The 144179-nt window shown below is 33.3% G+C and overlaps 4 protein-coding genes and 1 long non-coding RNA gene across 7 annotated transcripts; 4 read left to right on the top strand and 1 right to left on the bottom strand.

Moving 5' to 3' along the window:
- Positions 1-7744: 7744 nt before the first annotated feature.
- On the top strand, positions 7745-20630 carry pcdh8 (protocadherin 8). Its single transcript, XM_052564417.1, has 5 exons — positions 7745-7815; positions 14926-17249; positions 17328-17398; positions 18425-18558; positions 19482-20630. Exons 1-5 carry the CDS (start codon positions 7800-7802, stop codon positions 19817-19819), a joined length of 2883 nt encoding a protein of 960 aa, XP_052420377.1. The 5' UTR covers positions 7745-7799; the 3' UTR covers positions 19820-20630.
- A 14276-nt stretch (positions 20631-34906) lies between these two features.
- Positions 34907-43073, top strand: LOC127964297 (SLIT and NTRK-like protein 5). Of its 2 annotated transcripts, none has more exons than XM_052564419.1 (2): positions 34907-35020; positions 38787-43073. In XM_052564419.1, the coding sequence occupies exon 2, from the start codon at positions 38827-38829 to the stop codon at positions 41392-41394; it is 2568 nt and encodes an 855-aa protein (XP_052420379.1). In that variant the 5' UTR covers positions 34907-35020; positions 38787-38826; the 3' UTR covers positions 41395-43073. The 2 variants fall into 2 exon arrangements, with proteins under 2 accessions (XP_052420379.1, XP_052420378.1); XM_052564418.1 differs by having other exon boundaries at positions 34933-35089.
- A 42841-nt stretch (positions 43074-85914) lies between these two features.
- Positions 85915-89366, top strand: LOC127964690 (uncharacterized). The gene is made up of 2 exons (XR_008155118.1): positions 85915-86783; positions 88397-89366. It is a non-coding gene; the product is annotated as an uncharacterized LOC127964690 (long non-coding RNA).
- Positions 89367-94505: 5139 nt separating this feature from the next.
- gpc6b (glypican 6b) lies at positions 94506-128721 on the top strand. 2 transcript variants are annotated; one of them, XM_052564684.1, is made up of 9 exons: positions 94506-94871; positions 99385-99543; positions 103240-103631; positions 104942-105107; positions 112575-112705; positions 114525-114647; positions 123084-123220; positions 124231-124406; positions 125328-128721. In XM_052564684.1, exons 1-9 carry the CDS (start codon positions 94691-94693, stop codon positions 125519-125521), a joined length of 1659 nt encoding a protein of 552 aa, XP_052420644.1. In that variant the 5' UTR covers positions 94506-94690; the 3' UTR covers positions 125522-128721. The 2 variants fall into 2 exon arrangements, with proteins under 2 accessions (XP_052420644.1, XP_052420643.1); XM_052564683.1 differs by having other exon boundaries at positions 94506-94946.
- Positions 128722-128805: 84 nt separating this feature from the next.
- Positions 128806-140168, bottom strand: dct (dopachrome tautomerase). Its single transcript, XM_052564685.1, has 8 exons — positions 139725-140168; positions 138055-138354; positions 137216-137316; positions 136022-136188; positions 134486-134665; positions 132394-132529; positions 132070-132268; positions 128806-130070 (listed from the first exon to the last, which is right to left on the bottom strand). Exons 1-8 carry the CDS (start codon positions 140011-140013, stop codon positions 129895-129897), a joined length of 1548 nt encoding a protein of 515 aa, XP_052420645.1. The 5' UTR covers positions 140014-140168; the 3' UTR covers positions 128806-129894.
- Between the last annotated feature and the right edge of the window lie 4011 nt (positions 140169-144179).

The following is a 144179-nucleotide window of genomic DNA, read 5'->3' as shown; positions in this document are numbered from 1 at the left end:
TAAAACAATAAAATAAAACTAAAGTTTTTAAATCAAAAATTAGATTAAAAATTTGAAATGCTGCCTTGGCAACTAACCGAAATAAGTTTAAGAGCTAAAATGAAAAATAAATAAATGAATAAATGTAAGCTAAATATAAATGTTTTAAAGAATGGGACCTAAAAAAATTTAACCGAAAAAAATTAAAAAATAAAACTAGAAACATAAAAATAAAGTCCAATTCAAAATAGTAATAATCCATAATAACACTTCCTCCTGTGGAAAAGTGTTCTGGTCTGAATCAGGAGAGAAATCTGCACAGCTCAAGCAGCGTTTACAAGCCAAAACAGTGTCTGGATTTTGATGTGAGAGACAACAGGAGATGGATTTAATTATTCTGTCTTCAAGACATTAACTGATGGACTGGAGCTGTTTGGACTCTCATTCCGACGGCACCCATTCACTGCAGAGCATCCGTCGGTGAGCAAGTAAGTAGCTGAGACACTGATGCAGTGCTACATTTCTCCAAATCTGATGAAGAAACAAACTCATCCTAATCTTGAATGGCCTGAGGGTAAGTAGCAAATTTCCGTTTTCGAGTGAACTATTCCTTTAAACGCGCACAAATGCAGTGAATTCATGTGACAACACTGTAGCTGTTGAGGCAGAATAATGCATACGGTTTTGATTGCTATTTTTAAGAAAACAGCAGCTAGTATGCAGTGCAGTATGAACACAGCCAGTACCAGTGAACTCTCTCTCTCTCTCTCTCTCTCTCTCTATCTCTCTCTCTCTCTCTCTCTCCCTCTCCCTCTCTCTCTCTCTCTCTCTCTCTCTCTCTCTCTCTCCCTCTCTCATGTCAGAATGTCAGTGTGTTTCTTGGAGAGCGGCTAAGGGTACAACAGGGGAAGCATGAATATCAGAAAGAAGGCTTTGTTCTGCTGAGAATGACCAGAGCGCTCATGCAGAGAGTTCAGCTCACTTTGAGCAGATTGAAAACATAATCACTCTCAGAAATGTGTCTGGTGGATATCTGCGAACGGAGTGAGTGCTGAATGCTGAATGGACAAAAAGATGAAAACCGGAGAGAAAACTAGAGGCAGAGAGTGGACACAGGGACTGATGAGGCTTGACAGAACAACATCTCTCTCGCTCGCCGGATGACAACATGACCTCTCCAACACTAGAGGTCACAGCGGTGATGGAAAGAGGCTGTACATATAAACACATACAGGCTCTGCTCTCAGATCTATTGAGCTGCCTTGAAGCTAGTGATAGATGCCTTTGAAACACTGCTTCATGAACATTTACCATCAAAACGTAATTGGTTAAGAAATTCTCTAAAAATAATAATAATTCCATGTGGTTCTTTATTCCACAACGACTCTTTCAAAAGCTCGGAGGGTTATCTTTTCTTCCAAGATGTAATTTTCTTCCAGGACTGTTAGCTGTTAAATTATCTAAATTTCACCAGCGAGGATTATTGGCTTGGAAAATTAGTTCCCATCACAACTTTTCTCCACATAAAATGCTTTTATGGAACAATTGTCTCAAAAAAATCATTATTTTTGTACGTGTGGTTTGAAAGGAACATCTGTTTTTGTTATGGATCTGTTTTTTGATACTGGAAACATTGTGTCTTTTGAAGACTTTGTGCTTTTTTGCAACCTTTAAAGAAAATTCAACAAGTGGTTAAAGCTGTTTTAAAATGGGTTGATACACCGAATAAATAATCACCTTTCTCCAGGAAGCAATGAAAGGATATTTCCAGAATTAAAAGCTGATGCTATTGAATTATATACTTCCTCTTGTAATAATAAAAATATTAGACACATTTGGCAATTAAAACATAAAACGTTTGTCACAAGATTGCTTTGCTTTGGTCAAACTGTGATGTACAGGTAGGTCTAATGTTTTTTTTTTTAACTGATCTCATGTCAGTTTTATAATTACAAATTGACTTTGAATTGACCAATTGTTTTGTACAAAACAAGCACAACAAATTAGTAAAATAACACTGTTTTTTACAGAACCTTTACATTTTATGGCACTTATTTATTTGTAGATTACATTTAATAGATTGTACTTCCATAAAAACGTGAAACTTGTTTGTAAAAGGGGTTACAACCTACATGTCACCGTAGTTTTCCCTGCATTTACAAGGTTTTGTCCAGCAAGCGTCGCTTCATTTTGCGAAGCAATTGATTCAGAGCTTCGGAAAGCTTCGTCTCTCACAGCAAATTATGAAAGATGACGAATTATAAAAAAGACAGAAATAAAAAAATATCTGGAAACATATAGGTTCTGTTTCCATATCTGTTGTGTCTTGGGAGCTTTCGAAACAAGTCCGAATCTTTTCCTTCGATTCAGTGGTTCGTAGCGAAACAAAGCTTCGTTAGCGTTTCGAAACATCTCTCCTAACTCCTCGCTTGTAATTAATTAATTAAAATAATAACTACATATAATGATTTAAGTAAAAATATTGTGTTTACCAAAGACCTTTTTTTAGCCAAAAAATAAAATAAAAAATAAAAACAGCTAGAAGAACTGGTTACAGGAGTTTGGCCTTGAAAAATACATCACCCCTGCAGAACGTAATCATAAACTCAGAGATGAAATGATGATTTAACCCAAATTTGAGGTTGCGTAAGAATGCAAATAAAGCGGCACAGTCTGTGTGAAATGAAAGGAGGACACAGAGGACACAGACACAGCTAGCAGGTTAAAATATTAAGAAAACACTCCACACATACATATCAGAGTCCCCTCATTCTGCTGTTCAATATATTCATAACTTCTTCGCTTGATGGGGCTGTTCTGATAAGCAGGTGCATAAAAAAGTCTTTCCATTTATAAATGATAGAGCGAAGAAAGAAATGAGCGCGCGGTGGCCTCTGGCCTGCAGCTGAGATGAATAAAATCCACCTGCAACATCATTTCTCATTTACACTTTCTGCTCCTTTTTATGTTTCTTTGTTTTACAGCCAGGGACAGAGCACAAACCCTGCATATATATATCCATTTTTGTGTTTTGATTTATTTATTTTATTTTTTTCAGTTGAAGGACTAAAATAACAAAAAATAAACCAAAACACAAAAATTTTATACAAACAATGCAGATACAAAACATGACTAAAACTTTAACAGTGTTAAAATCACAACACAGAAAGATACGATCTTATTCATAATATTAACAGAAAGATCATGTTCCATAAAGATATTTAGTAAATTTCCTAACGTAAATATATCAAAAATTCATTTCTGATTAATAAAATGCAACTTAAAAGGTGGTTTTCTCAATATGTCCTTATTTTATTATATATATATATATATTTATCTCATCACAAAATTGTATCTTAACAAACCATACATCAATGGAAATATTATTTATTTAGTTTTCAGATTATGTATTAATTAACTCAATAATAAAAAAGACCCTTGTGACTGGTTTTGTGGTTTAGGGTCACATATATAGGATCTTGTTTTGCATATAAATGTGTTCCTGATTTATAATCTGAAGAAAAGTAGATGCTTTTAATAAGACATGGACTCCCTTTATACAATTTGTTAACAAGTAGATAATGTGGGATTTTAAATAATGATACAATTATAATAATTAGAGAACAAGTAGATGTATTTAATAATTGATAGACCCAGCCCCAATTCAATTTCTTTACAAGATAATGTAGAACAGTAATTTAATACTATATATATATATTATTGTTGACATATTTTAAGTTATTATTGCAATTATTATTTTTATTTGAACTTTATTATAGGACATATGTTAGGCTGGAAAAGTTGTAATTGTTCTGTATTTTGTGTTGTGTTTGTATAACAATGTTTAAAAACAGATTTGATTAAAAAAAGTGTTTCTATCTTTAACTCTAGCATCAGTTAGTCATTCAGCAGAAACATCTGTCCAAAGCAACTTAAAACTGAGCAAACATTGCAACCAATTTATCATACAAACTTGCAGTAGACACTTCCAAATTAAACCAGATTAGATGCACATAAAAAAAGTAAAGAAAGAGAGAACAAGTTAATGTTTTTTGTGTGTTTCAGCTGTCTCCAGCACAAAAGTACTTGCCCAAAACAACCTCACAACTGCTCGCAAATGGCCAGCGAGAAACAAAACCACTCACAGATGCTGTTTTTCCCCTAAACTCAGCATTTGGTTCCTTTTTGAAGAATATTTTTAACTGTGTTGGCTTGCAGAGGCTCTGTGAATAAACGTCTTCAAGCCAACTCCAAGTATCACAGAACAGTTTCCGGAGAGCAGCAGATCAGCATTATTTCCTGCAAAAGAACGAAGGGGGGAAAGAATAAAATCTTTTGATGATGAGTTATGCGCCGGGCTCCTGTGGTGAAATGTGGGCGACAGCTGGGACGAAGGCTCTGGGGTGGAACGCTGTCACCACGGAGGGGAAGCGTCTTTAGTCCAACTGTTGTTCCCAATCTGATGGGGAAATGAAATATTTGCCATGTCACTTCTCTCTTTCTACTCTAATGCATTCCGGCACAACAGTCCCGTGCGATCTGAAAACACGTCTATTCTTACCAAAAATGAGCACAAAGGAATAAGAACATTCAATCGGATATGATTAATTTAATATGGAGAACTTATTGCATATAGACTAATCGTCTCTGCACTCATATAATGTACTACAGAACATCAGATATACATTACACAAGCAAGATTGCACATAATATGCATGAACAGGAAAGTAAGGTTCATTAAGACATTCAGTGGAAACAAAGCAGAGTCCTGACTTGTCCTTCAACACTCAGTCAGTGTCTCCTCTCACATCTCAGTCCAAACAAAGGACGAGCCGTTCCCCTCTGTTTCTATTGCCATCTACTGGTGTCCCACGAGCATTTCTGCCATGACATCATTCAGACTGGATCTGTTGTAATGCAGAGCACATCCTACTAAATGGCACAAGCATTTTCTCACATCGCCTTGCTTCTGTAAACGGTCAGATGCTAGTCTGTTATTTCCAAAAGACATTTATGTGCACAGCTGCCTGGTACAGACATAATAAACACGGCTCTTAAATGACTCTTTTCCATGAAATTAGAAGGTTTGCCAGTGGCATGCATTTTTGTGAAATCTTTAAACTGTATATTTTTATTGTGTTCTCAAACTTCTTGCATGTGTGTGTGTGTGTGTGTGTGTGTGTGTAAACTCTGGCCTATAGCAATTAGGTCAGCAGCAATATGCATATTTTTGTCAATTGCAAATGTTTGTGAAAGATTCTGCTTCTTTACCTTTAGGTGGTGAAAGGCAATTTGAAGGCATGAAATCTAGCCTGTATAATGGGATTAAAGCGTTCAGTCGGATGTTTTGCTACTATGGGTTTCGGGTTTCAAAGCCGCCTGCATTTCCATATTCATAAGGAACATAGGATTATTCAAATTTCTTCAGTAAATCGGAAGTAATTTGCGACATGACAATTTGACTTACACTTTTATTAAGAGCGGTTGCCAGCGTATTGGTCATGTCGTGTGCTCAGTGAGAGGTGAATTCACATATTCTGGAAACAATTTCCCCTGCGCCTTCAGAAATAGTGAAGTGGTGTAAATCTCAGGCTTTCAGCAGTGCATACTGAAGAGACAATAGAGCTGATGCTTTAAACATGTAGATGGCGCTCTTCTCTTCTACAGTGTCCTGTAGTTCATCATCATCATCCTCATCATCATCATCACAGGTAAAAATCATTCAGTATAAGGACACTTAATAAGCAGTGCAGCTGTCAAAGAAAAAATCATTTGTTTGTAAGTAATGAAGTGAATGCTGAGAAAAAATAAATCTCTGGGTCAAATTTAACCCCAAATGTATAAATAATAAAAAAATATTTAACATTTTTTTGAATAAGATTTGCATTGCATTGTTTTGACAACTTCCCCATCATATTTTCATTGCCATAATGCTAAAATTATTTAAACATGCTTTTTTAAATATACGGTCTATACGTAAAAAATTATTTTATGAAAAATTGAATTTTTTATTTAATATTTTCATGGTAAACTATGATGAAGGATGAATGTGATATGATGAATTTATACGTAACTTTAATTTATTTTGCATACCAACCAAATTCCCAACCCCCCCCCCAAAAATAAGTTTTTTGCCCATTTAAAAAAAAAAAATCATAAAATAGGCTTTTATGCAAAATGTGATTTCTTGTGGGTGGGGGGTTGTGGGGTGAAATAGGCCTGTGACCCGAACATGGCAGTTTTCATTAGATTTGCCAAGTTCCTGATTTTAAAAGAATTGATATGTTAATATATGCATGGTCCTTGAAGGGGTAACATGAATATCTCATATCTCTTTTGTATCTTCTGTTCTCTCTCACTTGTGTGTTCCCTATCTCTGTGTCTCCGCGGCCCGTTCAGTCAGTCTTTGAGTGGCTCGGAGCTGACAACAGGCCCAGCCCGTGCCAAAAGAGACGCTTATATGATGCACAACAGCCGATACGTGCGAGAACGCACAGGAAAATGGGACAGCATCTCTCATATCCCCCATATGAAAGAGTCTCTTTTAATTTGCTCCTGCGCTTTAAATATTCAATACAAAATTGATGGCAGTCTCAGCTCCATAATGCAATCAGGGCTTTGAGCGATATCACATTATACATCTGTATTCAGCTGGCCTACATCTGCTTTTGCGGTTATAATTCCATCGAGAGCCAATTACAGAGAACGTGTGTATAATTCAAGTGTATCCTAATAGACTAATTAATTTTGCATTAAATAATGAAAAAAATATGTCATGCATTTCATTACTGTAATTGGTCTTTGCTTAGCAAATCTTTTCCGACTTTCTCTTGCTGACAGTGTGTGACAAGCCAGAGATTTGATATTCCAGCTCTGGCTTTTGGAGGTTTCTCAGCACGCCTGCGAATCTATTCCTGCCGTTAGATGAAGAACAGAGAGCCAGAAAGATGAGAAAAACATCCCCACGTCCCACAGGAAGAATTCAATCCTATAATAATTGAAGGAGTGCCATTTCATTAACTCCTAAACTCTGATTTCACTTCCACAACAAATGAACCAGTCTTCGACTTGCCAATCGATCTGAAGAAACAGCCCAGATGAGCTCGTCTTTAGAAACACAGACTATTACTGAACAATGTTTCATTCAATAATTAACAACTCAGGCATATAATTATAGAAAGCCACCAAATCTGGTAGTGCTTACATCTTGAATGGTGTAAACAAGACGAGACGTCTACTGAATATTGTATTTCAGTTATGTTTTGAGACTCTTAATTGACAGAGAAGTGAGGCTTTTGTTTTTATCTATCTTGTTTAGTAAATTGTACGCATATGTACACCACTGGACAAGTTTTAAAAAGTACAGTAAAAATAAAAAATTGAAATATTATTGCAATTTAAAAATGACTGTTTTCTATGTGATTAATTTTAAAATGTAGTGTATTTCTTTAATGCAAAGTGGAATTTTATAATAATATTTCACATTTTGACTGTATTTTGTATCAAATAAAAGCACCCTTGGTGAGACTTCGTTCAAAAACATAAAACTTCATCTAGTGATTTTTCAGTTCGATTTGTTCATACTTCATCAGTCACTCACATACGAGTACATTAATACATTTTTGCCTGAATCTATTATATATATAATGAGTAAAAGGTCAGATATTGTTATAAAAAGTGTAATCAAAATGATTTGTAATTAAATAAATTACAAATAAATAAATGCATTTGGTATAGACAACATTTAGTCATGTGACTAGACATGCAGAGAACAGGAAATGACATCATCATAGAGGCCCACAACATTCCTGTCAGCTCACATGCTTTTGAGTCAAGGTCAGTCATTTTCTTAAAATATCAACAAATTTGATCTTATTATGACGTCAAGGTAATTTTTACATCTGTAAGATATTAATGATTTAGAAAGTCATAATTATATATTCGGAAACCTTGAAGATAATGGTTGGGTTCAAACACACACACACACACACACACACGCACACACACACACACACACACACACTCACACACACACACACACACATACAGTCAGCATTTGACTATTTTCTTTTTTTCCATTATCTTTTATTTTACTTGTCCAAGAAGCATATACAGTGAAAAGATAAATAATATATTATAGTGTAAAATGATAATAATTAATAGCAAAATATATGCTATGACTTGAATGCAGCTTTTCTCTGACAAACATGTTTTAAAATACCTGAACTAAGCAGGTAGAGCATCATTTAGTTTTATAAAAATGTCCAGATATTATAAAAAGTTTCATTTGAAAAGCTGAAGATAAAATACGACTTTAAGAAAATTGTAGGCTAATAAAAGAGCAAATAATTTGTTTTTATTATGACATGGAGAAAAAAAAGTCTTAAAAAAGGCTTAAAAAGTCTTAGAAAATTAATATTTTTTTTGGAAAATATTGATCAGGTTCACTTGCACATAGTCAGCATGATCTTTTGTTTGACTTTTATTAAACTTATTCAGAGCTAAGAAGGTGTGAAACGATAAACAAGCAAACAAACTATAGAAAAAACCCCCAAAAATATATGGAAACAAATGAGTTAAAATTAAAGTAAACCTAAGGGGTGCTAACCAATGAATAATTCAATTTAGGGAGTTTTAAGCCACTCATCTTTTTCAATCGCTTTTTATTATTAAAATCAAGTTTTTAAATCCTTTTTAAAAGCCACAAAACTGATTTGTCACATCCACACATCCATGTGTCGCTGACTCATGATGAACATATGAGATGGTCCTGATTTAAATTAAGATTATTAGTTACCTAAAAAATATTTGTTGTTCCTTAAATATGGCTTGACGTGGTACTGACTGCTGAATGCATCAGTGTCAAACAGTCTGGTGTGGAAACGACGTCTCTCAGTCTGCGCTGAAGGTGTGAAGGCAAACACTGATCGCTCTCTTACACCCTTACAGCTGCTTCACACACACACACACACACACACACACACACACACACACACACACCACCACCCATTTGGATCATACACTAGCATAAGTCTTATCACAACAAAGCAAAAATGACCTCTGAATGCATTGTGTGCTTCAACGCATCTTTCCATTTGCTGTTATGTGTGCAAATGCTACAAATGTGACACATGGTGAAAACACTGCAAATGTTTCACAACAAAATGTGACGACATGCACACGGACAGATATAGCAGCTCTAAAGGGCGCTGTTAGATAACTGTCCTAATGTTTGCCTAAAAATCGCCACATTTTCCTTATATTGCAATCATTATTATCACACCATATTACCATTGCTTTGCTGTGTTCATTTTTCATGTCTTTGCTTAAATGAGTTTGTGATTTGGACATTAATGCCGTATGGATGCTACTTTGACACAGATTACTTTTATTTGTAATGTAGAAACTGAAAGCTGGTTTTAAACAACATATAGGATATTGTGAAAAGTGCTATAGAAATAAATGCAAAGTGCATGGAAACTTGGATGCTAAAATGTAATTGCATTAGAAAAAGTTTTAAAACAGGCGTCTTTTATTTTAAATGCTTGCTAATTTGTATCGATTTGTTAAATTCAGACATTTTTGGTGCAACTAAAGTGTCCAAAACTTTATAATTTTGATCAGAATTATGGAATAATAAATGTTATTATATATAATTTTTTTAATAAATCTCTTCTGCTCGCCAAGGCTCCATTTATTTGATCAAAAATACAGTAAAATTGTAGAATATTATTTAAAATAACTGTTTTCTGTATGAATATGTGTTAAAATGTAATTTATTTCTGTGATGCTCCGCTGTATTTTCAGCATCGTTCCTCCAGTCTTCAGTGTCACATGATCTTCAGAAATCATTCTTATGTTGATTTGCTGCTCAGTTGTTATTGGTGCAAAACGTTAATAAATCTTATTACTTCTGCTGCTTACTTTTTGTGCAAACTGTGGTACATCATATAATGAACAAAATAAAAAATATAATTGAAATAGATGTATTTACAGTCATTTTTTATTAATATAATGTGCCTTTGCTGAATAAAAGGTTTAATTTCCTTGTTTTTTTCTTTTAAAATCTTTTTTGTTTTTGTTTTATCTAAACAGTTTTCAACATTAATAATAAGAGGAAATGCTTCTGAAATGATCACACTTCATCCAGTTTCTTTCTAGGACACACATTATTCCTGCTGGGATCTTGGCATGTGATCATATGTTGAACAAACGTGTGACTATGCAGATTTTTAACTTTCCACAAACTCTGGATGGCTGAGCTCCCATTAAAAGCATTTTTCTCTTTCCTTTCTTCACATCTCAGCGTGCAGTCTTATTGTAGTGTGCGTTTGTACATATGCAAAAGCAAGTGAAGCTGAAGCATCTCCTGCCAAACTGTTTCTTCTCTTGATTACAGTTAAACATCTTAATAGCACAACAGATGGCCTGGCTTGTTAGCACTCAGTAATACTCTTAGGCCCACCAAACACATCTTAATCAAGCTGTGATCTTTCTTTAATCACACTTCTTACTGGCAAACACTATTGGTCTAATCCGGAGAATGTGCGCTGTCTGAAGCTGTCATAAGACACGGTAAAAACAAGAACAGTAACCATTAGGGTTAATGAGTTTTCTCTTGCTCTTTCACAAAGAGTGCATGCAACCCAGACACAATCTCTAACTAAGATGTAACAATCCAGCTTAACTGACTACGATCAGTCAGTGTGTTAATGTTTAAACTGTTTCTGCATGTTCATGTAACGTTTTGATTCCCTTTTTAGTTTTGAAGCACCTCTCAGACTGGTGATGTTTCAGCCTGTCGGTGACAGATGCATCGGAGATGAACAGCAGAGCTTCACTTTATTATAAGCCTCTTTGCAGCACACAACTAATTTTCTGTAACTGGCTGGTGTGAACTGTCAAACGGCTTCAAATCCAGGATTTAGACACCCAGTAGGTGTTGAGTATTACTGCTGTCTCGGGGGGGAGTTACACACGTAACGACAGGAGCAACATCAATGAGATTCCAGATCTGAGAACTGTCCTTCATTCAGAACATTAGTGCATTCTATCTATCTATCTATCTATCTATCTATCTATCTATCTATCTATCTATCTATCTATCTATCTATCTATCTATCTATCTATATTCAAGTAGCTTTAATGGCATGGTATAAAATGTATATTTAGATTGCCAAAGCATAGAAATAGAGACATTTAAATAGAGATTTAACACAAATATACATAAGAATAAAAGTATATAGCATATAGAGTCTATATATCTGTATACAGTAAACTGAAAGTACTAATAAAAAGACAGGAGAAGGACTGGGTTTGTGTGTGTTGTACAGTGTTTTCTTGCGGTTCTGTTCTTCTGCTTGTTCTTTTATCATGGCAGGACTTGATGCAGCCAGGTTAGAGCTTGTTCAGGTTTCTCCCAGAATGTACGGGAGTTTGTCCTTTTGCTGTATCTGGTTGAAGTCTGGTTTCTGAATTGGGGGAAGAATGTTTCCCCAATTTGTGTATAATAAGGGCATTTTGTTAAAAAGTGCAGTCTGTTCCACTTGTTGTGTGCAGTGTGGACACAATCTGTCTTCTTCTGGCAGCCAGGTCTGTCTGTGTCTGTCTGTCTCTATAGTGAGGCTATGGTCACTGAGTCTGGACATACTCAGCACTTTTCTTAGTTTAGGGTCTGTGTTTAGGTATTCTGCCTATTTATATTCTCTGTTTAGAGACAGATAGCATTCTAATTAACTTTTTTGAGCTGTTGCTTCTGTCCAGTGTTTCAGATATTTCTCTTTCTGTGTTTTAATGATTTGATTTAGTCAAGCTAGGGTTTTGGATTGTAAATGGCTTTTTAAAATTATTTTTTTTTAGTGGGAACAGCCCTAATTCCACTCTGCAATCATTGTGTGGAATTTTTCATTGTACACAAAGATTATTTTGACAGATTTCTGCCTTCAGAGTCTCTATTGGGTGTTTAGAGTGCGATTGGTTCTGTAACTGATTGGATTATTTTTAGCCTGATTCCAATTGAGATGTCAAGTTTCATATTTTTCTCGATTGCATAAAAAGCTCTTCGTGCCTTGTCTCTCAAGTCGTTCACAGCCTTGTAAAAGTTTCCTGTGTTACTGATGTTTATTCAGAGAAATGTGTGATTTTTTTTTTAGTGTGTTCTTAGAGTATGTTGATTCATTTGAAACTGGCCCTTTTTTTTGGAATATCATAATTTTAGTCTTTTTAAGGTTAACTGAAGATGTCTGACAGAAGGTGTGCAGGAGACCCTCTTTAGTGGGTGACAGCAGCACTAGATCATCCTCAAACAGAAGGCATGTAACTTCAGTGTCTATTAGGGTTAGACCGGGTACTGAGGACTGTTCTAGGGCTCTTGCTAGTTCACTGATGTAAATATTGAACAGTGTAGGGCTTAAGCAAAGGGGAAGAAATCTGTGTGTCTGTTTTCAATTGTAACTGCCAATTTGTAAATACTGTACATGGATTTAATGATGATGTATGTTTTTCCTCCGATGCCACATTGGATTAATTGAAGTAAAAGCCCCTCATGCCAGATGGAGTCAAAAGCTTTTCTGAAGTCAACAATGCATGAAAAGATTTCATTATTTTGTTTGGTTTCTGTGTCAATTAGGGTATGTAGAGTGTATATATGGTCTGATGTGCGGTATTTTGATTGGAAGCCGATTTGACATTTCTTTTAGTAAGGTAATGAAGGAGATTACCTAAATTGCTGTTTACACATATTCAGTGATAATTATTAGGGTTGAATTTGTCTCCTCTTTTATGATTTGGGTTGATGAGACCTTGGATCCAGGTGCTGGGAAATACACCTGCACTAAAGATGATATTAAACAGTTTAAGAGGAATAGCCAGTTTGATTTTTTGTTATGTGCCTTTAATCATTTTCATGTCTATTTTATAATGAGTTTTGTTCATGGTTTTTGTCTATATTTATATCTATAGGTTAAAGAAGTGATTTATCCACACATCTCCATTTCTTTAAAAAAAAAAAAATATTATGATTAAACGGTGCATGATAAACTTTACAAAATATAAATGGATAACACAGTAAGGATTTTCTTCAGCAGGTTTAGGTGAGCGATTCAACTCCAGTCGCAGAGTCATGCTACTATTTACTGCCAGAGATCAGACACTGCTTTACAGACTAATCTCCATCTCTCAGATTACTCACAGCCTTTTGTTTGGCATTAATCTGATGTCAAGATACAGATTTCTGCAACACTTCAGACTCCATATGCTGGCAATCGTATTAGACAGAGCTCACTAAACAGCTAGATTATATTCTCAGACAATGCTATCGCTTTATTCATCGAACTGCTCTTAACTGAGCTACAGTTCAATTCGTGCTTTTGATTTCTTTTAAGTTTTTCATTGAGATGAGTTATTGGAAATGTGCGAGAGCCTTTAACTAAAGTTAACCAGACAGACATGTGTATCAGAGTTAAATTGTTCCAGTTGTCAAATGGTCTGCATTTGTGTCGAGCTGAGAAAAGCCTGTTAGCATGAATGAGACTTTTGAGGGTGTGCCGTATTTCACACCTCACACCCCAAATGGCCAAGTGGAGAAGGTCTCGCTCTTCAAAGGGTTAACACCTTTATCTATGCAGTCTGTTCATCTCTGACCAAGACCAATCAATAGACCCTCATTACCTTTATCTTGGCAAACAATTAAAAAAACTGTTTGGAAAACAAACCCTAATTGCATTACATTTGTATGCGTGGCTCACGCTTTCTCAGGAAATCGATTGATGGAAAAGTGCACAGATTTGATTTTGTGATTCATTTAATAAGAGTGCAAGTCAGTTAACTTTGAAAACATTAGCGAAATATTGTTTCTGTCATGTTTTCAAATGCTTATAATGTCACCAATATATAATATTGTGTGTGTAAAGATTTGTTTTTGAAAGAAGTATCATTAAGGCTGATCAAAATACTAAATACTGATCAAACTGATAAAAAATACAGTAAAAGCTGTAATATTGTGAAAAATTATTACAATGTATTTTTTTATTTTTTATTTTCATTTTAAACAGCTGTTTTCTAAATGATTATATATTAAAGTGTAATTTATTTCTGTGATGCACAGCTGTATTTTCAGCATCATTCCTCCAGTTTTCAGTGTCACATGATCTTCAGAAATCAGTATAATACACTGATTTGCTGCTCAAGCAACATTTCTGATTATCATTAATTCTGAAAATATTTTATTTTCATTTTTGTGGAAACCATGATACATTGAAATTAAATTAAAAGAACAGCATTAATTTTAAAATATAAATCTTTTGTATCATTAAAAGTCTGTATGTATATATATATGTATATGTATATGTATATGTATATATATATATATATATATATATATATATATATATATATATATATATATATATATATATATATATTGTATTTTTGTTAAACAATTCAAGTTTATATTGTTATTTAGCTAATAATGTTTGACAGAACTAAACTAAAACTTTTTTTTTTTTCATTATTACAGGTTTAACTTTTTAAAGAAATCCACAGTTTACATTAAGTCTACCAAACTAATGTCATGCATTTGAGCAGAATCCTATAAGATTAAAGGATATTAAGAGCATAAAAAATAAATGACATTCAGTGAAGCATGCCTAAACTTTTGACTGGTAGTGCATGTCTGACATGAAACAATAGAGTATTGTTTATAAAGGTCTCCAACAGGCAGGGTGTGAAATAGCTGTTACCCAATAGAGAGCAATAGCAAGGGATTTGGGAGTGTGTGAGTGTTCATTGGTCAGCAGAAGGGCTAATTTGCATATACCATGACCTATATGTGATAGGTGGGAGCTGGAGAGACCAGAATCTGCTGCAAGCAGAACTAGTGATGACTGAATGAAGGGCTTTTATTCTCACGTTTCATTTTAAGTGTTTCGTTTGTTGTTCTTCTTGCAGATATGAAGCTCTACTGCAGTTACTTCGTGCTTCTGTGCATGATCTGCAAAGTCAGCTGCACAACAACGAAGTACTTCACGTTTGAGGAAGACTCACCTGGAACAGAGATTGGAAACCTTTCTCAAGACCTGAAAATAGACCCAGCGGAGGATCCTGAGACTTCATTCAAGTTTATACAGAAGACAAACTCCGTCATTCACATGAGACAAATCGACGGGCTTTTAACAGTGGGAGAAGTCATCGACCGAGAGCAGCTTTGTCACCGATCTCCACGGTGTCTTATAACTTTTGACGTTGTCGCTTTTTCAAAGGAGAAGTTCCAGCTCATTCATGTCGAGATCGAGGTAAAAGACATTAACGATCATTCACCTCAGTTCACACGCAACGAAACGCATTTGGATGTATCAGAAAACTCACCTTTGAACTCACGATTTCCGCTGGACGTCGCTGTGGATCGCGACGTCGGAGACAACTATGTGCAAAGCTACCAAATCTCACACACAAGCCATTTCGCTGTTGAAGTCAGCACTCGTGAGGATGGAGAAAAGTCAGCTGAACTTGTTTTGATCAAGACGCTTGACAGAGAAACCGAAGAGTTTTATACCATCGAGGTGACGGCGACTGACGGCGGGACGCCAGCGAAATCAGGCTCGATGACGGTTTACATCCGAGTGCTGGACTTTAACGACAACAGCCCGACGTTCGAACACAACTCACTCAAAGTCCAGCTCAGCGAAGATTCACCCATCGGCTCACGTGTGTTAAAAGTACACGCTTTTGATCCCGACGCCGGGATCAACGGAGAAGTCGTGTACGGCTTCATCGAAGGCTCCCCGAGCGAAGTCACACGTGTTTTCCAGATCGATCTCATCACCGGAGAAGTGACCCTCAAAGACTCCGTCGATTATGAGACCAAAAAGTCGTACGAGTTGCACATCCAAGCCTCCGATTTGGGCGCCAATTCAATATCATCCACCTGTCGTGCTATTGTCGAAATTGTTGATGTGAACGATAATGCGCCGGAGATTAACATCAAACCAATGACTTCCACCAGCGACAGAGTTGCGTTCATCACCGAATCCGCAGCCGAAGAAAGTTTCGTAGCTCTTATTAGCACCTCAGACGCAGATTCGGGTCCCAACGGCTATGTCCAGACCAGTTTAGAAGGACACGAGCATTTTAAGCTGCAACAAGCCTACAGCGACACTTTTATGATCGTAACAACCACGACTTTGGACAGAGAAGCCATTCCAGAATACAACCTAACTGTGATTTCCGAGGATTTAGGAACTCCTCCGTTTAAAACCGTTAAACATTATACCATTCGCATCACAGATGAGAACGACAACGCACCGATGTTCAGCAAAGCCGTCTATGACGTCTCAGTAATAGAAAACAACATTCCCGGGTCGTACCTGACCACGCTCGTCGCACGCGATCTCGACGTTGGGAAAAACGGAAAAGTCTCCTACAGCCTAATCGACAGCAAAACGCCAGACGGTTCGCTGATTTCTACGTTCGTTTCCATCGATCCTCATTCTGGCTCGCTGTACACGTTGAGATCGTTTAATTTTGAGACGCTGAAAGAAGTCGAGTTCGCGGTCAAAGCCAGCGATAAAGGTTTCCCGCCGTTATCGAGCACGACGTTAATTCATATCCGCGTGGTGGACGAGAACGACAACTTCCCGTATTTCACATATCCGGTGTTACGAAACAATTCCGCCGACGTCCCGATTCCCTTTAACGCTCGGAGCGGCTATTTAGCGTTAAAATTGACGGCTCAAGATGAAGACAGCGGTGTGAACGGCGAGATCAGTTTCCATATCCTAGAAGACGATGCTAAACTTTTCTCAGTTGATAAAAACAGCGGCGAAATCGTCTTGACACGAAAACTCACTGCGCAATGTGGAGACGTCCTACAGATTAAAGTTTCGGTCGCTGATAATGGAAGAGAGTCGCTTTCTAGCACAGCAAGCGTCCGGTTCGTGGTGACAGACACAGGTGCTCAAGAGGACCAGGTGGTTGTTTTACTCCGATCCAAGGATGAAGAGACTCTAGAGTTTGACGTGTGGACTGCAGTGATTATCGGTTTCGCTGGATGCTGTGCGCTGTTGCTGACTGCGATTGTCATCCTCACCGTGACTTGCTCCATCAAACGAAGGCGAAGAAACTTTGGGAGAGATGGCCTGTACGGATCAACCCCGCTTTCCAAGAACAACTCTGGCGGTTCAGACATTTATGGAGGCCCCAATGCCTTCCTCAGGAGCGAAGGCGATTCAATGCAACCTCTGTATGAAGATAAAAGCATGGATTTTGAGGAAAAGGTGAGTGATTTTGGCTGCTGTTTTGATGCACATATACATTTCTGCCAGCATACTAACTTTGAGCTTTTGTTTTCATAGCTGTTCCTGCCATGCAAACCTTTTGAGCAAACATTTTTATGGCAAGATGAAAGATACTGTCTACAAAGGAGGTAAGAACAGTTGCAAATTTATTTTTATTTGTATTTTTTTTTATTTTTTGTCTGGTATATTTGTCTACCTAGATAATTCCCATTTAATTGCTTGACCATACATTAATAACAATCAAAATAGAAAATAGAAATTTATATATATATATATATATATATATATATATATATATATATATATATATATATATATATATATATATATATATATATATATATATATATATATATATATATATATAGTGTTATATTATTTTAAAAATATATCATTTTAAATTATTTAAAAAATAAAAATTAATATATTAAAATTTTAAAGTGAATAAATATGTAATTATTATTTTAAAGTATTTAAATTTTTTTTAAATTATATTCATATATTAAAGTGTTATATTATGATAAAATATGTAATTATTATTTTTAATTTTTTTTTTTTTAAATGATTATATTCTGATTATATAATCAGCATAATGATTTGAGTGACAAATAATCATAAATTTGAAAATGAATATAGCTAATTCTGTGTCTGAAGAGTCACATGATCAGTAACACTCGTGTAGTTTCCTTTGATTATTCACAAATAAATGGTGCATCTGAAATGCCTCTATTTTTCATGATAGTGTTTCTATAACTTTTAGTGACAAATAATCATGAATTGGAGAATGAATGTGAATCTAAAAATCAGTCACGTGTTCAGTGTCACTTATTTACTCGCATTTGATTAGTCATCTGTAAATACTGCATCTGAAATGTTATTTATTTTCCATTATAGGCTTAAATATCAATTATTTCCGTGTTTGAATGCAATTTTTTTTATATACTTTTGGGCCTTGTTTTAGTTTTGCAACTACAGCTGACAAATACACATATTTTTGTCAGGGTGTAGTCTACAACAGGTCATGAACCGAATGTTAAGCGCTGGTCTATTAGTCATGTCCCAGTGAATATAGTGTTTTGTTCTGCAGTGGAATATCAATAATCTGATCGAGTGTTATTCAGTGGCTGACAGATCTGATGTGATTGTATTCGCAGTGGCACCAGCAACACAGATCAGCTGAGCGTGAAGGACAGCGGTAAAGGAGACAGTGATTTCAATGACAGCGACTCTGACATCAGCGGAGCCGCTCAGAAAAGAGGCCTGACGACCTTCCAGCCGCTGGCCAGAGGTGCGGACACTTATCTGACCCTCCAGCTTCACTGGGGCTTCTCTGAGATTGTTGGCTTTGCTGCAAACACTGATTTTCTTACTCTGTATATTTTTTTATTTTCTATTACTAATATTTAAACATTCTAAATCGCTGTACATTTCCTTGAAATGCAAAATGACATAACGACTGAAAGAATGATTAATGAAATTAAGTGAGTTTTCCTTAAAACACAGGAAATATTGTTTTCCCTTAAATTAAGTGTATTTTTCTGACACTGTTGGTGGATTTTTTTAAAGCATAAACTCACTTACTTTTAATACTTTTTTTCAGAATTTAAATCTTAAGTCATTTTGTTTCTCAAAAAAATGTATCTTGATTTAAGAATGTTTAGATATTTCTCATTAAGCAAAAAAAAAAAGAAAGAAATATATATATATATATATATATATATATATATATATATATATATATATATATATATATATATATATATATATATGTAAAAATATAAAAAAATTGCCAAAAATATTTTATATTTACATAAACATTATTATTTTTGAAATATGTTTATAAAAACAGAAATATGCATTTTTTAAAATATATTTTGTCCTCCATATATGTTATTCCAAGAGGCTTTCACTGTTTGCAACAAATATTTATCATATATTTAAAATATATTTTAGCCATAAAAAATCTATTTATTTTATTATTTTTTATTTATATGAGTAAAAACTTTTTTTTTTTTTTGCATTTTATTAAAATATTTTTTCTTGATAACTTGATTTACTGGCAAAGAGTAAAAACAAATAAAAGAGTTTTGCAACATGCCTAAAAAAGCAATTAGAGTGACAAATGAACATGAATCAGGCAAAAAAAAAAAACAACGACCACGGAAATTATTTTTTCAGTGCATTAAATTCCTCTGTCTTTTTCTCTGTAAGGTGCATTCAACAGCGCAGGAGACTGGAAGAGCACAGCTCAGGTTATCCAGACCCGAAACATGCACATCCCGCCTGGCAGCGCCTACACCATCGGATTCGCACCAGCACCGCTTTACAACACCAGCCACGTCTCTCCTCATTCCTGGAGAGAGAGCCACAGTAACACCAACATGATGAACACACAGCGCCCCGCTCAGAGCTTCTCCAGGACAGGAACGCTGCCCTCATACTCGGCCCATCAGACCAGAAGAGCGACGACGGGCGTCCAAGAGCAGACTGAGACCGGCAAAGATGTGTTTCTGGGTTCAGAGTCATCTGAAGTCGCTACCACTTTTTAAACATCAGATAAGAGTTCAGTCTTGTTCATCGAATCTGATGTTTTAGCTGATAATGTGACGGACTAAGCAAAACTTTCCCAGCAATTTAGCAGTCAGTACTTTTGATACATGCAACAAATGGAAGTGTTTTTCCATTCTTTTCTTGTTTTTTTTTAATTCAGGAAAATATATTTAAGAACAGCCGGTGTGACTTAAATTAACATGAAGATTTTTTATATATATATTTGTATATTTTGTACTGTCTTTTCCAACCCTTTTTGTGTGTTGCTGACTCACCAAAATGATGCATTTTATGTAAATAAGTACTAAACTAATTTAATTTCTTTTATAGGTGTTATTAGCAATGTGTTTGTATGTATTTACTAAAAGACAAAATAAGTAAATTAGTTTAGAATAAGAATTTGTTTTTTGTTTTTGTGTTTATATTTTTTATATTTCTACCTAATAGTGTAAAAATTCTCAAATATGTTAAACTTTTTTCTAATTGCACATAGATCCTCATTAAGTGTCTCTTTAAAAAAAGTTAAATCTCTTCCAAAAGTGGCTAAAAAAATTGGGTGTAGAACAATTCTCCCTCAAAAATAGCTAAATTTCACCAATAATTGGCACGCTACATTGAATTAAGCATGACATTTTGAAGCAGACAGACGACAATATAGTAGTTTCTTGTAAAGTAGATGAATGCTTTTTTTTCCTTTTCTTTATTTCCCGGCTTTTTAAGCAGGGCTTTAAAACTTGTGCAAAGACTGTACATATTAATTGTACATCACTTCCTCACCTCAGTGACCCAAATAAAGTACTTAGAAGCCCATTTTGTTGCCTGACCTCTGAGAACGTCTCGTTTAATAGCTGATTAGCTGTAAAAGACACATTAAGTAAAGTCCTCAAATCCAGCCTGTCCGATTATTGCACACACACGGTCTGCTCTGGATTAGCTGCTCTGTAACACAGCACAATAATAACATGTGAAGAATGAGGCTTAGAACGACACAATCAGGCACATTAGTGGAGTTAAAGAGCTTGCGGTGAGAGATTATATAGACATCTTCAGTTAGCTGCAGTCCAACATATAATACAGTGATATAATACACAAACACCAGAAATATAATACAACAGAGAATATCAGGGCAAGAATAAAAGATTTCGCTTGGTGCTGATGTCAAAAGTGTATGTATGTATTTATTAATAAATAATAATAATAATAATAATAATAATAATAATAGGAAATTATTAAATATATAGAGATTTTAAGTGTGCATTCAATTTAAGTGTATTTAGAATAAAAATATAAATAATAATAGCAATAATAATAATAATAATAATAGGAAATTATTAAATATAGAGAGATTTAGAGATTTTAAGATTGCATTCAATTTAAGTGTATTTAGAATAATACACTTAAATTAAAAATATAAATAATAATAACAATAATAATAATAATAATAATAATAATAATATATATATATATATATATATATATATATATATATATATATATATATATATATATATATATATATATATATATATATATATATATATGTATTATTATTATTTATTTTTTATTTTTTATGGTCCTGTTCTGTCATTCAAAGCTCACACTGACGACAAATAGATCCATAAATCCATAAATTGTGTCATGCCTTTGGAATAAACTGGTTTGGGCTGTTCTCAAAGCATGCGGGGTTAAACATTTAATATGAAGGTTGTGTAATTCTGGAACGGGAACAACGCAGCACAATAAAAAACACTATGAAACATTCATCATAAACTGTAGGTGCTTTCACTCTGAAATGGGAGTTGAGGAGAGAAAATAAATAAGTAAACAGGAAGTTTCTTTCATTTGACTCTGGCCTAACAGGATGTTTTCACTCGTGGAAATAACAAGAGGAACGGCGGCATCATCCTTCCTTAGTAATTGCTCATAGCTGATGGGATATGACAGATTTCCAATTGGATATGAAGGGCAAATGCACAAAAAGATCAATAGCGCACAAAACAGGTTATTGTTTCCTCTCTCAGTGTTTCCATATAGGTCAGAAGAGAGGCACAGAAAGAGGACAGGGTTAAAACTACAAGAGTACAGCTAAAGGCCTTCAAAACTCTCCCATCAAGCAGATTTCAACATGTTTAAACATATCTGAGTGAGTTTACAAGACACCAACATACAGTTCTCCCACACTTAACGAATGTTTCATTTAAAAAAAAAATAAGTTTAATTTAGGAAAAGTCTTTCACTTGCAATATAATAATTTTTTTTTTTGCTTCTATTTTTATTTTAATACATGTGATCTTCATGTGACAGGAAACTATGTGGTGAGATTGATTACACAATAGAAATGTATTAAATGCATCATGTATTCTGTGTCTGTTGGGTAATGCAAGTGCATTTGTCATATAAGAACTCGGATGCTTTACATTTCATAACAAACTTGTGATTTTAAACAGCTTTTGCATGTTTGGGATTTTGAAGAGTTGAGAAAATGTAACATTTTGTTTAAATTAAAAATTAAATTAAATTAAATTATTTTATTAAATTATTTTATTAAATTAAATTAAATTTAATTTAATTTAATTTAATTTAATTTAATTTAATTTAATTTAATTTAATTTAATTTAATTTATGCATTTAGCAGACACTTTTATCCGAAGCGACTTACAGTGCATTCAGGCTATCAATTTTTACCTATCATGACAAACAGTAATTTACTATAAAAAAATTACATTTTTCCATAATTTCATATAGGAATAGTTGACCAAAAATGCAAACTCTCAGGTCACTCTGCAGTGAATGGGTGCCGTCAGAATGAAAGTCTGATAAAAACATCACAATAATCCACAGCACTCCAGTCCATCAGTTAATGTCTTGAGAAAACTAAATCTGTGTGTTTGTCAGAAACAAAAACCACCATTAAGATGTTTGTAAATAAAATCTAAGTCCATAATCCATTATAAAGCTTCCTCCAGTGAAACAGTGTTCTGGTCTGAATCAGGAGAGAGATCTGCACAGATCAAGCAGCGTTTAAACAGATCTAAACAAATCTGTGTCTGGGTTTTGATGTGAGAGACAACAGAGTATGTTCATCTTTTCACTAGAGGAACGGTATTATGGATTATGGATTCGTATTTTAGTTAAATGCATCTTAATTATGGATTTGTTTGTGTCTTCTCTAGATGTTAACTGATGAACTGTGGATTATTGTGATGTTTTTATCAGACTCTCATTCTGACGGCACCCATTCACTGCAGAGCATCCATTGATGAGACACTGATGCAATGCTACATTTCTCCAAATCTGATGAAGAAACAAACTCATCCTAATGACCTGAGAGTGAGCACATTTTCAGCATGTTTTCAAGTTAGAGTAACTATTCCTGTAAGGCTAAGGAGGAGGATTTGTTCACTCAGAGGCTTGCAGTTTCAGTTTTGACTCGTGGACAGACATGTGGACATGCATTGTGTCACGAAAACCTCCAGATCGCTCAACACTCTTCACCAGTTTGTTCCCTAGTGTTTCTAAAGACTACTGTTAATGCTGAAAAATGTATTTAATGAGCTTCCAGCAGCAACAGTACATGGCAAATGAGTCTAATAATCTCCGATCCTTCATATGTCTTTATTAAGTGCTCTGATGCTATTGAGATGAAACTAAACAGGCCTCAGCATTTCAAGCCATGGGTCTGTTCATCTATAATGAAAGATAATTTATCCATATCATGCATTATGGGCAAAGTAAATTGCTCAATTAATTCTATGTCGGAGAAATAGTTTTGAGTGCGTGTAATTATGTTTCGTATTTATGCCCATTAAAGTTCTACAGGTAGATTATCTGTCCAAACGATGGTGTTTTTATCGCAACAGCAGCTACTACACATGCATACTTACAAATACAATACATGTTGTGCTTTTCAACTAGTTTTGTTGATGGTTTTTCATAAATCACAGTGCCATTACATGTTATTATGCACTAGAAAACTTAAAGATTATGATTGAAATGGCTTGTGTTGTAAAGTACATGTTTGGTACTCTATTATTATCATACTTGTATAGTATTCTTCCCAAACAAGTGTCTTACTGAGTTTATGTTGAACATAAAAATGTCTCGTCAGTACCTCAGACCAAAAAACAACACATTATAACAAATATCATGCATTTTTATCTCATAGTCCTTAGAATAATTATTCATTATTATATTCTAACTATTTTTATTGCCATATGGTCAAAAATATTTACCCAATAAAAAATAAAATAAAATAAAAAATCCAGAAAAAAAATTACATCTTTTGCACAAACTTTAGTTTATTATAATGTATTCATATTTCATTATTTAATTCATTTTTATGTTTTTGTCTTGTTTTTATTTTAATTTTGGATAGAGTTTGAGTCATTTTATTTTAGTCACAGTTTTTATACATCATTTCAGTTTTAGTTGCACAAAATTAAAATTAAATACGTTTTGTTTTTATTACATTTTATTTTATTTCAGTTGCAGTTTATTGTATTTCAAGTAACAAAAATGTTTTTAATGCTTTGGGTTTTGGTTAACTAAAATAACCCTGGCGTGTAAACATGCATACAAACAGGAAATTTAATAAACAAAAAATGAGAAATATAAGAAAATAAAAAAATAAAGAAGTACTAAAGCATGCCTCCCACAATAATGTAGTAGAAATACAGTATGTAGTCAAACAGCCATTTTCTGTCAACATTTTTAATCTAGGCAGGATTAGAAACTGAAATTGCTTTTTAATGAATGTTTCTTCTCATGAAGCATTGATTGAATGAGCAAAACCGAGTTTCAGCTTTCAAGTGTGTGGTTCTCGTGTAATTGCCGGCACTAGTGAGGCCCATGAGAACAAGATCTTGCAATACTTACTAAAGATGAATAGCACTGCCGTTTTCGGAGGGGGCTTTTTTTGCACCTAAAAGCAATTTTTAACCAAATTTCTGTTGCAGAAATATGTCATTTTGAGCTCTCCCCATGGTTCGATTGGTAAAGGAAATATCACGCAAGAGCCTCTTAGGGTTTGCCATGCATAAACAAACAACTTTCTTAATATCCACTTTTGCCCATTTCAGATGTGTACAGCTCACATTTTAATTAAAGCTGTGCCTATAAAGAAAAATCATGAAGCAGATTTAAAGGAACAGAATGAAAACATTTTGAAAATGTGATCCCCCTCAGGTCATTTAAGTTTGTTTCTTCATCAGATTTGGAGAAATGTAGCATTGCATCAGTGTCTCATCAATGGATGCTCTGCAGTGAATGGGTGCCGTCAGAAAGAGAGTCTGATAAAAACATCACAATAATCCACAGCACTCCAGTCCATCAGTGAACATCTGGAGAAGACAAAAGATGAAACTAATCCATCATTAAGATGCCCAAACCTAATTTAAAACTGTTGCTTCTGTCCAAAATATAAGTCCATAATCCATAATAACGCTTCCTCAAGTCAAAAAGTGCATCTCCTGTTGTCTCTCACATCAAAACCCAGCCACATATTTGTTTAAAGCTGTTTAAACACTTCTTGATCTGTGCAGATCTCTCTCCTGATTCAGACCAGAACACTTTTTCACTGGAGGAAGTGTTATTATGGATTATGGACTCATATTTTAGCCATTTTTAGCAATGGTTTGAAGTTAAAAATGTCTTAATGATGGATTTGTTTTTTACAAATACACAAAATTTTGTGTTCTCCAGATGTTAACTGATGGACTGGAGTGCTGTGTGGATTATTGTGATGTTTTTATCAGCTGTTTGGACTCTCATTCTGACGGCACCCATTCACTGCAGAGCATCCATTTGCAAACAAATGACGTAATGCCAGATGTCTGTGAACCTCAGTGGGGAAAGTTTTTGCTTTTGCTTTGTTAAATCTTGAAAAACAGAGAATGCAACTTTGAAATAACTTATTGGGGGTGTCAAACACAAGTTAACACATGAGGTTATTTTCAGGATATAAAACAAACAGCGCGATAATATGTTTTCTCAATTGTGTTGATGAGGCTGTATGCATATTTATGAATTTTCAAAAGCAGTGCTCTTCATCTCACTCACACGTCTCCATAACAATACAACACTCTGTCCTATTTTCATCTCATCCAATTAAACCGATATCAAATTAAATGCAGTTTCTCAAACAGCTTCAGTTTGAAAGGAAGCTCGCAACTGAGTGTGTTTTACACCTACATCATTGAATGGGGGGAAAAATGAATCTCTATTTTAATGGTGAATATTACTGATAATGGTACCCAGTGTACTACGAGTAAATGAAGATGAAGGGCTGATGGGGATGAGAGGCTCTGCCCTAGATAGCTCAAAATCAGGACAATCAAAACACATCATGTGATCAAACTATTGAAACAGCTGCACGGTTTAATTATTACACAAGTCTTTAGAGCTTATCACAGGAGTCAGCATGGATTGGCATTATTATTATATGTGCTCTGCTCAAAAAAATAACAGAATAACAGAGCATTGCTAATTAATACCTTTATAACCAAACGGCTTCTGTGACTGATGCAGCCAACAGTTCCCAGGTTCCCAGAATGGTAGTTCATATTTTTACTTTAACCTATACTTAAACACACACACACACACACACACACACACATACATATAGTGGCCAAAATATATTTTGAAAATACTCTAAATATGTTGCAAACAGCGTTAAATGTCCACAAGTGATATAGGCAACAAATATATTTTTCTTCAGATGTGACATATGTGTATGTATCTTCTTGGATTTAAATGTATAGGGGGAAATATATTTTTAATTGCATTTAATATACACACAAAGAGAGAGAGAGGGAGAGAGACAGAAAGAGAGAGAGAATGGCCAAGAAAAAATATGGGGAGAAAATATATTTACACAATTATTACACAAACATTTGAGCTGTTTGAGAACAGAAACCATGCACTAAAACAAACACCACTGGTTTCATCATCCCCCTCTTGTGTGCTCCTAAACTGGGATGAAAACAACGAGAGCAGTAGTTTGCAATCACGTAAAAAAAGTCAACACTGCCACCAAGTGGTAAAAAATGTGACAGCAGTGGGTCAGTCTTGTGGAAATATTTTTGTTGACCATTGTGTTATCTCAGAAAAGGATACAATTAAATAATTCATCTCACCTCCAGGCCAAAAAAAAAAAAAAAAAAAGAGAAGAGTGTGAAGATCTGGACAAGCCAAAACAATACATATATACAACAATGCTTAACCCTAAAAGATGTTCGGGAGCAGGGGCGCGCCCCAAACAATCACCTGACTTCTAAAAAACTCCATATATATAAGGTACACCTCGTTCTCTCGAACCCACCCTTCCCTCCCTTTTCTCATCCATTCAGCCAACCTTATCCCACATTATATTTCTATCAGGTTGTATCAGGGGGTCCTCATTGTCTGGCCTAAATATATGCTAGAGACGGTACCCCCACCCCGAGTCTCTCTGAGCTCTCTCTCTCTCTCTCTCTCTCTCTCTCATCAATTCAAGATGCCCTGATCAACCTGACCATCATCCCATTCCCTCGACCCCTTCATCCTCTTTCTACTCTTCCCCACTCTCTGTTCAATTAACAGCTTCATAGCTTGTTTGTGGCGTGGTCCTAGCTAGGGAAATGGTTGTAATTTCTTAATGCTTTGGAGCACAGAACTAAGGTTGATCTCCTTTTAAAAAGGACAGAAGTCAAGATTTTTTTGTAGCACATTTCATACACAATGGTAATTCAAAGTGCTTTACATAAAAGGCAGTAAAATAATCATTAAAATTATAATCACAACAATAAAACAAGAGATTTAAATACTTTTTAAACTTATTTAAAATGAATTGAAACAGTTTATAGAATAGAATAGAAAACGATTATATGTAGAATACAGTGCAATCAGTTCAGACATTGCACAGAGCTCATTCAGTAAATGCACAGCTAAACAGATGAGTTTTGAGTCTGGATTTAAATGTGACTAATGTTTTAGCACATCTGATCTCTTCTGGAAGCTGATTCCATCTGCGGGGGCCATTAATAGCATGATAGAAAGTTCTGGCACATCCAACTATTAATTTCATCAATGAATTGGCAGAGGGAGTCAATGGGGTTGTAGTCATTTGGAGATATGGCTAGGTAAATCTGAGTATCATCAGCATAGCTGTGATAGGCAATTTGGTTCTTTCTCATTATTTGACTTAGTGGGAGCATATACAGGCTAAACAAGAGCGGTGCTAGAATCGAGCCTTGTGGGACTCCGCATGTCATGGACGTCCACTTAGACTTATGCTCTCCTAGACTCTCATAAAAGCCTCTCCCTTCTCTGTATGTAGTAAGCACACTTATGAAAAAATATTTTGATGGTCAGAAGTGTGTCAAGATAGCAGGTTGATAATTTAAGGTACTGTGCTATCACTTTCCTTGAAAACAGACAGTAACTTATCTTTAAATTGGGGTTGAATCTGTCTGTCCTCTGCATAACTTGAGGATGTGCTAATCGTCTTCCAGATATTCCTGATCTTCTCAAAAAATAAAAGGATGCAAACTCATTGCATTTGCTGTCTGAGAGCATTTCACTGGGAATCTGACTTGGGGGGGGGGGGGTTGTTAGTCTCTTAACAGTATAAAGAGTGTGAGTGTTATTAAAGTTACTGTTCGAAGGTTTGAGAAGAAACTCTGTCTAGCTATGGCTAATTCCACATTGAAAGCATGAGAAGTATGATGTTTACAAAGACAATATTTAACACCCAGACAAATCTGACAACATACACTGGTGAGGTAACTGGTTTAGGTTCCTTACAGTGAAAACACTGCTGCAAATACATGGAAACACTGTGCATTATGAGTTTTTAGCTTAATTCACTCTATTTTAAATAGTTTCACCACAGTTTGCAAATCAGTTTACGACAGTTCTATTTAAAATCAGTTGAGAGCATCCAGTCTTTTCATTCCAGTGAATGTTCAGTTTATCATACTGTAACAAATATTTTTGTAATTGATTGTATTAGTCTATATCTAGTCAATGCAAAAAGAGCCAACGGGAGAAACAGATGAACACAAAACAGCAGAACAACATAAAGTTAAAGAGGGTAAACTTCATCATTCAGCTGAACTGTGCAGGCCTGTTCAGCTCTTACTTCGCTCATGTTAACTTGTCAGATAATATCAATTTTATGATCTATTTCATATGCGTCCGAAATTACAACAATGGTGGTTGCATGCACATTTATTTAATTGTTTGAACAATATTATTGCTAAGGACAATTTAGTAGTTGCAGGATATTGGTAGGGACATGTCACAGCATCTCTTCTCAACTCTACACACTTGATTTCTGTATAGAATGTAATGTCAATCTGAATCCTGGAGGTTTAAATCTTATTCGGCCAACAGAGGGAGCTCACACATCTCACACATCTCAGATTAGCTTTATTGCTGTCCAATAAAATATACTGATGGTATAAGGCACGAAATGGCCTATTTTTAAATCTCCTGTCATTTATTTAGAAGATATTGTGAGGAGGAGGAGATGAGAGCAGAGGCGAGGACATCGCTGCCGTGTCTCATTGTTTTTTTGCAGACATGACCCATTTTAGGGAAAAAAGAAACACCTAGTCAACATTTCAGTAGTGCAGCCTCAAATGAGATACGACTTGTGTCAAAATAATATCCAAGTATGCAATATAAAAGTCTATTAGAAGCCTGGAATAGTGTTTTGTTGTTGTTGTTGCTCCTTTCTCTTTGTGTTTTTTTTAAGTCTGAACAGTGAATGTGTGCTTGAAGTCTTCAAAACACATAGCAATCATAGAAAGCATGGGAATAAACGGGGATTTGTTGTGAAAATGAAGAGAAGATTCTAAGTGCCATCTGAAAATTTCTTCTAAAATTAGTATTAGTTTTCTCAGGCTCCTATGTTTATGTTCAGTTTTTCCACTTTAATGGAAATGACTGAACCTACACTCATAGGAGCCTGAGAAAATGCTTAATTTATAAGAACATTTCAAACAGCACTTAGAGGCTATAACATCTACTGTTTGTTAATCACAAACCGGAAAAGTCATGGAAACTTGTTGGTGTGGGAAGCCTTAAAAACACTGAAAAAAAACGGGAATAGAAACGTAGAAATTGCTAGTTAATTAAGCAAATAATTTCAAAGAACTGAACTAGATTAGTATAGTCTGTAATAATGCATGCAATAATACAAGTGATTTTATTTCCAACAACACCATAGCTGTTCCCTCTCTCTCATAATTAATTAGACACATCGTCTAAGAAGCTACAGATCACCGACCTTTATTTCACCAATGTACACTTGGACAAACCAGCCTTGAGCACATTGTCACATCATTTTATGCTTTGAACAAAATACATCTTTCTTGATTGGCTTTGAGGATGATTGGAGTTGAATTTTTTGTGCGTTCGGACCTAATGACCAACAGTTATGACTCACTTCTCATTTTCAGTCATCTTCGGGTGTCTGCGGCAGCTGGAAAGCATTGTTCTCTGAAGTGTTAGAAATGTGAATGTGTGCAGTGTCACAGAAGACACACAGTCACTTCACTGAATGACTCGTTCATGCTGAACGCAAAACTGGCGAGAGCTGGCAGGAATCAACCGTTCAGATCCAATCAGCAACAACAGTGAATGGGTGCCGTCAGAATGAGAGCTGATAAAAACATCACAATAATCCACAACACTCCAGCCCATCAGTTAACATCTGAAAAGCTGAAAATCCATCATTAAGACGTTTTTAACTTTAATACCGTTGCTTCCAGTTAAAATATGAGTCCATAATACATGATAACTTTTCCTCTGGTGAAAAAGTGGTCTGAATCAGGAGAGAAATCTGCACAGATCAAGCACTCTTTACAAACCAAAACTGCTTTAACTAATATGTGGCTGGATTTTAATGTGACAGACGACAGGAGATGGACATTTAAAGGAATAATTTACTTAAAAATGGAAATATGCTGAAAATGTACTTACCCTCTGGCCATTTTTGTTTGAGGGAGTTATTAGCAAGTAAACTAAATATCATGTTTGTGTAACACCTGAGAGTACTAATACTCCTAAATGGAAAAATGTTAATATAGCTACGCATTTTATTTTCTGTTTTTCACCATTTGCAGGCATGGCCTTGTCGTTATTTTCATTTTTCCCATAGCAAAGGACAAACCCTGAATACACGCATCTGCTGGCTTGCACAGTTTCATGTCCTTGGATGTAATCCATGCCTTTGCTGTTGTTGTTTCTCTGCTCTCAGTATTCAGGCCCGCTGCACTCCAGATTTGGAGATGCCCCTAATTGCTTTCTCATTGTGACTAAGAACAAGATGCTTTTCATATGAGGAATGATGTGACTGTCAGATTCACTAGCATCAGGCTGTCATCCACCTCCACACTCAGAACAAGACATGAGTTTATTCTAGTGCAGGCCTGACCGCGGTGCTTTTGGTGACTTTGACAAATGTGCTGAAGGTTGTAAACAGATACTACAGCACTGCCAGTCTTTTCACCACTGAACTGTTTGGGTTCTATTTATCTATTTATCTATCTATCTATCTATCTATCTATCTATCTATCTATCTATCTATCTATCTATCTATCTATCTATCTATCTATCTATCTATCTATCTATACATACATAACATATATAGGTCTAAATTGTATTTACAGTTGCATTTATGCATTTGACAGGCAGTTGCATCCAAAATTATATTCTGCATCCATGCATGGTACACTTTTTATTAGTTAAAATTGCATGTTCCTCAGCATATTTTAACACTTTGTAGCTGACTAAATGTAATTGTTTTCACAATGAACAGATTTAAGCTGATTCGAAATTATTTTAATCAATGCATTTTGACGCTATTATTATTTAACTGAAATCAAGTAGATGCAAATAATTAATAATAAACTATGGCATTTATTGATGTGATTTTTTTAAAGTGCATAAATCACACCTGTTTCATGTATGCATGACTGAAAAAAATGCATTGCAAGTTTATTAGTTTGTTCTGGTTAAAATGTGTCATCCAAATGCAATCCAAATTCAAAAATCTTAAATATGGGCTTAAATATTATGTTTTTTGATTGGATTATGTTCTGTTTTTGGGTTATTGTGCACTTAATTTTCTCTCAGTATCCAAATTGTTAACTGATTTTAGGATGTGGTGGCTGTTTTTTTAAAAAAAAAAGAGTTTTATGTTTCAATAACAGCAAAAAAAGAAAAAGCACTGGGGTAAAAGCATGGCCATGTGACAGGGACTACAGGTGGAGCCCCACAGAGACAGTGATTGCTGTTGATGCTGCACAGATGTGAAGGACCGCAGATGGTTCAGCAGCACAAACGCCTGATACTCGGGGGACTGAAAATGAAAAATATATATATTTATTTATATACACTTGCACATTTATATAAAACAGCCTACACAAGTGTGAATTCTGGGCTTTCTCCGGTGAGATTCCCCAGTGAGATTTGCTCCCTAACAAATCTTAGAAGTCGACACCTGTAAAGATTTGCAAGCAAACACTGCCGTTTTCATGTTTGCACAAGAAATATCCCAAACTATTATTAGCATGATTCTTCCTGAAAAAAAGAGCGTAATATAATATATTCTTTCACCAATAACAAACTGTTTTGCACTAAAAAGCAGTAAGATGTACACCTGCCAATTTTGGGCCAGTTTGGGATTATAAATGATGCCAATAATTGACTTGGCTGATTGATAAAAGTGTTTTTGTTGTTGTTTTTGTTGTTTTCTTGTATCAATTCCACAGTCTCCAGACAGCCAATATTTTTAATGAATTTTGACATATTGCCGAAATGTTCATTTGATTTTGACACTTTTGTGTACCACACATTTCCCATTATTTATTTTATTATGTATATATCACCATTCGCAGCTCTACTCTCTACATATCAGCATTAAATCCATTAATAAAAGATTTTATGCTCATGCACTCTGTCGACATCTTGTCAAATCAGAATCTCATGCATAAGGGAAATGGCATTTTTTTCTTATTATTATTATAAATTTTTTATCAGGTTGCCTGGAAACAAAGTCATGTTTACAATTTACAAAGTTGATACAACAAGCTCTTTTTGGGAAACAAGTTCACCAGTGACATTAATTCTTTGAAAGAGAGTTTTCTTTGAGTTACTTAGTCGCATGTAAACCTGTGCATTTTGCTTTATTTAAAATTAAATCATCAGGATTTACACTCTACCGGTCAAACGTTTGGAATAATTACAATTTTCAGTGTTTTTTAGTCTCTTAAGGCTGCATTTATTTAATCAAAAATACAGTAAATTATTAGAATTCAAAACAACTGTTTTCTACTGTAATATATTATAAAATGTAATTTATTCCTGTGATGTAAATCTGAAATTTCAGCATCATTACTCCAGTTGTCAGTGACATGATACTTCCTTTAACACACATTTACTGCAGTTTTTTTTAGGGACATTTTTTCAACCATTTTTTGGAGACACCATTACTTTTTATTTTTCATTGCAGTCTATCATTGTGCTCTAATCTGTTTCAGATAAACCCTCCTCCGAAAAGCACATAAAACAAAATGAACTAGTGCTTCTAGATATCGCCACAAGCATTAAAAAATCCATATCAGTCAACCACTATGAAAAAGCCTCATTCCCTGAGACTCTAGTCTACATCTAGTTGAAATCATAACCCCACGCAGGGAAACGGCATATTTCATGCTGTGCACAGTGATATGAATGTGTGATATGAATATGAAGCAGTTTCTGTATTAGTTGCATCTGCTTAATATAATGGACAGAAAATATAAATGGCTCTTAATTACAGATGCATCAGAGAAGTGTTAATGTGTAGTTTTATTACATACGGAGCACACTATCACCATTTTACCCTTTTGCGCATGATTGAGTAAATGCTGCATCACTGCACAATGCATAACAAGAATTCAGTATAGCATTCATACAGCCTCGGGCCATCCAAGATTAAGCTGAGTTTGTTTCTTCATCAGATATGGAGAAATGTAGCATTGCATCAGTGTCTCATCAATGGATGCTCTGCAGTGAATGGGTGCCGTCAGAATGAGAGTCTGATAAAAACATCACAATAATCCACAGCACTCCAGTCCATCAGTGAACATCTGGAGAAGAGAAAAGATGCATGTTTGTAAGAAACAAATTTATAATTAAGACATTTTAACTTTAAAATAAAATATGCTAAAACATAATAATGTTTCCTCCATCTCCAAATCTAGATTCAGCCTCATATTTGTTTAGCGCTGTTCTCGACCGTAAAAGTTGCTTGATCTGAGCAGATTTCTCTCCTGATTCAGACCAGACTTCTTTTTCACTTTTTAAATGTCTTGATTTTTTCTTACAAACACACAGCTTCTGTCTTCTCCAGATGTTAACTGATGGACTGGAGTGCTGTGGATTATTGTGATGTTTTTATCAGACTCTCATTCTGACGGCACCCATTCACTGCAGAGCATCCATTGATGAGACACTGATGCAATGCTACATTTCTACAAATCTGATGAAGAAACAAACTCAAATTAATATTGAAAGTCTTGGGGCTGAGCGCATTTTCAGCAAATTTTCATTTTTGGCTGAACTCTCTTTACTCTTTTTACTCTAATCTGATTGTTAAAGTGTGTGTACAAAGTCAGTTCTCAGCAGGTGTCATATACAGCCCAGGTGTCTTGTTTAATTATTTCACACTTAAGCTTTGCTTGAAAAAGCATGCATGTGCTGTCTGTCTTTAAATATAAATTACACTGGCTTTGCAGTCTAATGCCAGATATGCAAAACTTGCATAATTTAAACGGTTAATTACATTTATATCAACTTGCATGAACATCAAATAACTTATAGTATATATTTTAATGATAGCATAATTTACATATGAGGTCCCTGGGGTCTGGAAAGCCCTGATTTAATGCAATGACAATCCATAAGTATGACTCAAGTGTCCAAATACTTTTAAGGCCACTGCAGTGGTCATTTTTCTCTCTCTGACCCTTGCATAACAGTGTTTGATTTAATAAATGTGATTCATTTTAATTCATCATCATGATCATCATAAACCAGTGTTGTGTTCTCCCCCCTCCCACATTTGTGGGATGTAGCTGTTGCGATTTCCGAGTCATCGTCGTGTTAGTCAGAGAAATGGTTGCCTGACGAGCATCACCGCATTCACTGGGATCCGGGAACCGAATTAAAATGTAAATACAGCATCAACGCAAACACACATTTCCAGATGAGATGCGCGCTTTTCTCTGCGGTGCACGCGGGTAAGATGAACAACATTTGCATTGACTCTTTGGGAATAGTCTTTAGGCTACTTATTGTTTGATATCGATCGATTGCAATACGTGGCGACGGAGAAGTTATTGGCAAACTCGGTGCTGTTCGAGATTAGAGCGCGTGCATCAGTGGCATAGCGTGATGTCTTGCTGTTTGTCAGACAGAAAGAATAACCCTCGGACAGGAAAATATGCAAATGAAAATCACAAGCAAGCAAGTGAATCTGTCATCCTCGTGCGCGCGCGAGAGGGAAGGCGTTTAACGTCGTTCAACTTTTCCCCAGCTATCAGTCTCGTTATTGTAGCTCATAGTGGCTAGATGTCAACAATGCGATAATGCAGTCATTCATTACTGCAAAATAAACCCCGACAGGACTCTATGTCACCATGAAGAGGTTTGTTTTGTGATAACGACCCGCTGGCTGTGTATTAACATGCTGAGTTAAACAGCTAAAAATGAAATATTGATCCGCGCCAGGTTATTGTATTATTTTACTTGCAGCTAAAACATTAGTCAGTTGCTTTAGTAATGCAACGTTAGTAGACTGATAGGTTATTAGCCATATGAAATAAATAGATAATGCAATTATTTTGCTCTAAATAACTAACGTTGCATCCTCTATTTTGCGTTCGTTCTAATTTAACTCTATGCATGTCGATATTCCGACCGATGTTTTTGTTTGTTTGTTTTTGATTTGACTAATTATCGTTCTTAAAATTTTGAGTCAAAGATGGCGTAATTAGTGTGAGGATCAAACTTAGCTAGGCTATATGAATTGGTGCCTTCAAGTCCTACTGCAAAGTTCATATTTACGTGTGGCGAAGTCGTAATTATGACGTAAAGTGCACTTACATCACTTCTTCTTTAGCAAGATGGCCATTATTGATTTTTTTTTAACCAAAAAAATACAGCTAGGTATTTTACCTCATATGAACTGATGAAAAAAAGTGCATTGTAATTGTACAATAATCATATTTTGTACATGCAACTTTTTTTTAATTTTTTTTATGTTTTTTTACTGTCAGCTACATATACGTGATCCATTGCATCATATGTGTGATCCACTGCATCAACCGTGTTATCACCAGCAGACCCCCAGACCAGAACTCATTTTAATTAAGACATTCTCTCATAAACATTCTCTCATTCAGTTCATAAAAAACAATCTTTCCGACATGACTTGAATGCACCATTAGTTCACTATGTGCACATTCAAGCATATGCCTACACACCGGCGGCGCCAGGGGGGGTCTTGGGGGGTCTCAAGACCCTGCCAAAAAATGCCTTGACCCCCCATTTGACCCCCCAGCCTCTTCCTGATTAAAAAATATACATATTAGGGATAAAGATCCAAAAATGTTTCTCTTCAAACTACGCAGAACAATAATAAATAATAATTATTTCGACATTTATTCATACACTGAACCGAGAACCGTTTCTGTCGGACGCGTCCGATTCGAGAACAGATGAGCTGATGATAACTGCGCATGCGTGATTCAGTGTGAAGCAGACTGACACAGAGCGCATCTGAACCGAACTGATTCTTTTGGTGATTGATTCTGAACTGATTCTGTGCTAGTGTTATAAGCGCGGGTAAACCAAAGGCTTGAATGAAGGGCAATCATCGCCAATGACGGCATTACATCGAGCGCAAAAGAACCGGTGAACCATTTTTTTTTTTCAGCTGGTTTATTTGATCGAATTGTCCGAAAGAACCGGTTCACTTGAGCACCTGCTCCTTTGCCCCTTAAGTGCCCTTTTGTCAAAGCAAAATTTCCTCTTTTTTTTTTTTTGTAATAACATAAACTTTTGTGAATGCCTGCCCACGCCCAATCATAATATTAGTACAATTTATTAATAATAATTTAGCCGTAAATAAAATGACCAACATGATGACCGTTCACCTGACTACGACCTCATCCAACCAGGAAGATTCCTCATGCTGCACGCGCATTTTTTAATTGCTAGAGGATATTTTCAACATCGTGGCAGCTGGTTAGTGGTGTTTCATTCTCAGCGAAGTGATTTTGGTGTTTATTTACTTATTATTATTTTACAAGAACGATGTGATGTGAGAACATGCAGATACGCTGTTTATATTGCAGTGTGTAGCCTGTAGTCAAACTTAACTTCTATACTCTTTGCTGTAGTGTAGAAGTAACACTAGCGTGCTGTTTGAGGGAGAAAAGTTTCACATGCATCGAGGGGTCTGGTCTTTTTTTATGTTATTTGAATAAACTTTTATTATATTACAGTACTTATTTATTTTTAACACGTAAAAATAATTATCACAACACTGGTAAGGCTTATTCAGATTTTCTCATTCTCTGAATTATCATTATAAAAATAAAAACAATTCAGAAATGAATTAAAATATAATTATATTTTAAATGTGATGCAAATATTTTTTCTACAAAAGCAACAGTGTTTACAACAGCAAGACCACTTTAGCCTGTAAACTCAATAATATCTCACTGTAAATAAATGTAAAAATATCAATGTCAATAAAAATGCATAATATACCTGACATGAAAGTGCAGTGTGAAGGATATGAATAACGAATATATAGCCTGTCATTTGTTTACATTGCAAAGGTGTTTTTGTTGTTTAGTAGCAGTAATATGCAGTTATTAGCCATGTCCAGTGTATTTTTTGTTGGTTTTCATGAGACCCCCCTTGAAAAGACCAGGACCCCCCCCATTGCCCCCCCAATCAAAATTTTCTGGAGCCGCCACTGTGCCTACATAAATAGCCTAGGCAATGCTTATATTAAATGATTAACCCTTTTACCTGTAAGGTGGGACTAAAGCTACCATACTGCAAGTGTGTTGCAATTTCTTCATATTCATTGAAATACAAGTGGATGGTCTGCTCCTTACTGAGTCAGAACTGTAGCACTGAAGCAGTGGCTTTTGTCTCATGTAACACAGATGTCAACATGCATATCGCTTGTTTTGGCTTTAGTATATGTACAGCTGGCAGCAGTTAGCCTACAGTTATATTTGATCCCACTGCGTGTCTTCAGCAATATGAGATAGACACATCTAGATGCTGTTCAGTACAGTGTCTCTCAGCTGGTCCTGCTTCAGGTCCTACATCGTTCTTCAAGTGGCGACAATGCTTTTTGTAAAGAAACGCAAAGGAAAATGTTCCTAAAATCAAACACTGAAATGCATTTAAATGAACTGCACAGACCCAACAATATGCAACAAGTCTTAATATGATATAAGCTAACTGGTTTCTAAATATTTATTGAATTTCAGTGCATTTAGAGTCGTATTTTAATATATTAAGTCTTGTTTTAACAAGACAAAGAAAAAATCTGCTTTTGGACAATAAAAATAATCTTAATTTATTGTCCTCGCTCCATTGCCAGATTTCTTCTTGTTTTAAGCAAGAAACACTTAATTGTGATGCATGTTTAAGAAAACAAGACTCGATACCTAAAGTCATTTTGCTTCTCAAGTAAATGTATCTTAATTAAGAATTATATTTGTACTGGAAAACAAGAAGAAAATATGTTTTGCAATGCATCCGTCCCAATTGATTAGCAAGAATTTTACAAGATTTCTCCTCACTTCATAATTTCGATATTATGCATGCTTATATATTTATTTTGTGCTTAGGTTTAACATGCTGAGTTGATATTATTCATGAATTAACATATAATTTTTCTCTTTTCAGATGACAGCACACAATATCTTCTCAACCGCCATCAATCGTCATGAACATGCATATGTGGATATTGGCCATACTCTCTTTTGCCAAGTTTTTCACCTTAATTGAGATGTTAGACATTTATGGGGATATATGTACAGGCCTGTGCGTCTGCGAAGATAGAGACGGGATTTTTACAGCCAGCTGTGAAAACAGAGGAATTAACAATCTGTCAGAGGTAACACCTTTACACTTCACTGCTTATCATCTTCTGCTCACAGGGAATCTGTTAAAGAAAGTCTCCCTCGACGATTTCGTTCAGTATGAAGGACTCACCATCTTACATCTAGGCAACAACGATATATCCGAAATCGAAGGTGGGGCTTTTAACGGGCTCCAGGGATTAAAGCGACTGCATCTAAACAATAACAAAATCGAGGCACTAAAGGACGACACGTTCCTCGGACTTGAAAGCTTGGAGTACCTACAGATTGACTATAATTATATTAGCCACATTGAAGCGAAAGCCCTAAGCAATTTACGTCACTTAGAGGTGCTCATCCTCAATGACAATTTACTATCCACTCTGCCGAACAACATCTTTCAGTATGTTCCTTTAACTCATCTCGACCTGAGAGGCAATCAACTCAAAGTGCTTCCCTATATCGGCCTTCTGGAGCACCTGAGTCACATTGTGGAGTTACAGCTTGAAGAAAACCAGTGGAATTGTTCTTGCGAATTAATTGCGCTTAAAGCCTGGCTTGAAAGCATATCTTACACCGCTTTGGTCGGAGATGTGGTTTGCGAGACTCCCTTCCGATTGCACGGACGAGACCTTGACGAAATCTCAAAGCAAGAGCTTTGTCCCCGCAGAGCCATCGCCGAATACGAAATGCGCGCAGAACCGGCTCACAGCAGCGAGATCCTCTACAAAACCACGTCAGCGACGTTCACGGCGGGATTTGCATCCTCGACTATCTTGCGTGCCACAAAAAGCAGCCGTTTATCAGGAAAACTTCGCGTTAAACCCACTTCGCGCTCGTCTTCAAGCAAGCCGCAGAATTACGGGCCGATGTTGGCCTACCAAACCAAATCTCCGGTTCCTCTAGACTGTCCCAACGCATGCACGTGCAATCTCCAAATCTCAGACCTCGGGTTGAACGTTAACTGCCAAGAGCGGAAAATCGAAAGCATCTCGGATCTAGATCCCAAGCCGTACAATCCAAAAAAGATGTATTTAACCGGAAACTACATCTCTTCGGTGTGCAGTTCGGACTTCAATGGTGCAACCGGATTGGATTTGCTCCATTTAGGCAACAACCGAATAGCCATCATTCACGATAAGACATTCGGCCAGCTTATACACTTAAGAAGGCTTTACTTAAATGGCAACTTAATCGAGCGGCTCACCGAGGATATGTTCTACGGTTTACAAAGCTTGCAGTTTTTGTATTTGGAGTATAACGTTATTCGAGAGATCGCGGTTGGCGCCTTCCAGCAGGTGCCCAACCTTCAATTACTGTTTCTCAACAACAACCTCCTCAAGACACTACCACTAGGCATCTTCGATGGATTAAGTCTGGCTCGATTGAATCTGCGCAGTAACCACTTACGAACTCTTCCGGTCGGCGGCGTCCTTGAAGACCTTTCGTCGCTCGTGCAGATCAATCTCTTCGAGAACCCTTGGGATTGCTCGTGCATCGCGGTGGAGATGAAAAACTGGTTGGAGCAGCTCAGCACTGGTACAGTGGTGAACAGCGTCATTTGCGAATCTCCACTGAGTCTCTCAGGAGAGGATTTGCGATACGTTCACGCGTCTCATCTCTGCCCGGAAAGCTCAAACGTGCAATCTTCCATCGTGCCGCCTTCGGAGGAATCCTTTCCTGGTAGCACCATCACTTTAGAAACAGCCTTGGATTATGACACGCAACATCCCGCGGTTCCCCTTTCTGTTCTTATACTCGGTTTGTTGCTCCTTTTTATATTATCCGTGTTCGTCGCCGCTGGATTGTTTGCGGTCATAATGAAGCGGCGTAAAAAGTCTGAACGCCTAGCTTCGGTAACCACCAATGCGAGCTCTTTCAATGCAGTTTACACCGATAGAGCGAAGTCTAGAACATCGGCGGGTAACGTCTACGAATACATCCCACCCACAACAGAAGGCGCTGCGAAAAACGGCCCCTATAGTGAGGGAAGCGCAATCGAGAGTTACAGAGACTTCGAAGAACTCAATAGAGTTCTGGCATCCAATTTGGATGAAGACGTCGGGAGCAACGCGATAAGCTCAGAGTTCAGCGCTGGCACTCCAGACACGCTCAACAGACACTCTCCTCTGTTGGACGACAACTACTTTTACCGAGATATCTTGGCTAGGGACCAGCAGGCCTCTTACAGGGGTAATTTAGCATGTAAGCATGGCACACATGCATCAGCTCACTGCACGCCGGACTTTGATGCGAGACATCAATACTTGAATCCGGAAAGAGTAGAGCAGACCATGGTGTACTGCTCGACACCAACCACCGTCTACATAGAGCCCAACAGAAGCGAATACTGGGAACTGAAAGCCAAGCTTCATTTCGAACCGGACTATTTGGAGGTTCATGAGAAAAGGGCGACCTTCACACAGTTCTGAAATATGGATTTTGGATATGGATCTGAGAGATAGGTGAATCTCACTAAAATATGATTGCACTTCAAAATTAAAAATATAATTGTTTTTATATTTTCAATTAAATATCATTTTATATTTATAACGGTGCATTTTATTATTATTTTGCAAAAAGAAAACAAAGCCTAATTATTACTATAATTTATTTATTAATTTTATTTGTGACATTTTGATGGACAATTAAGCAAATCTTTCCCAATTTCCACTTTCATTTTGTTAAAAAAGATAAATAAAATAAATAAATAATAATAATAATAAATAAATCTAATTCTCACAGATTTGGAAGAAATGATTTAACACATTATCTATACACCATATTTATAATTTATAAGATTTTCCACAAAGAAAATGAAGCCTAGGTATTACTATTATTTTTAATTTATTTATTAATTTTCTTTTGCATTGTGACATTTTTCAGGACAGTTAAGCAAATTATATAATTCGATTCAATTCAAGTTTATTTGTATAGCACTTTTCACGATGCTAATCATTGCAAAGCAGCTTTCCGGAGAATTACGTTTCTACACTACATTTAGTTGTATGTGATGTACACATGGCAGAAATGTACGGTAAAATTCAGATAATGACGTAATCATACAGACGATAAACACTATTAATAGCAATGATTATATGTTGTTAAAACTATAAAATTTTATATATACTATATATATATATGCTGTATATTTCTAATGCAAAACTTTTTTTTTTTTGTGAGATTCGCACCATATTCTCATACATATCATGCAACGGAAAGATAAATACGACCTTCTTTTATACTTCTGTATCATCTGTCTACTCTAATGCATTCTGAGGTCCGTGAATGATCTCTATGTGTGAATATAAAAGTGACACTTGTCTTAAAGATGTTGTGACCGTTCACATTTATATCAAGGCTTTTCCTCACTTTTGATGAAAGGGACAATCTGTTTCGTTGTGTTCATGTGCACATTCTTACCAGTCTACTTCTCTATCGATTCTGCAGATCTTTGCACTTTTTTTGCATTGGTTAAATTATATCAAGAAGAATATTTGCTAACATTTATATCGACAGTCCTGGCAGGCAAACCAACTACTTTATTAATTAGCAATGCTGGGGAAACAATTTTTTTGTTCCTTTTGCAAATTTCTGAGTTTGTGTACATTATCTAAAATGCATATGCAGTCAAAGCACAAAATGTACAGTATATACCCTTCAGCCTACAGCTCACAGTGGCTGTGCAATATTGTAAACTCCCTTTAAATGTTGGTGGCATTTGTCCACCCACGTTGTCTAATAAGAAGCGCCATGAGAGCGGTCATGCATGGGAGAAGACAAGACCACTACAGGGAAAGTGTGTAAAGCCAAAAAACCCTTCCCCCTCCCTATTTTCCTTCAGTTTTCTGATGTGTGACTCAGTGAAGGAAACAACAGCCCGAGCCTCTTTTTACACAAGGGTTTGTTATTCAGCAAATGCCAATGAAAATTTCATGCAGGGCTTGAGGCGGTCTGGAGAGGTTGTTATGCAAAAACAGCAGTCTGTACAGGATTTTGACTGAAAATAGCAATTATTTTATGGATTTATAAGTCACTGTCATGACTATCATATTGTGTCATTTCTGTGTTTACATGTGCAAACCCAATGAATTACAGACTAAACAAAGTATCTCGGTTTTTGTACTGATTTTGTCTTCAACACATTGCAATATCCATTATATTTGGAGCAGAGGTTCCTATATTTAATCTCATAATAATAAACAGATACCATATGGATGTTTGCTTCAACCATAAAAAAAAAAATAAGTCCAAGCTAGACGGTCAGTTTTTGCACTGAAATTTTGTCTTGAACACATCGCGATATAAAGTATACACTGCCATTTACAAGTTTGTGAACAGTAAGATTTAAAAGTTTTTAGCATCTTCTACTTGTTTTCTTTTTTATATTGTGCAATATTATTCCAATTTAAAATAGCTGTTTTCCATGTGAATATATGTTGAAATGCAATTGATTTCTGTGATGCAAGGCTGAATTTTCATCAGCCGATAATCCACTTTTCCTTCAGAAATCATTTTAACGTGCTGATTTATTATCAATTTTCAAAACAGTGCCATGTCATATTTTTTTTAAACCTGTAATTCTTTTTTTTTAGGATTTTTAAAGCACAGTTTAAAAAAAAAGAGCATTTATTTATTTACTTATTTATTTATTTTAAGGATTTTAAGGATAGGTAAAATTGCTAAAACATGATAGGAAAGACCTATGTTGTTAGATTTTGTATTTTAAATAAATCCTATTTTTTTTATTTACTTTCTATTTTTCTGGCAATCCTGAAAAATAAAATATATGTACGAAGCAGCTCAACTGTTTTCAACATTGATAATAATCAGAAATGTTTCTTGAGCAGTAAATCATCATATTTTCATGATTTCTGAAGATCATGTGACACTGAAGACTGGAGGAATGATGCTGAAAATACAGCCGTGCATCACAGAAATAAATAATATTTTACATCGTATTCACATAGAAAACAGATATTTTAAATCGAAATATTTTTTCACTGTTTTCACCCTTTATTTTGGATCAAATAAATGCCGTGCTGATGAGCAGAAGAGAACATTAAAAATCTCACTGATCCCGAACTACAGCAGTATGAAGCAGATGTTGCTATATTTAATCTCATAATAACAGACATACACTATAAGGACGCTTGCTTCAACCAGGAATGGACAATATAGGTAAAACATTTCAGCTACAACTGGACACAATAACAAATTCTCCAATAGTCCAGTTCTGCTCTCAAGTAAAAAAAAACCTGTCAAGTGCTCTGAGACTCTGTTTTGACAGCACCAGCACAGAAAACACCAGAACAGCTTTTTAAATATTGAAGTGGACCATCTCAATTAAAATCCAGAAGCCAAGCGGCATCTCAGACTTCATTCACACTGAAAGTCAATTCTGATTTCCTCCAGTTTATGTTTGCATGTTCACATGACCTTTTAAACACGTCCGGTTTCATTCTAGCGTGAACAAATAACGTGCTCTTTTGTGCCGAAGCCCGAGGCTGTTTGTATTCTTAGGCTCTGAGCGCCTGTGGCGATGCTTCACTACGCTTTCTGTTGTAAAGCGTCTCAAATATTGAGCGTTTGTGGTCCTAGAGTCGTCTCTCCGTGTTAAACGACTTTCATCTTCATGCCAAAGGCGAAATTAAACTTGCACGGTGAATTGTCATGAATATCAAGTTAATTTTGATCGGACTGTTCACACCGAAGTCAATATTGACTCAAAAACAGAGGTGCATTAGTTCAGATCAGTGAGGCCTACGATCAATCACTTGCAAAAAGAAAATAAGTTAATAAAAAAGATCAAATCCAAGCTGTAAATAAAGCAGGTTTACAAGAAAATACTATTTCAGTCTTTTTTGCATGCTTCACATTTAATTCAGTGTTACTTGCCGTTTGATTGCAATTATTTGTGAAATTGACCTGCAATTTCTGAAAAATAAAAAGTTTTAAAGTCATTTTTGTTCATTATACAGCATGCATAAATATTTTTGAATTGCATTTTATTTTATATTTTCAGTAGGTTTTAATCATTTTTCTTTCTTTTAATCATTTTAATAGTTCCCTCCTCCAAATATTAAATTTAACTTTAATCGTTTTTATTGCAATTTCTGTAATCTTAATAAAAAATAATTCTGTCAACATTTCACATTTTTAAGTGTGTAAACGTTTAATTTTCTCATCTAATATTTATTGATACTGATTTATTTATGCATTTTGCATACATTTTTATATTTATTTACTTTGTTTGCATGCTGACATTATTTGTTTGCACGTTTTTTATAACAAAAAAAATCTATATAAAAAACATGATATTATTTAATCTGTAGGCCTCATTGATTTGAGCTTATGCCCCTATGTTTTTAAGTGAAAAAGCATTATTTGTGGATAATTTAGGCAATATTCACTGAAAAACTGAGATTCATAAGCTCAGATCATTGAGGCCTACAACCAGCCAGTTCCAAAATAAATATAAAACATGTTTCTTGAAAGAAAACCAGAACAGAATTGAATGCAATGAATCTGTTTCTACAATTACTTGCACTTGAAAGTTAGTTTAGTTCAGTTTGCTTTAAGTTGAATATTGTATTTCTCTGTCTTCGTCAGGAAAACACATGCAAACCTTGAGGTTTAGTACCCGACCGCATCTCATTTGCTGGCATTGACGCAGACATTTTCAATATCTGTTTATCACTCCCACACACTGGCTCCAAGGCCGTTTTAAACTCTTCTTTCAAGGCACTGATGTTCTCTGGCCATCTTGCGTGATTCTCTCGCTTAAGGACATGCTTCAGTGTTTCAATAAGGAACGTGACATTTCTTATATATTATCCATTTTTCATCTGCCGAGCTGTACATCCTTCAGCTAGTCGTGTGTGTGATTCACACGCTCCCTTCGCTATCACTCTTCTTCAGTGTTTTCTGATGGATGTGAAACACAGACTGTAACCAGAGGAAGAAACGCCTGCAGATCTGACATCTGAGGAATTATCCCAAATATACAAGAAGTGTCAGGCAGACAGCTATTTTTCAGAGACAGTGTTAAATCCTGTGTATTCATACACTCTATGTGTATTGTGTGTTTAAGGAAGTTCATCATTTACTATTATTTGCATTTTACAAGAAAATACTATTTCTAAATTTTATTTGTAAAATGTGTTTCTTGCTGTAATTATTTGTGAAACTTGCAATTTTGCTAATTGGTTTTGTATAGTATGAATTGATTTTTTAACCAAATTTATTTTTATATTTTAAGTTTTTATTTTAATTTAGTTTTTTTTAATATATTATGTATTTTTATCCCAAAATATTTAGCTTTATATTTTAATTTAATTTAAACAATTTAAGTAGTTTAAGTAGTTTTTTTAAGGTATTTAATGTAATACTTATTTTATAAAAGGTTTATTTCATTTAATTATGAATAAATATTTAAAAAAAATGGTAAAATTGTATTGAATTAATTGAATTATAAAATTAAATAAAATTATTCAATATTTCCCCTTTTCGTGTTCCACTAAAAAAAAATACAAAATTTCTCTGTATATTATGCATTAAAGTTTTTAATTAGCTGTTATTTTAAGTTTTATTGTAATTTAGGATTTTATCTTTGTTTTTTTTTTGTTTTTTTGGAAATTAGCAGTTTCCTTTTCATCCAATATATATATTTTATTATTTCTATATGTGTGTGTGTGTTTGTGTGTGTGTGTGTGTGTGTGTGTGTGTATGTATGTATATACATATACATGTATACATATATATATATAGTATTTGATATTAACTCTTCCATGTTCGACTAAATTTAAATATCGGCATATTTTTGCATATTTTGTATGTACTAATATTTTAAATTAGCTTATTCATTGTTATGTTTTCATTTTCATTTATTTGTAATATTTCTATTAAGCTTTTTTATTCATTTAATTTCAGTTTTTGTACATACTTAAGTAGATCAATTTCTATTCTTCGTTTCTTTTTTTTTTTTCTTTTTTTTTTGCCAATGCAATATTGTTTTCCTTTTTTTATCTAATATTTACAATATTTTATTAGTGCCTTATTTCAATGCATCAGAATGATTTCTTTCTTTCCTTAATTATTAAATACATTTTTTAGATAATTATTTAGATAAAATGTTTGGATAGAAGCCTTAGTTTTTCATACTTTTCCCTAATAAATGAATGATAAATTCTGGATGTATAAATGGACAAGTGAACGAATGAAAGAAGGAGTTCACAATCAGTTCAAGAAAAGCGTTGTAGTTTTGCTCATTAGCAGAACATTCTGTGCTCAGCGAACAGTTTCTCCTCATTAAAAGCATACCTCTGGCTCTACCCAGTATAGAGTTAATGCAGCTTCAGGCCACGTCATCACTCATGTGGACAGAAAAGGTGAAGCACAATGTTATTCCAATGTTATCTGGTCTTGTTCAGCAGCTTTATTACCATACTAATGTGATGCATCTACCTGTTAACCAGTGGTTAATGTGTTTGCTGCCTGAGTTTGTCCTATAGAGCCTTCAAAAGTCTTAAGTAGGACTACATGTTCTCATTCTGACCAAGATTAGGAATGTCAAAATCTGTTATGGACATTTCTTCTGGATTTTGGTACTTATCCTTTTCCAGTGATGTTTATTAAAAGTTTTGATCTTGCATTTCATCATTAGATTGATGCACATAAATGTGCATAGACACATAAACATATAAGGAAATGCATTCAGAATAAATGCATAAAACTGTCATTTTAAGTCTAGATGAAACTGGAGCTAGTTGTCACACTTTTGTTAATATTTCTCAGGGTGGGTTTATTTTTCATAGTTCATTTCTGTATCTGGGCTGTAAAAGCGTTATTGAACATTTCCACCAATATTTACCAGGTAAAATGATGCAGTTCCTTCAACACACATTAAATATCTAGTGGGGCATGTTGTCACAGCGCCATTATTTCAGATCAATTAAAACCAAAAGTCAAGTCACATTTAATACAATGATACATAAAGATTGTTTTATAGCAGCTTCAGAATAATAAACATTAATGTTGTAAAATGCATCAATTATGAAACAAGTTCAGTTTTAGTAGTAAAGTAGTTCTATGTTATACAGCTTTATTTAGTTCAATATTCATTCAATTTGGTTCAAGCTCATTTCGGTTTAAATTCTGTTCTCATTTGATCGTGTCAATCCAGTTAAATCAATAATATCATGACAATAATGCTCTTTTAAGCCCCTTCAGAGTAAGATGAAGGTGACACCGGCGAAAATAATAATTATTATTACTAAATGTATAAAATATTCAAAAACATAATATTGACATTTATTTTGGAATTAACATTATTTAATTTTATGGCAGATTAAAAACCATTGTACAAACTGTATACCATTTAAAAATTGTGTTTATTAGAAATATAAAAAAAAACATTAGATTAAAATTTTATTAAAATGATAAATTTTACAAGAAACTTGTTTCACATTTAATTCAATGTTATTTAATATTTATTTGTATTATTTATGCAATTTAGCAATTTCTAAGTGATTTTTTTCTAAATGTATAATAATAATTTTAATCAAATTAATATACATTCTTGCTTATTTTTTTTTTTTCCCGTGTTGGTTTCTCCCAAATATTTAACTATATTTTTATATGGTTTACCAATTGCACTTAAACAGTTTTTGTAAGTTTTGTTAATTTTGATTTTCATCTAACATATTTTATTTTATTAAAGCTTTATTTCAATTAAATCTTCAGTATTTCCTCTTTTGTGTTCCACAAAGCAATTTCGGAATGAGAACTGTTTGTAAATTCTATACTAATTCTTCTCAGTTGGATTCCAGACCTCACATAAAACCCATGTGACATCTTCCCAGCGTGACAACTAGCCCCGGTCTCCCCCGTCCTGTGATGACTCACTTACTTAACACAAATCCCTTGGAGTCCATGGCTAATTTTAAAAGGGGTTTGAGAAACTCGCCCACCTTTTTCCCTTTCGCCAGTCTGGAAGCAACTCTTTGGCAGATTGCGAGTGTTAAAGTGGCTGAGCGTCTGTAAGATCTGAGTGTCGCTCAGCGCTGGAAATGAGGCCAGATCTGGATTATATAAGCCTGAGGAGGCATGGCAGACTGAGGGGAGAGGACTCATATGACTGCGAGCTCACTGGAGGGGAAACAACTCAAATCTGCTCTTTTTATAAGTCAGCATCACTATCTGATTGCTTTCTAGGAGACTGGGCATCCCCGTTATCCATATCAGCCGACTGTCACTCACCGGAGCAAATGTAAAACACGTGCAGCGTTTAGCTGAGCCTATAGTTTCCATACAGGTTATGCTATTCGTCAGCATTGCTGTACTGTACTTAAATAAATGAATCTATGTGCATAAATGATTTACTCAGCGTGCATCGTGCCTCCAGGACTTCGTTTAGCCTAAATGAGTTTCCTTCTGCTAAACATAAACTCTGTTTTGAAGAAGCTGGAAAACCAAACAGTTGCTGGTTCACACTGACATCCATAGTATATATATATTTACTACTATCAAAATCAATGTGGACCAGCAACTGTTTGGTTTTCCAGATTCATCAAAATATCTTCTTTTGTGTGCAGGATAAGAAAGAAATTAATATACTGTAGATTATGGACAACATGTGAGTGAATAAACAATGATGGAAATTACATTTTTTTAATTACAGTCGGCAACATGTAGCCTACTGTCCCTTTAAGACCTGCACGCATCTAATATACAGACATGCATCATTTTCATTCATTTTAGATATAACTAACTGATATTTACATAAACCTTGTGTGTTTTGACAGTATTAGCACAAAACAAAACTTAAGTTCAGTATAATCAGGCACAGTTTGACAGGCTTTTCCATTTTCGTGCGCGCTCTTTAAGTGTGCTCAAAAAATTAAACATTTAAATAACCAGTAATGCTTTAAAGCAGAATTACAAAGGCAAAATTTATGAAAGCACATTCACTCTCTAACAGCAGATGGCGCTAAACTCCAGACAATGCAATCCTTTACCCTGGAAACCCCATAAATACAGCAGCCGCACTACTTTATAAAACATATTTAAATAGATTGAAATAGCCATTCAGATATGTGGACTACAACATGCCCTAGATTTAGTTTGAAAGTGTTTTGATTCTTTATTGTTCATTCACATTAGTGAATTCATTAGTTAAACTACTAATGAAACATTCTTCTGAACATTCGTTGATCTTAGGCATTACATTTAATAACACATTGTTAAAATCAAATGTAATATTTGATGAGCTTAACATGAACTAAGACTTGTATTTTTTATTTTAACAAAGATTAATAACTTCTGTAGCAAATGTAGCTTTGGCTCATTTAATGGTTAACTAATGAGATCTTACTTTAAAGTGATAGCGATGCACGACCAAGTAATCATATAGTTTGCAACACCCTCTGCTGGTAAAAACAATAAATGCATGATTGCTCTTCTACCTGATGCTTGTACACAAAGTAACTTTTAAATAATTCAGAAGTCAGTCAGAAGCCAGGCCATGATAATAATGCATGGTTAAACTATTACAACACGTTTGCTTAATGAAACTACAGCATGCACTGAAGATGACAGTCCGCATTATGTTAAACATTTTGGAGTTGATTTTGCAGTAGCTGCGAGCAGCGGGAGCTTGCTGTTCTGACATTTACATCAGCCCGGGCTCGTGCTGATGTGTGCCAGTACGGGGGAAATATTTGCTTTAATCGTTTTCTCTTTGGTTTTATAAACTTGTGGTGTAAGTGCCGTTCAAACAGATGCGTGCAGTCTTGCGTTAAAAACAGCAGCATGAAATGAAATGGATTTCATGCACACAGCTAACACTCAAAATGCTAAGATGTTTATTGCGAGCCCTGGGTCATCTGATTGATCCGTAGTCTTTTAAAACAGCTTATATTTGCTGTGCTAAAACTACTTTTAAAGAAGCTGTGCCGGATTTCTGACATTTGCTAATGTCTTTACCAAACCCTAGCTATCCGACACATCGGCTTTTGTAATAACTGGTTAGTTTTGTCAGTTTTTCTCCTACTAATAGATGTAGTAACTAAACCTGCTGGCTGCAAAAACATCTTTCTCCACTGACAGCTTTATGTCAAGTCACATTTTACAAAGCATTTATTTTTTAACGTAAAAGTGAGCTCGCCATTTGTAATTTGAATGTGCACGGCTTCCGGTTTAATTCACTTCCAGTTATTTTAGCTGTACGAACATGCCATTATGGTGCTTTATTTTATAAACTGGCATTTCTTATCACATTATTGTCATTTATTATCATATGCATAAACACACTGGTTTGTATCGCAAATAATTTAGCTGTGTACTGCATCTTGTTATTCTTAGCGGCGAATGTATTGGAAGTTTTGCAAAGAAACTAGTGTAGCTAAATAAGGTGGATGCAATACAGATTTTTTTTCAAAGCAACTTCACATTAATAAAAAGGAAAATGTTGAAAGATAGCCTAAAGCAGCTCTACAGAAGATAACAGGATCATTATTCAGTTCAGTGTTGATTCAATTTAGTTCAATAACAGTCAAAGTTAGTTTATAAAATGACTTTCGTTTCAGCTACGTAAAAGCTTTCCTGAAAGTAGTTGTTTTCTGAAATTTAATTCATTAATCCCTGTGTGAGATGATTAATCTAAACTGTCATGCTTTTTTAGTTTCATGCTTTATTACTTTTTGCATTCTATTCAAAATATTTTCAAAGACGTTTTATACATATGCTAAATAAATTATGTTTTTTTATTTACATTATCTTATCCAATATATATATATATATATATATATATATATATATATATATATATATATATATATATATATATATATATATATATATATATATATATATATATATATATATATATATATAAAACATATTTCTTTGTGTGCTTTTGAAGTAAACATATAAAAACTTTAAAGAAATGTTAAATAAAACCTCTCATTAATTATTTATTTTGACCTCCTGAAGCGAATGATCAGCATTTTCCGATGGTTAAGCACCTCATCAAACTCAAGGCTGCTTTCATTATTTCCCCAAAAATGAAAAATGGCTTCATTTTTAACTGTTCCAGGCCATATTTTGCACCCTATTCATGAAAAGTGGCTTATGAATAAAATATACTCTCTCCACCACCGCAGCAGCACCTTAAAAGAGCTTTGTTACACTCGTGATATGATATTTCTAGTGTCTCTCAAATTCATCTTCCAAGCCTATTCTAGTTAGAATGGAGATAGTGTAGTGTCGAATATTTCGTTTAAAACACCCATTCCTGGCTGTATTCCTCTCTAGCTGTGTCAGGCTGTTTCCAGGCTAGAATTACACAGCTTGACAGATTGAGGTTGAAAATGTCTCAGGTAAAGACGTGCTGTTCCATACATCTTCATGACCTTGGGTAAAATACCGCACATCTCCCACCGATTAGAGGAGATTATAATCGTTCTGAAAGCTCATGAACGACACGTGGAGATACCAGAATAATCCCAGATAGATCTTCTTCCATGAGTTGCATGGTAGAAACCTACACTAGAACCATCACCTCAACACAAACCTATCCTGGTTTCTAAAAGAAGTCTTTTCTGCACCAAGGCTGCATTTATGTCTATATGAACCATGTTGTGAAATGTGATGCAGTCTTCAGTGTCACATGATCTTTCAGAAATCATGAAAATATGCAGATGAAGAAACATTTCTGATTATTATCAATATTTTATTGTGGAAACAGTGATATATTTTATTTTTCAGGATTCTTTGATGAATAGAACGTTCAGAAGAACAGCATTTATTTGAAATAGAAATCTACTGTATTATAAATGTCTTTACAGTCACTTTTGATAACTTTAATGTCGCCTATCCTTGCTGAATAAAAGTATTAATTTCTATTCAAGAACAGTAGTATTTTATTCATTTTAATCAGATACGCTGGAGATATGAAACTGTACAGCTTATGATCCAGGTGTTTTACTGGTGTTATTTTAGTATAAATGAGACTGTAGTTTAATTTCAGTTTTGAATGAGTTTTATTTTTATAATTCACATTTTGATTTTAATTTTTGTTTTTGTAATTTTTTACATACATATTTTGTATAGCCTTGGCAAATAGTTGAACATGTATATTACTTTAATTATGCTGTTTGTGTGTGTGTGTGTGTGTGTGTGTCTGTGTGTCTGTGTGTGTGTGTGTTTTAATTTGTTTTGTTTCAGTCAACACTTTGATCATTTTAATGTGTTCTTGGTGAATAAAAGCATTAATTTTCATTTTATTGCAGTTAACATTTATTTTCATTCTATTATATTATGCTCACTTTATATATATATATATATATATATATATATATATATATATATATATATATATTTATTTTTTTTTACCACTTTTGTATTGTTTCAGTTAACTAACCCTTGTCTTTGCTATCACTTTTTTAATCAATTTAAAGGTCATCTTCTTCGTGATCCCATGTTTTAAACTTTAGTTAGTGTGTAATGTTGTTGTTAGAGTATAAATAAAATCTGTAAAACTCTAAAGCTCAAAGTTCAATGCCAAGCGAGATATTTGATTTGACAGAATTCGCCTACAAAAAACGACCCGTTTGGACTACATCCCTCTAGTTCCTGCAGTAATGACGTCACTAAAACAGTTTTTTCGACTAACCTCCGCCCACATGAATTCACAAACAGGGGGCGTGGCCTTGTTGCGCTCCGACGGAGAAGAAGGAAAAGTTTTTTTTTTTTCTCGCCATGTCATTGAAACGCTGTTTTTTCATCTCTGAGTCCAATCACCTTTGTTTGGGCTTCCCAGGAACACTGTACTTTGAGATTAATGCCTACAATTTATGTTTAACTCGGTTCCCGAAAATTATAATCCACATGTAAAACTATGTGCAGCACATTTTGCTGAGGACAGCTTCCTCAATCTCAATCAGTTTAATGCCGGATTCAAACAAAGATTATTCTTGAAAGATGGAGCAGTTCCCTCTTTGTCTGGAGAAGACGTTGTTTATGGACCACAACCGGTAAGTGTATTTTATTATTTAAGTTGGTGCGTTTAACAGTTTCTGTAACTTACTACACAAAGGGCAACGCTGTTTAGCTTTGTTAACTAGATGTTAGGACTGTGCAAAAAAACAAATGCGGTTTTCATGCGCATCTCGTCAGTAAAAACGCTCCTGTGATTATAAATACATCTCCAGCACGTGCGTTCTAGCCCAATCACGTTACCAGGAGGGCACAGCCTGCGCTCAGCTGCTGTCGAATCACAGCACAGGAACCACTGGCCCAATCAGAAACCGTTACGTATTTCTGAAGGAGAGGCTTCACAGAACAAGGAAGTCATCAGCCCGTTTATATGACAGTGAAAACAGCAGTATACAGAGAGGTGAACTGTGTGAAAAATACTGTGTTTTTTCTCACGCGAAACATGAACACGTTATATTGCACACTGTAAACACAATCAAAGCTTCAAAAAAGCACATAAAATGGGACCTTTAATGTGTCCTTGATGAATAAAATTATGATTTTCTATATTTAAAAAAAAAAAAAACGTATGAATGGTAGTATATTTTAGCAGCAATAAATATGGATAAGACTTTTCTTTCTTAACTTTAGATGTCTCTTGGGCTCAAACTGGAGTTCACTTGTTGATTATATTGGGACTCAGTGTAAGATCCTCTATCATCATCTCTATAAAATGTGAAAGTGAAGGAAGTCAGAAACTCATTTAGTAGTAATATTCAGGCAGGCAGCCACACACAGAACAATCTTTATATAACTCACAATCACAGGCTTTACTTAAACCTTGTTTCAGAGTAATTTACTTCAGTCTGGCTTCTTTCCTTCAATCTCTGCGCTTTGTAATACTATTAACACTTTGACATGAAATCGTCTCTCTCCTGAATTTAAATGAAGCTCCCGTCGCTGAACATGACTCTGGCTGTTATCAGCTGCGTTTGGACGTCACATCAAGGACAAGTCCTTCCTCACTGGCGGGACTTGAGCGAGTCAAACCCTCTCTATGCACACGGTGGAGGCGATGGAGGGACTTTCTGTGAAACCTAGCCTTTTTTCTGAGATTTATGTTTCAACTTGAGTGTTTAAAGCTAAATTAATGTGTAGTGGATGCAATTATGGCTTAAAAAACGAATCAGTAACGAGATTCACAACTTGAACTGAACTGAATGAACACTGAACTGACTTGAGCTGAATAAGTTAACATTTCATAATTGGTTAAGTTGAACTTGAATTGAATCAACATTGAACTGAGCTGAATAAAGCCACTGGTGTCTTCTGTAGAGCTGCTTTATAGCTAAAAAAAATTCATTGAGCATTGATAGTTAGGCTATTGAACTAACTTTGTGAATCAACTTTCACAGTTATTGAACTGAACTGAATCAATACTGAACTGAACTGAATCATTATTTAACTGAATTACCGACAAACTGTATTGAACTGAATAACGACAATACTGTTTTTAAGAAGAAACTGAATTATTTTTGTAAATGATGAACTTTGCAATACAGAAAGATCCTGAACTGTAATGAATCAACACTGAACTGAACTGATTCAGTGTTTCGAATCGATCAGATTGGATCGTGAATCACAAATAATTTGATTCAGATCGGAACTTCAAATCGCAAATCATTTATTGTTGATCTGAACTATGCTTGTGACGAATCATTTGATTCAGATCAGTTTATGAATCTTTTTTTTTAAGACAGTACGAAAAAATCAAACCATCAATATATTTATAAAAACAATTAGCAATTTGTGATCAGTGCTACAAAGTCACTATCTGAAATATTAAATATGTAAATTAAATTATTTTCAGTCAAGTTCACTTCCAGGGTTTGTTTTATTTTTTTTTATTTTATTTTTTTTTACATTTCATGTAAAAAACTAAACATAAATCTTTAAACTGAAATATATATGCTTCATTGGCATGTTTCTTTGTGATATGGTATGGTGGTTAAAATCAGTGGTCACCTCTGGTCTAAATTATAGCATAGACTCATTTTAAAACATAAGAGCAATCTTTTTAACTCTGATGGCTAATGAATATGTGCTGAGATCAAAATGTCAGAAGACTTTGCAAAGAAAAAAAATTAAATAGAAATACATTATAAATGGAAATTAGCTTATTGTCTACTGATTGTTTATCTGTCATCTAAAGTTGATAGTGATCGATTAACCCTGAGCTAATGTTGTAGATTTATTAACTACACACTTCCCAAATGCAAATGTAAAATAATTTATGCATGCTGTCAATGAGTCTTGTATATGTTGTCTTACAAATGAAAATAAATGCATCAGAACCACACAACTCAGAAATCCAAACAAATCAGAAGATCTGCCAATGCAATAAGACTATTAAAACAGCCCCTGATATCTAACGCAGTGTTGGTTCTCAAATAAATGTATCTTGTTTCAAGAATCTTTATATATTTGATTGTAAAATAAGACATCAGTTCTCGCGAGGAATAGGATTTTTGATGTGTAATTGATAGTACAGCTCATATGCATGTGATTGTTCATTGTGAAGTGTGTTTCATTATTATATATACTAGAGGATAAAGTGCAAGAAAATCAATTTCATTATCAGTAGCCTACTGTCTATACCTATTTCCAGTAAAACATTCTTGAGAAGAAAGAAGACTTGTTTTGAGATAAAACATGACAGCTCTCGGAGAGACTGGCATGGTAATGTATATGACAATGTTAATGTATTTTGTCTTAACGCAATAGATCTGTTTCTTTTTTTAGCAAGTACTGAGACTTGCTACCACCAAAACATCCACAACATGCTGCTGTGAGCTTGTAAGAATATTGCTACTGCAAATATAACGTACATGAAATAACCTCATGAATCATCTCGTAGCAGATCTATACAGGTGGAGCTGGGGAAGGTGGAGGGTTTCTGAAGCGAGCTGCGACTGCCGGCACTAGTCATATATTTGAATGTTGAGCAGCGAGCTGATTGGCTACCGATACAAGAGAGAACCAATCAGCTGTGCCATGTGATGATGATGTCATCAGGTCAGATTGAGTTAGACCTATCGGACTGCGCCATCTAGAGTTTCATGCCAGAACTCCGTATATTTGTAAATTGCAAGTATGTATTTTGTAGTCATTTGAAATATATTTGTTTTAATAATTGAAATGCATTTTGTGTTAATTAAAAAATGTGTGTGTTTTACTATTTATATTGATATTTAAATATTATTACACAATATTACATTACAAAGATACTATATTATACAAATATTTATTAAATAATATACGAAATCATGCATGGTGTAATTTAAAGTTCAGATTATGTAGGTGGATGGATAGATGGGTAGTATTTATATAAATATATGTGAGCCTGGAGCAAAAAAACAGTCTCAAAGTTATATTTGTAGCAATAGCTACAAATATATTGTATGAGTCAAAAATATAGATTTTTCTTTCATGCCAAAAATCATTGGGATATTAAGTAAAAAATCATGTTCCATCATGTTCTATCAAAACTTAATTGTTGATTAATAATATGCATGCTAAGGACTTTATTTGGACAATTGTAAAGACGATTTTCTCAATATTTAAAATATTTTGCTCCCTCAAAAGAATATATTATAAATACTATTAAATATTATATTGTGTGTATAAACGGATATACAGATACATAATAAATATACAGATATAAATATCAAATCATTTTCATCATATAAATGTTTCTTAATGTTAAAAACAATAATGTGTGTGTGTGTGTGTGTGTGTGTGTGTGTGTGTGTGTGTATATATGTCCAATATATATTGGCTGTGTTTGTATACATATTAAATATTTTTATAACATTATTTTATATTAATAAAATAATAATATTCTAAATAAATATGAATATAATAAATAAAGACATGTAATTCAATGGATATGTATAAGTTCAGCTTCTTTGCAGTCATTGCATGCACATTTAAGCTGAGTTTATTTTGGTCTGTAATTGGGACAGGGTGGTATTTTGCAGATGTGCTCTGTTGTGAAATGTCAGAGCAAAAGGCTTCAGGGGATAAAAGATGTTCAGACTCTCTCATAACTGACTAATACAATAGTTTAGCCATCATTAATGCACAGATGCACAAACACACTGTTATTATTAGAAGCGCTGATATCAATAACAGCATGCACAGCAGATCACAGAGCCCAGGGAAACATCGAGGGAACTCAACTAATGCAGAAACCAGACATGTGGACGTCAAGAGCTCAGATATCAACAGACACATGATTCAAGAGTTTAACATTAACACTTACTGAGTGCTGTATGTGAGTAAAGACTGGCTTTAAAGAGGAAATTACTCGGCTAACTAAAAGCTAAACTAAAGCTAAAACTAAAACCATTTCAAAAGAGTGAGCATAGATGCTAAAGACATGTCAATATTTCTCAGTTCTGTTTTGTCTTAAACAAAAAAAAAAAATATATATATATATATATATATATATATATATATATATATATATATATATATATATATATATATTACTAGATAAATTAAATTAAATATTAACAGAATATTTTATTAGGTAATTGTCAAAGCAACATGTCTTATTTACATTTCAATAACTTAAAATTAAAACTTGATTTAAAAAAAATAATAATAATAATTATTTAGATATTTCAAAACTAATAAAAACACTTTAAAACTTTAAATAATATTAAAATGAAAACAAAATAATTTATAAAATACAATAAAAAATAAACTTAATAAAAACAGAAAAGCAACAGAATTACTGAAATATTTACTGTAAAATTAACTGAAAAACGTAAAAAACAAAAAACAAAAAAAAAAACAGCAAAATTACTATAACACTAGAACTAAAATTAAAATTGAAAATTAAAAAAAAAAAAAACACTAAAACTAATATAACCGGCAAAAACACAACAAATTAAATTAAAATAAAACAGAAAATATACAAATTAAATCAAATTCTTTATTGAAAAAACTCAAACAATATATGAATGATACTAAAACAGCACTGATTTGAAAGAATGCACAGATGAATCGTTCACGAAAATGAATATTTAAACAGAACAACAGAAAGATGCAATAAGAAGGTAAACAAGGTCACAGTGATTTGATGCTTAAGTTGATGTTTCGCTGTTCTTTCTCTTCCTCCTACAGAAGCATGACTGAAATGACTAAGAGTTTGTTCTGCTGTATTCATCACAACATGTTGAGGCCAGAAAACATGACGCATGTGACAGCTGGAAGGCCCTGAAAGTTCAAAGGTCATGTTCTTCAGGCGACATGCTCAGACGGGACGCTGCGTTTACACTTCACTTCATACGGTGTCTTCTCCCTCCTCAGGTCCGGGAATCTGGGTCTATGGAAATCCAGATCAAAGCTTTGACCTCTTCAAGGAAAACTGGTAACTGAACAAGAGGGGGCGGGGCTTTACCCAATTGAGTTGCCATGGTAACAGGGATGGCCCCTCATATAAGGGGCAGAAGAAGGACTAACAACCATAAAAACACAACTGAGAGACGAGTGAAAATAGGACACATTATTCCATTAACTGAAATCAATCATCTAAATATAGCATGCAGTTTGGTTTATTGTCCCATGCAGTTTTGTTATTATTAAAAGTTATTGGATATGATCTCAACATGCACTGCACAAAATTGTCAGTTAATTCATAAAATATGCACCTAAATGAACTGCTTTTATCAAAGAAAAAAATATATATGTATTTCTGAAATTAGGCTACTGAAAAAAATAATGAATTACTGAAAAAAAAAAATAATCCAAGTTGTAAATAATTAGATTATTGCAGTTGGTTAAAAGTAGTTTTTATACATATTTCAATGTATGTTTCTTTGATAATATTTTTACAATTTAGCATTTTTGTTTCAGTGAAAATCTATTCTACATCAATTAAATAATAATAATAATAATAATAATAATAATAATAAAACAGTAATGTACAAAATTAAGATACGCTGACAATATTTGATGTAGAATTTACTTTTAAAAAATTCAGTTTACTTTAAAGCCAAAAACCACTCATGAATTTGTTGTACATTTCAGAGCTTCATGAAATTAAATTAAATTAAATTAAATTAAATTAAATTAAATTAAATTAAATTAAATTAAATTAAATTAAATTAAATTAAATTAAATTAAGATTTATTTTAAAATTAAAAAATTCTTACGAGTTATGCTGAGAAAATGTGGTATAGAAATTACTTTTTTCACTATTTTCACATAAATTACAACCAAATAATTACAATGAAACAGCAAGTAACAAAAGGACAACATTTAAACATTAATTAAACAAACAAACACACACATACACACATATATATGTATGTATGTATATATATATATATATATATATATATATATATATATATATATATATATATATATATATATATATATATATATATATATATATATATAAAATCATGAAAGTAATATATAATTGTAACAATTTTAAAAGACTCTTCTCATCCGCCATTGTTTAAATAAACAGATGCTTAATTTTCCCCTGCTGTGCTTGGGGGCAAATACTTTTTCTTCATTGACAACCATTCAGAAGTAGCTCTGTGTTCTGACTACATAACATTTTATCACTATATTTGATTAGAGTTCACCTTTAATTGACAATAAAGCAGTAAATTAACAATAAAGCAGACTTTGACTAATTGCACGCTCACTTTTACAGTGATGGCAGATCTTCAGTAGCGACTTCACTTCCTTTAATATTGAAATCAAGACCAGCGTATGTGTGTTTATTCTGCTTGTTTGCGTGCCATGTGTCACTAATGCATGTTACCTCAGCAGGACCGGGTTATTAAACATTTAAAGCCTCTGTTGAGACAAGATTATTCATGACAGTCGCTGAGATTTATAATTGAGTAGCTGGAATTATCATGCAGAGATTAAGTCCATAAGAAAGTGCAATGACACAAATTAACCCTCAGCACACAGGTTCATAAAAAAAGACTGAGACACGGTTAATTCATGAATTTATGTTTCATTCATTTTACTTTATTTAGTACCAATAAAAAATTAAATAAAATACATTTAAAATAAAATAAAATAAATGTTTAAAATAAAATAAATATTTAAAACAAAATCAATAAATATTTAAAATAAAATGAATATTTAAAATAAAATAAATAAATATTTAAAATATTTAGCCATAGCATAAAAATACATTAAAAGAGTTTAGCGGGACTCAGATATACTTTATTCACTTCTTTTATTTATCCTAAAATTATTTACAAACAAAACTCCCAAATGATTGTCATAAAACTATGAAATGAATGTGCATGTAAAACATTTCACATAATTTGATGATAAACGCGTTCATTTTGAGATCTTTGACTTTTAATTGCTTTGATTTTGATGATGATTATTATTATTTCTATTATTATATTTGGAACTAATGATTGACCTTCAGTTGAATTATTATTAGTTAAAATTACTTGATTTTTTTTTTATTTTACAAATTTAGTTGTTTTTGTCAGATTTATTCATTTTTATTTTCTGTGGTTTTAATTAGTTTAATTAGTCATTTAGATTTTCTGTCATTTTTATTTCAGTTTCATTTATACATAAAGTTAAACTAAACCAAAATGAGAAAAGTTCCAGCTAAATAAATTATAATTTAATTATATATATATATATATATATATATATATATATATATATATATATATATATCAATCAATCAATCAATCACCTTTATTTATATAGTGCTTTAAACAAAATACATTGCGTCAAAGCAACTGAACAACATTCATTAGGAAAACAGTGTGTCAATAATGCAAAATGATAGTTAAAGGCAGTTCATCATTGAATTCAGTTATGTCATCTCTGTTCAGTTTAAATAGTGTCTGTGCATTTATTTGCAATCAAGTCAGTGATGTCGCTGTAGATGAAGTGACCCCAACTAAGCAAGCCAGAGGCGACAGCGGCAAGGAACCGAAACTCCATCGGTGACAGAATGGAGAAAAAAACCTTGGGAGAAACCAGGCTCAGTTGGGGGGTCAGTTCTCCTCTGACCAGACGAAACCAGTAGTTCAATTCCAGGCTGCAGCAAAGTCAGATTGTGCAGAAGAATCATCTGTTTCTTGTGGTCTTGTCCTGGTGCTCCTCTGAGACAAGGTCTTTACAGGGGATCTGTATCTGGGGTCTAGTTGTCCTGGTCTCCGCTGTCTTTCAGGGCAGTAGAGGTCCTTTCTAGGTGCTGATCCACCATCTGGTCTGGATACGTACTGGATCCGGGTGACTGCAGTGACCCTCTGATCTGGATACAGACTGGATCTGGTGGCTACGGTGACCTCGGAACAAGAGAGAAACAGACTAATATTAGCGTAGATGCCATTCTTCTAATGATGTAGAAAGTACATAGGGTGTTATGTGAAGTGTTTCCGGTTCCGGTTGACCTAATTAATGCAGTCTAAAAATCCTTTAACGGATTTGGATATTAAAAGCATATTAGTATGTTATGTGTAAGCCAGGTTAAAGAGATGGGTCTTTAATCTAGATTTAAACTGCAAGAGTGTGTCTGCCTCCCGAACAATGTTAGGTAGGTTATTCCAGAGTTTAGGCGCCAAATAGGAAAAGGATCTGCCGCCCGCAGTTGATTTTGATATTCTAGGTATTATCAAATTGCCTGAGTTTTGAGAACGTAGCGGACGTAGCGTAAAAGGAGCTCATTCAAATACTGAGGTGCTAAACCATTCAGGGCTTTATAAGTAATAAGCAATATTTTAAAATCTATACGATGTTTGATAGGGAGCCAGTGCAGTGTGGACAGGACCGGGCTAATATTGTCATACTTCCTGGTTCTAGTAAGAACTCTTGCTGCTGCATTTTGGACTAGCTGTAGTAGTAGTTGAGAGCATAGGCCGTAATTTAGATAAATTTTTGAGATGGAAAAATGCAGTTTTACAAATGCTAGAAACGTGGCTTTCTAAGGAAAGATTGCGATCAAGTAGCACACCTAGGTTCATAACTGATGACGAAGAACTGACAGAGCAACCATCAAGTCTTAGACAGTGTTCTAGGTTATTATAAGAGAGTTTTTTTATATATATATATATATTAGGGGTGTAACGGTTCACAAAATTCACGGTTCGGTTCGATACGATACACTGATGTCACGGTTCGGTTCGGTTCGATACGTTTTAGATACAGCAAAATGTAAAAACATCTCAACTTTTCAGAATGCCGCAAGCGCACCGCGGGTCATGTGACAAGAACCAACCAATCAGCTTCATCCTTTCCCGTAACAACGTTGAGAGCTCAGCCAAGATGAAGGATCAGCTGATCATAGTTGTATATGGATTGCAATTTTGAAATAAATTTAGTAGCAGAGCTACTGCAAGCGATTTTTAGAGCTGCAAATCCATTTATCCTTCGCTGAAATTTCCGCGTCTCATGGAGAGAGCACGTCATTGTTGCTTAGCAAAGACAGACGCCTCATGAGCGCTTCTGCCTGAGCGCTTTGGAAAGGAGGAGAAAGACGCGCTTAGCGTTTTCCACGCGTTTTTAGGCACGATATGTGAACGGCCCCTAAGGCGCTCGCTCACTCAGCACGCGCTGAAGGCTCGTTGCAAAATGTCTAATGCATTAAACAGACCAGAAATATAAGATCCTAAAATAACCAACAGGTCTGGTGTTTGGGTTGGATTCCCTGTAAGCTATAGTTTCTAAATGCTGCAGGGATAGTTTGCTGCGTGCATGTTTCTCCTTTTTTTCGTCTTTTCCCAGATAGTACTGACGCATATATCCCAGATATTCCCGCTGGTGTTTTTTTCTTGCCATCACCATAATAGCTTAAAGGGAATCCAAAGTGCACCCAAACACCAGACCTGTTGGTTATTGGAGGATCTTCTCATTTCTAGTCTGTTAAACGCATTGGCTATTTTGCAACGAGCCTTCAGCGTGTACTGAGTGAGCGAGCGCCTGCTGAGTAGCCTAACATAAACATATAAGATGGTGTTTTTTTCTTCTTCGGGAGTGTCAGGGGCGTTGCCTGTTACGTTGTTTGGGCTATTGGGCTACCTTGTTGAACGCATATCATTATATTTCTCTCTCTCTTTTTTTTTTTTTTCAAATATAATTAATTACTCCAACGAACCGTTCGGTATACATAATGCGTACCGCGTACCGAACCGAAAGCGTCGTACCGAACGGTTCAATACGAATACGCGTATCATTACACCCCTAATATATATATATATATATACATATATATATATATATATATATATATAAATTATTATTATTTATTTTTTATTTATTTATTTATTTATTTATTTATTATTATTATTATTATTATAAGTTCTAAAATGCCTTTTCTGATTTTAGTTTTAGTTACCTATATAATAAACTTGTATATTGAGACAATAGGTCTCTTCTAAAGCTTCATCAGAGGTAAAGTGAGTGTTTTTATCAGGAGAAACATCTGAGAAACATCTCTCCGTCTGCTCTCCATCTCTCTGCTGTCGAGGAAAAACAGAGATCTCCTCCGTGATGTTTCTCAGGGAACAAACAGAAGCTGCTTCATTCTTAATTGGGCAATTTTTCATCTCAGAACAGACATTGCCAGGTTGTTTTTCAGATGATCTGGATCTATAGCGCTGATGTTTTCATGCTGAGAGGCTCCTCGTGTGTGGTTCTCATATACACACAGCCGTGTTCCTTCTACGTTTCATCTGATATGAGCAGAAATATGCCGTGTGAATATATATAATTCATATCTGGAGTTTGAAACAGTGAAATGGTTTTAACTTCAATCCACTTTCTCTTCCATTCAGCGCTACATCCGCCTGCTTTGTAAGGTAATGTGTTCTTGAAGCTACTGCCTTGTGACAGGTACGTCCAAATTTCACTTTTAATTCACAGATGAAAAGGCAAAGCACACAAGACAGACTTACATAACTTTCCGTCCCACATTTTTTTTATTTTACATCTTGTTTGATATCTTTCTTCACCAGAGAATACATCAGATATCTCCTAAACTTCTCTAGATGAAACGAAACTCACAAACGAGTCATAGTTGCATAGCATAGAATTAAATGGCTGTCGATAATATCAATTCAGATCTTTTGGTCTTTGCAGAAATTAGTTTATATTGAGAACTCTGACTTTTGATCGCTTTGTTTGCATTTATTTTATTTTTTTATGAATTTACTAGCAATTTTTGATTTAAATTGCTTTCTAATCCACTTATCTCAGTATGCAAGATGTTAAATGCACACAAACGTTAACTGGATCTATTCTGTTTATACTGTAAACATGCATCAGTTGAGTCAAATTAGGTTTAACTGTAGTACTTTCCTCAATACACAGAGTTTCAAAGCAGTGTAACATACACTGTTGGATTACTTTATTGTGATATTTTTCATTATGAATGAACTTTCATTCTGGACATATATTACATGCAAAAAGCTATTTTAAAGAGGTCATTTGATGTTGCTAAAAATAACATTATTTTGTGTATTTGGTGCAATGCAATGCGGTTTAAGGGTAAAAAATAACTATTTTGTGTATTTGGTGCAATGCAATGCGGTTTAAGGGTAAAAAATAACTATTTTGTGTATTTGGTGCAATGCAATGCGGTTTAAGGGTAAAAAATAACATTATTTTGTGTATTTGGTGCAATGCAATGCGGTTTAAGGGTAAAAAATAACATTATTTTGTGTATTTGGACTAATGCAATGCGGTTAAAGGGTAAAAAATAACATTATTTTGTGTATTTGGTGCAATGCGGTTTAAGATTAAAAATAACATTATTTTGTGTATTTGGTGCAATGCAATGCGGTTTAAGGTTAAAAATAACATTAATTTGTGTATTTGGACTAATGCAATGCGGTTAAAGGGTAAAAAATAACATTATTTTGTGTATTTGGTGCAATGCGGTTTAAGATTAAAAATAACATTATTTTGTGTATTTGGTGCAATGCGGTTTAAGATTAAAAATAACATTATTTTGTGTATTTGGTGCAATGCGGTTTAAGATTAAAAATAACATTATTTTGTGTATTTGGTGCAATGCCGGTTTAAGATTAAAAATAACATTATTTTGTGTATTTGGTGCAATGCAATGCGGTTTAAGGGTAAAAAATAACATTATTTTGTGTATTTGGACTAATGCAATGCGGTTAAAGGGTAAAAAATAACATTATTTTGTGTATTTGGTGCAATGCAATGCGGTTTAAGGTTAAAAATAACATTAATTTGTGTATTTGGACTAATGCAATGCGGTTAAAGGGTAAAAAATAACATTATTTTGTGTATTTGGTGCAATGCGGTTTAAGATTAAAAATAACATTATTTTGTGTATTTGGTGCAATGCGGTTTAAGATTAAAAATAACATTATTTTGTGTATTTGGTGCAATGCGGTTTAAGATTAAAAATAACATTATTTTGTGTATTTGGTGCAATGCGGTTTAAGATTAAAAATAACATTATTTTGTGTATTTGGTGCAATGCAATGCGGTTTAAGGTTAAAAATAACATTAATTTGTGTATTTGGACTAATGCAATGCGGTTAAAGGGTAAAAAATAACATTATTTTGTGTATTTGGTGCAATGCGGTTTAAGGTTAAAAATAACATTAATTTGTGTATTTGGACTAATGCAATGCGGTTTAAGATTAAAAATAACATTATTTTGTGTATTTGGTGCAATGCAATGCGGTTTAAGATTAAAAATAACATTATTTTGTGTATTTGGTGCAATGCGGTTTAAGATTAAAAATAACATTATTTTGTGTATTTGGTGCAATGCGGTTTAAGATTAAAAATAACATTATTTTGTGTATTTGGTGCAATGCAATGCGGTTTAAGGTTAAAAATAACATTAATTTGTGTATTTGGACTAATGCAATGCGGTTAAAGGGTAAAAAATAACATTATTTTGTGTATTTGGTGCAATGCGGTTTAAGATTAAAAATAACATTATTTTGTGTATTTGGTGCAATGCCGGTTTAAGATTAAAAATAACATTATTTTGTGTATTTGGTGCAATGCCGGTTTAAGATTAAAAATAACATTATTTTGTGTATTTGGTGCAATGCCGGTTTAAGATTAAAAATAACATTATTTTGTGTATTTGGTGCAATGCAATGCGGTTTAAGGGTAAAAAATAACATTATTTTGTGTATTTGGACTAATGCAATGCGGTTAAAGGGTAAAAAATAACATTATTTTGTGTATTTGGTGCAATGCGGTTTAAGATTAAAAATAACATTATTTTGTGTATTTGGTGCAATGCAATGCGGTTTAAGGTTAAAAATAACATTAATTTGTGTATTTGGACTAATGCAATGCGGTTAAAGGGTAAAAAATAACATTATTTTGTGTATTTGGTGCAATGCGGTTTAAGATTAAAAATAACATTATTTTGTGTATTTGGTGCAATGCGGTTTAAGATTAAAAATAACATTATTTTGTGTATTTGGTGCAATGCCGGTTTAAGATTAAAAATAACATTATTTTGTGTATTTGGTGCAATGCGGTTTAAGATTAAAAATAACATTATTTTGTGTATTTGGTGCAATGCCGGTTTAAGATTAAAAATAACATTATTTTGTGTATTTGGTGCAATGCAATGCGGTTTAAGGTTAAAAATAACATTAATTTGTGTATTTGGACTAATGCAATGCGGTTAAAGGGTAAAAAATAACATTATTTTGTGTATTTGGTGCAATGCGGTTTAAGATTAAAAATAACATTATTTTGTGTATTTGGTGCAATGCGGTTTAAGATTAAAAATAACATTATTTTGTGTATTTGGTGCAATGCGGTTTAAGATTAAAAATAACATTATTTTGTGTATTTGGTGCAATGCGGTTTAAGATTAAAAATAACATTATTTTGTGTATTTGGTGCAATGCAATGCGGTTTAAGGTTAAAAATAACATTAATTTGTGTATTTGGACTAATGCAATGCGGTTAAAGGGTAAAAAATAACATTATTTTGTGTATTTGGTGCAATGCGGTTTAAGGTTAAAAATAACATTAATTTGTGTATTTGGACTAATGCAATGCGGTTAAAGGGTAAAAAATAACATTATTTTGTGTATTTGGTGCAATGCGGTTTAAGATTAAAAATAACATTATTTTGTGTATTTGGTGCAATGCAATGCGGTTTAAGGTTAAAAATAACATTAATTTGTGTATTTGGACTAATGCAATGCGGTTAAAGGGTAAAAAATAACATTATTTTGTGTATTTGGTGCAATGCGGTTTAAGATTAAAAATAACATTATTTTGTGTATTTGGTGCAATGCAATGCGGTTTAAGATTAAAAATAACATTATTTTGTGTATTTGGTGCAATGCCGGTTTAAGATTAAAAATAACATTATTTTGTGTATTTGGTGCAATGCAATGCGGTTTAAGGGTAAAAAATAACATTATTTTGTGTATTTGGACTAATGCAATGCGGTTAAAGGGTAAAAAATAACATTATTTTGTGTATTTGGTGCAATGCAATGCAGTTTAAGTGGGGAAGTCGTGGCCTAATGGTTAGAGGGTTGGACTCCCAATCGAAGGGTTGTGGGTTCTAGTCTCGGGCCGGACGGAATTGTGGGTGGGGGTAGTGCATGAACTGCTCTCTCTCCACCTTCAATACCATGACTTAGGTGTCCTTGAGCAAGGCATTGAACCCCCAACTGCTCCGCAGCATAAATGGCTGCCCACTGCTCCGGGTGTGTGTGTGTGTGTGTGTGTGTGTGTGTGTGTGTGTGTGTGTGTGTGTGTGTGTGTGTGTGTGTGTGTGTGTGTGTGTGTGTGTGTGTGTGTGTGTGTGTGTGTGTGTGCGCGCGCGCGCATTTCAGATGGGTTAAATGCAGAGCACAAATTCTGAGTATGGGTCACCATACTTGGCTGAATGTCACTTCACTTCACTTTAAGGGTAAAAAATAACATTATTTGGTGCAATGCAATGCGGTTTCAGGTTAAAAAGAACATTATTTTGTGTATTTGGTGGAATGCGGTTTAAGGATAAAAAAATAACATTATTTTGTGTATTTGGTGCATTGCAATGTGGTTTGAGGTTAAAAAGAACATTATTTTCCACATACTGTTATTGTTTCTCCTCTATGTCCCACCTTTCTGAAACACGTTGACTATTCAAAACTCACGTATGAATAGTCAGTGGCAAATTCTTTAAAAATGAAAACGTACAAGCTAGAGTCAGAAGCGCTTTCCTTGTAAAGTTAGAATTGGCTCACTTTATAGAAACAGTCTTTGTGCACAGATGGCCTTGTACTCTCCCAGGTTCAGGAAACAGTCCTGCGTAAAACAAGCAGCACAAACTCAGATATTTCTATTGTACTGTTCTGGAACATTGTTTAAATAAAACTCAGCTACAGGCTTCTACATGCATGAACATTGGGGCGGTGTTATGCAAATCTTCCCACATGTGAGGTGTGTTTAAACGAGGTGTTTTAGTGGACGGGTCTTAACTTTGATAAAGAATATCTCTTTGGATTTGAGACTTCAGTCTCTTCAGCTTTAGGGATCTTATCTGTGCCTGTAACACTCCAAAGAGAAAGGAAAACTTGAAATCTCATCATATATGATGCCTTAAATGTATCTTTGGCTTTTGTAAGTATATATATAAGTGACAAATATGGATTCACTTCTGGCTTCAACGTTATTTATTTATTTTTTTCAATCTTGAAAGCAAATATTTTTGGGGTTTTTGTTGTTGTTTTTTAATGTACGGTGGATATGACATCAATTGCTAGGGCTACATTCCTTCTTTCTTTTCAGAAATGGAAGTACATGTAATTTAAAATGTGATATTGTGTTTGTAATTTTAATATGTTTATATGGTTATTTTACAGAGCTGTAAACACGGGAATCTCCAACCGCACGCAATCCTTGACGAACACCCGATTTATATATCAAACTAGGCTATATGTTATGAAATATTACATATATATCTGATTTTTGTAAATAAGTTTAGTGTTTGTGTTTATCCAGTTTTTTGTTGTTGTTGTTGCATCTATTTTTTTCAACAAACAATTTTTTCAAGTAGCCATAACTTAATCCCTCCACCAAAATGTTTATATACATACTGTATGTATAGATACATTTTTATATACACATATACTTAATATGTATTTTGATTATCCAAAAACACAAGATACAAAACATACAATCCTAACGTAAAGACGCCTCACAGATGCTACTCACGTTATGTGCCTTGGCATCTACATGTATTTTGGTTTCTATTCTGCAGTGCACTTCAGCGTGTGTGTGTTACCAGCAGCTACATCTGACCACATCACCATCTACACCCTCCTGTCTCTGTGTCACACTGCTACAGCCTCCGGGCTGTCAGTCTCTCGCCCCCTCACGCACAAACACAATCCTGCCGTTTGCTTATTCAGAAGTAAAGCAGTGGATGCTCAAGCGCTGTGGCATCGCTGAGAGGGTGTTTAGTGGACGGCCCTTAAAATGAAAGGCCAGCTATATAACTGAACTGATGCCTCCTCCCGACACGTCTCGAGAGATGACGGTAATCCAGTTAGAGTTCAAAGTGACCACCATGAAGGCCTTTCAATTGAAGAGAAAAAAATGATCATAACAAAAGTGACAGAAATAGGCTAAACGCAACCCTAGCTTTGTGTTTTGATGGTTCTTCACACATCTTCATTGTCTTCATGCTAAAATATGGAATTAAAAAAATTAAATAAAGCAGAAAATGCGTGGAAGGGCGCCTCGGAAGATTCGAAACCTTTGCGAATCATTTGTTTCGAACCGTTGATTCAGAGTCACGTGGTTTCAGTAAACGAGTCTTTGTGACGTCAAACCTTTTTTGAAATTGCAGTGGTTTTCAGCGATGTTTGTGAACCCATTGTCTCTGTGTTATTTACCTAATCTTGACTCAGCTTCATCGATTTGTAGACATTTTAATAACACATTTGTATAATAGAAAGGAAGAGTTGTGGGCGCACTAGTTATTGGCCTGATTCACTTATAAAACACAGAAAACAAGCCCTGCAAATTAATAAAATAGCACACAGACACATATTTAATGATATTAAATGATTCGTTAATTGCATTTAGTAGATTACACTTTCAGTAAACATTTGTAATTGGTTTGTGAAAGGTCTTTTATGAGTGTTTGAGCAGTTCTGAGCGATTCGAAAAAGTGAATCATTTTGCGAATTGATTCAGTTGATTCAAAGCTTTATTCTGCCAGTCACTAGACAGCTGTCCATTATCGTAAAATAATATTTCACATTATTCACCTTATTTCATATAAAATTATGTGTTTTTTACTCCATATCTGCAAACTCATCTATATGTAAATATAGGTATATATTCAATACATATTGTGTCAAAACTACACCACAAGAAATCACTGGTTCATAAAGGGCGACAAACCACATTTACACATTATTATACATTATATTGCATAAAATAAAATAAAACAAAGAAACAAACCCTGTTAACCTTGCAAATGAGGTAAAAGTTGAAGAATTGAGCCATGGTTAAAAAAGGCAGATCACAAATGTTATTTATGATTTTAAGTTTTATTTATTGTACTTATTTTGGTGCCAATTAAATAAAATAAAATAAAATAAAATAAAATAAGGATTTTATTTTATTTTATTTTATTTTAGCAACATTGTTCAGCCCTAAGCCGTTGTACTGAACATTTGTCAAGATTAATATTTCAAGCGAGTCTTTAAAAGTTTGACTTTTTAATGATTTTACATAAAGCATTTAAGAGATTGCCCAATTAAGCAGTCAAGGCTTCATTCTAATAATTCATGAAATCCATTTAGTTCCAATTAAGGTCTATTTGACACCATAAGTGCGATGATGAAGTGATTGGATTTGTGATTTTATCCTGTGAAAGTGATAGCAGACATCATTGTCAGTGAAATGTGCGTGTGAAGAGGCTGCTTGAATCTGAAAACACAGGCCTCATTCAGTACAGAACAGGATTTGGCTTCCAGGCTGAGGAAAGCCACGAGAATTAAAATGCAAATGAGTTGAGGATTACGGATGAAAAGAGCATTTACCTCATATTCTTAATTTAAAGTGTTGCTGTTGCGTCTCATTTGAGACGTTTACCGAAGCACACAGTTATCAAGGTCACATTAATCATGCTGTCGTCGTGCAGGCTTCTCATTTTGTCCTTAGTTTTACATTATTTTTAGAGAAAATGTGAAGTCGTTACATTGTTATCATTGGCAGGAGACAATGAACTGGTTGCAGCTTAATTCTCAGCTTTCTGTGATACCCAAGTGAGAATTAAATTTAAAGCCATGCTTATTTTTAAGACCAATTTGAATGAATTGTTGCTTTTGCAATTGCATAATCTTATTATTTCAGTTTATGTGCATTGAGCACATTATGTACAGGTGTATTTGTATAGATTTTTCACAATACATATTTCAAAGCAGCTTTTATTTGTGATATGTGAACAAGTTGCAATGTAGACACACAGTCTAGTGGTTATGTTTGCGATATTATAATTGTACATAGATGCATATATTTACACACACAAAAAAAAACAGAGAAAACCTAAAGTGCATGCTTGAAATAATCAGTTTTTCATTTGTTTAGAATGAAATGTTTATTTGGTGAGATGTTATAATAAGGTCTTTTAGTTTACTATTTGATTTAACATGTAAAATAGGCCACAAATACACTGTAACGTATTTGTGGCATCTGTTTGAAGCAAGTTAATATTCAACTCCAAAAACTGCTGTGCCATTGTTTGCTGACCTTCACATTTGAAAAACAACCACTCAAGTCCTGCTCACAAACTCTGCTGAAGCTCCTTCAGTTGTTTCTGGTGAGTGGCTGACTGTGCTCGAGTCCAGAGAACATGCTGAGTGAGAGAGTGTGGCCAGGTCTGGGGTGGAGCCCTTTTCTGACCCAAGGCAAGGGTTTCAGACACACTCTTTGATCTCTGTGTCTGAGATCACATCAGAGCCTTTAGATAGAAGAGCTCAGGGATAGATAGATAGATAGATAGATAGATAGATAGATAGATGGATGGATGGATGGATGGATGGATGGATGGATGGATGGATGGATGGATGGATGGATGGATGGATGGATGGATGGATGGATAGATAGATAGATAGATAGATAGATAGATAGATAGATAGATAGATAGATAGATAGATAGATAGATAGATGGATGGATGGATGGATGGATGGATGGATGGATGGGTGGGTGGATGGATAGAAGGATGGATAGATGGGTGGATGGATAGAAGGATGGATAGATGGATAGATGAATGGGTGGAGGGATAGATGGATAGAAGGATAGAAGGATGGATAGATGAGTGGTTGGAGGGATAGATGGATAGAAGGATAGAAGGATGGATAGATGAGTGGTTGGAGGGATAGATGGATAGAAGGATGGATAAATGAATAGATGAGTGGATGGATAGATAGAAGGATGGATAGATGGGTGGATGGATAGAAGGATGGATGGATGGATAGAAGGATAGAAGGATGGATAGATGAGTGGGTGGATAGATAGATGATAGAAGGATGGATAGATGGGTGGATGGATAGAAGGATGGATCGAGAGATGACTGGATGATAGATAGATGGATAGATGGGTGGATTGATAGAAGGATGAATAGATGGGTGGATGGATGGATGGATAGATAGATGGGTAGAAGGATAGATAGATAGATAGATAGATAGATAGATAGATAGATAGATAGATAGATAGATAGATAGATAGATAGATAGATAGATAGATAGATAGATATTATAAGTAAAATGGGTTGCATCTAAACGATTCCAGAATGCTGTGTGATGTATTCGCTGTTTTTCCATCTCTCTCTCTCTCTCTCCCCCTGTTGGAGTGGATGTTGGGAAGGGTTTGTGTTTGAGAGCGGTTTGCTGTCGTGCGTGTTTTCTATCTTCTTTTTTCTGTATGTGTTTTTTCTTTTTTCTTTTTTCTTTTTGCTTTGTACACTTAGCTGTGTGTAAAATTTAATATTGGGTTAAATTTAGTAGCGTGCCGTGCTTTTGCACGGTCCGCCTAGGAATGGCGTCCACAGGTGGAAGAACGCCATTATCTCTGCGTCATGGTTTCAGGTGTGTGCCAGAGTCTAACGCTACAGTTGAGGATGTACTGTTGGCGGTCGGTGAGCAGATAGGTTATGAAAATATAGTTTCGGCTTCGAGAATGAATAAAGCCGTAGTTGTGTTTCTTAAAACGGAATCGTTGGTTAATAAGGTCATTGAAAATGGTCTGTGGGTGAAAGAAATTTTTATTACCGTCACTCCGCTGTTTGCACCAGCAACAAAAGTGATTATATCAAACGTCCCTCCGTTCATTGAAAACGAAGTCATAGTGAGAGAACTTGCGAGATTCGGAAAAGTTGTAAGTGAGGTCAAAGCGGTTTCTTTAGGATGTAAAAATCTTGCGCTCAAACATGTAATATCTTTTAGGAGACACGTGTTCATGTTTCTGAATTCTCCGGATAAATTATTGGATGTATCGTTTAGGGTGAAAGATGGTGATAGCTCGTACATGATTTTTGCAAGTACGGAGAGTTTACGCTGTTTTGAGTGCCGGGAATACGGCCATAAAAGAGACTCGTGCCCTCAAAAGAAAATTTTGGACCAAGCTAGGACAAGTGAGACGGAAGAAACATTGGTGTGTAAAGATGTGGAGGTGAATCAGAAGACAGGAGAGGAAACATCAGGCTCGGAAGAGGGTCCTGTGGCTGTGGCGGAGACGAATAAAGACAATGGATTGGAGGTGAGTGAGAGCGTTGTGAGTAACCTAAAGCACGCTGACAATGAAAAGCCGAGTTGTAGCAGTGTAAATGGTACTGCACATGTAAAAGAGAAGTTCGTAGATAGTGATGTAGGCTTACACGTCAGTGGGCAGCTGTCCGCGAGTATAGAGGAGGAGGAGGAGGATGTTGAAGTCATGATGCAGAGTCAGGATGATATGAAGGATGATGAGAGCTTGTCAGATCTGTTAGATCTCTATAAAGCTGATGATGATTTGTATTCTGTGGAACAGATAAATGCTTTCTTGGATGAGACTAAAGGGAAAAGGGTAGAGATAGGAGATTTCTTCCCTGATAAGGAAAAGTTTGTTGCTTCTGTAGTGTGGGCACGTAAAACGTACAATCATACTGTGTTATCCCAACAGAAACGCTATAGGCTTAAGAAGTACATAACAACGATTAGACAGGATAGAAAGAATGTGAATGAAAGAAGAGTTCGAGGTAAAGCTAAATAGACAGTATGGCTTTATACGTGCTTTTGTGTGTGTTTTTTCTTCTTTCCTGCTTTTCTTTCTATTCTTTCTTTTTCATGGAGTATCTCAAAATAGGTTCTCTTAATGTGAATGGTTTGAGGGATAGGAAAAAGCAGGCTTTAGTTTCAGAATACTTTAATATTAAGAATATTGCAGTAGGTTTTCTTCAAGAAACCCATAGTAATGTGAGTAACGAGTCTGAATGGGGTTTGTGGTGGAAGGGAGAATATGTTTTAAGTCACGGCTCTAATGTTAGTGCAGGAGTTGCGATTCTTTTTAATCCAACTTTAAAAATAAAAATTGTATCTACATATGATATAGAACCTGGAAGACTACTTTTAGTAAGAGTTGAAATACAAAATTTTCATTTTCTTTTTGTTAATATATATGCTCCTAATGGGGGAACAGAAAGGGTTCTTTTATTCGAGAAATTAGGTCGTGTTTTAAAAACTCTTAGTTTAGGAGATATAATTATAATGGCAGGAGACTGGAACTGCACCTTGAATTTTAATATAGATAGAAATGCTGAAGAACCTCACCAGAAATCAGCCTGTGTATTATCTAATATGGTAAAAAATTTTAATCTTGAAGATATTTGGAGAATAAAAAACCCAATGCTTAAACAATACACTTGGGTAAAAGTCACAGATGGTAGAGTTCATGCTGCTAGATTGGATCGTTTTTATATTTCTCGCGATTCAAGAAACCGAGTGGGTAATGTTAATATTATTCCAAATATAATTTCAGATCACAAAATGATAACAATGGACTTTGTCATGTTGAAAGAAAGTAAAAGGAGTTTGTATTGGTATTTTAATAATAAGCTTTTACAAGATAATGTTTTTTGTGAGAATTTTAAATTGTTTTGGGAAATATGGCGAAAGCAAAAAGGAAATTATGGTGATATTAAACAATGGTGGGACATTGGAAAAGTGCAAATTAGAGTTTTCTGTCAGCAATATTCATCTTATTCAAAAAGGACATTAAAGATCAGAATACAAGACTTGGAGAATGAGATTTCTGACATAGAAGAAAAAATGATGGCGAGGAATGGACTTCAATTGGAAACTGCCCTTTCTGAGAAAAAGCTTCAGTTGAATAATTTATTGTATGATAAAGTGAAAGCTGCCCTTGTTAGGGCACATTTTATCCAAAAGAAGGACATTGATGGACCTACAAAATACTTCTTCAATTTAGAACGAAAGAATAATCAAGGAAAATTGATGGTTGGTTTAAAAAAAGATGATGGTGTTGTTACCTATGATTCTTATGAAATGAGAAGAATTGCTGTTGATTTCTACTCTGATTTATATGCCGATAATGTCACAGATTCTAATTGTAGAGATGAATTATTTTCATGCCTTAAAAAGTTGACGCCTGAACAACAGGAGGTTATTGATTTACCAGTTACTTTTCAAGAAGTGACAAAAGCTGTACATGATTTATCATCTGAGAAAGCTCCAGGTCTTGATGGGTTTCCATCTGAATTTTATAAACATTTCTGGAATGTGATTGGAAAAGATTATTTTGAAATGCTTTTAAGTTCAATACAGACTGGGTCTTTACCTAAGAGTTGTAACAGGGCAGTGTTGTCTTTGTTACCGAAGAAAGGTGATTTGTATTGTTTGAAGAATTGGAGACCTGTTGCATTAATGTGTATAGATTATAAAATCTTTTCAAAATGTATTGCCAATAGATTAAATAATTATATGAGTGTATTAATCATGAAAGAACAATCATATTGTGTAAAGGGGCGATGTATTAAAGATAACCTTTTTTTAATGAGAGATGTAATAGATTATGCAATGTACAAGGATTATGATTTGGGTTTAATATCTCTTGATCAAGAGAAGGCGTTCGACAGAGTTGAACATGCTTATTTGTTTGATTTACTTAAGGCTTATGGTTTTGGAAATGGTTTTATCTCATGGGTTAATTTATTGTATAAAGAAGCTGAATGTATGGTCAAAATTGATGGTGGATTGAGTGTTCCTATTAAAGTAAAGAGAGGAATAAGGCAAGGGTGCCCTCTTTCAGGGCAACTCTATAGCCTTGTAATTGAACCACTATTGTGTAAATTGAGAGAACAGTTGACAGGTTTACACATTGAGGGGTCAAATATTTTAAATAATGTGAAATTATCCGCTTATGCTGATGACATAACTGTAATAATTAGAAACAGTGAAGATATTAAAATAGTTTTAGAAAATTTTAAATGTTATGGAAGAGCATCATCAGCAAAAATAAATTGGACAAAAAGTGAAGCCTTATGGTGTGGTTCAGAAAGATCTAATGTCCCACAGCTGCCAAATAATGTCACTTGGGGAAAAGATGGTTTTAAGTTTTTGGGAGTGTTTTTAGGTTCTAAGGTTTATAAGGAAAAGAACTGGGAAGGATTACTGGAAAAAGTGCGTCTCCGGTTATCCAATTGGAAATGGTTAATTCCTCAGCTCTCCTACAGGGGAAGGGTCCTGATAGTCAATAATCTTGTTGCTTCAACATTGTGGCATAAAATGGCTGTATTGGACCCCCCTGCTGCTGTCATAAAGGACATTCAGAAATGTCTTGTTGACTTCTTTTGGACCGGTCAGCACTGGCTGAGACCTGCTGTAGGATATTGGCTGTAGGATTGCTGCTTTTAGACTACAAGCTGCCCAGAGACTTCTGTATGGGAAAGACGTTAGCTGGGCTCATGTGGCTTGTGGTCTTTTGAGGAGAGGAGGACAACTGGGTTTAGACCGACAATTGTTTTTAATAAATTTAAATGATACTGTATTAGTTGAAATAACTCCTTTTTATAAGTCAGTTCTAAAATCATGGAATGCTTTGAAAGTTGTACGAGAAGAAGGAATTGTAAGAGGATCATGGATCAAAGAAGAACCTCTTCTTTATAATCCTGCTTTACCTATAAACATCTTGGACTCTCATTCAATGCAAGCTGCTATGGTGAAGGCCCAGTTCATAAAAGTTTCTCATCTGTGGACTAAGAGTGAATGGATGTCTTCAAAGGATATGGCAGCAAAGCTTGGCATTAAATCACTTCGTGTTGCTGAAAGATTAAGGACTGAATTCTTATCTGTAATACCATCAACATTTACAGAGTTATTGAAAGACGAGGAAACAAAACCACAATATATTAATGAGATGGTTGAATTTCCAAATTTAGGGGTAAGTGCAGCTGTGGAGACAAGGGCAGGAGATGAAGGAAAGCTGTTGAGTTTTAAAACTCCAGAGCTTAATTTGTTTGCTGATATAGGAAAGAGAGCGATGTATTATACTTGTGTAAAAGTAATGCATTATGAGTCTTTAAAAGATGTTTTAGACTCTAAATGGCAAGGGATAGATGGGTTAGATGGATCACCTAAAGGTAGTTGGAGGACTCTATATAAACGTCCTATTGATAAGAGAACCGGTGATCTCCAGTGGCGTATAATACACGGGATAATAGCTACTAATAGACACAGGGCACATATTGATCCAACTGTAAGGGATGAATGTCCTTTTTGTTTTGAACATGAAGATATGTATCATTTATTTTTGCAGTGTGAAAGATTGAAGCCAATGTTTTTATTGTTGGAAGATTGGAGTAAGAATTTGAATTTTGAATTTACTTTAAACGGGTTTATTTATGGCCCGAAGTATAAATATCAAAATAGAAAAACTGATGTCTTAATTAATTTTTTATATGGTCAAGCAAAGTTAGCTATATGGCTAACAAGGAAAGAAAGGATGAATGGGGGTGTTTCTACTGATGTTAACATGACTTTAAAAGGACTGTTATCTGCCCGGCTTACTGTTGAGTTCACATACTATAAAATGGTTGGAGATCTTGATGCTTTTAAACAAACTTGGGCTTTGAATGCTGTTTTATGTGATTTAGAAGATGGAAATTTACACATGAATGTATGAGATTTTTTGTATATTGATGTAAATTTATGTATTTTGTAAATACTGTTTTATTGGTAATGTTATAATTGTTAAAATAAAGAAAAACTAAAAGTCAAAGTCTCTCTCTCTCTCTTTCTCTCTCTCTCTCTCTCTCTCTCCCTCTAAGTCTCTCTCTCTCTCTCTCTCTCTCTCTCTCTTTCACACACACACACACACCTGATCTGATTCTTCTGACAGCTTCAGTGAAACTGGCACATCTCTCAGTATTTATAGACTGCACAGGTTACAGCACGCTCGATCACTGAAGGACCGCAGCGCCCTCTGCTGGCGGCGCATGCGCACTACACACCGCCTCATGATGGGGTTAATACATCACACTAACCTCTTTCAGTGAGAAGAGTTCTTTCTGGAGGTGACTGAGCTGTATGGGGCGTCTTCAAATGAAAGCAGTGGACAGATGGAGATTAAAACAAGGTCAAGCTGTCAGCATTAAAGTTTTATACAAGCATAATTAGTACTTTAGAAAAATTAGTTGTCCACTGTGGAAGCCCATTTTTATCTCACAATTCAGATTTTTTTCCTTCACAATATATTCACAATACTGGCTTATACTTCACAATACTGGCTTTTATTTAGGTAATTGTGAGTTTATATCTCAATAGTGGCTTCTATGTTGTTATTTTGAGTTTATATTATCTCTGTGGTTGTCTCTTGTGTTGAACCAGCAATGCACCAAGTTCATTATACAAGCAGTTCTGAAAATTAAACAAAAATCATACAAATAAGTTATTTAAAATCATATGGTGAAATTTATTGCACCACACACTGCACAGGCCCAGCAACATGCAGATTTATTAGTCACACAGGCTGAATTATTTAATATAATACAACTCATTTTTATCTTGTTTCCATTAGCTATGCTTTACTTTTATTTTATTCCAGGATCATGTGATTTCTTTGTTCCCTGATGGTGTTCAGGTGCATGGAATATTCATAACCATGTGATTGCCTAGCTTTGTTTGTCATGGATTTTATTGGGTACATTTCTGGGTTTCTTCTTGCATTCTTCTGTGTATCTGTGTATCTCCTGTCATTTTGATCTTACTTTGCTTAATTTATTTGCATTTCATATGCATGAATTTTCTAATGTGTTAATGTGAATGAACTGCTGCAATCCAGGCCTGAAGCATCGTAATAAAACACTGTAATGCGTGCTTAAAGCGATGGGTTAAAAACGTGGCCACCGTCACATATTGAATGCGTGTTTTAGCCATGAACTTTGAAATTGCCGCGAAATGCTGGATACATAATAATAACAGACACGTCGAGATAAGCACGTATTTCCAATAAACCTGGTCTGAAAAATTGTCTGAAATGCAAGACATAGCCAATTGAATTTGGACTTTTTATATAAAATTTGCTTATCTTGCAAATTTTACTTTATAATTTGGAATTTATATTACAGAATTGTCACTTTTAGCTATATATATTGCAAATCCCCCTCAGAATAATAAAAATAATAATAATTGTAAGACATAAACTCAGAATTGACAGGAAAAAAAGTCACAGTTTATATTTAGGAGCGTGAAAATGTAAAGCCAATGTTCCTGCAATAAAATAAATAAATCTAAAAAGGGCAGAATTGTGAGATTAAAAAGTCACAATTAGCTTTTTTTATGTTTTGTCCCACAGTGGAAACAAGCTTCCGTAGTCCATCTAATTGGGATAAAGACATTTATTTTGCATGGAGCGGGTCACCTGATGACCTGACCAGATCACATGACCAACCAAATACTACTGTCTATACAATACTTAGATATTTGCATCTGCAGAATAAATTAATCATAGCTGACTCTGTGTTTCTACAATGGCATGTAAAAGTAAAAGCCTGCTGCACACGGCTGGTGAAAAGTGCTGTTGCGCTCCTAGTGTCAACAAGCGGAATTGCACTCATGTGGCCCCGCCCCTCTCTCACGCCATTGGCTGGTTCAGTGGTGATGTATTTTAGCAATTTAGTTGCATCATGATCAAACTAACAGCACTGTTTTAATAGCTACAGTCAGTAATACACCTTTCTGGAGAAATTAACACACTCTTTTCTTTACAGACTCTAGCATTAGTTAGAGTTGATTCGAACATTATGAGAAATATAAAAAAAATGTTGGAATTATTTTTACTTGACTTTAGCATCGATTCATTAGGAATGAGAAAAAAGCATTTAAGAATTGCATTGATTATTCATTTATTTATTTATTTATTATGTATCTGACAGTGTGGTTATATTGTGTTTACTTTTTAATGAACTACATTGGAATTTTAGTTTGAAGAATACAGAAGAAAACTAGATTTCAAACATACAAAATAACTTGTATAGAAAATATTTTCCCTTTGTGACAATTAGCCCCAGTTTTCATACCATGTGTACATTTAGAATGGCTTAAAATTGGTTTAAGAGGGGAAAAAGAACAGGAAAAAATACTTATGAGGAAAATGTGGCATACAATTGTACCTACATCTTTTTTGCTTTGAATACAAACATATTTGTCTTACAACATGTAAAAGACTTGATTCTGTATTTCTTGTCATAAATTCATGCCTTCAGTAGTTAAATCAATATATTAATATTATTCTGTTGAGAAGCTGAGCAAAAATATAAAATTATTCTTTGATTGAATTCAATTCTCATAATGTCAAATTAAACTATATTTTTTTTACTCAGAATTGTTATTTTATATATATATATATATATATATATATATATATATATATATATATATATATATATATATATAGTTAAAACACCAATCATAAAAATAAGAAAAAAAAAATAAAAATAATAATAAATAAATTAAAATAATATTCTTGAGTAAATTTTATAAATAATACAAAACTAACCTAACCAGGGGCGGATCTACCGGGGTTGCATAGGGTGCCACCTTATGCCACCCTAAAAGAAAGCCTTGACACCCCTGCTGCCACCCCAGTTGGCAGCAATGAATTAAAGGTTATGGCCAATTTGAAAATTTACAAGCGCGAATCTTTCGTGATTCGTGATCCCGCTCCGAACTCCCGAACTGACTCAAATGATTCGCGAACCCGCTTTGAACTCCCGAACTGATTCAAATGATCCGTGATCCCACTCCGAACTCTTGAATTGATTCAAATGATCCGCGAACCCGCTACGGACTGACTCAAATGATCCGCTATCCCGCTCCGAACTCCCAAATTGACTCAAATGATCCGCTATCCCGCTCCGAACTCCCAAACTGATTCAAATGATTCGCGATCCCGCTCCGAACTGACTCAAATGACCCGCTATCCCGCTCCGAACTCCCAAACTGACTCAAATGATTCGCGATCCCGCTCCGAACTCCCAAACTGACTCAAATGATTCGCGATCCCCATAACTGACTCAAATGATTTGCGATCCCGCTACTGAACTCCCGAACTGATTCAAATGATTCGCGATCCCCATAGCTGACTGAAATAATTCGCGATCCCGCTGCGAACTCCCTAACTGAATCAAATGATTTGCGATCCCCATAACTGACTCAAATGATTCGCGATCCCGCTACGAACTACCGAACTGATTCAAATGATTCGCGATCCCCAAACTGACTCAAATGATTCGCGAACCCGCTCCGAACTCCCGAACTGACTCAAATGATTCGTGAACCCGCTTTGAACTCCCGAACTGACTCAAATGATTCGCGATCCCGCTCCGAACTGTGACATATATTCAGATATAAATGTAATTTAAAGCAGAAAGTCATGGAATTTGGCCATTTTTTTATGAATAAATCAAAAGTAGAGCATTTAATCAAATCTCGATATGGACTAGTGTCTCTCAAAAATTCCTGCCCCCTTCTCGCCACCCCATCAATATTTTTCTAGATCCGCCCCTGAACCTAACTGAATCTTCTTGTTATTAATTAAAAATAGCATGTTTACCTATGTAAAGCAAAATAGAAACAATTTTTTTTTGTAGTTATGATGTTAAAACTTTTATGTTTTTGTACAGAAAGTGACTTTTAAAATTAAAGAAATAGTGAGTAAAAAGTGTGACAACAACCCCTGGTCATGTGTAAAATCTACTCTTAAACTTATATAACCCAGCTTTCACTTCTGCTTTTTTTCTGTCCTCAACAGATGTTGCTTTTGTAAACAACAGACCCAAAACAAAGAAAATTAATGTAAAATTTGTGACCCTGGAGCACAAAACCAATCTTAAGTGGCCATCAATTGAAATTTGATCTTTTTCTTACAGTTTCTTACATTTTTTATGGTTTGTCATTGTATTTTGAACAAATCTGTTCTAAAACGTAATAATATATGCTCTTTTATTTGCTCATTTCATTGCACAGATTTGTTGAAACAGCAAAATAACAAATAACATTTAGAGATGTAAGATCTACATAATAGTTTACATTGTCTTAGCAATGCTTTTAACCAAAGTGACTTAAAAAATAACAAATGCAGATTGTCAGCATTTGCAAGAAAACAAATGCAAGAAAGAAAGAATATTGCCATTTATTTAATGAAACACTTTTACTTCATTATTGATTATACTTAACTAAACTATTATAGTAAACTACAGTATATTTAAGTTAGAGAAGGAAACTTTAATATAAATATATTTTAAAAATAAGTCATTTAAATTATAAAATATAAGTAGTTTTTCTAAAACCTTCTCTTTTTCAAGTATTAAGCTATTTTTAAACTATAATTTAATAAACAATTTATACAAATTTTTAGTTATTTTACTTATACCAAAACTGTGCTTTACTCAAATTGACTAAATACATGTTATATAAACTGTAAAAATTACTATAATTTGAATTTGTAGCATTTAGAGGTTTTGTTTAAATATAAACTGCATTATAAATCAAATGTATTATTATTATTATTATTAGATTTTCTAAAGCTTTTATAATTTTTTATGTATTTACATTTTTTTTGTTACCTATATTTGAGATATTTTAGTTATACCAAAACGTAAATATGAATATATTTTACTAAATGTAGGCTAAATTATATGAATTATAAATAAATGTTTTTGTGTTTTTCATTTTATTTTAGTTAACTGAATTTCAGTTAAATAACACTTAAATATAACTATATTTAACTAAAGTATAAGTAATATAAATACAACTAGTTTAAGTTTCTCTATCATTTTGTTTGTTTTCACTTTCTTTTAGTTAAATATTTCAGTTAAATTTAATTTAGAACTATTTAATAAAATAAAAGTAATCTAAATATATTTTTTTTCTAAAAGTTTCTCTATCATTTTTGTGTTTTTCACTTTCTTAACTGTTAAATACAACTTAATATGTCTATATATATATATATATATATATATATATATATATATATATATATATATATATATATATATATATATATATATCACAAAAATATAATTAATATAAATATAACTAGTTTTGTTTAGTTTCTCTCATTTTTGTGTTTTTCACTTTCTTTTAGTTAACTATATTTCAGTTAAATATCACTTAAATATATCTATATTGTACTAAAATATAATTAATATAAATATAACTAAAGTTTCTCTGTTATTATTATTACTTTTAGTTAATTATATTTCAGTTAAATATAAATTCATAACTATTCACTAAAATAAAAGTAATAAAAAAAAATTTTTCTAAATTATTCTCATTTTGCATCTCACTTTCTTAACTGTTAAATATTACTTAAATATAACTATATATTACTAAAATATAATTAATATAGTTTTATAAGTTGCTCTATCATTTTTTTTCATTTCGTTTTAGTTAACTATATTTCAATTAAATACCACTTAAATATAACTATATTTTACAAATGTAGGTAATATAAATATAGCTAGTTTTTCTAAAACATTCCCCTTTTCATTTTTTTATATTTAATTCGTGTAATTATTAGTTATATCAAAAGTTAAACAGAACTATATTTTAAAGTTATATCTAAATAGGTTTTTTATTATTAATTAAGGTTTCTTTGATGTTCTGTCTCCATGTATCTGTACTCTCTTTCTCTCTCTCTCTCTCTCTCTCTGTGTGTTCCTCTCATGTGAGATTTTACACATCAATGGCCCTGGAGGTGAAAGGTGAGCGGGCGTGACCCCAGATCAGCAGTAAGACAATCCCAGCGCTGCTTTTCTAACAGAAGACCCTTCACTGGCCCCTGAGAAGGAGGAGCCGCAGCAACTGCCATTTTCAGAAGAGGAGGTGCCAAAATACAGCAGGAACACACTCCATCCAGAGAGAAACTCTTATCTTATACCTGACTCACCATTTCCTGATTTCAAACAATTAGTAACTCAAAAAGAGAATGTTGTGTTGTTAGATGCATGTGAATTTATCTGTACCATGAAGGCTGAAAGTTTAATCAAGACTGCAAACTAAAGTCAAAAATGACTAATTTTAAAGTATATGTTTATCCAGGATTAATGTACTGCTTTCATAACCCTCAAAATTGCTTAACAAACTGTGTAATGTATACTGTAATGTAAAAAAAAAAAAAAAAAATACTAACATAAATATATTTGAAAGACACTTAAATAAGAATGTTCACACAAAAAAATGGCTTTTAAACCATTTTCACTCAGAAATTGCTGGTAAATTTCACAAATAAAAAATTAAACTATAAAGAAAAAGCAAGCAACACTGAATTAAATTTGAAAATGTATTTTCTATTTTATAGAAGCAATACTTTCTCGTAAAACTTCTCCAATAACTTGTTTTATATACAAGTTTGACAAATCTATTTTACAGTAAGCAGATCACGATTTAATAAGAGAATATAGTCAAACACAAAAACAGCATTTAGGATTTAGAACAAATCAACAGACAAGGACTAAAAATAATGGCTTTAATTAATAACCGTATTTCTGTAAAACAGGTCTCTGAAATGTTAAACTCGTTCTGAGATCTGTTATGAGATATAAAACAACACAGTTCATGGACCATCAGTAAAAAAATCAACACCTAATTATGCAATAATACAGAACTGAAATCTTAAGTATATAGCATGCATAAGTATTTCACATTTGAGACATAAATAATATCATACAAAGATTAAAAACTTTCTATAGCCTAACTTTTCTTTAATGAGTTATCTTTGTACTCCAGTTTAACACAAAAAGCTAAATATTGACGAAAACAATATTAAAAAAACCCTGATAAATTGTTCGTTTATATGCAATAGTGCATATGGCTTATTATAATAATTTATCAAGTATTAAGAGCGTTCCTCATATTTCTTACAAGAGAGAAGATGCTGCTTTGACATGCTCTGGACTCATCGCATCTGCTGGAGATGTTGACCCTCATAGTTATTTACAGTTGTAAGATTTGTTTTATTATTATTATTATTATTGCTGTAGTAGAGCTAGTTGGATTGGCGGGGGAACGGAAGTAGTTTGTGCATGCTAATGAAGGAGTCGGGGTTGTGGATATTTACGTTCAACGGGAGCCGCCCTTCATTCACCACATGGTTAAAAGCAACGCGCGCTCGCGGCACTTTCGCAATCTTACTACGGTTTTGTAACGCGACCCAAAGCGTGCTCGGATGCTGCGTTTCCACCGTCGGCGCTACAAGTTTACGTTACCGTGTAGTTTCGACGATTTCCCCGGAGCGTTGACAGTAAACGGTAAGTGTGTGCACAAGTGAGTGAAGATGGTGGATTCTACAAACCCGTGTCTTACTACGCGCGTGGTACTGACGCGAAACCTGTTGTTGCCGTTTCCGCGCGATTCACTCAACGAAGTCTAGCGCGTGCTTGCGTGCGAACTTTACTGCATGCGAACGGTTAGAGAAGCGGTTTCGAGGCTAAAACACTGTAGTTAGAGACGCGTGGTAGCCCACCATAGTTCAGAGAATGAGGGAGATTTGAAAAGCGTGCGCGAGGCTGCTGCAGTGCCAAACACGCGCTCGCGCCAGTCTCCGTCAACATTCTATCGGCGCGTTCAAACGCGTTCCGAACCGCTCCAAGAGAACTCCTCGCGCGCTACAGAACAGCAGTTGTTCGCGGTGCTTTGTGAACGCTGGTTGCCTCCAGAACAAAGCGACAGCACATGGGCAGCTGCAGGCCTGTGCTAGCGACGCTGCTAGGCTAGCCAACGAGTTTAAAACGTCACGTTGTATGTTTGAACCCGACCACTACGCTTAAATATTTGGGGAACTGCCTTCGCGTTTCTGTTTACCTGTAAATACAGAACAACGAAGTTTGTGGTTTCCCGCTAATATAATGGGAGACTAGCGTGCGTTGTGAACGCATGTGCGCTGGAACGCATTGGGCAGGTCACCATTAAGATTAGAATTCCAAAGCGTTCTGCACAACACAAAATGGTTTGGGCGTAAAATCAAGACGAGACTCTCACGTTGGGTAAACTGAGATGCCGCGTCAAACCAGAACTAACTAAAAATATTGGGGCTGGTGTTGTCGAACGCGTTGAAGCGTGCGTTCGACGCATTTCGCGGCAGTTCTAGAGTACTTTTTTTACCCACTAGCTTTGCAAGTTCCAACCCAAACAACGAGCAAAGACGTGAACACTCGACTTTGCCCTTGTTTTTTAGTTTGTTTCTCCAACACAACTAGTGCGGACTCTTCGGCGCCATATTGGTGCAGCTCATGGGGGGAGGGGTGTGCGCGCGGTTCGATGGTGTGCGCATGCGCTGTAGAACGCCGGCTGTGTCCCTTACGAAAATTAACCATGGTTTTAACTACAAATTCAAAAAAAGAGAAATAATGGTTACTATAATTAATAAATGGCTGTGCTACTCTAACCATAGTTTAACCATGGTATTTGTAGTAAAGGTAAAACCATGGTTACTACACTTTTGCTACAATAAAACCATGGATAATTGTCGCGCTTCGAATTCCATTTAGTGGTTTAAGGCGTTTTTATTTTTTTTTTATAAATAAATACGTACGCTTTATAGGTTTTTAATGCCGCAGTCTAGTCCGATAGATGGAAATCTTACCAAAACTGCTTTACTATAACTGACTAAATAAATGTTATATAACTTGTAAACGTTTACTTTCAAGTGCTTTTTGTAGCACTTTGAGATTGTATTATTTTATATAAGTGTCCATTGCTCCTATGGTTTGGAACCCACATACAGTAGTCAAATTTGAAGTGGATCAAAAAAGTTCATCATTAGACAAGATCGCATTTTGGTTTTAGAACAACATTGATGTATATTAATTAAACGGAATGAAAGCAAGTGTGCAATAACATACTTTTTCCCCATTCTTTTCAGAAGAACCATCGACCACCTCACCTTACACCAGGTGGCACGAAACGATGTGGTCCGCCACTAACCCCATCCCAAAAGTGGATCTTCTTGGTTCCTCTTGGCCGTGAGCTCGTCGACTCCATGTCAGTGTAGTGCCAAAGTGCTTACAGTGCAGGTAGTTCTGTCAAATCTACTGCAGTGGAGGCACTTCAAGCTCTACTTTGACATGTACACACACAAGCGGCGTCGTGAACTACTGCTTGTGCTAAGGTGCATTTAGTGCAGATAGTGAAATAGACTAGCACCTACTGCCCTAAGTGCCCCTTCTGGCATAAGGGGCTGGCAAATCCCGCTGTTCCCCATTGGCTGTCCCCTATTCTCTCATTTCATGCAGTTCTCTGCTAGTTTTGCATAGTTGCACTACAAGAAATATTGAGTTGTGCAAATCTATGCAAAACTGATGGTGGCCTGCTTCCCCATCCTTCCCTGTGCTTCTCGCTTTGACTGTTTCTGCTTGAGCGTGCATGTGCGTGTGTGTTTCAGGTTAACACTCACTCTGGTTCCAGCAGTATTAAAGTGCTTATAGTGCAGGTAGTTCAGTAAAATGCCTATCTACTGCAATGTGAGCACTTCAAGTACTTCTAGATGCGAGCGTCGAGGAGAGAGCTTGACCTTCGTGTTTTACTGTGCACACTGTCCTGGTTAGTTTTGCTGGTTTGCAGTCAGCGTTCGTATCGTTGCTGTGCAAATCCATGCAAAACTGATCGTAACAGTGAGGAGTCTCCTCTTCCATCACACTCCTGCTTCCCTGTCTTTGCAGGTTGGGATCAGCCGCAATGCTCTGCGCTGGAAGTATTGCACTTGTCCCGGCCTGTGAAGAGCATGGGAAATTATCCAGCTGCTTTTTTCAATAAAATTGTAACATTTTATATAAAAAATTCTTCCCTTCCGGTCTTGTTAAAATTTGACCGTCACAATAAAAGTTTTAAATGCACATTTGCTTGTGGAGTTGTATTTTAATTTCAAGGTGTTAAACTGTTGAATTTTCCTTGTAAAGTGTTTTTTAATGTAATGGCATTAAAAGGTGTTTTTTTTTTTTTTTTTTTTTGTATTGAAACATGACCAGTTTGAAGTTTATTATAGGTTAGTGAGATTTATTATGTTAAATGTCCAGTGGATGCATATCACAGGCTACCAGTCAGAGGTTGCCTTTTTTTTTTTTTTTTTTTTTTTTTTTTGAGTATTAGACTAATAGTAATGGTTAAAGTAGATATGAAAATTACAAACATACTATATATATCTAAAAAAAAAAAATTGCATCGATGCATTGCCCTTTAATTTGAGAGAAACATTAGAAGTTTCAATGTTTGATTAGTTGTTCAAACTTAAATTGAATTCAATGTTCGAACACTTTATATCAAATGTTTTTGCACATTCTTTTTCCTGAATATTCTAATATTGATGTTCTGATATAGCCTCGTTTTTAATGTATAGAACCTATTTTTTTTTATATTTTTTTGTAATGGGATTTGATTATTTTTTTTAAATTTATCCTCAAACTTGCAGGTAATTGTCTGAACACTAGATGGCCATATTGTATTTGGAATCATCTAGAATGAGTCATTCATGTTCAGTATTTGTGTTTGATCGAATACATGTTTTTATTAGCCTATAAAGAGTTTAAACCCATCAGAGTCCGTTGCTTTAGCAAAAGCACGCGCTTTAATCAAATTGTTTTTTTGTTTTTTTTTTTTGTGTAAAGTCATTAATGTTCATTTATTGACTGGGTTTAACACCCTTTAATATCCAATGTTGAATTCTATTATGATCTAAAGATGGCCTAATGTAAAATTTTAATTATAGCAATTTTCTTTCGTGTCTTAAAAAAAAATTATAAAGTTAATAAATATAAAGTTTAATGTGAATCGAACTAAGTAGGCTAATTTGTGATGTGAAAATATTAACATTATAAAATATTAAATATAAATGTTAACTGTTCTATTAAATTAAAGTGTGTTTGTAAAAGATATGAACCAGGTTTAGCATGCACAGGGAATTTAAAAGAGTAGATTGTACTCAAGAGGACTTTGAACAATATATTGACCCTGTGTGTCTTGCTCTTCCTCCATTTGTATCAAATGTACTGTAGTTGTGCAATGGTGACTACAAACCACATCCATTCATCTGCAGCGTCTCAGACTCTCATAAACTTATTGCAGTAAAAATCCTGTCTGAATTCTTCATATTTCAGTCTTTTAAAACTTTCAGACTTCACCTTTCAAGTCTAACTTGATTTGGTTATGTTTTGCTATTGTGACTCCTGAAAGGGCTGTTTTAATACATGGGATATTAAAGTATTTGAGATAAAATATGCAATGTGCATGTTTATGTTTAGAGCTATTCTAGTTCATTTTCCAGAAGCAGAGCTGCACTTCAGTCCTTCATTGGGTCTGTCTGTAATTATGATTTAACTGCACATAAACAGATGCCCATCATAAGATTTTCAATCTAGATTGGGAGTGCAATAATTATAAAATATAAATTTTGGTAAAGTTTTTACATCCAAAAGTAAAAAAAGAACTTCAGATCTGTTCCCCCATTCAGCATCATCCACTGCAGAAATAAGAGTGTTACAGTGATACTGACAGACTTCCTGATTTTAAAACAGAGCCATTGTCTGTGTTTAATAAAAGAAAAAGAATTCCACTGTTCCGAAAACATACCAAACCATAGATTCTATTATGGAATAAAAATATATTTTTAAAGTATTTCTGGCATTATCTCATAATATTGATGTTTACTTACAACTGCAAGTTATAAACTCGTTTACATCTCTCAATACTTACTTTTTGAGTTTGCATCTTGACACTGGATATATTTTTATCTCAGAAGTTTGAAATTTTCAACATAATTTTTTTTTTCATCTGAATTACAGTATACATCTATAAGAATATAGAAGTTTTGTCTCTAAATTCTGACTTTACCTCTCTAACTTTTTATCTCAGAATTTTCAGTTTGCTTCTTAAAATTCTAAAATGTTTCCTTAGATTTTTGATTCTGCATCTCAAATGTAAGACTTTTTCCCCTAAGATTTTCAGTTTGCATCTTTCATTTCTTACCTTTTTCTAAAAATTCTGAATTTGCATCTTAAAAAAAAAAAAAAAAAAATCCCCTGGATTTTGAGTTCGCATCTTTAAATAATAAAATTTTTCTAAGAAATGGGAGTTTACATATTGCATTTCTGTCTTTCCTTTGAATTCTGCAAGTGTACATCTCAAAATCCAGAATTTTACTTTGCATCTCAGAGTTTATATGTTGCAATTTAATTTTTTTTAGGCCACAATATGCACCAGCACCAGTGTGAAATCAGACCATATATAATGTGCCAGGAGCCTATGGAACCTGATCCTGAGTGTCTACTCATTATTGACCTAAATCTTTTGCATTGAAGTAACAACATGTCAGGTTAGTGTGGGTCTCTCTCTTTCCTGCGTTCGCCATTCATTGAATCATTTATTGCAGCGGCTATGAAAGCATCATCAATCTTGTTTCATCTGATCTAATGTGCTGTCAGCTGCTCCGTGTCCCCTTGTCCAGTCTCATAATTTAACCACTAATATGTTTCATAATGTCCTCTGGGCATGTGGAAGTATGGAGGTCATTATAGTTTGCAGCAGGCAGATGCGAGAGGAGGATTTGACTGGGATTTCACCATGCAGCATCACCATGTTTTCAATGAGCGAAAATAACACAAAAGACAAAGAACAGCACAAAAACCCAGCTACAACCAGGACATTATCATGAATGCTAGCGGTTGATCACATGCAGCTGGCTTTCTTCCAAACTGCATCCAGTGGAAATAGTTCCCAAGCCTCGTATGAAAGCATCTTTCAGAATGATTTTCTTCATAGAGATATGTGACAGACAAAAGCATGTTTCGTCTTTCTAGAACGATCCACTATTTCCCCATGACTTTAATTCATTATTAACCGGTCGAAAAGCATGCTGGCATGTAACCAGCATCTCAATGACTGGCCTCACAGAAAGTTCAGCGGGAGCAGCAAGTATCCGACAACTGGAAGTGACAGGAAAAGCATGAAATAGATTTATATAACAGCATTTTTGAGGTCATTTTATTGTGTAATATTCTTGAATATCAGCTTATGTCCAATGAAACACTGCATGATATTTGCAGAGGAAGAAGCAAAATAGTTTCTTGTTGAAATTTTCTTGAATGCTTTGAATTTGGGAACAGATTTGAAGGAATGTAGCACTGCATCAGTAACTCATCAATGGATGCTCTGCAGTGAATGGGTGCCGTCAGAATGAAAGTCCAAACAGCTGATAAAACATCACAATAATCCACACCACTCCAGTCCATCAGTTAATGACAATAGCTGCATTTGTGTAAGAAATAAATCCATCATGAGGACGTTTTTAACTTCAAACCTTCACTTCTGGCTAAAATACAAGTCCATAATCCATAACAACACTTCCTCCGAAAGAAAAAGTCTGATTTTTCGTCTATTATAAACACGCAGCTGTCAGCATCTCAAGACATTAACTGATGGACTGGACTGCTGTTTTTGTTTTTGGAGTGATGTTTTTATCAGCTGTTTGGACTCTCATTCTGACGGCACCCATTCACTGCAGAGCATCCATTGATGTGACACTGATGCAATGCTACATTTCTCCAAATCTGATGAAGAAACAAACTCATCTACATATTGGATGACTTGAGTGAGTGCATCTTTATTTAATTTTCACTTTTGTCTGAGCTGTTCCTTAAGTGCCATCTGTTTACTGGGGAATAAAGTTTGTTACCTAGAACAATTCCTCTGATTGACAGATTGGTTTCCAAAGGTGGCCAGTGCCATGTATATAACTGTGATATACACATGAGTCAGACAGAGCTATGGGTGTAGGAGTGATGCTGGCAGAATGAGAACTGTGTGGAAAACAGCATGTACATGAATGTAAATACCTCCCTCTCTATGTAACCTTACACTAATTATAGGTTTAATTTATTTTTACTTTTTTGGGGGGATTATGTTGTTTTTGCTGTATAGGTCTTGCTGATAAAATGTTTTCTAATTTTGGTGCATAAGAATTCTGAGGTTTTAAACTTTGTGAATGTGTGGCTGTGGGTGGCATATTCTCTGTATTCTCATACAGCACAGTTTTAGCCAGCCTGAATGAAACTATTCTTAGTGATTCTTTCTTCCTTGTGTATTTTATTAGTATTAACTGTTGGGCACAAGCTAAATTGGAGATAAAAAACTAATAAGAGACAGAGGTAGGCTGCAAATGTCATTAACTTTGTAAGAGTGAAATTCTAGCCCATTACATATTTTAGATCTGAGAATAAGAGTTTGGCTGCAATAGAAAATTATGTAACTTTTTCTATCATCAATTTTCATTACTACACACCAACTTTTTTAATGTAAAAAAAATATATAAATAAAATAAAGTAATAATATTTTGTCACAATGTCATATTTTATACATTTAACATTCTTAAATCAATTTACTTGAGAAGCAAAGTGACACAAAATAAAACTTTTTTTTTTCGGAGGAAAAATTTATATTTAAGATTAATATTAATATTTAGCTATAAGATTATTTTTCTTGGCCCATTGTCTGATATTTTTCTCATTTTAAGCCAAAACACACTTAATTTTGATGCATCTTTATTTTTATTTTTTTTAGCCTCTCAAATGGCCTAAATATCTTGATTTAAGAATTTTTTATGGAATATTTGTAATGGAAAACAAGACGTAAGGGTTTGAGGGTTGCAAAGTTATCTAAAGGTAAAGTCTTAATAATAATAATACAAATAAGTTTTTATAATCAATAGTAAAGTGATACATAATATCAAACGAATAGAACGTTAGAACTGTAGCGTTCTGTTTTTATGGTTACTGTCGCTAGCGGTTATAAAAACTTGTAATCTGACTTTTTACTGAAAAATCCCTTTAAAATCTGTATGAAAAAATGTGTACTGTTTTTATGTGTCGAGTATACTGTAAACACACCCCCTTTGGGGAAACTGAAGGAGTCATGTGGTCGAGCCTAAACTCTCCTCATAATTATTTTCCACATATTCCACAGCCGTGAGGATCGCGACTGATACTCAGTTATGCGCTTTAGTGCACGGGGATCTGACTCTGACAGCTGCAGGTTCACTCGCATCACTGCGCGTTCACGCGAACTCTCGAGGAACTCCAGTCAGGACGCGCGATGCTTTCTGCCGCGAAACCTCAACGCGTTCTGACTCCCAAGTAGAGAGAGGAACCAGCGCGTGCTTCTCACAGACTCCATGACGAGGATCGTTCAGCAGATCTCCGCGGAGCTCGCGATGTCGGCGGTGTTTGCCGTTCTGTGCGCGCTCCTGGCTCCGGTCACGGCGGATCCGCGCGCGGTGAACTGCAGCCAGGTGAAAGACGCGTTCAGCGACCTGGGCTACAGTCCTGCACGTGTTCCCACCGAGGAAACAGCAGGTATCGACTCAACTACAACACTGTCATCTGCTAACACGCCGCTTAATACGGGGGACCGGGGCAAGTTGTCACACGGTCTGTATGTCAGTTTTGTCAAAGTTGTGCATTGGTTGAGTGTGCTAGTTTAATACGTCTAGTTCAAAAACAAAATAATTGTTTGGTAACAAGTGCACGCGGTAGAATGCTTTACAGTTAGGGTTGATTTGAAACGTCGTGGTGGGGCAAGTTGTCACAAATTTGTGACCCTGGAGCACCAAAGCAGTCTGAAGTCTCTGGGTTATATGTATAGCAATAGTTAAAAAACAAAACAACATAGGTCAAAATGAACGATTTTTCTTTTATGCCAAAATCATTAGAATATTAAGTAAAGCTCATGTTCCATATTTTGTAAATATATCAAAACTTATTTTTTTATTATAGTGATATGCATTACTAAGAATTAATTTGGACAACTTTAAAGGTGTTTTTCTCAGTATTTTATTTATTTTTTATTTTTTGCACCCTCAGATTTTGAAATAGTTGTATCTCGAACAAATATTGTCCGATCCTAACAAACCACACATCAGTGAAAAGATTATCTATTTTAAATTCTTCACATTTATAATGTACCTTTTTGCATTGAAAACCAATGCAATATCAGCTGTTTAACAACTTATCTTGATTCTTAATTGTCTTATGGTTTATTAAATTGAATACAATCTATTGTTTATGAAGATATTGATAAAAAAACAGCTTTTCTAATCTAATTTTTGTGTTCTATCTGTTTTCTTTGCATTTATTATACAATTAACAAAAGCAAATAAAAAGTCCTCTAACACTAGCTTCTATCTGTTTTCTTTTTATTATATAATTAAAAAAAACTAAACTTGCTGTGTACTGCGTTAAGGTAACTGAGACTAGCACTTATATATCATTGCTCTTTGTTGATTTTGATTGCTTCTATTGTCCTCTTTTATAAGTGGCTTTGTATAAAAGCATCTGTTAAATGACTAAGTGTAATATAATGAATGACTTTTTAATGGCAAGTCTTATTGTGACAACTTGCCCCACACTGATGACTTATCGGCATGAACTAACCGTTAAACATTTATTTCCTGGGTGGTAATGATGGAAATGTTTCCTTAGCTTGCTAACAGTTCATATTCTTAGGTTTGAGTCATTTGATTTCAGCCTGCGATGTTGCAGAAGTGTCCTAAAACTGTTGTAAGATTAACAGAGTTCATCTTCAGTGATCTTGTTTGAATGAATGAGACTTTAGGGAGCTGTGTTATAGGTCGCATGTATCCAGGCCTCTTTTCATGCACTGGCTTATTCTTAACACCAACATTTGAATGGACTATGTCAAGGTCTTCTGAGTCATGGGTTTAATTACTGGTTTGGTTTAAAAATACTCATCTCAAGGTTGCAGTAGGTCCCTACCAACTTTTAAACCAAACCTATGCCCATGGTTTAACTTTATTTTGTGGCATGAGTGAGGTTGCAAGAATTCTGGACCCTAAAATGAGTCATTGACCAAAAACAAATGTTGAGAAAACCAAAAAAGTGCATGCAAATCTCTTTTGGTCTTCATAATGTTGCAATAGTAGACTATTTAGGAAAATTTGCATGTAACGAGTTTGAATTCTGTTTGCTTATAAAATGTAATGTCTGAAATGAGACAAGCGGCTTATTTTGCGGTTCTCCTTTGCTGATAATAAGGTGAGAAAAGTTAAAGAAAATCTGAGTTAAAGTGAATCCCGTAACCTCTTCGGTTGCTCTCAGTCCTGTGCTTTTTGAGAAGATCCTGTCAACATCTCAGGCTAATTGTTATTATTTTTTACTTTATTTAAATTTTATTTATGTATTAGTAAATTAATTTAATTGAACTTGCTGATAAGAAGGTGAGGAATCTAAAATACCCCATCAACATTTCAGCCTAAAAACCTTATGATGCACAGAAACAGGTTCATTTTATTTAAAGAAATTGTTAATTCAAAAAGTATCGTTTATTTATTGTTTATTTTTGTGTTTTCTATTTTATTTATTTTTATTTAATGTATTATTTATTTGATTTCATTTTATTTTAAGGAAGTGGAATAGTTAAATCAACAATTACTTCTCTTTTTATCATTATTATTATTATTATTATTATTTGTATTTATTAAAGTGTATTATATTTTATTTTATTGTATGTTTTATTCTATTTTTATTTTTGTATCTTTTGTTTTATTTTTATTTTCATTTGCAAAAATAAATTTTTCTTGTTGTTGTTGCTGATAAGAAGACAAAGAATCTAATAGTTGAAAACTAAAATAAGTGCTTTGAAATCCTAAAATAAACATTGTGGTGAACAGAAAGTTCACTTTAGTTAAAGTAATAGCTAATCCAGAAAATTATTTTATTTTATTTTGTTTAATTTTAATTTAATTTTTTATTTTATTTTATTTTATTAAAATGTAATTTATTTTGTTTAATTTTGTTTAATTTAATTAAATTTTATTTTTTATTTTATTTTATATTTTTAATTTAATTTAATTTAATTTTGTATTTATTTTATTTTATTTTATTTTATTAAAATGTATTTTATTTTGTTTAATTTTAATGTAATTTTTAATTTAATTTAATTTAATTTAATTTAATTTTATTAAAAAGTAATTTATTTTGTTTAATTTTGTTTAATTTAATTTAAAAAATTTTTTTTATATATTTTTAATTTAATTTAATTTTTTATATAATTTTTTATTTATTTTTTATTTGACTATTTTATTTGCTGATATGAAGACGAGAAGCCTAAGAGGACCTCCAAATCAAACCCCATAACCTCTTGGGTTGCTCTCTGTATCCTGTGAGTTTAGAGAAGATCCTGTCAACATCTCAGTCTGAAATCCTCGTGGTGCACAGAAACAGCATCACACTTCCAGCGTCCAGCATCTGCTGGCTTGTCAACAGCTGCTAAATGTGTCCTCTGCTCCTGAGGTCCTCACCAACTCTTCCCATATATTTAAATCAATGTTACGAGGCCTCGTCGCATGCCAGACTCCTGCAGACACGCTGAAGCTCAATGTGTGCTAACAGTCCTGCAGCCGCTGCTTGTGTTCAGTCTGGATGTGTTTTCTCAGATGCATGAAGGGATCTTCTTTAACTAAACTGATTTTTGGTGTATGTGAATGTGTTTGTCTGGTGCTGTTCTCGGTCCTGTAATTTCTCACCCGCGCCTCAGAGGTCAACCAAAAGACTGAAATAACGCTGTTGGCATTTTGTGACCTCCTTGACTTCATGATCAGAGAGATAGAATAGCTGTTGATGGACGAGAGGTTTTCGTCTGCAAGCGTGCAGTCTAACAAATCACTGTCAGGAGAGCCATTCATCAACACACTCACTGGCTGGCATTATTTTAACGCCGACATTGACCCGGTTGACCTCATTAATACGCTTTCCTATGCTTTTCATGTTGATTTTGTTACAGAGCCGACAGAAAATTAATAGACAAATGTACACTGTGTCATATCTTCATGCAAATTAAAAATATACAGCCTGAGGTGGTTTGATTAACGCCGGTTTAATGCAGTTTTGCACACGTTAATTATCATTATTTTGAGCCTTAAAAAAGACATGGATTTGGAAAACGGACCCTTTTACCTTGGAAACAAAACTATGCACAGACAAGTGATAATACGATTTAGTTTTAATAAGAGGATTGAGCGTTACCGCATTTTCTGTCTGCAAATGGAAAAGTTTTGTACCTGGAAATAGCACTTTAGTTAAAGACCTAGTTTACCCAAAAAAAATTTATTTTATTTTATCATTATTTTTTTATTGTTCATTCATTTAATTTAATTTAATTTAATTTTATTTTTTATTTTATTAAAATGTATTTTATTTTATTAAAATGTATTTTATTTTGTTTAATTTTGTTTAATTTGAAACAAATATTTTATTTTATATTTTTAATTTAATTAAATTTTATTTTATTTAATATAACTCATTTTAATTTAATTTTATTTAATTTTATTTTATTTTAAAATGTAATTTATTTTGTTTAATTTTATTAAATTTTTCATTTAATTTTATATTTTTAATTCAATTTAATTTAATTTTATTTAATATAATTCATTTTAATTTAATTTAATTTTATTTTATTTTATTTTGTTATTTTGTTATTTTGTTATTTTATTTTATTAAAATGTATTTTATTTAGTTTAATTTAGTTGAATTAAAAAAAAAAATTTATTTTATATTTTTAATTTAATTTAATTTTTTATTTTATTTTATATTTTTAATTTAATTTAATTTAATTTTTTACATTTTTTTGGCTGACTGTTTCCACCTCGTGCATCTCTTTTGCTCACTCAGGCTGCATTTAAATTAAACACAAATACAGTAAAAATTGTGATGCACAGCTGTATTTTCAGCATCATTCCTCCAGTCTTCAGTGTCACATGACCTACAGAAATCATTTTAATATGCTGATTTGCTGCTTATTATCTTATTATCAGTGTAAAATTGCGTTGCTGTGTCTCTCTCTGGTGTGTAGGAGACGATCTGCAGGTTTGCGCTCCTCAGAGATCCTGCTGTAATGCAGAAATGGAGGAGAACTTCGTCCAGAGAAGCTCGCGGGACTTTGAGAAGCTCATGGACGACACGAGCGAAGAGCTGAGGGACGCGTTTATGACCGGACATAAAAGGTTTGATGGTACGATTTGTTCTTTAACGTTCATTGATTAGCTGGTGTTAAATTATCATGAGACCGTTTCAACTTAAAATCATCTTATTTGGTCTAAAGAGGGATTATTAACCCTATAAAACTTGTTTCTACTCTGCCTTCTGTCTTCTGATTGATAGATTATACTTTTTTATTAAAAAAAGCTTTGATTAGTTTCAGCTTTGATCACAGCATATTCACAAGCTATTTCAAATTGTAGTAATATTTCACAACTTTAAAGGTTTGTATTTCGACAGTACAGTGTTTTTGATCAAATAAATGATGAGCATAAGAGACTTCTTTCAGTAATCACTCTTCTTGAGTCACATCAAGGGATTTCCTAGCTTTTTTTGAACACTGACCAGTTGCAAATGTGATATTTATTTACATCGGTTCAATAATAAGAAGTTAATATGCGGTATATATTATACACAATATTGCATTGATTTAGGAAAAATTGTGTAATTGTAAAAATGACCTAAAGCCACAGAACAACTATCCTGTAAGCTTTCACTTGTAAAGGAGTAATATTTGACCAGCAGTATCTGTACTTTCACTCAAGCAATGGAGTTGTGGAATTGCTTATTATTGTTTATTATTATCATTACCCTGCCCCATTTAATCAAAACTAAAATGTAAAAATCACAGATTAATTCAAAGATTAAATATTTATCATCCTTCCATTTCTAATGACTGTATTTTATAAAACAGACTCAGAAAAACCTCCCTGAAAAACTCATTTCCCAAAAGCATAATGCTCTTAATAATCTGTTTGTAAGTGTATTTAATTGCTATTGCATGCAAAATAATTAATAATAAAAACAAATTCTGCATTTACATTTATTATTTGGTAGACATTTTATTTTTGTTACCTTTTTTACTACAATTTTTTATAAAATATTTTAGTTTAAAATTTTGCAATTATTATTATTAAATAAAAAATACTATTTGCTAAAGTTTCCATTATTTTATCTGAAGCGACTTTCTATACATCTTAGCTTTACATGATAAAATACAATACTTTTTTTACATTTTAATTTGTTTTGTATTTATTACGTTATTATTTAAATTTGTTTTATTTAATATTTTATTATTTTAACTTTTTTATTAAGTATACATTTATTAATTCATGTTTTTTACTTGTATTATTGTTATTGTTTTCTTTATTATTATTTTTTTTTTACTTGTTTTCTTTGTTTATTTACATTTTTACAATTACTATTACATTTTTTATTTGGCAAAGGTTTCATAATTTTATCCTAAACAACTTTCTGTCCATCCTAGCTCTACATGATAAATTACAATAATGTTTTTACATTTGATTTGTATTTTTTAGTTTTTTATTATGTTATTATTTTTATTAGTATTATTTAGTATTTTATTATTTGTACTTTTTATTTGTTAAGTATAAAAGTATAAATAATGTTTTATTAGAATTATTTTTATTTTTATTTTTTTAATTTTATTTGTAATTTATTTATTTATTTATTTATATTTTTACAATTATTATTACATTTATTATTTGGCAAAGGTTTCATAATTTTATCCTAAAAAACTCTCTGTGCATCGTTGCTCTAAATGATAAATAACAATAACGTTTTTACATTTGATTTGTTTTTGTTTTATTTAATATGATATATTTTTAACCTTTTTATTTATGAAGTATACATGTATTAATTAATTATAATTAAATAATGATTAATTGTATTATTATTAATGTTTTTTTTTTACATTTTTATTTATTTATTTCTTTCCTCTTGTTTTCTTTTCTTTCTTTTTCTGTGCCTTTTTTATATTATTTGGCAGACAATTATTATTTGCCAAAGGTTTCACAACTTTCGGTGCATCGTAGCTCTACGTGATAAAGCACAAGAATCCATGTGTGCCTTATTGCTTTTTTCTTACAGTTAAACCATATTAAAATATTAAAGACAGATATTTATTGCACCATCCAGAACCGGCACGATCAGTTTTATAATTCCCAGCATGTTTTGTGTGTGAATAAATACCGTGTTTACTGTGACATGAAGAATTCAGAGGTTTCATCATGCACTGTGATGATCAGGACGCACAAACAAAGAGCGCAGACCAGTTTGTCAGGAAGAACGTGAGCAACACTGTGCTGCGCTGCATTCAAATCAACACAATGGCATTGAGACGCACCTCTTGAAGAAGAAAGTCAAGAATTATCTCAGCTCATCAAAACGATTGACCCTTCAGCTGCTCACAGTTTCAGTCCTGAATGAAGGATGCATGCTAGATTAAAGTGTGATATTGCAAAGCCATTCTTCTTTAAAGAAAGAAATAGTTTAGTTACGCATTGAAATGATTTGACTGCAGAGTGAGACTAAAACACAGAGAAAAGAGAAAAGCAATTACGGCGGACTTGTGAACGGATCTATTCTTAACATTACAGCACATTCACGTACTTTAGCAGAAAGTCATTAGCTTCTCTCATTAACAGTTTAAAGCTGAATCAACATTGAGCATCTAAACTCATCTCCGAGTTATCTATAAGCACTTAATGTAAAACTTTCTCAGTTTTGATTTCGATCTTATTGAGATATAATTTGACTTTTTAAACAAAACAATATAATTGCTATATGAAAATATAAATTACTGTGAAAAACACTTTCTTCTGTGTAAATATATATTTGTTGTTTTTGATTGCTTTTATTGTTCTCATCTGTAAGTCGCTTTGGAGAAGAGTGTCTGCTAAATGATTAAATGTTAAATGTTATATATATAGTTTTTGGAGGATAAAATGTAAAAACTTGGTTGAAATAATGATACATTGTCATTCAGAGGAACACAATTATTATGTATAAATTAAAACAGCATGCTTATTCTGATGTGCACATATTAAAATATATAAAAGAATATGGGAGCATATTATATTTTATTGTGTTTTAAATAAGTAAAAAAAAAAATCTTACTAAAAATGGGTAAAACCTAGGATAGAGGCATATTTAAAAATTATTAACCAATTACTATTTTGGGGTAAAATTAATTTTAATATATCATAAAATGATTTTTGTTGTAAATATCCCTTGCAAGATTGTTACACTGAAATACATTTTAGTGGGTGTCTTCTGTAAATCGGGAAAATATATATGATATTTATTTTTTGCTCAGATAAACAAAATTGCAATTAAACTAAACAGAAACTAAAAATGTTTTTGTTTTTTTTGGGAAAAGCAACAACCATTTAAAGCAGTATTACACTTATTGCTTTTATGCTTAAACCATTGTATATTTTCCTGTATACACACACACACATATATATATATATATATATATATATATATATATATATATATATATATATATATATATATATATATATTAGTGGTGGGCCGCACGTTAACGTGATTTTGGAAACACACACACACACACACACACACACATATATATATATATATATACATATATACACACACACACACACACACACACACACATATATATTAAAGATTAGATTATTTCAACTGTCTTTAATGTCAAACTTTAATGTTTTTATTCTGCCTTGTAAATGTGTTAAATCTCAATGCATCAACATGTTTTTCTAAACAATCTCTTAATATGCGATCTCTAAACCACACATCACTGGATGTTGATGACGTATAGCTCCATGACTGGTGTTGTGCTCCAGGGACACCTCTTCAGCTGTATTTCTTTCTTTAACAGAGTTCTTCTTGGAGTTGCTGGAGAGCACCGAGCGCTCTCTGAACGAGATGTTTCTGCGCACGTACGGCAAGCCCTATCTGCAGAACGCCGAGGTCTTCCAGGGTCTGTTCGCCGAGCTGAAGCGATACTACACAGGCGGCAACGTCAATCTGGAGGAGATGCTGAACGATTTCTGGATGCGTCTGCTGGAGCGCATGTTCCAGCTCCTGAATTCCCAGTATCTCATCACTGAAGACTATCTGGAATGCATCGGCAAGTACGTGGAAGAGCTTAAGCCTTTTGGAGACGTTCCCAAGAAGCTGAAGTCTCAGGTTACCCGAGCGTTCATCGCCGCCCGCACCTTCGTCCAGGGCCTCATGGTTGGACGGGAGGTGGCTAACAGGGTTTCTACGGTGAGTTACAGTGGTGCTCACTGCACTGTCAGAATGATTTTATGAGGGGAAATGAAACCTGTAGCATCTAAAAGAGCATGAACTGCATTCAGAGAAAGTGAAGGTAACACGCAGAGTTCATTTATGCATGTGGTTTGAAAATACAATTTGTTTTTAAGGCCCTTTGAAGTCCCTTTTTCCCAAATTCTATTTTTTCTTAAATAAATTTTACTGGATTGCGTTTTTATTTATTTATTTTTTTTCTGGATTATTTTTTAATGGTTAAATTAAATGTAAAGCATGCTTAATTAAATGAAATCTTGAGAACTTATACAATTTATTAAAATTAAAAAATATATAATTTTTATTTTTTGTTAAAATTTTATTGTATTTCATTTTTCAAGATTCAGTTTAAAATAGGTCTAGACAATTTTAAATGATGAAACTTATAGAATTTAACAGTTAATTAAAGTTTTATAAATTAATTTAAATAGACCTTTATGAATTATCTGTTTTCTTTATTTCTATATTTTTTTTAGTTTAAATTTTATTGGATTCCTTTTTTTCCATTTTTAATTTTTCTGGACTTCATGTAAATGGTTAAAATAAATGTAAGACATAACTTATTTATTGAAATCATGAAACTTCTAGAATTTAACAATTTATTAAAATTTTATAAATTAGATTTTTATACCCTTATGAAATATAAAAAAAAAATTATTAATTAACATGTAAAAGTTAGAGCCCTATGAAATATGTTTTCCTCCATCTTTCCAGTTTAAATTCCAGTTTTTAATGCATTCTGTTTTAATGGTTAAGTTAATAATTTTGCATTCAGTTTTTTTTTTCATTCATCATTTGAACTGTGTTATTCTGTATTATGACTGAATTCCACCAGACTGCTAATATCCTGGTTTTAAGATAATTTAGCTGTTCCCTAAGCCAGAAGAGCTGGTGTTCAACTGGTTTAGCTCGTCGATTTCTCATAGGGGGCTCTAATATAAACTATGGTTAATAAAAAATGAGATTTCTCTATATATTATAGGTCTCCTGCTCTTCCATCACATGCTGAGACACAGTAATGAATCAGAGGAAGGACCGTAGCGACAGAAATTGGGCTTTTATGCATTTATGTATTTATGGCTCCTGTTGGTTTTAGGATTAGCAGCATCTTCTGAATGAAGTGTATTATTGACTCTTATTGATTTTACAGATGCATGACTTTATTTCATATGTGAAGAACAAACTAGTGTCCTTTTGTAGAACATCTGTCAGTATTATTTCCATCTGTATGCATCTGATGAACTGTGTGTGTGATCTTCTGTCCGCAGGTCACCATGAGCTCAGCGTGCGTCAGCGGCTTCACTAAAATGCTCTACTGCTCGTACTGTCAGGGTCTGTTCACGCTGAAGCCCTGCAACAACTACTGTCTGAATGTGATGAAGGGCTGCCTGGCCAATCAGGCCGACCTGGACCCAGAGTGGAGCAAATACATCGGTGAGAGCCTCTTCATACTCAGTTAAGCACATGTCAGCACCCGAATTGTTGATTTTCTTATCGGCTGGGATGATGAGATCGTGATAAAATATGTTAATAAGGATGATAGGTTCTGGTCATTTTTACTCAAATAAACACAACAAGAGCCAGTCGTTGCATGTGTGAAAGAATGAGGCGGGTGGTTTCGTCTGATGCACAAACTCAAACTGTGACGCTCGCTGTGTCTTTAGCATCTGCGTCTGAATATATGAGGACATGAACACATGAACTTCATCTCCAGAGCTGCTCTGAGAGTCACTTTACAAGCTTTACATCCTTTCATTGAACAAAAAATTCCCTCGTATTAGACATGCATAGCAACTCCAAGATCTTCATGACCAAATTAAAGTATATGTTAGTATAAAGTATAAGTAGATATTACAAGGAAATATATAGCTATTGTATACTAAAATGTACAACTCAAACTTTTATTATTTTTTATGAATATCATACAGCCAAGATATGTTTTCTTACATTTTTTTTTTTTTTACATGACGGTGTAGCATCTTATTTGACAAAAATAAAAAATGCAGTGGCTCATTGTAAATGAATTGCCATAGTTTTATTAACTAATTTTATTAGACACAATTTTCGATGATGAATTTGTATTTAATTATAAAACACAGACCCCCCCACCTCAAATAAAATAAAATAAAAAAAATAAAAAAAATAAAAAAACATAACAGAATTTTGGCAAATGAAAATGGATTTCAAGTTGTATTTCGATACATACATATATATATATATATATATATATATATATATATATATATATATATATATATATATATATATATATATATATATATATATATATATATATATATATATGTATGTAATTTAGTTGCTAATAAAATGTTTGTCCTTTTTGATTACACAGTTTTAACATTAACTATTAAAGTTAACTATTAACTATTAATGTGATTCATAAATGAAACATGATTGATCTTAAATAGTAATAAAACCAAATGCTTTGTAAATTAATCCAATTTCTTATTTATAAATCTCAAATCTCTATTTTAACTGATTGTTATAATGAAGTTACTTTTTTATGCATTGGTAAATTGTACGATTTTAGGCTATTTTGCTTCCATCACATGTTATTTCAGACCAGCTTTACTATTATTATTACTATTGTACACTAAAATGTTAATCTCAGAATAATAGTAATCATAACAGAATATCATATGAACAAGTAATGATTTCCATCCATGTTTTAATGGACACAGTTCTGTTGAGCAGCATCTTATTTGACAACAATGCAATGTTTTGTTGTAAGTTAATTTGATTACATTTTAGAAGATTGATTAAACTGTTGAAATTTTTCATTCTTGACACTGTTTTAGAGTATAAATTTGTTTCGAATCATAAAACACAGAAATCCAAATAGATATTTTCACACATTTTCAGTTTTTAGGAAATAAAATGATTTCAGGGGACCCTAAATTACAAAGATCTTACTCGGTGTAGTTTAATTGTGAACAAACAAGTTACGTTTTACATTCATTCTCGAGGTCTAACAAACATGCATTTTCTGTTGCCATTGATATTAATATTATATTTTTGGCCATATCGACCAGCCCTACTTTCTTACGGTTCCCATCCCGACTCAGAAGTGACGTAATGTTCCAGCTCAGCATTTAAAACACTTTCTGTGACTCTTTTATTCCTCTGCCAACAGCTTCCCTGTGAATCACAGCGACATGAGCCAGAAAGCTGCTCTAGTTCACTTTAGTATAGTTCACTCCATCTCCGAAGTTTCACCCATCATTATTCATGCTTTTTAAAACATCATTACAAGCGAGATGTCGAAATTCAAGTATGAATGTGTCTTTAGATCTGGCTTTTGCTAGTGAATCACTTGAACTGATTCATCGAAGTGACACGTTTGAATCAATCTGAGCGATTCTTCTGTAAATGACTCACTCAACTGAATCGTTTTCTCTGTGTGTTCCTCCTTTCACATCTCCAGCCAATTAACTTCTTTCAGTGTTCAGATGCATGTTTCGGAAATGTATGCAATCAAGTGCAGATTTAAATAGATAATGCTCAGTTGCATATTTAAGCATTCCATTGTAGAAAACTTGTAATACAAAACAATTGTCTTAATGTAGTGTGATTAAAAGACTAGTGTGGTGATTAAATTAGATTTCACAATTAACAGATGAATGCTTATTCTTAAGAATTTAAACGAATGATTTTGGAAACATGATTATTTTAACACTTGGAAGTGCTTCATAATAACTATGCTTTGATTTATTTTTGAGTGCATTTGTGTTGCACTGAAGAAATAACAGCATTCAGGTTTGAAACAACATGAGATTGAATAAATAATGACAATTTAATTCTAAGGTGAATTCTAAAATTCTAAAATAATTCTAAGGTGAATTCTAAAATTCTAAAATTATTCTAAGGTGAATTCAAAAATTCTAAAATTATTCTAAGGTGAATTCAAAAATTCTAAAATTATTCTAAGGTGAATTCAAAAATTCTAAAATTATTCTAAGGTGAATTCTAAAATTCTAAAATTATTCTAAGGTGAATTCTAAAATTCTAAAATTATTCTAAGGTGATTTCTAAAATTCAAATTTTAAGGTGAACTCCGATTTCTAGTCAATGTGCAATAATTTGTGTCATTAATCCTGACCTGTTCTCTGTTGGTGTTTTTATTATGGGTTGAATTGATGGAATGAAGATTTTACTGCAACGTACTTTAACATATAAGAGCATTCAGTGACAGCTGTTGTTTCAAGCTCATGCTTAGAAGACAGTTTAGGAGGTTTTCTCTCTGTTTATTCCAGGCAGATCTTGGGCAGTGCTTTGGTTTGGCTTAGATGGGCATTGTGGGGTGTTTTTAACATTGCTTCCATAGAGTGGTCTGTGTTCAAATGACTTGGCTGGACGGGGAAGTCCGGTTGACTGGTGTAACCCTGGACCCAGAGTCATATCGATGGGAATTATTCTCAAAGCTGACCGCCATCGCAAACAAGAACTTGCAATGGGATGATGGTGTTTCCTTCGGGAATCTGTGCCTTTAATTTGAATATGTTTTTAATGGAGTAATGAAAATGAACATTTGCTGAAAATGTGCTCATCGTCAGGCCATCAAAGATTAGGATGAGTGTGTTTCTTCATCAGATTTGGAGAAATGTAGCATTGCATCAGTGTCTCATCAACGGATGCTCTGCAGTGAATGGGTGCCGTCAGAATGAGAGTCTGATAAAAACATCACAATAATCCACACCACTCCAGTCCATCAGTGAACATCTTAAAAAACCATAAGAAAAAAAAACCATCATTAAGACCTTTTTAACTTTAACTGTCGCTTCAATAATAAGCAAGCGTTATTTAAACTTGTTTTTCGGATTATTGTGATGTTTTTATTCAGCTGTTTGGACTCTCATTCTGACGGCACCCATTCACTGCAGAGCATCCACTGATGAGACACTGATGCTATGCTACATTTCTCCAAATCTGATGAAGAAACACACTCATCCTAATCTTGGAGAACTTGAGGTTGAGTGCATTTTCTATTATTCCTTTAACCAGTTAGCTAGATATAAATATGTTAGCTTTAAGTAACCAGCACCATTTATTCAGAAAAAAGAGAAAACTGACTGTAGGAGACTAGTTGATATTAAATTATCCATCTGAACTAAACTATTCCTATTGAATCCTTCTGAAACCAAATAATGTGAGCTGCTGTTCACATTCAAGTGTGTTCTTACTGCATGCATCGATTGAATCATTTGTGTGTTTTTTGTTTTTTGTAATGGTCCTGAGGGAAATCTCATCCCACAAACACAGTGTGTTGTGCCAGTGTTACTGTGGCAGGATTGTCCCGAGCCGACAGAAATAGATGTTGAGCTCTAGTCCGGCCGAGCTTCCATTCACAGAACTGAAGTCACATGCCAATACGCTGAATTTAAATTAAATGCAAATTATTTTCAGCAGAGCTGCACTGCACACGTAGAATAGATGTGTCCAGAAAACCAATCTGCACATTTCTGCGGCGAGTATTTCAGTGCTAGTGCATGTAATGAAATTAGTGCTGTCAATCGATTAAACAAAATAATTAATAGCATTTTTTTTTAAATGAATCACCTAAAATTACAGTTAAAAAATTACAATAATTTTATATATCTATAATTTCACATTCAATCTTTTAATTAATTTTTAAACATATTTTTTATATTTGTTTTATATCTTTTTTATGACCAAAGGCGAGTATCACTGATTCAAGTACTACTAGGAAATCTTTATTTTTCTTCTAATATTTAACCATTGACTATATCCATTCGACATTATTCGAGAGTTATCGATTTCAATATTTATCTGATTTAAAAAAAAAAAAAATTGTAATTGAAGTGAACTTAAAACAATCTTCACATATATATAATAAATGTTATATTTACCTGTGTTTTTTAGAAAGTAGGAAATTACTTGGCATTAATTAAACACTAAATTCTAAATTAAATATAGATAAATCCGTAAAGCTACAAAAGTTATTGATTTCCTCGTTTTTTGTTCTTTGATTAACAAACATCACCGCAGCTTGCTAATGCTATTATTACTAGCTGTATTAAGAGCAACAAAATAATAAAATGCAAACAAATAATTTCTCCCTGTTCAGTTCTTTGTTGTAGTTCACATTTATCTTCGCCCTTGTTAGTGTTTGGCAAACACACAAATTAGTCTTGCCCTTTCTGCAGTCCTTTGTTACCAAACCGTAAATGGATCCCTATTGATTTTATTTGCTCATTTCTTTTTAATCGCATGATTTGTTTCATTAGGTAACAGGATCTAGCCACAACTTCACAATTCATGAAAATTCAAGACCCAAACATTTCCTGTGCCCTGAGAAGAGCTGCTCATGAATAAGACATTAGTGCTTTATTAAGAAGACCGACACAACACTGCAGAGCCGAGGAGTTGGTCATGAGAGGACATGAGTATTTGTCATTCTTAACGTAAACTTAAATAAAAGGCATTAGTTATTTTGCTGCTTAAATAAAAAAAAAAAATGAATGCATTGAAATGACAGACTCTAGGCAAAGATTTGCAAATGCACTTAATAAAATGCAATATGTGTAGTTAGGACAGAAAAATAAATTAAAAGAGAGAGAGAAAAAAGCCCAAAGGATCCAAGAATGGAGACAATCTTTTGAACGTTATGCTAAAAAAAAAAAAAAATTGGGCAGCACAACTGTTTTCAGCAATGCTAACTCCTAACCCTACTAGCATAGCATCATATCAGAGAAAGACTGCACATTTTCTGAGTACAGGAATATATGTGTGTGACATAGACTAAACTAAAGATCGGGGATTCTGGTGTATTTGTATTTGTAGAGCAAAGAATAAAAGCAGCTTTGTTGACAAACGTAGAAGGTATATTCAGCCTGAAAATTAAATACAGCTCCTTTTGCCTAAATAGAAACACATTTTAGCACATTTTTCATTTCATTTTGCCTGAAATGAAAATAAAGCCAATTTAAGGAACATTTTGTGTTATTTTTAATATAAGAAATCGCATATTACCTAATAAGAATATTTTTTTAATTATAAGAAAAAAATAAGAAAAAAAAATAAGATTTTTTTTTTAATTATATTTTGCCTAAACAGAAAATATTTGTATGTTTTTTGTCCAAAAATAAAATAAAGCCTTTTTAAGAAACATTTTTGTATTAAATTTTTTTAGTGAAATATTTATTTAGCCTAAAAAGAAATATAATTTTTCCTTTTATTTATATATATATGTGTATGTATGTGTGTATATATATATATATATATATATATATATATATATATATATATATATATATATATATATATATATATATATATTATGGATCATATTTTGTTTACAAACAATTTTAAGGACAATAAAAATAAACTAAAAAAACTTATCATATTTTGCCTATGTAGTAAATAAAGCTTTTTAAAAAACCATTTCATAAGTATGCATTTTATGTGACGCTGCAGGTTTGCCAGTGATTCTTTTCATTGACAAAACCAAATTTGGGGGATTTTGGTGTGCTTTTCCTTGTTTTTAGAAGAAAGAACAAAAACAGCCTCTTCAGAATATGCTCTAATATTATGTTTGACACATGTGAATACTCTTGGATTGTAGTTTCTCTGAAGGACTGATGTGGAGCCGTGTTGTCTGGTGCGGCTGATGCCAGCTCCACGTCATGTTTGGAGGTTTTTGTGGCGTTTGGGTGTTCAGACATGCAGTCCACGCCTGGGAAAATAGATGTTGACGTGAATTAAATGTTCTCCTCCATCATATTTGTGGACAAAAGTGTTGCCACACCCACGTCAGCTGCCATTAGCACGGCTTTCTGTCCGTCCATCCTCTAAACACACTCAACTCTTGTTATAAATCAACATTGAATTGATTCAAATTAAAAAAGAAAAAATCTCCATAATTGAGTATACACTTCAAAATAATAATACAAATGTAAAAAGTTTATTTTAAGAACCATGTTTGCATAATTATTTTTAGAAATCATATTTTGCCTATACAATGAAAATAAAGCCTTTTTTTCATTATATTTTGCCTAAAAGAAAAATATTTTTTAGGAATTGCTTGCATTAAAAAATATGTATATTTTGTCTGCAATTAAAGAAAATTTGTAATATTAAAATAAAAAAATTTAGAAATTAGATTTTGCCTTAAAAAAAAAAAAAAAAAAAAAAAATTTAGTCGAACCATTTGTGCATTATTTTATTTTATTTTTTTGTAATTATGTTTTGCCTAAAATCAAAATAAGCCTATTTTAAGGATCATTTGTGCATATATGTATATGTGCATATATTTATATTTTGGCTAAAGAAATAAAGTCTTTTTAAGAACCATATTTGCATTTTTCAACATGTTATATTTTGCCATAAAAGAAATTAAGGCAATTTAAGGACCTTTTTTTTATTTTTTATTTTTTTATTTTTATTATGTTTTGCCCAAAAAGAAAATAAATTTATTTTCTATTTATTTCTTTTATTTGCTATTTTAAGTTACAATTGATCCAGTATTGTTGCCTTTGTTATTTGTTAGTTTTTTTTTTTCATATACAAAGTTTTATACTATATTATTTTTTTTTTCGGAAGCTATATTGTGCTTAAAATTTAAATAAAGCTTTTTTTTAAGGATAAAATAAATTATACTTAAATTACATTTTGAGGCCAATTTTTGCAGAGTTTTAGGAATTATATTTTCCCCAAAAGAAAATAAAGCCTATTTTAAGGATAATATATATATTTTTTTTTTCATGGCACTTGTGGTCGTTTTTTATTTTGGGGTGAAATGTGACCTGTTTGGTGTGAAAGCTCATAATGAATGTTTCGCGCTGTTAAACCAATGCATGGCTTTCATTAGTCACAGTATTAAATAAGACACCATCTGTCCGTCTGGTCTGTGTGTTGTGACAGATGCCATGCTCCTCGTGACGGAGCGTCTGGAGGGACCCTTCAACATCGAGTCGGTCATGGAGCCCATCGATGTGAAGATCTCTGAAGCCATCATGAACATGCAGGAGAACAGCATGCAGCTCTCCTATCAAGTATGTCCCGTCCAGCAGCTGCACTCCTCCGTAATCATCATGTTGAGATATCACATCTTGAGCAAGCAAGCCTAGAATTAAATGATCTGTGGCTCTCTCTGGCTTCAGCTCCGAACCCGAAGCCTCTCATCCCGCTTCCAGTCTTATTTTTAACAGCATAGTTGCGGATGGTCAGAAATTTGTAGCTCGGTGCTCGGGCCAGTAAACGTGTCTCCCGCATCTCTCTGCATTTCTGACGCAGCCACTAATTGCAGTTTTTGGAGGAGAAAAAATGTCCGAGCGTGGTTTAAATCACAGGAGATGCCGTTATTCGGCCCCCTCGTTCTTGGAATAGTTGAAGTGATGTGTGTCATTTCTCGGTTGTTAAAATACTTTCTCTTATCCCTTAATATGCAGAGACAACTACAAGTAAACCGTTGGTTTTATATGGCAAGTCCATTTAAAGTGAGCTAGTGAATGTGAAAAGTCTGTTGTATAGTAGTTATTCTTAATGCTTTGAGCTAGTCATATTTTATTGTTATGTTTTCAATTTTTACTTTCATTTTATTAAATCTTAAATATTTTACTGTTTTGTTTTAGTTTTTATTTCTTTTCTTTTTTTAGTTTTTAAAATAGATTTTATTTTTAGTTTAAGTTATTTAAAATTGTTTTTCATATGCTATTTTATTCCAGTTACTATTAGTTTTATTTCATTATTTTAAGAAGTGAAAATATTTATGGTTTTAACTTTAGTTCTAGCTTTAGTTATCATTTAATAACCTTGGTCATGACACACACACACACACAAAACATCTCTCATATGTTTATAATACAATTCAGCTAAAAATAAAAATAAAAATAAAATAGCAATTCACCAAAAATATAAATTCTTCATATATATTCATATAAAATGTTACATTAAAATTATTCATTTTCCTATTATATATTGATATAACAGTTCACCTAAAAAAAAATTATCTTATATATTCATAAAAATTCACTTAAAATATACATTTGTTCTCTTATTTATTTATTAAAAAGTTCACCCCAAAATATATATTTCTCTCTTATGTTTTCATAAATAAAAACTTAACTTAAAGATACACATTTTCCTTTTATATATTCATATAACAATTCACATAAAATATTTTTCTCTTATATATTCATATAAAAATTCAACTAAAAATGTGTTATCTCTTATAATTCACATAAAATTAATCCTAACAATGTACATTTTCCCTTTTATACAGTCATATAAAAAAATCACTTAAAATATGGTTTTATCTCTTATATGTTCATATTCAAATTCACATATAAATAAACATTTTTTATCTTATATATTCATATAAAAGTTACCTAAAGTTGACATTTTACTTATGCATGTTCATATAAAAATTCATCTGAAACCAAAAGAATTATCTTATACACTCATAGACTCAATTCACCCCAAAATATGCAGATTTATCTTATGTGTTGATGTAAAAATTAAACCTGAACTCTAATGCACTGGCATCAATTGTTCGTATTTACAGCCAACATATAAACAAATATGCAACATTAGTGGAGCCAGTTTAATAAATGTAAGAATTGGTGAGTGAAAGACTCGTATCGGTCAAACACTGTTGTGATTTAAAGCGTGACATTTCTCCCTCGTATGGTGTGTACAGCTCTGATTTAAAGGCATGAAATAACATGTGTTTTAGGCACGTTAGATCCAGCTAAGTTGGACGTGACCATATTGTTTCCCCCGTCATGTGATGTTGGGGTGAGAATAGCGTGTTTGTGTTTCTCCGCTCAAGCGAATGCAGACGCACTCCTCGAACTCTCCGTGTAATTGCAGGTTTTCCAAGGTTGTGGACAGCCGAAGCCTTCAGGAATGAGCAGGTCGGCCCGCGGCGTCTTCAGTCCCTACAGCCCCGAGGAGCTTCCGACCGCCGCGGCCGCCACTCGCCTCGACCGCCTGGTAAGAGCAGATCCTCCTGAGCTGAGCTGAGCTGAGCTGAGACGTTAGTGCTTCTGTTCAACAAGGGAGCATTCAAGTGTTCCAAAGTGACATTAAAGACATTTAGAATGTTGAGAAAGAACATTAGAATGATTTCTGAAGATCATGTGACCCTGAAGACTGGAGGAATGATGATGAAAATACAGATTTGATCACAGGAATAAATTACAGTTTAACAGATATTCACATAGAAAACAACTTTTTTAAATTGTAAAAATATTTCACAATTTTTACTGTAATTTTGATCAAACGTCACCTTGGACCAGTAAACCAGTCATAAGGGTCAGTTTTTTTTAACTGTGATTTATGCATCATCTAAAAGATTAATAAATTAGCTTTCCATTGATGTTATGATCAGACAATATTTGGCTGAATTTACAATTATTTTCGTAAAATACTAAGAGAATCGCCTTTAAAGTTGTCCAAATGACAATTTTACTAATCAAAAATTAAGTTTTGATATATTTACGGTAGGATATTTACAAGATATCTCCATGGAACATGATCTTTACTGAATATCATAATGATTTTTGGCATAAAAGAAAAATCTATAATTTTGAGCCATACTATGTATTGTTAGCTATTGCTTCAAATATACCCCAGAGACTTCAGACTGCGTTTGTGCTCCACGGTCACAAATAAATGACGCCTTGCTGAGCAGAAGAGACATTCAGAAATATTAGAAGATGTGATGCTGTATTAAAATGGGGAAGCTTAAATAACTGCAGACATTTTGCCTTTGAATCACATCAAAGATGTCTTAAAATACTGTCTATGTAGACAGCACACTAGGTTTTGAGACGCTGGAGCTGATAGCAGACTCTCGTTCATGTTGATGTTACTTCTTGTTTTCTCGTGAGCTTTAGTGAAGTCTCTATTGATTGGCATTTTCTTGCATATCAACTGCTAGATGACAGCTTAAAAATATTTACAATTGTTTTTATCAAGGTTGTGTACATACTGTAAATCTTACTGTTTCTATAAATTGATTCAGTTATGTGTCATATTCTTTAACTTTTATTTTTTTTAATGTTTTTAAAAGAAGTCTTTTCTGCTTCACCAAGGCTGCGTTTATTTGTTCTAAAAACCAGTACAAATAGTGAAATATTATTATCATTCCAAATAGCTGTCTTCTATGTGGATATATGCAACAATGTAATTTATTTCTGTGATGCTCCGCTGTGTTTTCAGCATCATTCCTCCAGTCTTCAGTGTCACATGATCTTCAGAAATCATCTTAATATACTGATTTACTGCTCAAGAAACATTTCTGATTATTATCAATGTTGAACACAGTTGTGCTGCACAATATGTTTATTAAAACTGTGATATATTAAATTTTTCAGGATTTACAGGAATAGAAAGTTCAAAAGAACAGCATTTATCTGAAATAGAAATCTACTGTAACATTATAAATGTCTTTACTCAGATTTTTGATCAATTTAATGCGTCCTTGCTGAAAATATGCAAAAAAAAAATGCTGAAAATTTTAATTCTTTTAAACAAATACACACACAGACACATATATAACACCCACACCCACACACACACATATATATATGCATATTTTAGTTGTTATGATTTTCTTATTTAGTTGAAAAACAAAAGAACAGAAGTCTCAGTATTTTGGACACCATATATAATGCATGTATCTCTCTCATCTCTCTCTCTCTCTTTTCAATGCCTGCCAGAGGATTGTGTGGAAAGTCATGCAACACAGTGTAAGAGTTGCCTGATATGTATTGCCCTTCTCAGTGTGAGAGCGCTGCTTGACTCGTGTGCCGTGCATCTCAGATATGTGTCTGAGGATCTGAGCTCCGGCTCGTCTCTGTTTAGACCCTGCGTATATCTCACACTAATCCAATCATTTCAAACACATCTAATCACTAAAGAGTAATAATACAAATAAATAATAATAAAATAAAGCACATGTCAAATGATAATAATATGACCTGAAATAAAATCATTAAGTATTATTAAAAATTTTTTTACAATAACACTGGGACACGTCTCATGAAACATAATTTCACACAGATTGCAGTTGTATAGTGGCATTAAAATGATGTGCATATTGTTATGCATTCATCATGATATCCCATTCTTTCATATGACACTGAAAGTTGCATTAATGTCCAGTTGAGAAGCTGGTAGCGTGCTGCAGTGTCTTGATCTGGAGAGCGTCTCTGAGGAGGTGCAGCGTTACACCTCACCATGTCTGATTCCTCCTGTGTGTTTGCTAATGGCTTCAAAACCGTCACTCGTCTGACTGGATCTCAAGAGTTAGGGTTGTTTTTATTTTATTTTTTTATTTGAGTTTTTTTTTTATGTAATTATAGTTTTTTATATATATATTTTTTGTATAATGTTATACATCGACATTAAACATATAAAAATCTAATGATTTTGGTTGCAATTATGAAATCTAATTGAAAATGTATTTTTTTATATTTAGACAAATATGTATGAAAATAAGAAATGTTGCCTTTGCAACTAGCTGAAATAAAATAAGTTTAAAATTTATAATATTTATTATTTTATTTCAGGTAATGCTCATTTAATTAATTTAAATGAAAAAAAAAATATATATATATTGAATTATTATTATTATTATTATCTTTTTTCATTTTCGTTTTACTTAGTTGTGGTAATTTTGTTATGTGTTTTTGTCAGTTTTTTAAAATGTCATTATAGTTTTTGTTGATATTGATTGAGTAGACATATATAGACATAGAAATATTAATAAGAATATATTAACACACACACACACACACATTTAAATAAACAAAAATAAATACTATATATATATATATATATATATATATAATGTATTTATATTTTATATTACTCTTGTCAAACGATTTATCATGATTAATAGCATCAAGAATGAAAGGATTTGTTTACAGAATATATGTGTGTGTGCTGTGTATGTTTATTATGCACACATGCATATATATATATATGGGTCTGTTTTATTTAAGAGATCAGCAGTCATCAGTCATATTAATAAACTCAGTCAGTCCAGGAGTTTTGTTGTTTGCTCGATAGGAAACTGGAGCAGTTGCACAGATTTAATCGCTGGGATGGTTTATGTGCAGCATGAGAAATGTCTCTGGATTTCTGCAACCCGATGCTCTCGTGTGCATTACGCTGAGCTCCTGAGCGCTCGTGCTGCTCTTACAGAGGTGGAAATGAATTGCACACGATGCTTGATTGGATCTGTGAGGCTCAAATCCAGATCTCTGCTGCTAATTCGGCGCCTCGTGTCGCCAAACTCAAGAAACTGAACACCGGCCTCCATGAACGGCAGCCGCACTCCGTCAATAGAGATGATAGAGTTGCACAGGCTGTTTTCTGGAGGTTTGGGATATTACTGCTGCTCTTATTTACATCAGTTTAGTCAGCATTGCATCTACATAGTTTTTTTTTTTTTTTTTTTTACTTGCATGCTTTAAAATGTTTTAAATGACTTCCGGGCAGTTTTCACTAATTGCATACAAAATATGATCTGGTATATATAAATACAAACACATGCATGTATATATTTAAGAAAAATATGCTATGTTTATATATATTTATATATAATATAAGAATCTAAATATATAAATGTATACACATGTAAATATTTGTTTAAATATATAATGCATGTGTGTGTGTTTATATAAATATACACGACACACACATAAATTGCGATTAATTATATATGGTTAAATATATGCATATATTGTATTTATATAGTATTCACATGATCAGTTTTATAATATATATAGTTTTATATTATACTGTGTTATGTTTTTATTTAAATAGCTGTAATATTTTTTTTTTTAAATATTAGGTTCTACAGTGAATTGAATGTCGAAATGCACAATTATGAATCAAACGTCATAATTATGTTATATTAAATAACAGGCCGACAAACATTGCTAGACTCTGGTCTAGATATATATAATAAAGGCAAAAATATAACACTTTAAAAAATGCTTTTATAAAATATTTTGGCTGTAGTTTTATGATGCTATGGAATGAATGCAATGACAAAAAGCATTATTTTCTGAAACACTACAGTGCATTAAAATAGCATTTTTTTTTTTCCTGGAGCACAGTGCAGGTCATTCGTCTTTCTTTTCTGGCCGTGTTTTTATTTACTCAAGCTCAAATAGGCAGATCTGCGTTAGAGACGCATGAACATAATCATCACTTTCAGAAGTCACCGCACAAAAGTAAACATGACTAGGTTGGATCTGTTTAGATTGTGTTTATTTAAAGGCAGATTTTGTACTTTGCTGATTGCAGCCTGACAAACAGCGTCGGCCAAACATTCATCCGTACGGCTGGAGCCGAGCAGAAACCAAGTCTTGTTTTTAGTCAGCGACTGATGATATTCAGGAGCAATTATTGACGTATTGATCAGGTTTGAAGAGCCGCATGTAGAGCAGATATTGATTTTCATGTGGGTGCAGGTTAAAGACAGCGATTGTGAAATCACTGATCGTACAGATGAAGATCTAGTGAATGCTGCTGTGCACAATGTGAAGTCAGAAACTATAGACAGGGAAATATATCATTTCATTTGACACTTTTAACACTGGACACTTGCAAAACATCAACTACAATATCATGGATTATTTTATTTATGTATATTTATTTTTTATTAAGTTTAGATATGATTTATTCTATTGTCATTATATGTTTATATATGTTTAATTCCATTTTATTTATTTGTTTTTATTTATTTCATTTTATTGTTTATTTTTTATATTATTTATATTTGAAAACTTTGAAAAGTCCATATGAAAATATTCTTTCAAAATAGCTTTTTATTTTTTTTTTTATTTTTTTTTTTTACATGCTCCTATAAAAAAAAATATATATATATATATATATATATATATATATATATATATATATATATATATATATTGTGCATTTTTTAACATAATGCATTCAACAACTGACCAATAACTGTTTAAATGTGAAGTGAATTCCTGGACCTGAGACAAAATGCCCATTTAAAAGATAAATAAATCTCAGACAGACTTAAAGGCTTTTGCATCTGAAGTCTTCATATATTTATTTAATTCTATTTGTTTTTGAATTTAATCAAATTAATGTTCATTTTTTTATGCCTAGCTACATTATTTTCTAGCCTGTCCAAATGTATATTATTTATAATTTTTCACTGTATCCAAACCGTTTGTTCTACATTTATGCATTTAGCAGATGCATTTATACAATGCATTCAGGCTATACTTTTTTTTTTTTAGCTAACATGTGTACCCTGGGAATCCAATGCAAATGTCTAATCTTACATGTGTTTAAAAGTATGGGGTTGGTATCAAGTCTCTTCTGCTCACCAAGGCTGCATTAATAAAAAAACAAAAAAAAATGTGCATTTAAAATAACTTTTCTATTTGAATGCATATTAAAAAGTAACGTATTCCTGCTTTTCACAATGTGATATTGTTTGTCTCTGGTGCAGACACAGTTTTGTAGCTGATGGAGTGTGAAATCGTCTCTCTGTGTGTTTTCTGCGTGGCTTCTATAGTAGTTTGGCAGCTGTGGAAACGTCCTGCTGTACTTTCTATCTGTCAGTAAGCTAATGAGGAGCACGGTCTCCGTTATGATTAGGTGTTCTTGCACCTCAAAAGAGCAGACGGCCGTCCCGAGAGGACACTTGCACAGCAGTTACTCCAGAAACAGCGTGAAGCTTCACTTTAATCAGCTTTATTTGACACTACTTCTCTGCTTGAAACACTTGCATTAATAAACTGTCATCAGGTGGTGGGTTGATAAATGAAGACGATTTATTAACGAGTTCGACATGACACTTAAACTCTCCGATGCTGCATTTATTTGATCAAAAGTACAGCAAAAATAGTAAAATGTTAATAGAATCTAATCAACTGTTTTCTATCTGGATATATTATAAACTGTAATTTATTTTTGTGATGCACAGCTGTATTTTCAGCATCATTCCTCCATTCTTCAGAGTCACATGATCTTCAGAAATCAGTATGATTTGCCGCTCAAGAACCCTTTCTGATTATTATCAATGTGGAGAACTGTTAATATTTTAGTGGAAACTGTGAAACATTTTAATTTTCAGGATTCACAGATGAATGGAAACATCAAAAGAACAGCATTTAATAGAAATAGAATCTTTCATAGAATTAAAAAAAAAAAGTCACGACTTTTGATAAATTTAATGCATCCTTAAAGAACAACAACATTAATTTATTTAAAAAAAAAACTTGCCCAAACTCTGAACAGTGGTGTACAGTTATGTTGTCATTTTCAGTATTCAGTATGACATTATTCAGTTTTACGCTACATTTCATTTCACTTGGTCAATTCGTTTAATGCAACTTTCAATGCAATGCAGAGTCACTTGTTTGCTACTAGAAGACTTGTGCATCAATCTCAGATGCAGGTTTATGGTGTCTTATAAACATACCGCACTTACGAGGTTTACTTGCAAGCAGATAAAATGCTCCAGAGAGCTAAAGTTGCATCAGGTGTGTGAAGCATCACATGATCCTCTCTCTGTTCTCACGTCGGTGACTTTGGGAGTTTGTTGAGTTGTCACTTATCAAGCAGCAGCACGAGAGTTCAAACAGCCCATGTGACCCTCCACAAACACAGCTAGCTTTAATAATTAAACAAGAATTCTGAACCTGGCTTTCAGATTTATCTTCTTTAATGTATGCCTAATAATGCATCATTTGCATATTTAATTGGATTTAAAAAAAAATTATATACAAAACAGTTGTCTGTCTTTACTGTGATTAATCAAGGTATGGTACTGTTCTGTAGTAAATTAATCATTTTAGGGAAACTGGATTATGGAGAAAGAGTTGTTATTGAAGATATTTCTGTCATGTCTGTCTCTCCATCCCTCTTTTTCCAGATTTTTCTATTGCTGGCATTTAGTGATATATTTGTTCTAATGAACTAGTGAAGTTAGCATCTGAGCCATGTTTGATGATGCATTATCGGGTTTAATTATTTATTTCAAAGCAACTGTACATAGCATAATTTTAGTTCATTTTTGCAGTATTTTTTTATTTTTTTCTTATGTCCGGCAGGATCAGAAAGTCTAGTCCTATGGTATGATGTTTCTTTAATGTGGGGAACTTTAGTCAATACTTGTTAAATGTGACCCTGGAGCACTATTTGTAGCAATAGCCAAAAATACACTGTTTGGGTCAAAATTATACATTTTTGTTTTATGCCAAAAATCATTAGAAAATTAAGTAAAGATCATCAGTGGAAATCCAGTACAGGAAGTGGATCTCCTGCGCCCTCTAGTGCTGAAGATCTTCATGCACTCTGGATTGATTCTGAAGATCTCTTCTTTGATCAAAATCCGTCCTGAATAATGAGTGACGTGTTCATTTTCTACAGTACAGAATCAGTCAAAATGTTGGACTTTACTGAATTCTTTAAGAAATGGACTTTGAAAACTTGGATTTACTGTATGAGGGGAATTTTAAAAGTATTTTCTAGACCTAGGAAAGTTATGCAAATGAATAAAATCTATTGGAATTTTCTAGAAATTTTTTATTTCATAATGTTATTTCATAATTTTTTTTTTTTTTTACGAATGAAAACATTTCATAATATATCAGGTACTTGAAATCAAACAACAATTAACCGAAGTTTAAAAAATACTCTCTTTTTATATTATATTATTTTATATACATTTTTTGTTTTTGTTTTTTGTTTGTTTAAAAGAAAAGTAAAATACTTACATAAAAAATACTTATTTAATCTAGTTGCAAAAGCAATATTTCTCATTTTAATATAGTTTTAACTTGATTACTAACTAAAATAAATTAAATTAAATATAATTTATATATGATCAAATTATAAAAACAAAAAAATTAACTAAAATTGAAACAGTAAATTAATTTAAACTATTAATAAAAAAAACTATTACTTTTTTTTTCAATCATACTAAAATGACAAGACTTGAAACTTCTGGAATTTAATTATTTTAATGATTTAATTTAGTAAAGTATTGACATATCGTAGTTTCTGTAAATAAAAATGAGAAGCTTTAACATTACAGAAGTAGCACAAATATACTAAAAGGCCTTCAAATATCGTCCAAAGGCTGAAAATGCTTGTAAACCAATAAATCTTTGTTTATAAAATATGAAGTTTTCATTTAAGGTTTTTGAGGCTTAATGAATAATTGACAGATTTACATGATTTTTCGTGTACATTAATTGAAAGTTTTCATAGTTTCCATGGTGCTTTTATTCTAAAATTATAAAAGTAGTCATAATAAAGAATGAGTAGACGTGTCCAAACTGATGTACATCCATATATTTGCTGTGTGTTCAGCGTTCAGTGGTTTACCGTTGATTCAGCGGTCGTCTTTCTGCCGTCCTCCAGGTGACTGATGTCAAGGAGAAGCTGAAGAAGTTCAGGAAGTTCTGGTCTTCACTTCCTGAGGCCTTCTGTCAGGAGGAGCATGTGGCGGCTGCAGAAAGCACCGAGGACGACTGCTGGAACGGACACGAGAAGGGCAGGTGAACATCTGGAAACCAGCATCTGCACACAGCTGTGGATTCACTGCAGAATAGATCTAGACGTAGTCTACATATCTACAGACAGAGCACAGCTCTTATGAAGCAGATCTCTTCTCAATGATCTCCTTGTCTGTTTGTTTTTAAAAGAGTTTACTGTACTCTGAAACATACTGTGACTTTCTGAACCCATACTGAACTCCCCAAACCTCATCTCTAGTGGGAAAAAATATCATTGAAAAGTATTGTTTTAGAAAATTATTATGTGACCCCTTTAACTAGTTGAAATGCGTTTTTCATTATTGGATACCATTCTCTTGTGAAGATAAAAATTGTGGATATTAAATATAATTATTATACAGTTTAATGAATGCTGAATTATTATAAGTGCTGGGCAACGATACATTTTCTTTTTACGGAATTATTGTCTGTAATTGTAATACACAAAACTAATAATGCATTATATTATATTATATTATATTATATTATATTATATTATATTATATTATATTATATTATATTATATTATATTATATTATATTATATTATATTATATTATATTATATTATATTATATTATATTATATTATAATAACACATGGTAGGTAAAAATGTATATCCCTAATGCACTGTAAGTCGCTTTGGATATAGGCGTCTGCTAAATGCTTTAATTTTATTTTATTTTATTTTATTTTATTTTATTTTATTTTATAAGTTCAAATGGAAATTACTAAAAATAATTTACTAACTAAAATTACTAAATGGAATTGAAAAAATAATAATAATCAAACGAACAAGTAAATAAAAATGAAAAAAATATAAAGTGACCAAAAAAGAATTATTTAAAATATCAATAAAAAAAATCTATAATATTGTTCACACACTGGTATAATGTGTATGCACTTGCCAGAGTTAGCGTGACATGTTTATATGATTATTTATGCTGCATTATATATGGATTATTGATAGTCAAAAATGCACTTAGGAAGGAGATTAGGACTTTTTTTTTTTCAGATACGTCCCTGAGGTTTTGAAAGATGGCCTGACCAATCAAGTGAATAACCCAGAGGTGGGCGTGGACATTTCCAGACCGGACACTCTGATTCGACAGCAGATCATGGCTCTCAAGGTGATGAGCACCAAACTCAAGAACGCTTACGATGGCAATGACATCTACTTTCAGGACTCCAGTAAGTCACGTTGTGTTTTAATAATGATTTCATCATGGCACGCTCAGATTTATTGTGTTTTAGTCTTTTCATGTCTGAACTGGTAAAAAAGTTGCTTGATAGAGATTAGTTTCCAAAAGGAGGCACATTCACACTTTCACAGCAGATCAATGAATCTGCACATTTATGACAGAGTACTTGCTTATGATATACTGTTGATGAATTATCTTAATACTGTGTTTTTATTTTCTAATAATGTGTAGATTATTTTAAAGTGCACATTTTATCTCCATCGTATAGTAATGCACGGAAATTTCAAAATAAGAGTCCTGTTGTATTTCTATAAAATCTCCTGTTTATTAGTGTTTTGGTTGCATAATAAACTGTATCTGGTATTTAATTAAACATAAACGCTTGTATCTTCTCCAAGACGTCCTGTGATTGTAAGGAAACTAAGAGCATTATTTAACACACATAATATAGATTTCACCCAATATCAGCACAATTCTCTGTTTATGTAAACACATGATTATTTTATCAGATCAAATTCAATATCAATAAACCTCTAATTCATATGAACTGATATTATAGTATTATTTTCAAAACATATGTACCTTATTAACCAATTTTAATTCATAAGGCTTTTGATTTAACATATAAACAAAGTATATATTGTACAGATATTGTATGTTTAACACCATTATTGCAACATCAAACAAGAGTGCAAAGCAAATATTAACTGTGTTTAGATAAACTTGTTTAAACAATATTTTAGTGCATTAGATTTTATGCATGCATCGTCTTAATGCTATCATAATTGTAGATGCATTGCATAGTGTTGCATTGCTAAAACTTTGACTTTTGGCATTCAGTCTGCTTCAGGGTAGTTGCATGAAGTCAGATCGATGTATTTTGGAGCTCACATGTTATTTTGCGCCTCAGATGATGACAGCAGTGCTTCTGGCAGCGGCAGCGGCTGCACGGAGACGTGTGTCACTGAATCAGACTCCTTCATCACTGACGCTCCTGTTCAGGAAGCAGAGAAAACAGATGAAACATCTTCTGCTTCCATCATCCAGCCCAACCTACTGCTGCTGGTCCTGAGCGCGCTGGCCTTGAGAGAGCACTGGAGATAGTGACCGCTGAGCTCCACACAGACTGGTGTGTTTTATATCAGACGGGACACTGATCTCAGCCGTCTGAAGACTTGAGGCCACTCTTCCCGATTCAGCAGGTGTTGCATGATGGAAGTTCTTCAAAAGGGCCGTAAGCATCACACATCTGATATATGAAAGATGTCAAGGGGTTTTTGTTGTTGTTATATTTCCAGTATAGTATATTAAAGGAATAGTTTACCTAAAAATATACATTTGCTGAATATGTGCTCACCGTTAGCGCCTTCCAAGATAAGGATGAGTTTGTTTCTTCATCAGATTTGGAGAAATGTAGCATTGCATCAGTGTCTCATCAGTGGATGCTCTGCAGTGAATGGGTGCCGTCAGAATGAGAGTCTGATAAAAACATCACAATAATCCACAGCACTCCAGTCCATCAGTTAATGTCTTGAGAAGACAAAAGATGAGACAAATCCAGCATTAAGATGTTTTCTAAAATAATAACATCTCCATAATAACGCTTCCTCCAGTGAAAACGTCCATCTCCTGTTGTGGCTCACATCAAAACCTAGCCACAGATTTGATTAGAGATGTTTGGGCTTGTAAAGAGTGCTTGATCTGTGCAGATTTCTCTCCTGATTCAGACCACTTTTTCTCCAGGTGAAATGTTTTATAATGGAGTATGGATTTGTATTTTAGCTGGAAGCATTGGTTTGAAGTTTCTTTTGTCGTCTCCAGATGTTAACTGATGAACTGGAGCGGTGTGGATTATTGTGATGTTTTTATCAGCTGTTTGGACTCTCATTCTGACGGCACCCATTCACTGCAGAGCATCCATTGATCAGACACTGATGCAATGCTACTGTACTTTTCTCCAAAACTGATGAATAAACAATCCCATCTGCAGATTGTATTGCATGGCCCGAGGGTGAGAACATTTTCAGCAAATTTTCATTTTTAACCTGAACGATTCCTTTAAAGTGATTGTTCACCCAACCCCAACCTTCATGCTTTTTTTAATTTGGAGATTAAAAGTTTTTGTGTAAAAAGGAAAATGCATTTTAGTTCTTAAACTATTCATATTTTGTCATATTTTGTGTGTCCGCTGAGACCAGTAGCATTTATACAGGGAGAGTAAATAATGAACTATCCCTTTAACTGCAACACATTTATCTTCTATATTTTGAAGATTATTAAAGGTCTTCTTATGTATTCTTCTCACACAGATTTTTTACATTTTCATGCAGGTATAGCTTTCATGAACGTGGAAGAGAATATCTAGATGAATTTAAAACGATTATTTGAACAGGATCTGAGAAATGAGGGAAAATAAATCAGTCTGCATTACAGCGTTTAGCTCTCATGCACATATTATGTCCTTTTTGCATATAATATTAACTCATTAGTTCAGCGTTTCTATTATGCAACTCTAGCAGTCTTCATTAAACAGTATTCTGATATAACACGCTGCCATTTTAATGTTTGGGGTCAGTATATATATATATATTTTTTAAATAATACTTTTGTTCATCAAGGATGCATTAAATTGATCAAAAGTGACAGTAAAGACATTTATAATGTTACAACAGATTTTTATTTAAAAAAATTTAAATGCATCACTGTTTCCACAAAAATATTGGCCAGCACAATTATTGAAATGTTTCTTGTGCAGTAAATCATCATATTTTCATGATTTCTGAAGATCATGTGACACTGAAAACTGGAGGAATGATGCTGAAAATACAGCGGAGCATCACAGAAATACATTATAGTTTAACAGACACTCGTGTAGAAAACAGCTATTTTAATTAATAATATTATTTCACAATTTTTACTGTATTTTTGATCAAATAACTTCAGCCTTGCTGAAGCTGAAGAGACTTCTTTCAAAAGCATATTACAGACTCTAAACTATTGAATGGCAGTGAATGCGACTGAAATGTCATTTGCAGTATTCTTGTTTTTTTTTTGTTTTTTTTGGTGAAATCTAATTCCAAGTTTCATCCCTTTAAAGTGTTCGGAGACTCTTATCTTGTGCCCCTGTGTATGAGAAATCATTTGCACAGTTCACGTTTAGTTTGCACAAGTGCTTATGCCGTTTCTGGGGATATCTTTGTGTGTATGTGTGGATGATTACACACATAACAGTAATACCATTCCATGGAAAGAGTTATAGATTTGTGAGACTTTAAATGTATGTTTTTAATCATGTTTTCTACTTTAATGACCTGGATGGTAGTGTTTTGAGAAACTACACATTGCTGGTCATGAATCCCTTATAAAACATCCGCTTCATGAAGATCCAGATTGAATTGGTCAGTGGAGAATTGAGGCTGGCTGATTTATTATGAGTGTTATTTTTATATTTAGAAGATTTTAATGTTATATGTTTTCTTCAAGGTTTCCTTTGCATTTGAATGCTCACCTTCAATGTGTGTGTTTTTTTTTTTTTTTTTTTTTTTTAAAGCTTTCAGTATAAATCTTATTAATATGTACACTTATGGTGTGAAAATCATATTCTTAATCAGAATATTTGCAACAAAATATATGTTCTTTAATCAAGAGTATTTAATTGAGAATAAATATATATGGAGATTTTAGCCTTTCACAAACATTCACAAATAGTTTATTTTTTAAAAGCATATGCCTCACAAAATTTTGTTAGATTTTATGCTTAAAAAAGGGGAAAATCTTGTTTTAAAGGTATTTAGATTTTTTACTAAAAAAATGCAAACATTCTGATCAAGAGTGTGTTTTTCTCAGCAGTTATTAATTACATTTCACAGTGCTTCATGAGATCATTTACTGCTTTTTTCCCAGATTTTTTAAAGAATGTAATGTAATGCACTTTGATATTAAGATGTGCAATCTTTGTTTCCGTCAGAGGTTTCCATATACTTTGCTACAGGGAAAACAAAGCTGATTTCTAGCAGTATTATAGAAATATTCATTCAACTATTAAATCACATCAGAACGCTTTAAAACCTATGAAAGAAATAAGTAATCGCTTAAAAAAGGGCTAGATTTTTCAAGCTATAGTCATTTTAAATTCAATCTTGACTCAAACAGTGTTTTATTGTGAAATGCTCAAATAACGATAAAAAAAAAAAATACTGAAGAAATGTCCTGGATATGTTATAAAAGCATATCTGTTTCATTGTAAAACCGATATCTCATCGTGTTTCTTTACATTCATATCTTGAATAAATTCAGAAAGTGCAGTTTTTGTATTCCTGTCTTCATCTAAAAGCACCATATCATTAATGTTAAAATCCTCTTTTTAAAAAAGAAAAAATCATAACTAATCATTATTAAATATTTATTAAATTAAGAATGTGATTTTCAATCTGTGGTGTGATTGCTTTACAGAGTTCATGAGTTTATTTGCATTAACAGGAATAATTCACCCAGAAATCAATATTATGTGATCATTTACTATAGCTCTATTGTTTTCTCCGTTGCATGAAACACAAAGCTGTTAAGCAGCGTGTCTGAGAACAGACTCAAATCACTACTGTTAATCTTCTCTGACACAGCTCTTATTGTCCGTTGTGTTTTCAGTGATCGGTCACATGAATGAGATTTGTGAGCTCAAACCGGCAGGAAAATATTTAAAATAACAGATATTTTAATCTGCTCTTTACATAAAGCATCATATGACAAACGAACTTCTGTAAACTTAAAACTAATGGCACAGACATTTTACCTCTAGCATATAAAGGAATCATGTTTTAGAAATGTAAAAATATGAAAATGACAATTAAACTCCAGTAAGTTTATTAAGAAAATGACAAACAAAAATGAAGCCAAGGTTTTAAAAATCAAAGATACACGATATTGTTCAAACATTTTGGGGTCAATACGATTTTATCTTCAGTGCTCACCAAGGCTGCTTTCATTTGATCAAAAATAGTGTACAAATTATGAAATATTATTACAATTTATAGTAGCTATTTTCTACGTGAATATGTTTTTAAATATAATCTATTTCTGTGATGCTCCGCTGTATTTTCAGCATCATTCCTCCAGTCTTCAGTGTCACATGATCTTCAGAAATCATGAAAATATGATGATTTACTGTTTTATATAAGAACAACGTTGAAAAGAACAGTATACATCTTCACTGTCACTTTTTTATCAATTTAATGCCTCCTTGCTGAAAATAAAAATCGTACTAATCCCAAACGTTTGAACTGTAGGGTATATAAATATGTGCCCTTTTCATTTGCATGGGGTCTTAAACAAATTCAGCAGACTCGTTGATTCATCGCTCCTCTCTAACCACCAGCAGAGTTTGTGATTTTAGTGAATTTTTGCAATCATCTTCATGTTTGGCTCTGCATGCACCGTCTGGATCAGGGCATGAGGGTTCGGGACAGGGCTGCTGATGTGAATTAGGCTTCCTCTGTGTATCTTGTGGTGGTGAACTCTGTGTTCAGGAGAGGCTGAAACTCGCGTCTCTTCCTCTGCTGCACATACAGCACTGACAGAAACAGAAGCAGGAGCAGACCGAGGAAGATTCCTCCCAGCGTGCTGCCCAGCAGAAACATGGACGGCCTGCTGTCTGTTTCTGAAACACATGCACACTGAAAGATCAACTACAGAACCTTTAACTATAACCATAATACATGTGTTATGTATAGCACCTTTAAACGTTGCTTTATACATAAAAGCTTTACACAAAGGCAAACAGAACTGTATAGGACAATGCACTGTAAATACAACAATTCAATAGAAAACTATAAAACAAATAAAAGCAATTCTGAGGGAAGTTTTTAAAAAATATCTAATGAGTTCACATCATGTAGGTTGTTGATTCAGAGTTCTGCCAAAGTTGTTAAACTAATAGATCGGCTAAAATTAATATTCTCATTATATATTTATCATGTTGTTTCAAACCCATAAAGTGTTTTTTTCACGTAAAGATAAGATATCTCACAATTCAATGTTTTTCTTGCAATGGCAATTTAAACTCAGAATTGTGAGATAAAAACACAAAGGCCCAATTGCAAGAGATATATTTGTTAAGAAAATCATTAATTTAATTTCAATAATATATTTTTCAAAATTTATATCACTATTCATTTTTTTTTTTTCATGAAATATAAAATGTAACCTCAACTTTTTAGGCCTATCTCACGATCAGTTTTCTTCAGAATTATGAGTTTAGGCTATATCTCGAAATTAAAGATTATATCTTATCATTTATATCTGCTCCAGTGTGGATGAGAAACTTTTGGGAAATTCTTGAAAATGCATGTTGAAACAAAAACACCATTTCCCAAATGTATCCTGATTAATTCACCTTTATGCACCTATTTTATATTGTGGTACACCGAAATTTAGGCCACAGAAAACATGATTTTGAAAAACATTTTTGACAAATGTCTTCACAAATTCCTGACGCTGGTCATGACGCATGATGGTCGAAATGGTGCAAATGAAACTACACTCAATTTTATTTATTGAATTATTTATTTTATTTTTTGGCAGGCCACTGATATTTCGAAAGGGCTATGATGTAACAAAGCCTTGTTTACTTGAGTCACGTGAATTTAACAGTTTGAGACGCGCTCCGAAGCAGTGCTTCAAAACAAACGATTCTCAAAAGATTCGAAGCTGCGAAAAAATATTGACCGAAATGATTTTGCGCCTCCTCAAATGTTGCATGTCATTTTCAGTGTCAATTTGGATAAGTTAACCACGGATAACTTAAACATGTCAGTTGTGTGGATGCTGGGACTGCTTGACAAAACTTAAGCTGGTGAATCATTATTAGTAACCTGCATCTGATATTCACAATAAGCTTTGGTCTTTGTTCCTTTTAATATGAAACAGTTTTCACAAAATGTCAGTTTTATGCCGAAATTTGAACAATAAATGTGGTTTGACAGCGCCATCAAGCGCATAAAAAACCAGTCATCTCTATATTTACTAGTTATAACACGAAATAAAAAGGAATGAAAACCAGGTGTTAAAAGAAATAGTAGCCTACAACTCAATCCAATATATCATGCATCGCTCAATCAGTGTTTGAACCACGGAAAAACGTTGGCACCGCTTGTAAACAATGTAATGTAAAGCTTTTCATTGTCCATAACAAAAATAATAGCTAGAATGTAATGTATGCACTATATATCCATGATATTTTTACTTAACCTGTCGTCTTCATTATTAGTCATTTATCTGTCATGAAAACGTTTTATTACGGGACACCATTGTTTATATTTCAACAACGAGGTAGGCGTAGAAACACATTTTTATTTGAGAGTTGATTATTTACAAAGTTGTTAACAAAGTGATTATTAAAGACACTTGATTGTTGTTTTTGTTTAATGAAAAATAATAATAATTTGGGTTGCATCATTACTTGCATACAACAACAGTTCAAACTGACCAATGTTATGGTGCTTTTTTATGTTGTGTTTAGTCTTATTTGGAGCTTGACAGGCGAGATCACTAGTTATTGTGTTCTTCAATTAATACGGGTAAGTAAATAATGACAGAATTAGCCTTTTTTGGGTAATTTGTTCCTATGATGATCTGTGCATTGACAGCATGTTTGTTACCTTCGAGCTCAATGGCGTAGGAATATCCCAGCTGTTCAGAAGCGACGTAGATCTCCTCGTTGGTCACAGGTGGGAAAAAGGGGACCATGTTGTAATGCCGGTTGTGTCCGATAGGGGCCATCTCATCTGGGAAGCTGGCGTTTTCACGGGAGCGTCTCATCCATTCCTCGAATATGGCATCGGTGAATGTATGAAGCACCTAAATGGAAATGTTAGTTTTACAAATGTTTTAATCTAGGCATGACCAAGGTGTCTGGATGAAGACAAAAGAGAACATGTCTCTATCCAGAATCCAGAGCTCATGTACACTGATCATCATGTTACCAGAAAGATTGGGTCGTTGGCGGCGGAGTGGGACAGAGCGCTGGTCCCGTTGAGGAACTGGTGAACCAGGTTGTGCAGATTGTTCACAGAGCTGTCCAGCTCTCCGTCCGGCTTATCGTATCCTTCCAGTGCGTTCCTTCAAGGAAAGGTGGAAGAACACTTCAAAACTAACTCACAGACATCAGGTAAACTCTTGCTTGACATATGAAATGCATATCAGAAAAATCACTTTTTTTATGGAACCGTGAGACTTTAAACTAAATATAAAAAAAAAATAAAAAAAAAATAAAAAAAGTTAACACTTTATAATAACTGCACACTATTAATCATTAATTAAGCATTAGTAAACAGATAATTCATAATTTATAAAGCATTAATAGACAGTAATAAGCAGTTTATAAATACAGATATAAATGCTTTATTCTTGATTTAAAAGCATATCTATAATGTGTTTAATAATTGTATTTTCATACTTTATTCATGATCAATTTATCATTTCTCAATGAAGTATAGCATTATTTACAAACCAGTTATTTAGGAGTTGCCAGTGATTCATAAGATCACACGAAATGTAGTAAATTCAGGTAGTTATAAAGCATTTAGTAGTGGTCAGTTAACTATTTATGTGAGCTCATCTAAAGTGTTAAGTGAGCTCATCTAAAGTGAGGACTAGTTTTGCCTTGTAAAGCATTTATAAAGGATATTTAAAGGCTCAGTTATCTTCTAAACAAAAAACAGAAACAAACACAACACAGTGATGCAGAACATAGAAATATTAACAGCATTTAAATCTCATTTGTAAAAGCTTTACAAGGCATAAATAGTCCTCACTATAGATGAGCTCACAAAAATAGTTAACTAACAACTACATATGTTTTATAACTACTTGAATTAACCCTGAATTACAGTAGAAATGCATGTTAATAAACCATTTATTAACACTATGTAACTATTACTATATGTCTGAATAAAAAGATGTATGAATGCACAATTAAATAGTTTATTAATCATTTACTTACAATTTCTAAGTGATCTTATGAACCACTGACAACTCCTTAATAACTGGTGTGTAAATAATGCTATACTTAATTTAGAAATTATAATTTGATCATTAATAAAGTATGAAAAAAAAATTATTAAATACATTATAGATATGCTTTTAAATCAGGTATAAAGCATTTATATCTGTATTTATAAACTGCTTGTAAATGTCTATTAATGCTTTATAAATTATGAATTAACTGTTTCCTAATGCTTAACTAATGATTAATAGCATGCAGTTATTATAAAGTGTTACCGTATTTTTTTTATTGTTGAGTATCATATTTGATCCCTTAAGCTTTTATGGCTCGTATAGTAGTGTGATATAGTGAGAATGTGGAGAAAAACAACTGACTCAAGACTCAAACTGAGCAAAAATACACAATTTTATGCAGATACTGATATGTATATGTCCTAAAAATATGATTTTAATTTAAATCAATGTGATCTTTAAAGCAAACGCTTACATAAATGAATGATCTATACATCGTCATCCCTCTATATCTCCAGTGATGTGTCTCAGTGAGATGAGATTTTTACTTCCCGTTTTCATACCAGGAAGATATTACTACAGCTATTCTTATGCTTATATTACAAGAACCAGTTAACAAGATGAAGGTGGACGTTTGTACAATTGCACAATTTACTTGCACAATTTACACAATCATCAATCAGAGACAGAAGGCTTGGAGTAGATTGTGTGCAATGGGCTTTATAGCAAGGTTTTGATCATATTTATCATTAAGAGGCATTCGAATTGACATATCAGTTATGAAACAGTAAGCTTTATAGGGTTGAGGGATTTAGAAAACAGTCTGTTTTGTTCTTTCAGGTGAAATTAATTACTTATATTATGGTTGAGATTTTGATTAATGATGATTTAAATCATGGATAGACATGCATCTGCTTAATTGTGTGATTTTTGACGTTCTAAATCACCTCGTTTTGTTTTGCCTGGATGAAGGAAAATAGGAGATGGACGAGATCTGGGAGCGAGTAGAACATGATTAAATGTTTTTAGATGAACAGATGCTGTGATGGACTGCTTTACCTGAAGCTGAAGCTGGAGTTGGTGAAGTACGGTGGACTGTCGAAGTCTCGGAGGTTCAGGCAACTTCTGACGTCGTTCATGGTTGGTAAAGTCACGTTAGTGCTCTCCGTGACTCCTCTGCGCAGAGATCCCTCGCTGGTCCCATTACACAGGGTCACCAGAAGGTTATATTCATCCAGACTGAAAGAAGAAGATGCACGGCATTACATTATAACACATGCTGGCATGATTCTGGATCAGTGTGAGCTGCAGGTGTGAAGTGTTTTCGGTTTGAGACGGAGTTATTCTGCTCCTTAGTTTAGTAGAAAGTCAAGTGCACTACTTAGTGAGTCACTGGTGCATTCAAACACATGTTCTCTACTTCCTTAAAAACAATAACTATACTCTCAACTCATATAAAGGCAGTCATATATTTTTATTTATATGTTATGAGATTTTTATATTTATATAGGAAGCATTTTGTGCCTTTGTTATTATATTAATTTATTGTCTCAATATTGTACCATTACATATTTAAATTCATTACTGTCACAGTGTTGATTAGATCAAGGCTCTTGCTAATGTGCAAATTAATAAAACTATTTAAAAAATAATTTTTAATAAGCTGAAATTAAATATAAATTTAGATGAAAAAATAAAAATGAAAATCATGCTTTGACCAGGGCTTTTATTGTTAGCTAAAACTAAAACCATTTAAAAAAAAAAACATTTTAATTATTTGTAACAAATAAATAAATGAAATCAAATATTAAATATTTAACTTATTTGATTTCAGCTACTTTTCTATGCAACAATATTTTTTTTATTTACCGTGGTGCACTAAAATTGACATATAAATTAAAAAAATGTAAAAACAACAAAAACTATGGAAAAAAAACAACAAACACAAAATGATTTGTTAAATGTTTTTTCAATTAAAGCAGAACACATACAAATTTAATTTAATTTGTAAACCAAATAAACAAAAACTATATTTCATGGATACTGAAAAACACCGGTATTTGCAACTAACTAAAATAAATAATGCTAATGTAGAAATTCTTCCTGAGGGTTTTGTTATTTGCTAACTGAGACTAAAATACTTATTCATATTCAATAATACACATATTCAATAATTCAAATAAATACTGTAAATGTACATGTAAATATTAGATGAAAACTGTTTATATAAAAAAATTTGTTGCATTAAATGTTGATAAAAATTAAATTTAAGTCCTACAATTATTACAAAAAAAAAAACAAAAAAAAAAAACACAAGTAGCTTATCTAAAAATACTAAAACTTAGAAAATGCAAAGAAGTTGTTCTGGTGCCCCTTATGCATTTTTCAAGCCTATCAATTCGTTTTCTAATACTTTAAAAAATGCATGCTACTTTTACTCTGAAAATGATAATATAATCTTTCACTAATTTGGTTTTGACACACTTGATCTGAAATGTGACGTCAAAGACAGCAGATGAGTAAATATGCAAGTCTGTCTCACAGGTTAAGAGCCTCTAAACCTGGTCCGTGATGAAGCATGTAGGAGAAACGCACCTGTCACACACCACTCCCCAGCGGGCGAACCTGGAGCGCGGGCTGATGCGGGACGGGTCAGCGGGGTCCCGTCCTCCGAGCAGAGAGTCTGTGCACACGTCACACTCCGTCCGACCCGTCGCGAAGTTCCAGTACGGGACGGCGAAGTTCTCATTACCTGTGAGTTTCTGTGAAGAGAAGATAATATGAACAAACACACTGAGCCAAGTGTTCAGAGGAGACGGGAAGCTCACGATGTTTCTCTGAATAAACATGTAAACTTAATCATTAAGGCACTGTAACACTGTAAAAATAAAAAAACTGCTTCAACTTCAAAACTTAAGTGCAGTTGTTGTGTAAATGTTTAAGTGAAGTAAAGTTTATACTCTCAAAGTGCTTGTGAATTTCATAAGTAATTACAATGTAATTAAACAATGATGTAAGTGGTAATAAGTGCTTAGTTAAGTAATTTAGAAAGTAAGTTACTTAGTAAGTATTTAGTGCAGTAAGTAAAGCAATGAAATATTCTTTGTTTTATTCCTCAGGATATATTTAGAAAAAAAAAAAAAAAAAAAAAAAAATATATATATATATATATATATATATATATATATATATATATATATATATATATATATATATATATATATATATATTCATTTATTCATTTTTTTTTTTTTTTACAATGATACAATGAAACTGTTTAAGTGATTTCAACTCGTCTTTTATGTAACTTGAAGTTGGAATTGGATAAACTATTGAATTTGGTTCAATTAAAGCAGTGAAAACATATATATATTTTTTTCCATTACCATTTAACTGATTGAAATTAGTTGACGCATGTGAAAAAATATGTTCTGTTAATTTTCAACAGAGCTAATCTGGTGTGAAGCTTCTTAGCTATTCACAAAAAAAAGGAAGTAATCAAACTGTTTTTTTTTTTTTTTTTTTTTTTTTGCTGTTGTTGGTCACTGTAAGCCAGAAATTTATTATATGTAATTATATCCAATTATATTATATACAAATTTGCATTCCTAAAATCAAATTCACAAATTCGATACAAGAAGAGCCCCCTCTTAAGATAAGTTGAGACGGGACAGATCAAAGGTCATCATGGGCCGACTTTAGTCCGTATCTCTGTCCTAATGGTCAGTTTCCTTTACTTTGGACACTGTGTTGAGAAGTTGAGACTAGAGCCAGAAATGCAGGAGTGACCTGTAGCTCTCTCTCCAGACTGAGCAGGTGGTATCTGTGCCAGGTGATGAACGCCGGACCCTTGTGGGAAAAGTCGATGGCTTTAAAAGGACGTCCTGGACCTGCCAGAAACAAGACGTCACAAGTGAAGTGAAGAAGATGAAGTAAGCACACAATACAACACATCCTTCAGATTCCATGCTTTCGGTTTGATTTGATTTTTGTGGATTTCTTTTAATGCTGAACAATCAAAAAGCATGTCTGATCAACTGAATTCATTAAACGTTAATAATAATTATATTTTAAAATATAAATAAAACAAATCTGGATTTAATGATTTAAATAGATTTTAATATTTAAAAAGCATTTTGTATTTAATATAATATTATGTAAAATATTTCTGTAAAAATGTTTATGTACTTGTTATGTAAAATATAATATTCCCAGACACTAGTCCGTTTTGTAATCTGATTAACTGTATATCTCTACTTGATTTATTCATCCAAAATTTGGGCATTTCGTCTGCATTTTCCTCATTGGCAAAATCTAAAAAATAATAAAATAAATACAAATTTTTTTAAGGTAAGTGGTTGCAATCTATTTATTTTATAAAAAATTTAGTTGACTTTCAGCAAAAAAATAAAATAAAAATAAAAAATATCACAATGTAGCAAAAATAAATTGCAACCACTTACCTTAACAAATTTAGTAAATTGAATAATTTTTCTTTTTCAGTGTAATAATGATTTAAAACATTTCCTGTCAGTTATGTAAAGAAATGAAAAGGCATGCATTTTAATCGACGGGTCTGAAAGAAGTGATTTATTCTCCATGTTTTAATGCAGCAGAGCAGTGTTGACCTAGTAATGTGTCCCGGACAGAGTAGTAGTGCTGCCAGACGAAGAAGTCGTAGATGGAGATGTTGTTGAACTGCGGCTGGGTGCCGTTGGGTCCCAGCAGGCCGAGCCAGTGCTGTGTGGCGATGACGTATTCAGGGTGGACGGTGGTTTTGGCCCGGTCCAGGACGTCCAGGAACTCCTGCAGCTCGGCGGGACTCAGAGAGTGAATGTCCTTCCTCACGACAGCAGCCCTGCGCTGGTCACAGCTCGGCCCCGTCCAGCCGAATCTACACTCGCCACAGTTATAACCTGCAAAGTTCCCTGTTCAGGAGATACACATTCAGGCTAGTTTTAGAGATGGCCAATCGAAAACAAAAGGGATATTTACAATGAAACATTTGGGACACAATCTTTTTTTCAATTAATGAAAACAAGTATTCAAAAAGTGCAATTAATTTATATTAAATACAACACACTTATATATATATATATATATATATATGTATGTGTGTGTGTGTGTGTGTTTAGGAGTAGATATAAATTAATATACATTTGAATATGGTAATTTTAATTGTTGTTGTTATTATTATTATTATTATTATTAATATATATTTTAATGAATAAAACAAGTATTAAAGAAGTAATACAATTCATATATTAAATACAGCACAACTGAATATAAATGGTAATATATATAATATATATATATATATATATATATATATATATATATATATATATATATACATATATATATATATATATATATATATATATATATATATAATTAAATTCTGAATATTGTTACATTTTATTTTATATATAAGTGCTATGTGTAAAAATTTTATTTTTACAAACACACATACATACACACACACACACACACACACACACACACACACACACACACACACACACACACACACACACATATATATATATATATATATATATATATATATATATATATATATATATATATATATATATATATATTTATTTAGAACTAGATAAAGATTAAAATACATTTGAATATATGTGTAATGCTAATATTAATTATTATTATTATTATTATTATTATTATTATTATTATTAAATTATGTATATTTTACATTTATATATATATATATATATATATATATATATATATATATATATATATATATATATATATATATATATATATATATATATATATATAGGTGCTATGTATTGAATATTTAATTTTCACACACGTACACACACATTTTTATATATATATATATATATATATATATATATATATATATATATATATATATAAATGTGTGTGTACGTGTGTGAAAATTAAATATTCAATACATAGCACCTATATATATATATAAATATAATTTAAGGAAAAGGTTATAAGTTTTAATATATAATAATTGTAATATATACTAATGCTAATTATACATTAATTTCTATAAATTATACACTAAAGATAATTGTAATGTAGATTTAAACAATCATATATTACTTGTATATAAAGTATAGACAATTTTATATTTTAATTTGAATCCAGTTTTTTCTACTAAAATTAATGCTGTACTTGTATATCATAATATATATTTCAGGTTGATATCATGCAGAATAAACCTGGTCAAGTATGCAAACAGCCATAATTTCAACCATTCATCAGAAAGCCAAAAGTAGTAGTATTTTCTTCATACCAAAGCATCGACAGGTGCGATTGAAAAACTTGGTGGGCCATCTCTCGCGGTCATCCACGTTTCTTAACCTGTACGGTCCTCCCCAGGGTTTGGAGTCCACACGCACCTCGCTGCAGTTTCCCCGGCCGGACAGGACCCCGCACACGTTCCCCGGATCCGATCCCAGCGCGGGACAGCACTCTTTAGACACGATGGCCTCCACGGTGCAGCAGACTCGGGGGAACTGAGCCTCGGCCAGGTACATCCATCCCAGACTGGAGATCACAGCCAACACAATCGCTCTCCTCATATCTGAAGTCTCTCCGTTTCTCCCTCAGAAGCCGCAGGACGTCACTAATCACAAGTAAATGTGTTTTTTTAATGATTACATGCAATTGTGAGCGTATCGGTAACGGCTGGAGGTCTATAACAGCTCGTGTCCACACATCACATGCATGTATTCACAGAGCTCCAGCACATCAGTGCTTTATATGCTCCGGCCGAGAGGAGCATGGGGGGATTATTACGGCCGTCCCGTGGTAGTCACCTGACACAGAGAAACTATGTGTTGCACTAATGCTGCTCGAAAGCCCTGAGGAAATGTTTCTCAATGGATTCTACTCATGTAGAGCAGATAAAACACTTGATGTTATCACACATGAGAAAACGTATGTAGGTTTCCTTCTGATGCACTGATGTTTTACAAAGCATGTCTCGAAATCAGTTTCTGAGAAATATTCTCATTCTGGATCATATGAGTTACTCGTTCTCGATGCAGTTTCAGTCAGGAATGAAGAAACTGACGCAGACTAAGTGACTCCAAAATGTATTTGGACAGTAGAATCTCATTTAGTGTGCTATTTTAGGATAATTTATGCACTATTAAATTATTTAGTAATATTTTTAATTTACTTATATTTCTATATTTAATGTATTGGTTTATTTAATTTTTCAAGTTTATCTTAATGTTTAAATTATTGTTGTTATGTGACAGTGAATATATTTTTTTAATTATTATTTTACATTTTAATTTAAATTGAAGGTTAAAATTGCTGTGCTTGTTATATTTAAATATTTAGCTTAAAGTAATATTTTTTTTAAAGTCGTAAACATACATACATACATACATATATGTGTATATGTATATATATAGTCCTTTTTAGCTTTATTTTTATTAAGTTTTATTAATTATATTATTTTAACTTATTTTAAGTGTTTCCACACAGAACAACAAAAACACATTTAATGTATGACAGTGTTATTTTAGTATTATTTATGTACTATTTTACTATTTATTAATGTTTTATTTAGCTTTTAATTTAATTTAATTTAATTTAATTTAATTTTTATTGTTTTGTTTTGTTTTATTTTATTTTTATATGTCCAGTTAGCTTTGTTTTTTAATATTCCTCATTTAATGTATGACTGTGTTATATATATATATATATATGTGTGTGTGTGTGTGTGTGTGTGTGTGTGTGTTTGTGTGTGTGTGTGTGTGTGTGTGTGTGTGTATATATATATATATATATATATATGTGTGTGTGTGTGTGTGTGTGTTTGTGTGTATCATTATAGTATTTATTAATGTTTGAGTAACCTTTTATTTCAGAATTTTCTGGTTTTATATTAAAAAAATAAAAGAGAGAGAGAGAGAATGTAACCCCCCAAAAGGATTTGAAGTGAATGATTGTAGTGGGTTTGAGCGTGTGTGAAGTCTGTGAATTCCTCGGGATCTTTGCAGCCGCCCCTCGGGTCATTCTTGTGACTAACCGGGTCACTGACCAAAGCCTCTCTGAATCCTCAGACTGAGACTGTGTAAGATTTGCAGCTCCGCAACATTCAGACTCCAAATAAAGATCATCAGTCAAACAAATCTATCAAACGTTTATTACAGCAACCCTGAAAGTGTTGCACCTTGTTCTTAGTCAAAAATCATGCCCAAACCATCACCAGAAGAAAGACTGTTAGTCCTGGGATCAATCACACATTTAACTGCAGGCTTAAACATGTTTTGGACATTGATGACGGAAACAGAAGACCTGTAGGCCATCATATGTTCCTGTGCTATAGTGTGCTTTGTCTCCAGATCGTTTCACTGCAAACCTCACACATCTCATGATGAGCCAACAAATTAACAAAGACTTAACTAACAGAATCGTGTGAAGTGCTCCCAACTTAAAACTGCACCCACAAATGACCTTTAATGAGTAAATGAACAAATAAAACCATTCTGTATAAAGAATGGATATATATATACATATATATACATATATATATATAAATAAAAATGTATATATAAACAAGTAAGCAGCATGCATGTGAATTACAGAGCTGGAATCTAGACACAAGAGAAGCTTAAATTTAGCAAATTGTTACATTTATTATGACATATTGGTAAAAAGAATAAAAATGTTCTCAACATTTCTCATTATTTGACTTAGTGGGAGCGGTGCTAGAATCGAGCCTTGTGGGACTCTGCATGTCATGGACGTCCAATTATTTACTTATTAATAAAAAAAACCCCACAATAAATAGAGAGACATAAAATGCATACAAAATTGCAAAACTTTAGAAAAAAAAAAGAAAACATAAATTCTAAAAAAATAACATGAATTCAAAATATTAACAAAACCATAACAGTATATAAATGATACCAAAACTACTAAAACTAAATCTAATAAATAAAAATAGTAATAAAAACTATACAGATATATTTAAGCTAATAAAAATGACAAAAACCCTCAACAGAAAGCCTTTAACTAAACTTATGGCTGATAATGTATAAGAAAAAGAGACATAAACATCAGTTTTAAAATACAAATATAAAAAAGGAAACAAGTTTAATTTAAAATGGTCTTAAATGAAGTATAATCAAAGTTTAAATAAAATATTATTAGAAAATAATACAGTCAAAACAGTGTTGTTTTTCTGTCCTGATCTGTCAAGGCACAAAAGTGCAGCAAATCATATTTTGATGAAATGTTTATGAGATGTTTAAAGTTAACTAATTGTGTTAAATTATAGTGATTCTGTCTTTATTTCAACTAGATGCTAATGCCGCATTTCTATTTGTTTCCATTTGTGTTTCATTGTACGTATTGCAGCAGGTTATCATCAGTTTCATTGGAGAACATCACATTATGAACACATGATGGTGCTGCAGAGCTGGAGGAATAAGAGGACAAATATTGATATTTCCCTCATTAATTATTAAGAGACTCTGTTGCTCATAGTGTTCAGTGAGAAATAAAGCCATGGATGTAGTAAGCTGGTATTTTAGGGAAACACGTGAGAGAGTGCTATTATGGAAGCTTAACGGACACATTGCGAGTAAACCGGGGCTAGTTGTCACAAGATCTCTGTGCATCTTAGTTACTAGCAGGTTTTCAGTCATGCTTGTATTCTCTGGTAGTAAGAATAAAGTTTTTGTAAATTTCAATTCAATTCCAATATCATATTTGCTGTAGTTGTTGAGTAAATGCAATAAAATCACAAGAGTGAGAGTCACCATGATGAAGGCAGACTGGACCGTGCAATGAGTATTTGACATAAATATCAGATTGGGGCAAGTTGTCACAAGAAAATATATTTTGTGTTGTATATAAGTTGTGCATTTTCCTTTTATGCTCCCTGGGCCTGGACTGAATTGCAAAATGTACTCAATTTAGATGCACTTCCAACCCTAAGCACCTTTAATCATCTTCTGCTAAATGTTTTATCGGATACTTGTAATTGTTTTAGTTGATCTGGTTTCACTATGCTTTTGATTTTTGTAAATTGTTGTGTTGTTTTATTGTTGTTCTTTTTTTGGGAAATTGAATGTGCCGCTGTCTTGACCAGGTCTCTCTGGAAGAAGTGATAGAAATATCTCAATGTGATTCTCCTGGCTAAATAAATAAATATAAATACAATGAGACATTTTTAAAGAACATTGGACCTCTTTGAATTTCATTATATGGACAAAAAAACAAACAAACATTTTTTATTTTTTTGCAGAACAACGAAAATCACACAAGTTTGAAACAACATAAGTAAATTAAGATATAAGTTGATTTATTTATTGCATACAATGTGAAATGTGCACCAATTTAAATTAAGTATTTTTATTATTTATTTATTTATTTATTTATTATTTGGTAGAGCACATCCAACATTTGAGATCTGCACCAAAATAATTTGATTTTATTATTATTTTTATTTTTTATGTTTGTTTGTTTGTTTAATTTAGTATTATTACCTTTTTTATTTGGTAGAGCACAACCAAGATTTGAGATCTGCACCAAAACAATTTTATTTGTTTAATTTAGTATTATTACCTTTTTTATTTAGTAGAGCACAAACAAGATTTGAGATCTGCACCAAAACAATTTTATTTGTTTAATTTAGTATTATTACCTTTTTTATTTAGTAGAGCACAAACAAGATTTGAGATCTGCACCAAAATTATTTTATTTTATTTTTATTTAAAAAAAA

Source organism: Carassius gibelio, chromosome B9, assembly GCF_023724105.1.
Source record: "Carassius gibelio isolate Cgi1373 ecotype wild population from Czech Republic chromosome B9, carGib1.2-hapl.c, whole genome shotgun sequence".
Classification (NCBI taxonomy): domain Eukaryota; kingdom Metazoa; phylum Chordata; class Actinopteri; order Cypriniformes; family Cyprinidae; genus Carassius; species Carassius gibelio.
This window is presented reverse-complemented; position numbering and strand designations above follow the sequence as displayed.

Coding starts and splice junctions, on each gene's coding strand:
- LOC127964297 (XM_052564419.1), top strand. CDS start 38,827: ATGAACATGCATATGTGGATATTGGCCATACTCTCTTTTGCCAAGTTT.
- pcdh8 (XM_052564417.1), top strand. Junction 17,399..18,424: donor AGATACTGTCTACAAAGGAG/GTAAGAACAGTT, acceptor TTGTATTCGCAG/TGGCACCAGCAACACAGATC. Junction 18,559..19,481: donor CTTCCAGCCGCTGGCCAGAG/GTGCGGACACTT, acceptor TTTCTCTGTAAG/GTGCATTCAACAGCGCAGGA.
- dct (XM_052564685.1), bottom strand. CDS start 140,013: ATGAGGAGAGCGATTGTGTTGGCTGTGATCTCCAGTCTGGGATGGATG. Junction 138,355..139,724: donor TCGCACCTGTCGATGCTTTG/GTATGAAGAAAA, acceptor TCTCCTGAACAG/GGAACTTTGCAGGTTATAAC. Junction 134,666..136,021: donor TGGGGAGTGGTGTGTGACAG/GTGCGTTTCTCC, acceptor TTCTTCTTTCAG/TCTGGATGAATATAACCTTC.
- gpc6b (XM_052564683.1), top strand. CDS start 94,691: ATGACGAGGATCGTTCAGCAGATCTCCGCGGAGCTCGCGATGTCGGCG. Junction 114,648..123,083: donor CCACTCGCCTCGACCGCCTG/GTAAGAGCAGAT, acceptor GCCGTCCTCCAG/GTGACTGATGTCAAGGAGAA. Junction 124,407..125,327: donor CATCTACTTTCAGGACTCCA/GTAAGTCACGTT, acceptor TTTGCGCCTCAG/ATGATGACAGCAGTGCTTCT.